The sequence below is a fragment of the Chroicocephalus ridibundus genome, chromosome 1 (assembly GCF_963924245.1).
Source record: "Chroicocephalus ridibundus chromosome 1, bChrRid1.1, whole genome shotgun sequence".
NCBI lineage: Eukaryota > Metazoa > Chordata > Aves > Charadriiformes > Laridae > Chroicocephalus > Chroicocephalus ridibundus.
In genome coordinates, this window is record NC_086284.1 from 110,974,918 (window position 1) to 111,119,096 (window position 144,179).

At 39.9% G+C, this 144,179-nt stretch overlaps 1 protein-coding gene across 4 annotated transcripts; it reads right to left on the bottom strand.

Moving 5' to 3' along the window:
• Window positions 1–1,283: 1,283 nt before the first annotated feature.
• USP25 (ubiquitin specific peptidase 25) lies at window positions 1,284–97,723 on the bottom strand. 4 transcript variants are annotated; one of them, XM_063347383.1, is made up of 26 exons: window positions 97,390–97,723; window positions 73,811–73,888; window positions 72,582–72,726; window positions 63,020–63,143; window positions 56,754–56,916; window positions 42,784–42,870; window positions 37,956–38,093; window positions 36,989–37,065; window positions 36,407–36,480; window positions 34,767–34,915; window positions 30,775–30,902; window positions 29,902–29,997; window positions 29,445–29,606; window positions 27,076–27,284; window positions 26,272–26,342; window positions 22,452–22,680; window positions 20,887–21,084; window positions 19,257–19,396; window positions 16,427–16,540; window positions 14,456–14,551; window positions 10,728–10,906; window positions 9,828–9,906; window positions 7,907–7,986; window positions 3,203–3,326; window positions 2,327–2,522; window positions 1,284–1,879 (listed from the first exon to the last, which is right to left on the bottom strand). In XM_063347383.1, exons 1-26 carry the CDS (start codon window positions 97,432–97,434, stop codon window positions 1,707–1,709), a joined length of 3,354 nt encoding a protein of 1,117 aa, XP_063203453.1. In that variant the 5' UTR covers window positions 97,435–97,723; the 3' UTR covers window positions 1,284–1,706. The 4 variants fall into 4 exon arrangements, with proteins under 4 accessions (XP_063203453.1, XP_063203462.1, XP_063203472.1 ...); XM_063347392.1 differs by lacking the exon at window positions 14,456–14,551; XM_063347402.1 differs by lacking the exons at window positions 14,456–14,551; window positions 16,427–16,540 and having other exon boundaries at window positions 97,390–97,718.
• Window positions 97,724–144,179: the final 46,456 nt, after the last annotated feature.

The window sequence follows — 144,179 nt, forward strand, 5'->3', positions numbered from 1 at the left end:
ATATGCAAATCCTTCTCCTTGAAAGGTGATATTTCACGCACAGTTCAGTAGTTTCAGACCTAAAAAAGGCTTCTGAGTAGTATTGCACTTTTAAGAGTTCAGTATTTTAAAAAAATAATAATAATAATAAAAAAATACATGGATAATTTGACAAAAGGACGAAGCACTCCAATATTGAAAACAGAAGAGGGAAACATCCCTAAAACGATTTTGAATGGAAGTTCACACACTATTCACTGCGTATTGTCATCCCGTACCTCTCAAGAGTGAACAGCTTTCAAGACTGATATGTACCAAGACTGAACTCTGCTTTTTCTTGCATATGAGATGCCTACATTGATGCCCACTACTTTTCTAAGTGGTCTGAACTTAATTACTCCTTCCCTCCCTCTGTGTTCTTTTATTAGTAGATATTCGAATAAACACCACTTGAAAGCCTGTAATGAAAAGTCGAGTGCCGCTCCAATAAAAACATACAAACAAATATTCATATATTTTACTGTTCTAACACAAAACGTTCTCTATAAAGAGTAGGAATCAAAATAGTGTCAGGTAACAGAATTACCTAAGGACGCATTAAATTTCTTTTTCCACAAAATAATTAAGTTTCTTCATTAAAACCAGAGAGTATTTCAGGTCTACAAAACAAGCCCTATAGATCTTTTCTTTTACTTCTAATAGAAATTTAATTAGGACTGATAAAAGATTTGCGAGATATTTTGTGGCAACAATAGCAACCCATTTCAAGTACGAAATTAATGTTAAGGTTTTAATCGTGGTCACTTACATGACTAAAATACCAATTAAAAAAAAAGAATTTATTCTTAAGCTTCACAAATTCCACTTTTTTAAACCTCTATTTCCTCTACTTAAATCAATTTCTAGAAATTTTGTTCAGAGGGTGTATTATATTTCTGCTAATAATACCTTTTTTTCCTCATTTTTTTCCTAAGAATAGAAAGAAGGTGCCATTATTGTTTTGCTTCAGAAGCCAGTCCCTACTATCAGAATAGACTTGGCATGGCCACACACACGGAGGTGTTCAGGTGCACTATCATACAGATCAGTAAAGAATATACAAAAAAACCCATAGTGTATAATACTGTGACAGTTTTTCCGATATATTCACATTCAGTAATCTCTGACTACCTGTAACTAAACTGGCCATAAATCCTGAAGAACCTTGTCTATAAAATTGAGTAACCCATCAATATACCGTATCTCTTCTAAAAATACCCGTATTTTACAGTAATATACAAGGTATCTGCTTGCAAACACAGAAGTAGCCATAAATAAAACTTTATTCTTTCATTTCATTTACAAGCTACCAGGTACCATGTATTTACACAGCACTGGACACTTAAAGTAGTTGCAGTCACAAAATGATCCAGACAGCTGTTGATAAAGTAAAGGATCTTAAGATAAAAGCAAAGTAATACTGTAACAGATAAGTGGCAAAAAAGCAGTTTTGCCATAATGATCAGACTTGCATGTTGCATCAATTCTGGTTGAAACGACTGAGCGCCATGCGATTCTCAGCTTTAATTGTTTGCAGTCTGGCTAAAGTTTGTACAGTCATTTCTCTTTTGCAGTTATTAAAATAAAAAAGTTAAAAACTATAGCAGCAACAAGCAAACCCTGTGACAGGAAGGCAAGGTTTAAGAACTAAAAAAGTTTATACAATGTGCTTAGGAAGGTTGCAGAATTTATCTTCCGTCGGCTGGAGTTCGACTGAGTGACAACATGATTCGGGCGTATCTTTCACACAGTTCGTGTGTGGAGTAGGAGGGTAACTTTGGCGGGTCATTGAAACCTTTAATCTCTGTAGAACAATCTAGCAGTTTTGGCAGGAAATCTGTCAGCTTTTCTTGCAAGTTAGCTGCAAATAAAACAATAAAAAAACAAACCCGTAAGCATTTACATCTGCATGTGGAATTCTCCTTTTTCTGCCCAACATTGACTTTTTCTTTTATTAGAGGGTGGTAAGAGGAGGAGTATCACTTGGAATAATCCACTTCAGGTCTGCCAGCAATAACTAGGACATACCAATTCCTAGTAAAATGTTACTATAAACACCCCTTCAGATGGTCTACACCCACAAATGTTTTTCCATTCAAAAAGAGTGTTTCCTTTAAGGCCTAATGCTCCAGTCCAATATATGGAAAAACTGTTTATTAAATACAGGCAGGATTATTCAAAAGTTATGGTAGCTCAAAATACGTTACCAAGGCACAGAAGATATAGGCTCACTTCAAGACATTGAAAACATCACATTTATTAAAAAAGGTGCACAACGGCCTTTTACCTTAATGAATAAATGACTTACGTTCCATTTCTTGTCCAAGATAGGAACACCAACGGTTTCTCATATCTTCCACAGCAACAATATCTTTTTCTTCCATTTCATCCACCAGTAGTAATGGCAAACACGGGACAATAAGCTCATTCATAATGATCAGGCCATTATTTACTTCCTGATCATCTCCTGATTCAAACAGTGCTGCAGCATGTTCATTTAGTTTCTTCATAAACCACCACAAAAAAGGAAAGCCTTTAAGTATACAGCATTTCACATTCTACCATGCATCAGTTTCTTTTTGTTTTAAAGCAGAGTCTTCCTACAAAGCTACCTGGGAATTTGTAATAATCACATTTGTGTTTCAATGTTTACAGCAAGGATGCATATACTCTATTAAACCACTTGATCTCATGCTATTCCTCAAAGCCACTGACAACTCAACCTTTGCAGCTGTTCTTTTTAACGACTGAGGTCCTATCACCTGCTTTTGTTTTCTCACCATTGCTAAAAGTGACATAATCAAGGAAAAAAACAAACAAACAAACTTGTTTCCTGCTGATGCCTTTTCCGATACTTGTCTCCCCGTCAAACTGTGCCAACAGGGTAAGTCTGCTCACCAACACTGTCAACTGTTGTTCCCACCTAGCCCAGACATGATGACAGTAAGCACACTATTTACAATCATAAAGGATGGTGATTAATAATAATAATAAAAAAAAGGGAATAACGTTTTCCTTCTTACTTTTGCCTTTTTTTCCTTACATAAGTCTAAGCATTAACTTGTTAATGAAAGGTGTTTTTTGTTGGTTTTGTTATAAATGATGGCAACGCTTTTCTACTAAAATTTTGTTAAAGCTATGCAGCAAGTTCAACTTTTTGAAACATACTTCACCCTTCACTTACTAGCAAACATTCTCGTCTGTAGTGAGATATCAGCTCTTCATCATGCCCTCTGTATGGGCCTTTGGACAAGAGTTCTTTGTTATTCTGGTAAGCATAGATAAGGTAGAGCAAGGCTTCCATATAGCTGAAGTAAAGTAAAGAAACAAAAACATTAGATGCAACACCCAGGTACCACCTGTTTCAAGCTAACTACTGTGCTCTTCGCAAGATAGGTAACTTCACTTGCTTGTTTGACTGCAAGTACATCCCTCCCCACCATCCTTCATAACATTTTTTTTATTACCGCACAATTTTGTCTTTTATGCACATTAGAACAATTTATTTTATTATCAGCTTAGATCACTCGCACATGAACTCTGATCCAAAGATCGCTAAAACTAAGGGATATCATTGCACTCACTTCAAAAAATAGCTTTGGATTAGCCTTAAGTATACATGAAAACTTAGTTTTTTCCTATGTGCATTTACGCTACATTAAGTTTTCTCTTCTGTTGCCATATATATCTCGATAGCATTCTACACCTCAGCAAATAAGACTTAAAGCTGTCACCTTATTTCTAAAAAATAAACTCTGATTTTTTAGTCTCGATAACCGTAAGTAATTCCAAACTATTGAAATCTAAAGTGACAGAAGAAGCCACAAAAGCATTTCATGATGTTCATTTATTGATATGCAGAAAATAAATACAAGCCTAATTGGTAAAGGATGAGTAACACAGAACCTAAGAACCTAGCAGTTAATAGTCAATAATGTGTGTGCGATCCCTTCACACATAGATAACAATCCCCCTTTACACTGCTGCATACTATTTCCAGCAAACAACTTAAATTGTTAATTCTGACTTACAGAAACCCAGTTATGACAGATAGACACTGATAGTAACAGATAGTAACTTCAAGCAGTTACCCTAAAAACAAGCAGTTAGAAATCTCATTTTTATTCAAACTAAAAAAAACCAAACAAAACTATGAAGAGGAATTTCCTGACCCAGTGTTAGAGGAACAGTACATTGTGCACTCACTCACTTCTAGTGAGAACAGGAGGTCATGATTAAGGTTTAAACTACCAAAACCAAACCACCAAACTACTAAAAATGGCTGAAAAGTAAGTGTGAGTACACAGAGGGCATACCTGAAAAACACATGTCAGAATTTTCTGAAGTAGACAAACCCAAGAGTTAGAGTAATGCCTCCCAACGAGACAACATAAAAAGAAGGGAAAGGGCTACTTGAAATAGCAATGGTTCCTAAAAGCTTTGCCTTCTAATAACCTTGTTTAGAAGAACAAGATGAAACCCAACACAATAATTTCAGAATCTACTGTGAAGTTGTTTCTTCCACCATGAGATCTGCTTGTAGTTCCTTGCAATTCTAAATGTTTATTGCTTAAGTAGTTAATATATTACATTGCAAGTGCAGTCACTGTTCTCTGCCTTTTTGTACTCAAAATACAAAGCTATCCTTTCATTAAGAGAAGTCCTGTTATCCTCTCCAGTCCATTTCTCCTGCCCATGAAAACCCTTCACACCACTGATCACCAACACAACTGACCAGACGGCAGAAAACTTAATGTATAAGGAAAGGAGAGAAGATGATGGCAAGGAACTGGAATCGCTAGACATAAGACCAGCGGGGCAGAACGTTCTCTCCCTTTCCATTCTTAGTTCAGTTATTTGTGAAACTGCAGGTTGAAATTAGTCTCAAAACCTCAGTTGATCCAAGTTAAAAACTTGCTGCTGGGAGTGAGTGGCCTTATTCCTGTCCCTCTTCCTGCCCCTTCCCCCAGTTGTGTGACCTTTCCCTGAAACAACCATACTGCCATCTAACAGCAAGATAAGCTATTTTAAAATATCACCATTATTATACATCCAAGCTGGGAGTCCTTATGTATCTTGACAGTCTGAGGAATAAGACTACAGTGTAAAAAACCAAACAGATTCTGCCTTTTCACACCTGAAGTGCATACGAGCTCCAGCCTACGAAGCCTAAGCCTGAAATCACTGAAGCTGCTCACAGAATTATGGAGCTCACTGGGCCCAGGCTTTGGAAAAGATGCAGACAGTACAGGCTGGCTAAATTTTAGCACTGCTTTGAAAAAAGTATTTCCATCAAAACTGCAAAACTATTGGCTTTCCAAGAAAACTTAAAAGGCAACCGCTAAGGTCTACAGTTTGTTCACTTTTCAGTTGCAACCACAAGAGTGAGCTGCAGGTAAAACTCCTGCCAAGATTCACCAGCTGGCTGTGTTCATCTCGCCCACAAGAGGTTCCTACTCTATAGTACAGTCAGAGAAGATATGCCTGAAAGACCCTTTAATTCTCCACCTGCAGTGAAAAGGGGGCCTTGTCAGCCACCATAAGGGATCATGAGTGAACACTGAAAGTAGGCATGACAAAGATACACCAAACTACTTCCTTAATGTTGATTTTGCATTCGTTCAACACAGTACAATTGTTTAAGGAAATCAGAGACCACCTGGATAAAGGCTTATTTCTGGTTCCATCTGGAGACTGAGTGCTGCTAGGTATTCAATTAGCATTACTAAAAATAAGAAAAGCTGGTTTACTGAGGGGGATGGGTTTCTGAAAAAAGCCTCAAAACAGCCCTGCTAATAAAGGTCGCATTTCAATTATGAAAGTCTGTGTTTTCATAAATATTTTTAAAGTTACATTTTTATGATTTCAGTGTTAATAAAAGAATTGTAAGAGTTCATCAATTTAGTCTCATTTGCAGAATAAGGATGGTCGTACTGCCATCTGGAGTGTACAAGATGTGAACCTCAGTAAATATCTCCGTCCTTTGGGAATCTGTAGCTGAAACGTGGGTGAATAATTCCAATACATGCTTTTAGAGCAGGTCAATGGATACCCAGATCCTCACCCATCCTCTAAGCACGCTTAACTCTAGTCCTACTGTCTTTGTATTAAATACCTCCTGAAGCATTTATGAAATTGCATTTCTTGCCAATGGGAACAAATGCTATGCTTCTTTGGATGTTAGATGAGTCTGATAATACTGAATTTTTTATTTCTGACCAACATCGGAGTCTAAGACTGGTCATTATAGGCTTGTTTTCTAAATTACGAAGATGTTTGGTAGCAAACATCTTACTCTAATTCTGCAAATTATTGTAAATAATGGAAAACTATACTAAAAATACTGTTCAGCACAGAGAAGAAACATGTGCTTGCCTCCTTCTCCCTGGCATAATCAGAATACACTATGGTAAGAGGAGGATTAGTGAAAGCACTAGTATTTTACAGATGGAGGTACCATCCTGGAGTCCCAGTGCCAAGGGATGTGAAGATCTTCCATTCCTGCCTGCATGAAGTCTGGGGGTAACAAGGAGGGTTCCTATAGACCACACCAATGCCTGTGACATTTTTGCCTCCTTAAGGGATCAAGCAATACCAGAGTGTTTATTTTTCAAATAAGCCGGGCAATCTTCTGACCAACCTTTGTACATAAGCTATTTAAGCCTGACAAAGTAGCATATTGCAATTTAGATTGTTAATGAATGTACTATTTATTACATGCTAACAACCAGAAGACAACCCAAGACTATAGGCTCATTGTGTTAGCCGCTATACAAAGCCATAGCTTGTCACAAAGACAAGGCACAGTGTCTTTTCCAATCTTTTTTCCCATTTTGTTTGGGGCCTGCCTTTTTTGCGGGCATACAAGACAAGAAAGAGAAATACGAAGCAATTTACTACACAGCACAAAGAAAAGAAATGAAGTTTGATTCCCACCATAGTTCCCCTACCTACTGTGTAATACATGAAAAAAAGGAAGTAAATCAGTGATTGACTACAGAATTGTTTTCACAATCAAAAATCTACATCATATGATAGCTCAATTTTGACATCACAGATGTCAGCCACTAGATGATTTGCAGCTAATCATTTTGTTCCTTCGGCTGGGCATGGGAGGAGGACGTACCCTGAACAATCCTGTTTCAAAGACTCTTCTGCAGAATGCTTTGAGGCATATATATTTATACTGCAGTCACCATCCTTGTTGCATGTAGTACATCAGACATTAAGTTTTAGCTATAGTGCATTAAGTACATAAATGTCACCAATTTTATACAGACATTTCCTGACTTGGTTCAAAAAGAGACAGTAATGAATCACCATTGCTTCATGGAGCTAAGAAGAATCAGCTACAGCTATGATAGTTATGCGTGATAGCTCTCCTCAAATATGTTCTTTTTTTTCCTGACCTTTAAAAAGCCCATCACAGGTGGAATTTTGGCTCAGACAAATGGAGAAGGCAAAACTTTGCTTCTGTGGGAAGACCCAATAAAAAGACGGATAAAATGGGGACTTGACTAATTATGATTGCTGATGAAAGCAGATAAATGTATGTGCACATGTGGTGCCCAAGAGGAAAGGTTTTTATGTCTGAGATACTCCAAGGACCTAACAGTAGGCGAGGAGGAGGAAAAAGGGAGCATGTGGAGGGTGCTCTGAAAAGAGTCCATGGCTTGGTAAAAGATTGGAAATGGACATTAGGAATAGGAAGTTGCAGGAAACTTTGAGGTAGATGCAAGACTGAAGACATTAATGGACTGAATAAATGCTTAACTAAAATGAAGAACACATTAAACAAGTCCTAATTCAAAAAAATAACTTTACTTGTCAATATTACATTTCACCTTGAAATTGTTCTACTACATTTGAGTTCTATACTACCACTTACCTCTTTTTTTGGAAAAACTCCAATCCTACCATGAGAAACATGGTTGTTTCCCTGAAATTTCTATAGTCTTGATGCCATCTCTGCATATAAGAAAGGGTATATAGAATTTCATCCACAAACATGAAATACAATTTTTTATTTTTTTTAACCACACACTTGACTTAGTGATGAATACTCACAGTAAGCACTAAGGACCCCTAGTATGCTTGCACACGTGAAAAGTCCGTCTGAATTCCCCCCTCCCTCAATAAAAAAAAAATATTATTAAATATCTAAAATTTTTCTATATGAGATTATTTTTACAGAATGTATTACCGTTTGAAAGTAACACAAAGCATCTTTGGAGAGCCACAGTCAGAACTATATGAGATCCCCTTTTCCTTCTCAAAAAGAGTTGAGAAGCTAATAGCCTTTTTTTCCTTCCTACATTACACTCAGTTATTTACTCAGAAAGTGTTAGAAAGCTTTTTCATACACTAAATATTAAGCTTAACTTTCAATATAAGAATAACATAGAAAAAGCCTGAACGTTTTACATGGGAAGTGACAAAAAAAACAAACGCAGTTCAGACTGTGGAGATGTTTGTATTGGAGCAAAACATTTACCTTACTGCATCACCATTTACACAGTGACTGCTGGCTTTACAGGTACATGCTCTAAGTGAGAAAGGTGCTTTTACTGCAGTTGGTTAGTAGCCAACTTTCAATGGCTCATTCAAGATAAAATAGGGGACAGCATACCATAATACATAGCCACTTGCAGATTCAACACAGAGAGCATGAGAAAGGGTTCATGAAATGCCAACTCACTCTACAGGACAAATACCCATACAATCTTCGGAGAAACCACCAACTATCTGCCTCGAGAGCTAAAAAAGCAGCATGTATCTGCAGGGGAACAGAAGACACCCCACTCCCTCACTCTCAAAGCTGAGTCCAGAATTGTTTATTCTACCTGTGCAATGCCATTCAGAACATGATAAAATATTAAGCCTTGCACAGCCTAAAAAATGCAACAGAAATCCCACTGTAAGAGCCCTTTCCCTTCATAACCCAGGGAGGGCACACTGTAATGCAGTAGCATCTACTGTAGGTCCTGAACCCGATAATGAGAAATGACAAGTAAATATTTTTTATTTGGTTTGTTGAGGGAAAGATTAGTCCTCCTGAACAAGCCGTTTGGATGTAATAGCACCACAATGAGGTTTAAATGGTACACTGGAATCTGCCTAGGACAAATATCCACTGTTAAGAGGCCTTAATGAACAGTATTATGCAGAGTTCAAACTGATGCTGTAAAACCAGCTACAGACTTAGCTTTAGATATGAGATGAGTTATTTTGGCAAATATTAGTCACAATTATTTAACGTCTGAGACTTGCTCTTTTCTTCTTTCCAAGTTTTTCTAAATAGCAGGGAAGGAAAAATTAAATGCATAAACTGGTTATGTATGGTCTCCGCAAACAAGAGAATCTGGATCTCATAAGAAAACGGGAATGGCTGCAGAGACAGCTGGAGGAAAATCACAAGTGTGACTGTGCCTGTGACCCAGTTCTCAAGATGCGTAAGGCTGGGCTTAGACCAGCCCTTCACTGCTAGCTGTTTCTGACTAGAGAAAGCCAGTTGGCTCATATGGCGATAAACTACAAAATACTGTTAGTGACATTGAGACATGTTAAGTAGTAAGGACAGACTCAAAGTTGACATTTATTTATGGCTCAAAACTCATTGGAATTACAGATGCAGGAAAATAACAGCTTTAGATCAACTGATGAGAGCAGCCTTCCTACAAATAAATGGTCTTTCAATAACCAGTTTTAACTCCTCGGTGTAAGACTAGAAGAAATTTGTGAAGATAAAATTCAGCTTACCGATAACTATTTCGCATTACAATTTAATTTAAAGCATAAAAAATACTGACCTCATATTCCTCCATGTTTACTTCATCTGGCTTTATCATTTCAAGTTTAGCTTGAGCAACCTTCATTATGTTACGGCACCTTGCAAAAAGCAACAAGAAATCATGGTATCACTGGAAGTTTGCAAAGGATATTGTCCAAAGACAGCAACCTCAAACAGTATAAGCTACAGCCTTATGCAAAACACTATGAAAACACTGTGGAAAATGTGCTTTTTATTATGTATGGTATAATCAGCAGGAGAGGGCATACTTTAGAAGTACCCATGATGGAGGCCTGTGCTATTTAAGAATTACTTCTTGGTTTATTTTGCTAAATTGCCACATTGCTTAGTCATTATTTTTAATATAAACTTCAGATGGCTTTAAACTCCACGGTATTTACTTTGCAAAAGTAACATTAGAGGATTATTCATTATGTAGAAATCAGACTAATGTTCTCTACCTTTCAACTTATTTATTTCTTTAAATAAGTAAATATGTGGAATTTCGAGTGGAAAAGAGACATTGTCTTGCATTCAAGTTACCCATCTAGCTTGTAAGGCTTTACTGTCTGCTGCTGGCTGAAGAATGCAAACTACGCAGCCTTACACAGGGTTTTGAAAGAAGGTACAGAAATCTATGTGCAAAAACATGAGCAACACTGAGTATTTCTCCTTATTTCATAACGATAGAAACCCAACTGCTTGTTTATTCTTTTTAAAGAGATTTTTATATAGATTATACAGATATATATTTTTTTTTTTTTAACAAAATATGCTTGCAAGGTATTAACTAGAAGATAAAGCCAAAATAACAAACCAGCCTTTCCTCTGTTATGTGCACTATCTGAAACAAAGGGGCTTCTCCACCCATAAGAGAGCATTCATGAGCACAGGACATGAGACATGCAGATCTTATTACCTTTCATCAAAGCTAAGATTGTGATCTCCAAACTGTTCCAGTAATGTTCTCTCAATTATCTTCTTTGGTGCCTGATTTTGGATGAAGTAAACAATTGCGTGACGCAAACGGTAATCACATTCAGGTGGTGGATCTTCCTGGGCTAATTTTAGCAGACGCGTGTATTCCAATTTAATTGCCTAAATAATTTTAAAAATATACATTATTCTTTCTGGCTTTTAACTCTTAAACATCAGAGACACTAACAGGATAATTCATGTCCCATGGCCTTTTGCCTACAAAATAATTTTTTAACGATTCCACACTCCACCCTTCTAACAAGTCTGAACTATGTTTAAAAAAAACCCAAAAACCCAAAAAAAACACACAACAAAACTACCAACCACCAGACAATGGTACCAGACAAATGGTAAAGTTGTTCTTGTCTCTCCCCAACTAAGCCTGCCAAAATCCCAGGTAGACCTTTATTTCAAAAGCAGCCCCAATCCTGTACTGCATCTCCCTAAGAGAAGGTTCATCCAATCCCTAGAGAGGCTTCTTTAACCACTTACAGTCCAAAAGCAGTATAAAACGTCAGACACACTACTTAAAGGAATCCTCTGAGTTCTCATAAGGTAAAAAAAGGTACCTCTAATGTACGGTTAACATGCAAATACGTGAGTAAAACAATTCTACAGAAAGTTTAATGAGCATGTATGATTTTGGAAACACTAAGTGAGAATGGAAAATGCCTTTAAAAAAAATTGTAGGATTAAAAAAAAATAAAAATACTTCAATAAGAATAGTATTAGTCTCCTATAGGGCAGGACAGAGTCCTTACTGAATATTTTAGATCAACGTTAGAGGTCATCAGAAGTGTTTTCTTTTCCAGCTTTGCCAGAACATTAGATTTTAATGAACATCATCTGTTATGTTCATTAGATTTTATTCACTGAAACTATACAGAATGAACAAGAGCAATAACAGGAAAAATAATTAGAAAAATGGTGACGAATGTTAATACTCCCCACAATTTATCTCTCAGAATAGGGAGGTGATCAGATTGTTCGCTAAGACTAAAGGTTGACTTGAAACAAATGACTTAACACAGTAGCTTCACACGTTAGCAAAGTTTCAATACAACATATCCACAAAAAGCTCCAAAGCAGGCAGGAAAATACCCTGTTCAATATTTCAAATTCCTTTACCTTGAAACACCTGGCAGTAGCAGGTAACTTCTTGATGCTTAACTATCAAAAATTTTGGCTCCCATCCTCTACTAATACACATTTTATTTCAGGACTAAACACATGAGTAGGAAACTGTTCATACAGGCTTAAACACCGAGCGTGTGAAGAACTTTAATGCTTAAGAGAACGTTCTGCATCAATATTTTTAAATACTAATCATTTGCATTATCACTAAAAAGGAAGTTTGAGAGAACCGATTATAAATATCAGCAGCCACAGACAGAGTTTGCATTATCTTTCATCAGAAGAAGTTCTACAATTAGAAAACTGAAGTGAATGACTATGCAATTAAACCCTGTTTATTGGGGTAGCCCAGAAACAAAAAGCAATTGCTATTAGACATCTAATTTTTCACGTAACCGCGTAGCAAAAATACAACACAAAATGTGTATTTTTATATGCATATTTTTAAAAAATAAAATGGTATACCTCAGACTCAGAAATGCTATGTACAGTGAAAAAACCCACTATTTCTCTACACAGAATACAAGAAAAAGGGGCGGTATAAGAAATATTACGTGCTTTCATTTTCTCACTAAGAATGTTACATAAAGTTCTTAAGGCAAACATTCTGCAAGGGACTGTCTATTAAATTTAAAGAAGAATGATTGGCAGCGGTCATTGATCAATAAATATCTTAATGGGTTTGTATCAGTCATGTCTCAGGCCTGAGATCTAAGAGAGGAGTGGAACCCTGGCAGTAACAGTGACCCTCGTTAAACGGGTTTTACCTGGGTGATACTAAAAACAAAGACATGATAGAAAAAAACCCCAGCTTTCTGCAAACACTCATTTTATAAAAAACAAACACGTAAGTGTATAACAATATTAAAAAATATCATAGAAGGTTTTACAGTAAGTTCATGGAGTGACATGAGATTTCATCTGATATGTTTCAAAATACAAATTTTGTTACTAAGTAGGACCGCTTCATCTACATTCATATTAATGTATTCCTCAAAAAATGAAGCATGTTCCACGTCTTTTCTAAGTTATTGCAAACATGATTCAGCAGAAAATGAGTTGGGAAGCTTTCTACTCTCCAACAATTTAGTGTCAGAACACTTTCTCACTCAAAGACAAATTCTGTCCCCCGTGAAGTGAAAATGTTTAAGCATTCAAAGTTAAAGACCTAAAAACATTTCAACTGAGCATTGCTTTGATAACACCAAAGCACTAAATATAATTTTATTTTTAACTGCATTTCTGTTTTAAAATTACCAAAACACCCTTCATATTCAAAAAATAAATTTTCTGGTAAAGAGTTTGACTTGATCAAATGAGCATTTTTTTCAACTTAAAAAAAAAAAATAAAAGAGATTGACATCTTTCCATTAAGTAATAAATTTGGGAAAAAAAAAAACCAACACCAAAAACCACCCCCACAAAACCAGAAACAAAACAAAAAAAGAAAATATAACCAGTCCAGCACTGAGTCCTAAACAAAACCTGTTTCACTAGACAGAGGCTACAGCAGGTGTCTGGGCATTCCCCGAGGGCAGGCAGGGCTTAGAGAGACAGCCCTGCCAACAAGTGCTGTGCTCATAACACTTCTCTAGGTATCCATTACAAAAACCCACAAAAACAGACAAACGCACACACCCATAAGATTTCAATTTCCTTACCATGGGGCTACAGAATGTTTTGGAGGTGGCAGTGTTGGTGGGGGGTTGGTTGGTTGGGGGGGTGGGGTGGTGGTGTTTCTTTTGGTTTTGACAATTTCTTCTAGTGCAACTACACCACACTGATTAAAAAGAAAACAGACTGCTACTCAATGACAAGCAAGAAACTTCCTTCCTCCTTCCAGATCACATTTGAGAGGATTTTACATCACGCCAAAGTAACTCCCTTTCTAATACCCTGAAAATTCAAAAGATCATGAGCTAAAAATGCTCACAAGTTTGTGTATTTAAGAATAACAACACATTTTTAAATGTGGTATCGTTGTGAAGACTAATAACCACAAAAAGCTTAATGTCTAATTCCCAGTAGTAAAACACTGCGTAAATAAATAGTATTGACATCCATGCGGTTACACAAAAGAAAGTAATTTAGATTTACTAAAAATCTTTTAAGGAGTACAAAACAAGAACATCTCTTTGAAATAAACAGGAAAAGACTGAACATTCACGTCCCTGGGTGAAAAAACTGATGTCCCAAACAGTCTAGTGAAGACTTGGTTTTTGTTAAGGGGGGGGGGGGGGGGGAATGCATATTCTTATTGATTACACATATAGGTTTCATGTTACTTGCTACTACTATTACAAAGCTAGAATACAGAAAGGTATATAAGCTACGGATATCAAGGCAGTGTACTGATGAATCCACAGGAAAATAGCTGTCTGTTTTTCAAGTGAGAAATATCTAAATGGAGGACTGCTATCACAGAGGACTACGTATGAGCGCTTCAACAGTCTCAATATGCATCAAAGGGTGGAGGGAGAAGGCATATCTAACAAGAAAAGTCAGAGGAGAAAAAGTTGAAAATGTTAGTTGTACCTTAAAGAACCCTGCTTCTGGCCCACACCTGTCATAAACATTCCTGGCTTTACCTATAGCCATGATAATACCTTGCATGTTCGGGGTCAGCATGACCTGCCACAAGGGATTTAAGGTAAAAGTTTTGAATGATTAATATTTTAATGACCAAATTCAATATGCTTTTAGTCTCATGCAAGATAAAAAACAACTTAATGCATGCATACATTGAAACGGCACATTTCAATACAGATCTGGTGTGCATATTCTGCAAATCAGTCATGGCATGTGTGTATATTTTTACTTTAACGACATACGATTAAAGGAAGCTTACAAAAAAAAAGAAAATTGAAGAACTGTGTCAAATACAATTTAAAAATTACATGGTCCAAACTTCCCAGGAAAGGAACATGCATCATTCAGCATTAGTATCCATCAGAAACTGCATACTGAATGAGTGCTACCCCATGGACACCAAAGGATTAAAAAAAAAAAAAAAAAAAAGATGTTTCAAATAGAAAAATCACCCAATCACACTTTATACATACTATACTGAAAACATAGTAAACTACACTGCCTTTTATATGTATTTCAACATCAAAACAAGGGACCCGTTGCTGCAAATGCAATTGGTCCCTGAAGCATTTGCAGACAAATGCTTAAAAATCAAACCCAAAACATTTAACAAACACAAAGCTGAACGTAAGACACACATCTCAGAGCTATTCACAGCAGTTATATACCACCAATTTGATACATGTAGGTTACTCGGAAAGGCCTTTGCCCTTTGTTATCTGTGAGCAAAGAAAAACACTCCCTCTCTCCCTGCCCAAGGTAGAGCTGGCTCAGCAACTGGCACAGCAACAACAGCGGGCCCTTAAGGACAGAAGGTGAAGAACCCTGAAATCTCTGGAGGAGTTTCCCCACACATAAGAACAATATTAAAAAGAAAGCAAATACAGGGAAATAGGGAAGAAAGTTATCATCCTGGAAAAAGACAATGGCATGAGTACAACAGTGAAAAAGTGGGGGGAAAAAAAACAACCCAAAAGCAGGTCATTAGGTGAGGTTAAATCCTCACGTCTCTAAAAGGAAACTACACATGTGTGAGAAGCCAAACTCAGTGTGACAATGGCAACTAAATCACTTTATTCTCTACCCCCTACTCCTAGTTAAAACTGATCACAATTACATATCTCAAATATCTACTTGCCTGGGGAAGCAAAAGCTCCCCATAGCCCACCAAGAACACGTGCTCAGACACCTGAGATTATGGGGCTGCACCAACGCGAACCCAAACCAAACCAAAGATGGAGTAAGCAGGGCAGTTTGATGACCTGGCAGTATTGCTTTCTGCTGCTAAAACAGGGCAGCAGAAAATAATGCCTCTTAGGATAAAATGAGCCTCTCGTCTGTTCCTCAAGTAGTACCAGGAACACACGCCACACTGGGTCTGAAGGGGGAAAAAATTAATTATTTTTTTATTAAGCTTTGGAAGAGTCAGCTCCACCAGCTATATCAGTTTCGGGTTATTTCCATGGACAATTTAATCCCTGAAGTCTGAAGAGCTTAACCTTGCAAAATAAGGGATCGGACTTGAACATCAGCTTTATTGGACTGACAAGAAAGCACAGACATTAAGAAAATCACCCACTGTCCTGTCACTTTTTCATTAATGTAGTAGACCGCAGTCTGTCACCAGCATTTCAAAGGCTTTCTGGCCTAACACAAACACTCAACTTCCACAGCTAAGAAGACAAATATACCTCCAGTGTAAATGGTACATGCAAAGCGTGCCCAATTAGAGTAGCTAGTGCTTTCCTTTCATATTTCATTACAAAGTAAGACATTGTTAAGGTTACAAATGGCTAAGCATTTAGTTTTGCAGAAATCTGTTAGGTGTCACAATGTGCAAACATGCCAAAAATTCTCATCAGGCAGCACGAGAAAGCACCAAGGAGGAGCGGTGCACACAATTGCAATCAAATGTACCTCATCGTCATAACCCCCCTCCTCTGACTCAATCACAAAAGTCCCTACATCAGGAATCGCCACCTCTACAACTCGCTGGTTAGGAGCTGGTTGAGCTGGGGCATTATCAGAGCTCTGCAGAAGAAAACCATTATCAGTACGTATGGGGGGAAGGGAGGGATAAAAAAAATAGAATAAAAAAAGATAAAATTAGAGACACGCAAACTGACAGGCTGATGAAGTAAAACTCTGCGCACTGCTGAAGTTCTGAAAATACTTATAAATATCACATATTCTCTAATTGCATACAGTTCCTTAATTTTAAGTAGCACATTTTAAAATTAAGACATTGTTATTAACAGGATTTCATTTGTCCTTTATTCGCTATTTACATCTTTACATGTTAGTATGCCAGTATTGCAACTCTAACATCCATTACAAATTTAAGGCAGTTGTTTAAGGATGAGTCTCTGAACCACCTCTTTACATACATTCCTGAAAAAAATTACTAAATATAACTATCTGATGAATTCATACTAAGGGACGGCAACAAGCCAAAGGCTGATATTTCCTGATGCTCTGGGAAAAACAAAACAAAAAAGCCTCTAGCAATTAAGATATTTAAAAGAATATTTAAAGGTGCACTACATTCAACGTGTTTCTTCTTTTTAGAGAGGTAATTAAGACAGAAAATCAGGGAAAGATTATGTTAGTCACTGAAATTCTTGATATGCAAGAGTAAGTTTTAAACGGAGACAAACCTCAGCTCCCATGGTCTATCATTGTTTAACAGCCAGTTTACAACATTTGCAGAACTCAAACCTTGACTCTAATCTAAGCAATCACAGAGTGCCATGCCACTTGTTCTGCAACTATTTCGATAGTCTCACTTTTAACCAAGATTCCAGAAACAGACATAGTATCTATTTATACCCAGCCCTGTATAAATACAAAGGAAGACTGTGCAGATGGTAGAAAAAAGTACAAAAAGGGCAAAAAATGGACACAAATGATAATGTGGTGACTAACCTACAGTCCCATTTGTTACATGTCCTGATGTGGCTTTCCTTCTTTTAAAATGCCAAACAAAAAACGGAGGAAAGGAATATATGCCTGCATGTCAGAATGCGTATGGAAGTAGAATAATTAAAAAGCATGCTGATACACTGAGAAAGAGGCACAATTCTGCTTAAGTTAAATTTGGGTATGCAGAGAGTAACTTTTAAACATTAACAGAGTACCTTCAGATAAGCTAGAAATTGGCTTTAGATTCTAACAGCTGAAATACATTTGTTTCTAAGTAGAAGAGTTTGCATGGTTTGAGGTTTTGTGTTTATTTTTAAAGAGCCATCCACCTTGTTGCAGAACAATGCGCAGTGAAAATATTGGAATAAGATGACCTGTATCTCCCTCATTAAGCTATCGTGATGTTCCCCCTGTGGGTCCTCAACCAGTCTTGTAAAGTCCTAATGCTGATCACCGTACAAAGTAAAACACTTAATCCATGGAATCAAGTCTGTAAAACACTTCCACATCCCACCAGGAGGGATGCCCCCAGACCCTAGAAAGAGGACAGCATCACGCAAGACGTTTTATCACGGGTTTGATATCTTCATAGCTACCCCTTCAGCTGGAGGTAACTCATATTAACAGGCTCCCCCTAAGCTGTTCTGTGTTCTGGGAACTCAAAGTCAGATATGCAGTAGCCTAATGCATTAGCGGTAGAACATCTTTTTGTCCAGGGTTAGATTAATTTCCCTGTGTTGGCTTTGATTTCAGTTTAGCAGAGAAAGCATGCTTCTCTGCTCTCCTGACACCACAGGAGAGAGGGATGGAAAACACATCAAGTGTAAGAGTCAAGAAGTCAGGTCATTTTCAAAGGCTCTAAAAGGACTTTCCTGTAGTCCCTGAAGATATCTAGCGCTAGACTGCTTTTGTTTATGGAGTATTCATACCTGAACTTAGGAAGCATGCTTCAAATTTTGCACAGATCTAAATTGTCCATACCTCTAGTGGTTACTAGAGACGCCTAAGGAAGCTATACTGTACATTTGGTATGTTTTATCCTTATGGATACAGTTCCAAGACTGATGCATGTATTGCTTTAAAGGCACTTGATTCTGTGGCAAATACATTGGGTTTTTTATCTATACACTTATAGGGAAACAAAAAAATATTTGCTGAAAGAAAAAAACCTGTTAAATATTAGTTTCATTAATAACTCATGAAGTAGTTAATTTCCAATTCCTCTTAGTATTTGTTGTATGAAGTGAAAATAAAATCATCCAACACTAACTGTTATAACCATTTTAAGTTAATATTTGCATCTGATGAATCACAGACAATAATTTTCATCAAGTTATGAAGTTGCATTAAAGCTACAGAATACTTTTTAAAAAAACCCTTATTTTTGAAAGCTACTTGAACTTCCCTAGGTCTTTTGAGGGAACTTAATTATAATCTTATCTTTCTCAGATAAAAACCTGAATGTTTAAAGCAATATTTCTCAAGTCTTTTACATGGGATGTCAATGTTTACTTCTCAAAAAATAAATGGAACCATCTAACATTCTGATAAGATGGTGGACACAAACACGACTGTCATTTGAACAATATAAGCTGTACTCTTGACAAGTACTTTAATCACATAGAGGGCATTTATCTTAGTATTTGCTACTATACCCATGACTGTTACACACACTTTTTGGATGGACTTTAGTGTTGGACAGTCCCTGAGGAAATAGCAATTTTCAGTTCAGTTTACACACACGCACCCTTTTATCAGCTATTATATCATTTCAACTTGCAAAATAAAAGCAAAAGAAGTATTTCAAGCTTCAAAATATTCTCACCGTATCCATTATAGCTTCTGGGCCTCTATCTTCTTGTTCAGCTAAAGCTTTATTGATTGCTTGTACAGAATCTTCTTTTAAGTGCTTTGAAAGATCAGTTCTTGATGGCTGCTCTAAATATTCTGGTTCTCCTGCTTGAACTTAGTGACAGAAATAAAATAACAATTTTTTGTGTTAACATAAGCATGAATTTTAAATCAATTGGTTCTATTTGGATGACTGTCTCACTCATAGATAAGGTAACCCACACAGGAAGTACAGGGTAGGTCACACCATTCACAAATATAACTTTACACGAGTCTGCGTCTTAGGGTCATTTTGAACACTTTCATATAAATGGACCCATGATTTTATACTAGGAACAACAGATCCGTCCTATCTATAGGCTCATTAAGGCTCTTGAATGACGAGTTTTCATCAATCATATAGTTGATAACTGAGAACAAAGATGTGATTCTACTTGGACTTTCTGTGGGATACAGACCCGATCTACAGAATGACCTACAGCCGATTAAGGACCTGATGTATTTTTACTTTGCAAAATAATCAACACATTATATCTTTTGATTTAAGGGAAATCTGAAAGTCTCCCCACTTGAGGATAATAAAATTGCTAATCAATAGTGTCTTACATTCCTTACACGATGAAAGCAAGTTTTGGCAAACAAAAAATATTCATTTAGTACTTTCCATTACTAACAAGAGAACTAAAACCATTCTCAAAGTGTCTGTGAAATCAAAATGTATAGAAGATGAAGTCACGCTCCATAGAGTTTGCAAAAAGAGAAATGTCGTTAAATCACTGCTCTTTTTACATTCAGTTTCTAGTCGCAGATAGTTATGAGAAATATACGCGCAGTCTTAATGACTCAAAGGCAACATCGAGAACATCTGGACAGCAGTCTCACTACACAAATCCATCTTGTCATCTTTCATATTATGTACACACAGCATGCTGCAATGGAGCAAAAGGTGGATATAACCTAAAACCTGACAGGTTTTCCTGTGTCAAAACAGGCGTATGTTTTATAGTCAGATTGCCAGTGGTCTTTATTAGCTAGGCTCCTAACAGCATTGGCCTCACTGTTGCTGTTCAGAACCTCTTCCACAGTTTCAACACCCTTGTTTTAAATAATAATTTCTTAAGTGGGCCCTACTATTGCTAACTCTATTCAGTGCATCACACCAAATAAATTACTCTTCAGATCTAAATTCTGTCTTAATTCAAAATTAAAAGGTAGGTCTTCTACTCAGTCACTCTGAACAGAAAAATATACATCACTTATGGACTAATAAATTCTCAAAACAGACTAGTAAGACCTGTTAATTACTTATCTTAAAAGGCCAAAGTTTCTACAGAAAAAAACCTAATTAATTTAGTATAAATTAAGCACAACTGGGAGGGAAAAGGCAGAAGAACCAAAAAAATTTTTTTTTTTCTTCAAGTAAAAAATAAAATGCAAAAAAACCTATCAGACAAAACTTTAAGTGTAGTTACCTTGGCCAAGTAACTAGTTTTAATTCGAGATTACAAAAATGGACTTTTTATTCCTTTCTTAAACTGCAAAACAACATATACAAAACCCAGTAAAAGGTCTACTCCTTTCACAAACAGGTAGAAGAAGCTAACCTGGAGCAGGTGAGGGTGCTGGTGCCCTGGGTATCTGAGATAACAACTTCTCCTGCTGTGCTTTCTGAGCGAGTTCTGCATCCCATTCTTCGAGTTCTTTTTCAAAACGTTTATTGTCTTCCTTGACGTAATCCCTTAGATCAGAAGGTAGCGTGTCCATTCCAACAAGGATCTGTCCCGTTTCTTTGTTAAACTCTTCTGCGGTAACATGAAATATAAATTTCAGAAAAAGAAAGAATAGGGAAAAAGTATGTTTAACAGATTTCTTGAAGAAAATTACTGGAAACATACATGTCAGCAGCAAACTCAAAAACTATATTACTTTTAACTGGTTTTATTATCAGTAGCACTCCTCAGTAGCTGAGTACACTCAGTAGCACTCCTCTGATACTGAGACCTATATCTACTGCTCTTGCAATCTTTGGATTATATGTTCTTCAGCACCTTCAGATCATTGCCATTTTGAAAGATGAGCCTTTTGGGCTATGAGGACTATGATTGTAAACATTCAAGGAAAAAAGTCACAAAAAAATCCACCATAGCTTGATTGCATTAACTGCCACATGGAGCTGGACGCAACTCAATTTCCCAGCAGAAAAGGGGAAGGAGAGCAGGCCTACAGCGATTTGGAAAGTTAACTGATAAGAACACAAGCTACATGTAGTAACCTTCCTTTTTGCTTTGAGAATGGTCTCTGCAAGAGCATCCTAAATCCTGGGGAATCAATCAGCTGTAATTGTTCCCAGCAAGCAGGCCTCAGACTTAATTAGAGTGGCACAGCCACCCTACAGGGCCCATAAACCCTATGGCTGCAAGTCCACTACTAATCTGGCAATCTAGAAATGTCAAGGTTAATACCAGTTCTTATTTAAAAACCAAACAAATGCACACTCTAGCTTTCTGCCCTATGAAAAAACAGCAACATTAAAGTTTTTCACCACTTGTTATTGATTGTCCAGCCATTTTCACAGTCAGCTCCCTAGTCACAGTTATAAGGCCCTACAGAACTCATCCTAAGGGATCTTTGCCCTCTCTCCAAGCCTTATCATTAAATACTACTACATGACCTGAAAAAAAAATTCCAAATCCATGTATTACTTTGGGTTAATGTGTGGTTGGTAGAGCTAAGTTATTTACGTTTCAATATACTGCATAAAGCTTCAAGTTTCCATGCTCCTTTAAAGTTCATAAAAAAAAAGCTACACAAAGATTTTAATGTCAAGAGGGTAATTTCTTTATTTCCTATTTCTGTTCTAATCTTCAGTCAGATAACACCTCCAAAATTCTGAATGTGTGATCACCTGACTGAAGTGTTTACAGATTAGCAAACTTAGTTTATTTTGCTCTCTTAATAATACTGAAACAATGGTATTCTTTATTAATCTAAAAGTTGAGCAATTGTTCCACCCACATAAACAATCTGACTAGCGGTTATGAGCATAAATAGAACTTCCAATAATTATTAAAACCATTTAAAAAATCTGGAAATCCATCTGAAAGAAGCTCTTTTTATCAATGTTATCTGTCTATTCTATATCATGCAGAAAATATATCCATAACATTACCTTGTATCAAGTATTGTTCCTTGTCATTGATATACATTAAACAATATGCACTGGCATTCCTGTAACCACCAAAAGAGTCCCGTTCCAACTCTTCCCAAGTTGACTTTGTCACAGAAATATCATTGTATTTCATCCATCTGTTCTGGTTATGGTCATAAATATATGCCCAGTAGTGTCCTGCATTAGCTTGACCTTCATGAACTAGCACAGCATGCAACCTATAAGGAACCTTAAAAAAAAAAAAAAAAAAAGACAAAAAACCCAAAATGTCAAACTCTCCTTGCCAGCATTTAGTTTCTACTACCTGCCAGCAATAACAGCTACATTAAATAAAACTAACACATATAAACACGATCAAAACATAACATAGAGGAAAAACAAAAAGGTAAAACTAGCAACCCACTAAGCAAAAGGACTTTAAACTATTTTACTTACCACTACTAGTTCCAAGAGATCCTAAAAACATTACTAAGTCTATAGCACAAATGTCTACTCTGCTGTCTTTACTGCCAGGCATCCTCTTTTCTTCATTCCTTAATATTCCTACTTTGCTTGTATCTACAAAAAATACCCTCAAATACATCAGCCTTGAACATCTATGATTTGCTCCAGTTCTGACCTGGTAAACTTGTCCTGAAGTCTGGAAAGGTACGTGCAAATTCAAGGTAATAAACTCTGTGCTTTCTATGTGCCAGTAAAAGAGTTTATTTGAAGGAATATCTGGCAGTCGAATACTTCCTTAAAAAAAATATTTTAAAATTCTTAGAGTAGAATAGGAACACAACTGTTTTCCAGTATTTTAAAAGTACCAGTAAAAACATTGCTAAGAGAAGGTTGACATGAAGAGGTCCTCTCCTCCTAAGGCAGAGAAGGAAGATATCAGTTTCTGTGATCAATGCAAGAAGTATCCCAGGCTACATGTGTTCACCAACAAGTAAGAAGAATGGGAAACTTAGTTTCTACGTTCCTTACTTACAAGTCTTTTAAAAGCATCTTAGTGATTGGCTCATTTTAACCTGCTGAAACAGCACATGCAACATAAAAGGGAAAACTGATCTTCCCCGCTATGCACAGTATGCCTGAATGACAGCAGCTTAGCTAGGATGAAAAAACCTGAAACCTTCTTTTATTGGTGTCAGAGTCTGGACTGTAGATAAATGGTCTATTTAACATAAGGGGTACTAAACATTTGTTGCAAATATCATTTGAGCACCACAATAATTAGTAACCATAAATACGTAACTATGACTTGAGAAACTCCTTGAAATTATTTTTAACCTGATCATTCTCTTCCAGGTTATATGCAAGTGGTGGAGATTTTGCAACCCCCCTTGAACTGTAAAGCTGACTGGCTGTACAGCAGCTGGAATCAAACAGACTGTCATTCTGGAGACAAACTGCGCTGTAAGTCTCCCAAACACAAGAAATAGACACAGGAGAAATCCTAGCAAGTCCTTAAATCTGAATGCTCTGGGGTTAACGTCTGTTATCAAACCAGTGTGAAAGCCTTCTTAAAATGATTGCAAGTACATGCAAATGCACATAAATATATGCAGATCCTGATTAAAAAAAAAAAGTCTCTTTGACAATAAAATTTCCTCACCCTAACATAGGGCATTAAGATCTCAGGTGAATTTCAGTCATTTTACTTAAAACCATGCTAACTGGGTCAGCTTGAAGGCCTCTACCCTTTGACTCCAGCTCTGGAGGACCGTCCGTCAGTCATCCACGCTGAGCTTCCAGGAAGGTTCCCCACAGAGATCTGCGACTGAAGGACAGGCGAGTTCACTGTGAAGAGGCATCTCTTGCAATAAGCCACTATATCAACAGCAATTAATAGTACAGGCCAACACAACAAGTAAATAGTTGGCATTAAGCTTCTTAGCTTACACTTACTAATGAAACAGAAATGGAGCTTCACCACCCTCATCACATGTGGCTACAGAACAGATATATCAAAGCTGATATATCAAAGATGAATTCCCACAGCAAGTTCACAGAGGGAGGGAAATACTCAAATAAGCAGCTGATGAAATCCATTCAGGAGGACGAGACAAAATAAGAAATTCAGGAATGTATTTCATATGACAATTTGACAAGGGTTTTATGGACAACTGTAGTTTCCTTGGAATCAAAGGGGACACGAGAAGAAGATTAAGAGCCTCTTAAATAGTCCAAACACTAGGAAGCATCCTGCAAATATAAAACATTTTCCTTAAAAAGTTTTATGTGCTCAGATCTTATAAACTCACAAGAGAAAAGCTTTCAGTCCTACAATTGTATCCTTCAGAGGAAAAGATCAATACTGTGAAACTGCTCCCAGAGAATGGGGCAATACTAAGCTATCCAATCGCCCAGATGCGGAGGTAGGTGGGGGGAAAGTAGACAGCTATATGCACCTGCCTCCTTCCTATTGTGCCAAAATACCCATAGGGACAAAACCAGCTGAGCTGCAGAAGGGCAGCCTTCAATTCCAGCCTGTGATCTGAGATGGGTTCAGTACTTGTTTCCTAACAATCACTTAACACACACCCCGCTATTTTCAGGCATGGCACAGGAACCCCCTCTACAAATCTATATACCATCTTCCCCCTCCTCCATTTCTGAAATTCTGTTTCAAAACAAAACCAAACAAAAAAATCTAGTCTACCTTATGCAAATCTGTACTAGGACAAAGTGCTTTACTGAGTCATCTTTTTCCATTGTAATGATTGCTGACTAATGTCTTTGCCATCCAGAGGTATTTCCTCCTATAACACATAAGCCAACAAAGGTAGGCTATTTGGATGTGAGATCACCAAATTACTTCATTTTACTGTTAGATGATATGTAGCCTATAGCCTTCCGGTAATAACACAAGTGTTAAGGAAAAAAATTGCCTGCCAGTACAAGCTTAAAGAAAGCCATCTAGGCAAGTCTGCCTGAAATCCTCAACATCAGAGTTCAGCTGCCAGGAACTATTACAAGCCATGTACAAAATGAAAACATACATCAAGGAAAACTATAAGCTGAACAGATCTTACTTGGAAGGAAAATAGTTCTTTTTACTAACAGAAAGTAACAGGGGAAGTAATCCTTAACCTTAAAACCTGTCAAAGTAAGCGAACATGAGTATGTGAACATAACAAATACCAGAGAAGCCACAAGTCCATAGCAAAGCATTCTAAAAATGCTGTTCAGATTACAGAGCATGAGAATCGCCCTAAAAGGCAGCTTATACTAACAGCCAAGGTTGTGACTGATACTAAATCTAGACAGAGTTTTAAAAAAATCCAACAAAAAGCAAAGCAACAAAAAAAAAAAACCCACTGGCATTATTAACTACAAATAAGAATCAGGAGCCTTTAATTTTTTAGCATTCATACAGAAGTTGCAATACACAATGGCAATAAGCATTGAAGTATAAAAATAATAGTTTCTTGTGTCTATTGCTTTGCCATCTTAAAGTCATCACACTACCTAGCAATATGGTCAAATCAGGGTGAGAAAAATGTTATTGTGTTATACAAAAACTGAAGTTCTGCATTCAAGTCAAAAAAATGGAGCAGAGAGAGAACATATTTCAGCTTTTCATTACCAAGTTGCTTAAACTTAAGTGTGTCATATGTTATACCTGTCTTATGTCACCTGTAAAATATTCTAACACCTGACTGGGCATAATTAAAAGGTTTGCAAAACCCACTATGACTTTCCAATGAAATTTCTCAAACCATTATATATAACTGTTGTATACTTGCTCTATTTTCAAGCATCTAAGAACTTTAAGAGAAGTGACAAAAAGAATCTATTTTGAATTATCTCATGCAGAAATTGTACTTACTTGGACCATTGTTTTGTCAGAGTACATCAATTCAATTGTCCGATGTATTCTAGATATACTCTCTTGTAAGTCTAAAAGAAAAATAAAAAAAAGAAGCTCTCTTACATGAGGCTGCATAATTGCACATGGCTACATCTTTATTTTTTCCCATTAAAGGCTCAAACAAGGATAAGTTTCACATTTGGTGCATCTGTTTATCTGCCTACATGCCAAACACTAACCCTTCTCGGATGATAAAGCAGAGTGATTTGTGACATGCCACTGCTCATTTCCTAGAGTTCAACCAAGCCCACCCTTGCTGGAACAACTGCTTCCCTTGTTTCCCTCGGAGCAACAGAGCAGACCGTGAGCTCTACCCACTCCAAAAAGCCTTTGCTCAGAAATTTGCTGAATTTTCCCTCCAAGAAGGGGCCACTCCACCCGCACTCCCCCACAGAGCGCCAAGTCACAGCATGGGCCCAGCCACTATCACACTGACAGCTCAAACACATCTGCAGAGACCTTCTTCAGCATGGATCCCACCTCTACTTCACTCTACTCCCCACTCTACTCCCCCCAACATCACGCACACGGAAACCTGGATTGAAACACCCGTGTATGCTACACTCAACGCCCAATTTGCATCTTCAGTTTGTATACCTCCAGTCTAATACAATCTCTAACTGAATTCTCTTCCTATGTGCTAGAGGTAAGTTTGGAAACATGAAACAAGCACCTCAGCAAACACGTGGTCATTACGGCCATTTCCCCCACTTCCAGAAAACCTTTCCAAGGGCAAATGCGTTCTCCAGCTCGTGGCATTACCTCTAGTGTCGTTCTCTACTTCAGTCCTCCAGCGATGTAAACAGCCTTCTAGGACAGACAGCTCTTCCTCAGTGATGTGCCTTGGCGCCGGATGCATTGGCAGATCAGGAGGAATTCGTGATTGTGTGAATGGTTTATGTATTACTGATCTTTGTACAGGAGATGTGCTTGGAACATCTGAAGATGAAGGTCCCTGCTGCTCTATTGTGCTGCATTCATTCAAAACATGAAATACAAAAATTGAACCACCACATATACAAACTAAAAGCTATACCATAAAAATAAGCTTTTAGTCTGAAAACAGAAATTTTAAAGATAACTTCCTACAGTGCAATCCAGGAAAGATACTTACAATATCAATATGGAATTAGTATCTAAATCCTGAAAACTTTGTGGTGTACTACAGGTTCGCACAGTAACAACTCTGGCTGCCATTACCAAAGATAAAGGAATCGGAATTGGATAGGTCAAGCCACAGTTTGCTTTACTCAAAATGCTATTCAACACTTTCAAATAAGATGATACAAGTAATCACTTTGAAACATTTATGCCAAACTGCAGAATGAAAAATCACAGCAGCTTGTCTTATGGACCATTGACCATAAAATCCAATAAATATAAGTTCACTGTTTAATAAGTTCTTCACGTGTCTTATGCCTAGCAGACTTTCTTTTTCTGATTGCCTATCTACAACTTATGTTAACTGAACAGCAACGATAAAGGGATCTCTGGTATTTATGGCACACTCTAAATTTAGCACCAAACCATCTAAACTTGTTCCAAACAAGTCTTGTAACTCAAACAACTAAGCGACCAGCTCAGGAGAATTCTACAAGAGCAGCAGAATAATAAAAATGAGAACCTATTACAGATTTTTCTCTTCCCATCAACAAAACTATCTATATGTATTCATATGCATAACAGGAATCTGAAGACCTTTCTAGCAAGCCACTGACTTTTCACTTTGTGCGCAACATCATGATACAGCCCGGGGAACTGGGATTCTTCAGTAGTTTAGAAAGTTCCAAGAACAGTAAGAGTTGACCATGTCACTCCACACAACATGCTGCTGTGTTTCTACAGACTGACAAAAAAAGTCATAACACTTACATTTTGACAGAACAAACTTCCTATGTAGGAGTTTGAACAAAGTATATTACTTTTGATATTGTATTTCATGCAAGCAATGGTAGCTTTTAGAAGTCTGTCTTCTCTTATCAATCACCACAATTTCTACTAGCATTGTATCAGTAAGACATCTGAAATATTTTAAAGGCTTTTTAGATTCATTTACTTTACTCCTTTGAAGTCCCATCTTGACGGGACCAGAACTTAGAACCCTACTCTCTGAATGCAGTTGTAAACTGTTGGTGTCCACCTAGCCAAATCCTACCCTAAGTTATACTCTGTTAAGCGTTACTAATAGTTACTAGCTTCTAATGAGAAAAAACAACACTATTGAACCTTTAACTCCCTGATACTTTAGCTATTCTGTATTTTAAAACTCAGACTTTTAGGTTCCTGACAAACTCGCTAAGAAGTGTAAGCTGCAAAGCAGAAAAGGAGCTTAATTCCCAGGAAAAAATTAACAGATAAATTGTACACCAGAAACCATGAAGCTCTGCAGCACATACATGCTGCCCAAATTCAGATTCTTGAACACCACACTTGGGAAGCAGTGACCTCACCAGATATTGTGTCTATTTGGAATTGTGCTTTGTTTGAGAATGGTAATTTCCCACCTAAAGACATTTTTGTAAGCACATGAGACAAACCCAGATTATTAACGTTTTGGTTTATTTATTTAAGTCTGTCGTGCTGAAAAATACTTCTAGGAAGAGCGCAGAAACTTTACGCTATACCCCTTAGGAGATGCCCGGTTGTATTCATCTGGTGAACGAAGCAGTTATATTTCCTCCACTCTCTCTCAGGGGCTGGGTTTGCACTGAGGGGAGGGTTATGTTGTTACAGTCCAAGGCCAAAGACATACAGCAAAACAAGCTGCCACTACTGGTTAATACTTTATACTTTTTTTCATATGCAAAGTTATATCATCTTCTTCAAACGAGGTTCTTGACTCTACCACCTTTGGTTCTTTCAAATCCCTCAAGATTACTCCTGTGATGACACTGTCTCTTAAATGTATGGGCAGTACATGGTTATAGTAGTTTTACCTGGTTTGTTCACGTTACTGATGCATCCCTTATTCTCCCTTGGTTTTCCTAATGTTGGTTACACAAACTGGCCGGTTATCCTCAATAAACAGCAAGCTGTCTGGGGCAGGGTAATCTCTTTTCAGGATTGGGCACACAACACAGTAAGGTACCAGACTGGGCTCTCCCCCTGGGAGAGCGGGAGGCAGCCCTTACCTGGGTGAGGTCTGGGCCGGCAGCGTGCCACTGGCAGGGGCACTAGCACCCAGGTCATCGACGGGAGACGTGCACACCGGCTTGCTGGAGGCGAACTCCAAGGCGTACTGCAGGACATCTACCAAGGGGAATCGTTTAGGACCAGAACCATAGCTTAAATATCTGTTAACCACAAAACGTATTAATGCCATGACTCACATATACAAAAAAAGAAAAAAAAAAAAGGATTTTTTTTCTGGTTGACTGCAATTAAATAAAGCAAGCCTTTCCTAGCATGTTTCATGCATCAGAACTACTGTGCTTATACACAGTTTCCACACAAAATGGTAAAAGAGAAGAGATACTGCAGGGAAATTTAGAGCAAATAACTACACACAAAGTGCGTAGCTGAAAGAACTTATTCTATGTAGCCCATAATATTATTTGCATTTGCATTGGGAACAGTTATCTATAGTACCGTTCTAATCTCTGCTGTAAAACCGTGAGGTACTCTTTGAGTCTCTTGATTTCATCCCGTTTAATTCTTGTTATTTCTCTGTTTTTGTGCATATACCTGTAAAACATGAAAGTTAGAGAAGGATGTCAGACCATAGTATTCCAACCCTGAAACCGAGGTCTGTACCCATCAGCCATGCCGTTTAGCATGGCTAAATAAATAAATAACCCTCTTTAGAACCTTGTTTTACCTACAACACGTTAAGCAGTAAATCAGAACTGAGAAGAAAACAGTAACCCTATTAAGTCTCCCCTTTCACAGCTTTCAGAAGATAACTTTATCCCTAGTGTCAAAAGCTCTGTTCTCATATAAAAATGTACAAACACATACTAGAAAGCTTCTAAATTAAAGTGGTTTAAGAAGCAACCGCGTAATAATACTCCTGTTTCGTTGCTTAGGCTTATAAATAACATTCAGCGTTAACTGAAAGCCAAGTATTTCACCTGTACATATGAACAGCATGCACTGTATGGGCATGCTGCTGAGAGTCCTCTTCAATCCATGCAGTCTATCTGGAATACCATGAAATACCTGACTACTCACCCTCTTTCCCAAACGGGCTCATAAACATTGTGATTTTTCAGAGTATTTTGCCTACCTAGTAATAAATTAAAGACTGAAGTGTAAGCAGGTTTTGGAACAAAGTAGCAGCAGGTCTTAAATTGTTATCTATGTGTATTTTCTGAAACGGATGAAACCCATGAAAATTAACTTGTCCAGCTAGAACAGAAACTTACTGTGATTTAAGCGAGTACAAGATGCACCAGCAACTCTACCCAACTCATGAGATTTGATTCATATTCATAGGACTTCATGGATAATATTATACTGTACCTGTCCAGATACAAAATTGGAGGAAATTCTAATTTGTTGTGTATCTTCTCTGGTCTCCCCAAAGCCTGATTAAACTCAAATCTTGATAGCTCAAAAGTTAAGACAGGAGGAAGCTCAGTGAACCAGTGCTGAACAAAAGAAAAACAGAAAACCCCACAATGAATGCCTTCCAATGGCAGAACTGTAGTAATAACGTTACAATACCTGCAGGCTGACAGCTATGGGAGAAACTGGTTTTAGAGAGTGGATCGGCATAAGCTTTCTAAAGTTCACATCTTTCACCTTCACTGTAAACACAGACCACTTGTCACCCATGCCGCATCAGAGCTTTTCAACTCATCTATCGCTACCTGCAATAAAGTGGAACAGGCAGGAAGGCTCCTTCCTTTCATGTGTCTTGCTCGTACTAAAAGGGCCTATGCTTGAACCTATCTGCCTTGCCAACTCTCCTGTTCTCCTGTAACTCTGGAAGACCACTGAAGAGTTTTTACGCTGTATGATGTGCTCTTCCAGCTAGCTCCCTCAGACTCAAGTTTCTGACCTGGTATCAGTCAAAGTTTCTAAGGACATCCTCTGAAGCAGGATCAGCGAGTACTCTGGGCTGGGTCAGACAAGCTCTCTCAGAGCTGTAAAACTGATACTTTTCCTTGAGATCTCCTCCATGCTAACCTCTTTTGAAGTTTCTGCTCATGTCTCTAATCACTGCTAATCGTCCATGGAGCAACCCATGTTATCATCACCTTATCCCAGTTTTCTGTGAGTATTCAGTAGAGGTCTATCCTTAATCCTCATTTCTTTCCTTACATACTTCATTTCTCAACTACAAGACAAATTCAGATCCAATTCCAGCATTAGAGTTCCTTTTTTGTCTCCACTCTGTAACATAAAAAACACGGTCTATCAGCATTTTGTCTATCAACATATGTTTTTGATGTCTAACCATCAGCTCGAGCTTCCCTGATTGTTGCAGACACCGTTGCCACACATTTCTGACGTCAATGCCAACAGCCCAGATGTGGCATTTGAGTCAAGACTCGCTTCAAGTTCTCCTATCCAGCCAAACGTCTTGAATTGTCGTTTCATACACTACCTCCAAGACAGCCTTTTCTTCCTGCGCTCATGGCTAAAATTCGGGTCTACATTCTCATCACTTCACATCTCAGTGCAACGTTTCCTCCCTTCTCCCCTTGCCTGGCCTTACCACACGTAGCCTTGTCACACTACAAGATTTCCAGGATGTTGCTGAATTTTCCTAGTTAACTGCCTTCAGCATCACTCCTTTCATCTGTTTACATGTAAAATGAGCTGCCTTCCGTTTTCTTGCCTGCATCAGCCTCCACTAAGCACCTTTTCAGTTTTAAAGGAGATAAACATGACTTCTCTCTTGCAGCAGCTTCACACAACAGTAAATTGCAGTGCTAAAGTCAGCACAGCCACACCACAACCCTTCCCCCTAAAACCCTTTTATTGCAAGACCCCCAAACCACTTATCAATGACTAAGCTGCTGATGTGCTGAAGTTCATCAAACATGATGCTGACGAACGTTATATCATTTTCCCCACACTTTTAACTCCAAGTATGTGCATTGACCTCCATCTTCTCACAAACTGGGATTTAAGTCCCTTGGGACAGGGAACGTCTCTTTGTTTTGTGTTCATACACTAGCTCGCTTGCTGACACCCTACTCCATGGCTGAGGCTTTTAGGTATTGTGATAATAATAATAATGAACAACAAGCTAAATACCCCATTAGAGGCAATGGTGGGAACAAGGAAAAAAATGAGAATGTTACTTTCAGGATAAAATGGACCTTTCAACACATGTGACTACTACATTTACATTATTACTCTCTTTAAGCTTTGATATCTACCAGCTCAGACAAGTGCCACTTGAAGTCTTTGTTCAGCAGAGACAGACTTCATTAAAGCTACAAGAAATTCAGCTTTCTTCAGTACTTCCAAACCTTCCAATGCACTGTTAACATCTTTGAGGCATTATGTTTAAACATAACTACTAACAGCAGCAACCACTATTAGTAAATTAATTAATTTTAGGGAAATGCAACCAATTTACTTGGCCCTGGTAATAATGCAGATATGCTTTTCTGCACTAGGACCTAACACATTACCTTTCTTGTTTAGCCACTCTTGTCAATCTGTGATATGACTACTTCACTTCTATTTCCACACGTTAAGAAGCCAAGCTGATTAAAACCCTGACAGTTTCACAGAACTCAAAGCTTAACACTTTAGACCTGTACATGACTATCCTTCTGTTCCTCATAGTTTCCTCACAGTACAGGTTTAAAAAAAACCTCAAAAAACAAAACAACAAAAAAATAATCCTAAAGTCTGACACTTCTAGTCAAGCATTTATAACTGAACTGACATTTCATGCATGAAAGCACACAGGTTTTAACTGCAAGACAACCTTCAGTCCATAAGATAAACAATTGTGCTCTTGTAGTAGGTACATACAAGATTTCACCTTGCATAAAGAAATTGAATTTTGGATTGTATCAAGAAATTTATGAAGTTATTTTTTTTTCCAGTTATATTTCAGGAAACATGCTCTTTGTAAGAAGACACTTCTACAAGCGCTGAAATAAAAAATAAAAATTAAGCATTCTACAAAAGAAGCACGCATCCAGTAAGACGCATAAAGATGTTTGAAAATGCTTGTTAACGTCTGATTTGGTTAAACAATACTTGATCAACAATAGCTGACCAGAAAAAGGGACTATAAAAGAGATGCTATAAAACTTTTGTTCATAGTACAAAATTGGAAATACAACTTCAGACTGAAGGATGATTTCAGTGCGCGTCACTAGGCTTAGTAACTAAATCCTGTCTGTATGTTGATATGATTAAAGGAAGCAAAATTTCATTACTACAAAAGATTGACAACAAGGAAGAAACTACACCTGAACTTTTTACTTAAGTAGAAGAAATCTCCCAAGATTTCACATCTTTAAAATAACCATGGTGAAACACGAACAACAGCGTAAAGAGAAAGTAGCTCAGTCTTTACATGCAATGGGGATTCCCGTATTTCCACATCAATAACCTGGGGGTTATTAGAGGTATTATACAATACCCAACATTGTATCTGTGTGATCCTGTGATCTGCCAGAGAGAAATGCTGGGCATATACATGCATGCCAGCAATAAAAGGGGACATTTCAGAGCATACCCTCTTAGTTCTACAACCACCATCGGTCCAACTACCTCTTTTCCTTAACCTGTGACTTCTGCGCAAGAAATCTCATTTATCACCTCATCCCAACACCATAGGCTGCATATCCCACTTCTTAGTGGGGCTCCATCTGAATCCCTCCACCCATGCTTCCAGCACGCTCTGGCACTTGGCAGCCTCCTGCTCTTGCAAGAGCTCTCCTGAGAGGAATAGCAGCCCATAGAGCAAGTATTGCCAGCCCCTGGCCCACCACCGTGAGAGAAGAGGAGGAGAATTGCCCACTGTAGAGTGCAAAGAGGAGGATGCTGGAAAACATCAGTAAAAATGGGAGAGGGGAAGAAAGCTAGGATGCTGAGGAATTACAAGCCAAAAGCACAGAAGAACAGCAACAACAATGCTCTGAAGCAATAGTCAAACACAGAGCTCACAGTTGCTGTTTACAGTATGGCACAGGGCAGCAAGTCAGTCAGAGCTACCACAGGACATTACACCCATGACCTCTCTGGAGATCAAATAGCAGCAACAGGTGGGAACCAGCCTCTGCCAAATCACTGTAAGCACTTAATTTTGCCAGCTTTTAATAAGCATGAACTTCACATTTTATGAAAAATACAAAACTATGATACTCTGGATACTCCAAAAGAGACGCACACCCCCTGAATTAACAATCCAATTACACCAGATGTCAGAACCTGCACAGCAGCCAGTCACATAAAAACCAACCATGAATCCCCATGAAAAATAAAGAGCACTACAACAACATCCTGAAAGAAGCCCACTGGAGCATTTAACTCACCTCCTGACCAGACTTTGCGGAGTTTTCTGAATGGAGAGATTCAATTTCCCCTTCAATCATTGCAGCTTCTAGGCACTCGTGCAGATCTTTAAAGCCATTAACCTGGAGTGGATACTGGCCAAACATTTCTGTGTTTTCAAATTTTTTACCTTCACATAAGAAATTAAATAAGTTAAGGTTTCAGGAACAAACATTTACCTTTTAAAAAAACCTAACAATCCTAGGTCACCTGACGTAGTCTACTGAACAATACCCACATTTTCTTATCGATCAGTTCAGTTGTATTTATGAAAACAAGTTACCCAAAAAAGTCACTTGAACGTAATATTGAAAATTGCTGTATTTTCTTCTTCAGCTCATTTTTTATATTGCTTTTGCATCTACTGCTAATAAGCAAAACTAAAAATGACTTGGCACCACAGATGTATGGGAAGTTTTACACGTATAAATCAAAATCCTCCTCCTACAAATAGCAGCTCAGTAATACAACTCTACATTGTATCAGCAAAGTCAGTGGAATCACTGGTATGAAACAGCCCTTTGTATAAGTACATTTTGTGAAAATAAACCACAAAAGAGAACATTCATGATTGCTGTCCTGAAAACAAGACCATAATTTGGTAACACTGTATAAAGATGTAAGCTCAAACATGAGCAGAAATAAGGGTGAGAAGTGATTTCAATCTACAATTTCGATTTATTTAATCCTAAAGCCAGTAACAAGTCTTCTTACACCTGACGGTTTTGTTTCTTTAGTTTGGTTTTTACACACGTTCTCATGTTAACTGAGGAGATAAGGGATGAAAGTAGCCTAACGCAAAGGAGCTAGTAATAGCAAGGAATCTGCAGAATAGTTTTGAAATCTGGCAACAAGTCATTAGATAAGCTGTTCCAAGCTGAGGAACAACCTGGAAGCCACTTTAAAGATTATAGCTGCTTCATTCACATGCATCTCAGGAGTCATTCACTCTCAGGATGGGGGACAGAATCACCAATATTAAAAATACTTTTACAACTGCTGGCCTCCTGGAAGTAGAGAATGCTGAAATTCTGCAGATCTACTAACTATATGCAGATAAGATAAAGGGAAGCTTGTTGCACAGTCTCGTCCTCTCTAGTACTCTCTCCAGCACTCCCTTTGAGCAGGTTTCCACTGACTTGTTTTCAGCTAACTGTACTTTTAAGAGGGTGAGTTATTCATACCAGTAACTGTGCAAAATAAAATGCAGTAATTGAAATTTTAAATTGTATTAAATGAAGCAGAGAGAGTGAGAGAGACTAGCTCAATAAAATACACTAACTTGCCTTCTGTATAACATTAGTAAGTGGCAAAAGTGCCCTGATAGTAATTTCTTGCAACCATTTTTGCTCAGCAACTCACCCTAACTTCTACTGCGCTTAAGTACATACACTCAGCTCCTGAAAGTTATCAAAACAGTCTTTCTGGACCACTGCAGCTCGCTACGTTTACCTTCGGTCTCATATTCTCAGGACAAACCTTTTGTCACACATTGAACACGTTCTCCAAGTGTAGCTCCGCAGAAGTAGCCAAAATGCTACGGCTGCATAACTCACCTGTGTACTTAGACAAGCACCAAACAGACACAAGCACAGAAGTCTAAGTACATTCTGGTGCATACCTTCAAGTACACCTACTGCTAGAAATCGTCCATAAAATAACTCCACCATTGGGTTCTTTGGTTTCTCTCCATCCCTGAAAACAGAAAGCGTGTCAGTGGAAAAAATCAAACACAAAGCTATGAACTTTTTATAAAACTATGAGTAGAATATTCTGAATTCATTATGGAAATGCAGCCTATTTTACTCAGTTACTGTTCATTAAGTTTTATACTCTCCTCTAATGACAATAGCAATGATTCACATATTTGCAATGATAAGTATATTGTGAAAATTAAGCGTTAGAAGTGCTTCATTTAGGAAAATTTATGTAAATCAGATTCAATTTGTGAGTGCCTAAATTGTACAAAACCCTTGTAAAAACTATTACCTGCAACATTCTAGAAACAATTATCTATTAAAAAAACAGTTTACAGATATTCACTTATACAAACAATAAGTATTTACTTCTGAGAATAGAAGTATATTGAACATTTTGATGAGCAAAAGAAAACCAAGCAACCAAAAATCCACTTCTCACTATATGGTTGAAAAAGATACAGCCAAGTTGGATACAGAGCTAGAAACAAAAAAAATAATCTTACCTCTCTTCTTCAGCTTTAATTTGGAAGGCATCTTCTAGCCAATCTAATAATTTGTGTGTAAATTCACTAACATCTTGCTGTTGACAAACATAAAATAATCAGTATATGTTCACATATGTAACAGAACACACTGAAGCGTCACCTTACAAGATCAGTATAGCAGTATTCCCCCCCAAAAGAGCTCCAAAATCACACTACGTCTATGACTATGCCATGATCGGGGTTTTTTTGGGTGGCTCTTAGAGCACACTAAGGCTCTGATGTTCCTCAGCCATTACACTGTCCTGTGATCCTTTTTACTGGGGCTCAGCTTTCACACCATGCTAGTCCAAAGGCATCTTATGAATCCCATTGTTCAAACCCTTTGGTATCTAACGAGTGGTGACTAATATTACTTTCATCAAGCACTAAATTCAGCATGCTGTTGTAATTAAACACCTTAGGCACATAACCTCATGTGGGAAAAATAAAGCATCTGAAGAAACAAAGTGGTTCTCAGAAAAGCAAAATATACCATGATTTAGGCAAGAATCTTGAAATATGAAAATTAGGACCCTCCAAACCAGTATGTACACAGACTAATAGTATACTATGACTGTACCAGCCCTGGATGCACTGTTAGGTCAGAGGAATAAAGCTCTTTCAAAAACCACAGACTTAGAAGCTAAATTAAACCCTAAAAGCAAGAATGTTGAACTATTAGTTAGTTTCTAAAATAATAGGAAGAAAGTATACTGAATAAAATAGACATGCTGTCTGGGATTATTTTTATTACTTTTATTAATTTTTTTAATAAAAGCGGATAGAGATCACATAATACGAGAGAAAAAAACCTCAAAGACTGTGACAATTAGAAGTTTATTTTCTGTGAACATCTCAAATTTTTGTTGTCCATTTTAAGCACTTCTATTTCCAGATGACCATATGAAAACATGCTTAAGCTTGAATAAAAATACATAGAAATTACCTGTTGGGAATCATTTGATTTAAAAGCATCTTTAAGGATTTCAACCGCTCTTGATGGGTCAACATATTTTCTCTTCGAACCAACTAGAAGTGCAAACAGGTACCTCAATTCACGCATGAAAGGCAAATTCCTATGTTCCTGTATTTGAAGAAGAATAAAAAAAATATTTAACGAAGTGGTAACAAAAAAAAAATCTACTTTACAGAAGTGTTACCTAATGAACTAAGCATACATCCAGCCAATCAACATAATAATTTATAAGCTTACTTGTAGTACTACAAGGTAGTGTTGCATGCCTTTTACTTGTCAGTTTTACAAAATAACGAAGTTGTCTGGGAAGAAAATTACATTTCAGAAACTGAAAGCTCCCTGAAACCACACCTAGATGTGGGTGTTTGACTTGAAATGGAGATGAATGGAAAAGTGGACAAGCTAAATTGCATTTAAGACAGAACTGTTCCAGAGACTTACAAAGCCTTAAGTAATATACTGCAACAATATGCACTGACTTTATTGAAATTAGTATTCCCCTGTAACTCTAGCAGAATTTCTTGTGAGCCTACACACTGCCTAGTACCTTTATAAGCTTATTTTTTACTGAAGAGTAAATTTATAAGGTGTAAACAAATTTTTTTTTTTTTATAGAAGTAAAAGAGCTATCCTGCTCTGCTTTCTACCTATTTTTTTTTTTTAAGTATAGTTCATGGGGAACACTGAGCTCTTTTTCAGGTTTCCAGGAGAGAAGCAGAAGAAATACTTTCTGCCTGTATAATGAAAAGCAAGTTAAGTGAAACACTAATCTGTCACACCATAGATTAAACCACAGGTTACAAATGTTGTGGAGATTGGATATCGCTCATACTCCTGAGTAAATAGTTGACAAATACTTGTGAAATTAGTAATATCCACTTGTATTTAGAACTACGTATCATTCAAAGGTTAGCACAGATGTCAGATGCTGGTCAAACTTGAATTACTTGATGACACACTATTTCACATGCTTATCTAGTCACTCCTAAGTCAATCCAGTATGCATAAGGCTTTTTGTACATAAAGTCTGGTTTATTTCATCTTTAAAAACTGTGTGTGGTGAATTGGAACATGTTCTGCATAATACCTAAAAAAATACTTCTAGTCACATAAATTCCCAAGTTTTACTTGCTCCTATAGTTCGTTTTGCAAAACACCTGCCAATTATAAGCAATGTTCAAATGCCACCCCAATTCAGCATTAAATGATCATAATTTAAGAATATGATCAGTCCCCCATTTACTTATTTAAAGCACCTTATAACAACAAAACAGGGAAACAAATTATGAACGTTTTTTTCTTCTTACTATTTTCCTAAAGTGATCTATTAAAAATGAAAAGAATTTCAAGTTTTAGACAAAGATATATTTTATCAAGATGCTTCGATATCAGTGACAACTCATATGCATAATATAGATAATCAACCACAGAATACTCCAGATCTCACCTTCCTTTTGTTAAATCCGAAATACATAGGCAGTGAGTATCACTTACCCAAATTTACACGACTATTTTGGCTGAGTTTTAAGCATACTCGTAGCTTTAGGTCAAACAACTGGCTACTGATGTCATAGGATTACTCAGAAGAAATATCTTTGTAAAGCCTAGAGAAAGTTCCCTAAAACTAGAAAAATCCTTGTTGCTTTTTTGAGAAAGCTCTATTTAATGCATTAGTCATGATCCTTGACCAGATTATGTTGGCACTACCACAACAAACAGTGATTCTGACTAAACAAAGCCTAAAATCTTCAAAAGGACATGAGCCAGTCCCCGAGACAAGGTATACAGTTCCACAAAGGACTCACACTTTAAAACAGAAGAACTAATAAAGTAATCACAACACAGCATACAGCTCTCAATTTTAAAGCATACTGTAGGTGCAACAACACAAAAAGAGATTAAAATCAATTTTGAAATACAAATTGTATGAAAAGTCCATTATCTAAAACGTTCTCTACTTGACGACCTATCCTGCCTGCATAAGTAGTTTTTTTAATACACTGATTTTGGAACAATTTATGATTAAGAAATTCTTCTAAAGCAATCTACATGTTTAATGCACAGCAAACATTCATTATATTCAATCAGAGTATGCCAGGATACTGGCATAATGGTAGTGTTGAAACAGAGGGGAGGACATGCTAACCTGTAGCACAGCAGCACACTTCCTCTGATAATAAAACATTTCCTGAAGATATCATCAAGGCCAAACGTTTAACTGGCCTCACTGCGTACAGCAAAAAAAGATCTGTTCATATGACAGCAAGAGGTAAGAGAACTGGGAGAGAGAAGAGGCTGCAGTAACCACAGAGAAATGTATTTGTTCTACAGAAGGAAGCTGAGGAACACACCAAGGAAGAACAACAAATTTCAAATGAGAAAGAACAAAACCACATTGGAGATTTTAAGTGTTCGTCCAATTTTAAAATCCAGAAAAACAAAGTTCAATTAGCTGGGGCAAATAGGACGGGTTTGTTGTTTAGTTTTCATTTCAGGTTTTTTTTTTTAAGTTCATACCAACGACTTCTGGATGAAGAATTTTACATTGCAAATTATTAATAGCATTTGGATTCAATAGATAAATAGGAAAGAACAAAAACACCCCACTATGTAATACTGCCCAAAGTACAACCACATGCTTTAATTCTAAATGAAGAGATTGTCGTGAGGCTAGCATTGAACTCTACTTTCCAACAACTGGAAGAACAACAGGATGTAAACCAAAGTCTAGAAAATCTGGGATTATTAAAACTTGGTCTTTATTAGCAAGGAAACTCTATTCTAGGGAATGTCAGTCACATACAGTACTTAATACTAGATTATAAAACCAAAAAACAAAACTAAGTTGAGATAGTTTTAAAACAAGAGTAAGCAGATGGAAGTAAATTCCAGGGCTTTTGTCAACTAGTATCTTATATTACAACTTTAAATTGACTTGCCTCTACTTGCCTTCACCTTACAAAGAAATAAAAGCGCTATATTTGGGGGCATGCATGCTTATTTCTTCTATTTGTCTAAGTTACAACTAGTGAAGCAATCTCTTTTCCTAAATTCTCCCCAAAACATATTTCAACACTAAGACAATCCTTTTTCAGCGATAGATAGGACAGATGATATTTCTTTCTGGAATTTAAGCTAACAAAGGAGAGGATACAAACTACTGCCAGAGACTACTAGCAGTCTCGCAGAAAGCAAGGCTTCTGCACAAATCCATATACTTGCCTGCTATCACACCATTTCACACAGCCCTAATATTGTCTGTCATGGTCAGTATTTCTAAGAAATAGCACTTTGGAACTGATAAAGGCATTTGGCTCTTAGTGTCAATGCTTTGGCAAGACATTTTTCAACGACAATAGCTTGTTATTATCTATTTCATATCACCTCTTAGATGCCAACTGCTTTTTACACCCTGAAAAATTAAGGTAAAGAACTGTGAGTACTGGAGGATATTACTAAAAAAAAAATTATGAGATGAATAATGAAATATCAGGCAGAAAGTCGATCTAAAAATCAAGAAATAAACATTTTAGTACAACTCTGGTAAAACATGACTTTATCCTGTCTTTCTTACTAAAATACACTGTCCTGTCACTCTCTTGCGACATGTTCCCAATATTACCCATGTTGTATTTGCACACCATCTCATGATCTAATGCAAATGTCTTTTCCTAAAAAAAAAAAAAGAAACCAAAAAACCCACAAAAACAAAACAACCCCCAACAAGTGACAATTTGCTCTTTGAACAGGGGTGGGGGGTGTGGAGGGCAGGGGAGAAATTACACAGTTCAGACTGAACGGTTTAGAAAATGGACGCTATCTTCTTTATGTCTGTTTTCTTTTGCTTTTTTAGTTGCAGCTCTTTTGCTAGTGAGCATACCAGTCAAGCCTGAAGTGCCAAACAACTAAGAACAGGCCAAGAACACACACCCTTTCTAAAACCAAAAAGAAAGGGGCATTATGGATACGCAAAAATTCACTGCTCTGTAAGCCATTGCTAAAAATCAGGGTATAAAGCGCCTTCACGCTTCACACAGCCACTTCCTCTTCCCATTTCTTGCTTTCTATTTTTTAACATAGTAACTAAGGTACGCCCATCTATGTCTCCTCAGAAGGCCTCTGTGAAGGAGTAAAAATTGGCCCGTTTTTTCCCTGTCCACGACCATTTCCCCTCACTAGTCTGAGGTCACAAGAAACCAGAGCCAAGGACCCCCTCCCCAATCCTATCTGAATACTAGAATAAGCATGGGAAAATTTATGACAATCAGCTCATAAGCAGACCAGAAGATACAAGTTAATAACCAAAAGCTTAATCTCAGATCACAAGTTACAAGAAGTTAACAACCCTGAAAAAACAATGAAGTAGCCAGGCCAACACCAACAACACTGCTGGTAAAGCTACACAAACCAAAACCATGCAGGTAACGAGAAAGCATGCCCATAACTGCACAGTGCGAGGGGTCTAGAATAAAATATGTTTGTTAACATAAGCTCCATTCACATTAGAAATGCTCAGCCACAAGCAGCAGCGCTGCTACAGCTGTATCAGCAAAGCCCTGCCACTGAACCTGGACTAAGCAGCAGTACGGCGAGCAAACTCTGCCTCTCTCAACGCTCTCCCTGTACTCTACTGTGAAGCTAATATATTTTCTGTAAGATCCGTAAGAGAAAGCTCAGAGAAATGTTAACTGGCACCTATAAAATCCGTGCTAATTTGAGCTAGAGAACAGTGCAAAATTCAATGGCAAGGGAGAAATGCCCTTAGGAGCCACTAGGGGAAGTTAGCTTCTAATTTTACCTTTTGGTTTCGGGGCAAGTCTTGAGCATTTGCAGGAGGATTGAAATTCAAAACTAGTCTTCGAAACTCCAGTAGGTTAAATAATGACTGAAAAGGGAAAAAAAAAATTAAAAAAAACATTTAAGCACATCTGTAAACAATACAAAATTCTTCCAAAAGTACTTTAATGAACGAAATGAAATGTCAAACATACGAAATGCTAAAGTTTCATTTCAGAAGCTGTATTATTTCACTCAACTTTGCTAAACATATTTTAAAGAGAAGACAATAATTTTTGCCGGGAAAACAGCATAATAAAAACTTCTTTACAGTTAATCACATAAATGGAACAATAGTTTTAGATGATAGGTAAACTACTTTTTACAATAAGAATTTTATGAATTGTGTAACTGTCAGCCCCTCCATCATCTACCTCCTCAGTGCAGAGAGAATACATTTTTGTATATGCAACTTAAATCCACTTTCAATTATCCATACTTTTTGCATTCGGGCCACTCCTCCCATTACAGGATCTGAATACTGTACATTCGAGTAAGGAAACTGGGTTATGCATCTTTGCAGGTAAATAACTGGTACCATGCACATTTTATGGACAATAAGACATGGTAACAGGCATCTACAGGCACACTCACTAAGAACCCCACAATGTAACACAGAGCCCAGAGCCAAGAGAGTTATAAAGAACAAGACGACTCCAGATTGCAAAAATAAAAGTCTAAAGCAGTGGCTGAGAAGTGAAGACCTCAGCACTTGCTTAACGGCTGCGTACACGCAGAAAGCACTTTAGTTAAAGTTCGGTTCATTACCACAGACTAGCATTTTGATGAAGAAGGGGTAGCAGAAGAGGTCTGAAGTATTTTAAACATGCTCATCAGAGAAGCACAGGAAAGATTTGCCCTCCTATTAAACCCTTTGGTTTTACAATCTATAATTAACAACTTTTTTTTTTTTCTTGATCACATTGCTATTTATTTTGGAAAGGCAGAGCTTGCCTACCACAGCAATAGACTTTGATCCACAACTTGTCCCTCACAGTAAAGACCTAAGTCACAGACCACAGCGGATTTCAACCCCACAGTGCCAAGAAAGTAACAGAAATTGTGAAGAGGCACTGCATTTATTCTAATAATTTACAACATGTTGGAAGGAAAAAAAAAAAAAAAGATGAGTTCGTGAAAAGTTGCTGCATTCCTGACTCTCCTTGTAAAAGAGCCTGTACTGAGTCTAACCTCTTCCCTCACCCCAGAGTATACAGCCTCTCCAGCAAAATGAAAAGGCTAAAGGTTTCTTTCCTAACATTTTTAGATGAAAAAAAATTAATACAAAAAAATTCAAAAACACCAACCCAAAGAGACCTTCCTGATCTTACTAAATCAACACAGAAAGTTAAGTAGGCAAGCTTCCCCCCCCATTCTGTTTTACTGTTCAAAATACAGCTTCCCCTCTCATCCATCCTTGCAGAGAAGAGAGATTAGAACAGAGAGTCCTTTGTTTACTTACTCAAAGCATAGAAAATGTTAATATTTAATTCAAGTGTCATTCTAGAAGTTGATACTAATTGAAGTTATGTCTCATGATGTAATAGCATTCCACTGGTGGGCTCTTCATCAAGCAAAACATAGCAATGTCTTATGTAAAAAATAAACCAGCTGCTGAAATACAATGTCCAAAGACTGACTTCTCTCCATGACTAATCCAAGTGCCATCAGAGCGCCAAGCAGCTGAGCTGGCCGATTTCATAATACACACACGAATTAAGAACAGAAAACTGTATGAAAGTTTAGAATTTTTGCCTGGCATTCAATCCACAGTGTTTCACAAAAACTGTATTTCTTTAATCCAGAGCTTTAAACTGTGCACATGTAACTCCATGCTTGACTAAGCTGAACGAACCTATTTCTGCAAGCTGGTGTGTATAATTAAAAAGCATTGTCTGACATGTTCTTTTCTTCTTTGGCTTTGTTCTACTTAAAATTCCTTATGTAAGATATTTAGTTATTAAACTTCTCTCTAAAACCGCTTATTACACTGTGCACGGTTGTACGGAGACGCAGCAGAACGCTCGCAGTTAATCAACCACCAACACCACTAATACTAGTAGGATAGCGTCATGTTGTAGCTCTTCTATACTGAGCTAAAGCAACTTCAGGAAACTTCTATCTTCACATAAAAAAAAAAAAAAAGAAGATAATTTCCGAGTGTAAGCGTAAACAAGAATATGGTAAGTGTGCCTAAGATTTTTATGCCTGAAGTACCTCAAGGAGGAGCCTACAGTTCTTCCTGAGGTGAGGAGATACAAACGAGCCCACCCAAGCCCTCACTGCAGCAGAGGCCTCCCATGGCCAACCACCCCAGTGCTTCAGAAAGGGGCTAGGCAAAATAATTCCCAGTTTTCTGAGCTGTTGACCAGGCTTCCTACACCCAGGGTAGGCGATGCCACGGAACAGAAGCTCCTCTTCTGCAGGCACCGAGGGAGGCACAGCAGAGACTGTCCCTGGCCCGAGTGCCACCTGCGGGACCCAGGCCAAAGCGCCGGCTTTCCAAACACATTGCATGGGGCAGCACTTCATCTCTCACCCACTTGGCTTCAGCCACAGACAGGTATCAGAAGTCCCACTGCAATTAAACAGGCTGCATCTAAAAGGTGGATGCTCCGTATCTACTGGCCGTGATCAAATATGTTTAAAATGCACAAATTACGGAAGATTTATGCATCCAAGAAAAAGTCTCTAAAAGGTGGTGGTGGGTTTCCAGTGTATTTAAACCTATTTAAAAGCTGTCATCTGGAAACTTGACCAGGCTAAATTATACCAACTCAAATTATCATGATATTTTCAGAATACCTGCCTCCTGTTCTACCAGTTTGGGGGCTGAACAAGAGATGAAAAGAAAATGAGAATAAACAACAACAACAAAAATCCAGTGTCAATTTAGGGCATTCAGACTAACCGTGCTGAGTGACAACAGACATACTGTGGCTTTCCCGGGCTATAGGGGGTGATGATGTAGGTGTATTTTCTGTCGTGCCAGAGAGATAGGTAGAGTGGTAGCTTCAAGACTACAAGATACGAAAAATATTCACTTTTCTGAGTAATGTCTTCCCACACCATATAGAGCCCAAACGCAATTACAGAATATAAGCTGCCTTGGTTTTACCTAAACCACCCTGCTTATCCCTTTTCCCCCCTGAATGTCTAGGATTATCAAACATAAGGACCTTGGCAGAATTTAGGTTGCCTGAGTAAAGGATTAATTCTTAACGTTCAAGAACTGTGATGCTGCGTTAACGCTGCAAGAATATAAATGAGTCAGCATATTAAATCCATAAAAGCTTGGCATGCAACACAGATCATTAAAAGCCACCAGCGGAGTCCTAAAATAGTAAAGTTACCGACATAACAAAACTTGGAGAGTAGTAAAACAGTACTTCTGCATCTAGGTAAAAGATAACGTTATCAAGCCACTGCACAGAGCTTTAGATAGGCTCTCTCTGATGGATTCTTGCAAGTTCTGTAAGCACAGGACACTAAAAACAGCTGTTTCACTAATGGATGTATGAAAACCTTTTGTTTTCTTTGACTAGCAGTTTTGTATTTGTTTCCACTCCTGAGGAAAAAAGGCAAAAACTTTTGCACAAGGACTGGGGAATTTTTCAGTATTGATCACCTTTATACAAGTTTACATGAAAACCCTAATTTCATCATACTGTGAACACAGCCATCTTCCCATTCAATATTTAAAGATTAAGCTTGGAAAGAAGGAAGGAAGGACAGACTTCCAAATTGATCTGTGAAACTAATATTAAAGCAATTCAGGCTACTAGTTCTAAACCAGTCAGCAAGGTGTCAAAAACGTTCTCATTTGGCAGAAAGTCACCTATGATGCTTAAGCAGAATGAACACATTTGACCAGTCTGTAATGGCTGCAGAAAACCCAAACTTCTCCTAAGGTAAAAAGAAAACAAAAAAATTAAATAAAGAAAATCACGGTTACTAACGAAGCTTAGCGAACAAAACAGGATATACCTATTGGCAGACAGCTGGAACACTATTGGCATATTGTGAAATGCGGTCATCGTTCAGGTTTCTCTTAGAGCAGCCCAAGAAAAGCTGTGCAATTTCCATTCTTGTGGCAGGCCAGTTTGTAGGCTCACTTTTACCAAAGCGAAGGGGATTAATAACAGGCAAGGATGCCACAACTAGCATAGATGTGCATAATGATACCTGTTTGTCAGCAGCAAATACTGGCTAGGAATTTGTCCAAATTAGTGACAAGGCTTGAGATTTAACAGGAGAAAAATACAAAGACTAACTTGAATTTTGGAAAAAAAAAATTAGGAAGGACTTAATTTGACTAGTAACCAAAACCTAAATATACCATATTAGTACAGCTTGAAACGCAACTCTTCGTCAGGAGGAAAGAAAACGATGCATTTCTGTAGAGCTCCTAAATGAATTGCTTCAGGTACCGGCATTTTACTAAAACATGATATTGTTTAAGTTGCAAGCTTGAATACACATTTACACATTGCAACACCCATTAGCCTCATTTAGTCATCTGCGGCCTTTTATTAATTTCCAATTTTACTTTTATTCAGATTTTAAAGCTGCAAACCAGAGACCATATCTACCTTCATTTTGTATAGCAAGCAGAGAGCAATCTTAAAGAATGAATACATTCTTACTGTTCTAAAAATAAAAAGCAGAAATAGACCTCTGCCTATGGCATTAAATATATTATTTGGAATAGTTTGCCTCTGCCAACATGACAAACTAAACTTATGTTCTCGCTTCACTTTATAAACAATTTTGGTGGTTTACTGTATACAGAGCTAGTTTTAGTGGTGTAGATCAGCCATTATTAGAGCTAACTTTTAATTCATGCCAATAATCTGAATCAAAGAAAACACAGAATGCTATGGAATGTATGCTCCCATCTGCACGCACTATCATATGTTCCTTCAATACCATTGAGAACTTTAGATTTACTAGCTATCAGTATTTGAAGTGCTAAGGGTTCAAAATAAAAGTATTACTACATATTGCACTTAGGCTTATTAGTGACTTAACACTCCTGCATGCCTCAGATTCAGTTACTAGCATCCAGCAAAGCTCCATGATGTAAAAACAAGCAACTTCACTGGCCGCTAAGTCCACTTCTCTCCAACTTTCAAATCTTTTGAACTCTATACCACCCATTTAGGAGAATCACTTCTCCCTCCTCTTTGAGGCCTTCCACGCTTGTGCTATTCATTGCTGTATTTTGCTATTTTACCTTTTGGTTCATAAACTCAAACCTACTTTTCTCACAACAAAAGTCCATGAAGTGGCCGTTTGTTGCCACTTCACTGTCCGCTCTGCTTCTGCCCTACGCTCCCTTCCACCCAGCACCTCCTTATAACTCTCACTGGGGCTGCCTCCTACTCCACTTGTGCATGTCTTATATGTGGTAAATTCTTGTTTTCAGAATAGAGACTAATGACAGGCATTAAATGTGGACATCAGGCCTATATTTGAGCCTATGCATACACGACATAGCAGTAAAAGTCAGCAAGCATAATACAACAAGAATTCTTCCTGTAACACTTAAACTGAAAGGAAACTGACTGATAACAGTTATATACATTTGCACGTAAGTTTAAACACACTTTATTTACAACATAGAAAATAATTACCGTAACAAGACTACAGAGAATTTTAAATGTATTTTCTACTAAGCAAACAGTAGCCCTGTATATTGTTTTTTGCCTTTCAGAGAAAAAGCCTTAGGAAAGTGAGGAAGTTGCCCAAAACATATTCCTGATACTGCTTCTTTTCATACACTGAGAATTTGGCACAACCAAGTCTTCCTGAAAACCAGGGAAGAGAGGAAAATAGCTTCAAAGCTAGGACTTGAGTAGGTTCTCCTGTTCAGACTTCGATGTGGAAGTACAGGAAGAGGAGGTTTATTTCCTCTCTCCCTCTCTGAAACAAAACTCCTACAGACAGGTATGACACTATCTCACCACTGAACTTCAGCAGAACAACTCCACAGGCACAGTGGTAGCAGTCAGGAAGCATTTAGCATTTTCAAAGTCACAGAGAGATTCAATCCCATATCTCAAATGCTTTGGAAAGTATCTCAAAAAGGACGTTTTTATTTATAAACAGTCAACCAATCAGCATTCCAAACTGCTGAAAACCAAGGTACAAAATGAACTTTTAAGCTGTCATGTTTTGCTTTTCCAAAAGGCTGAGGTGTAATATGGAAGAAGATGGAAAACAGCTTTCATACTGTTTGACCTAGAAAGTCAAACTAACTTAAGACCTCTACCAGACTTGGGTTAAGTCAACATTTTAAACTAACAGCTCACCATGGTATTACCAGCCTGCATTTAGAGAACATTTACTTGTTTATAGCAACAAACTCAGAACATCACTGCAATTCAGAAGACAGATAAGTATGATATGAGATGTGTCCAGAAGAATTCACTTTATACTTGTGCCTTGGCACATACTAAAAAATGCCATTCAACCAGTCCTCTATTACATGTTCAAGGCAAGAAAAAAAAAATCGTTAGGACATAAAATAACATCTAACATTTCCTTACATGGTTACAGTTTTCAACTTCTTGCCTAAACATATAACAACATGAAGTAAGTTTGTGGTATAGCTTTAAACAACATACTTAAACAATGCAATGGATTTATGCCCTTCTAAACCTAGGAAGCGCACATAGGACCACAACTCAACACTTATTCTGTATCCTTTACTTTAATTAAATGAATAACTATTTATGAGTCAGAGCTAAAGGCATAATCTGTTAAAGCTTTCTAACCCTTCACCACAGAAGTTTTACAATATTACATACCACTAAATAGAAGGTAAGGGTTCGGGGGGAAAAAAAAAAATAAAAAAATCACACAAGCAACCCGAGGGAACTGGAGACCATAGAGAAGAACACAAAGCAGGAAAACTAGTATCCTGTCAGCAAATATCATAGGATGACTCAACTTGGAAGTGACATGTCAATCTTCACTCTACAGGGGAACAGAGGGAGTGACAGAAAGCAAGAAACCAGATTTCCAACATCATTATTCCTCTGTCCGTGAAACTCTACAGAACAGTTTGTACGATATCCTCACAAACAGCCCTGCCCCAGATGGTTCCACAGAGAAAACAGTGGAAAAAAAATATTCCATTAATGACCACTTTAACCCAAACAGGGACTGTGCACTGAGCGTTCTGCCGCATGCAACCTTCCACTGCATGCCCAGGGAAGCAAGGGAGTCACATACAATGTACATGTATGCAACTCTTTTATATAATACCAGGCTTTCTGGTATTAATGCACTGCCACATCATCCATCCACACCATCCTTCCATTCAACATGACAAACAGGAAAAACAAAACAATGCGAAAGTTAGATACTTGTGGTCAGCTGCTTCAAAGATGGTAAGAACAATAGCCAAGCCACCAGCCGGGAAGAAAATATGTGTTTGATTCTCACCCATCAAGCTGGCTTGCTGCTTCCCAGAGCTAAAAGCATCAAATGAGATCTTAACCCAAACATATTTACATCAGGAAAGAAAGAAGGCTACTCCTAAACACAATGCAACAGAGTAAAATGCCAGAAGTTGTGTTAGGGACCCTGAAAATAAAAGTTAAAGAGCGGCCATGGAGGTTTACACTTCTAAGATGGTAGCTTGTCAATTCTTTGCTCTGCAAGCTATAGACTTTTGGGGAAGGAAAAAAAAAAAAAAAGTGCCTCATTTCTGAATGACTAATCAGACTCTGAAAAGAGTGTGGAGATGCCAAACCCCACTTGTCCTGTTGGGATAACTCATTTGGTAAAGGGAGGAGCTACACTCCAGACAGGCCCTCAGGAAGTCACGAGACCCAGGAAAATGCTGCACCTAGTACTTTAAATATGGGAACGGGAGGGGGGGGTGGGGAGGGGGGAAGGTGTGCGAGTAAATAGAGCAACATTCACAGTACAGTTTTCATGTGATTCCCCACACACTTTCTTCCTTCCATCAAGAATTTATCTTAGCACACTGTGTAGACGACATTCACTAAACGATCAACTACACAGTATCTCCCACGACACCTGTTTCAAGGGGCAAGTACTGCCAGGGCATTACTTCTTGCACATGACTGAAACCCTACTTGGAACCCCAAAAGATAAACTTAGTCTTGCACAGTGTCTTAAAGCAAAAGACCTGGGAGACAACTTGTAGAGGCAGCAAGGCTACAGACAACGATTCCAACAGTGCATCCGTGTCCTGCAAGTTACCCACCTTCTATGTCCTATGTCCTGCAAACACTTAACTCATGCTCAGCGTGACACAAAGGAGCCGCTCCACAGGCTCAATAAATGTGTTATTACAAGACATTTGTAGACTGTAAATTTTTAAAACCAAAGAAAATTGTGAAGTTACCTCTTTACAAGGGAGCCACTGAAATCTACTGCAAAAAAAAAAAAGCAGTAACACTACATAGTAGTATATTTGTGTTTTGTTTCTTTAAAGAACTTGATATCTTAAGTTCTATTTCAAGAGCAGACATACACAGTTACAATAGAGAGAATTAAAAATAAAACAAACCACAACACAAAAAAAACCACAAAAAAACAACCTTCTAGAAATATTCTAAAACTTCAAGATTTAGGTATCCTTCTATAAAAGTTAATCTAACTAAATAGTAGCAAAAGCATGTATGGGTGAACTCATGTCAAAAATGTAGGTTAATTACAGGTTCAAAAGGAGATGGGAAAATCATTGAGTTACTTTGATTCGTTTCTTGGCAGGTAAGAAAGAGGGAAATACGCTTTAATGCAGTTTTGTTTCAATATACTTTCTTGGGGACTCAGTTTTAAATTCAAGTTATTATTGAGTCAGAAGTCTTCAAAAGCAGGACAGATTTTTTAAAAGTTACACTGTGGAAAAAATATTACTGTTCATTCTAATGATGCTGAGTGTAACTGTTAACAGCAAAAGTATGGTTTGGAGCTATCCAAAGAGAGACTCCCCTCTTCCACTACAAAAGAGGATGACTTCCACACGTGCGTATTTCTCTAACACACAAGTAAATACAGATTAAAACGCAGTATTTCTAGCCATGGTTGAATCTTGTTAAGATTTGCTGCCATTCGCTGCCAACATATTTTAAGGAATTTCATGCTCTTAATGCAAATATAACAAAACATTGATAGTTGTATTTGACTAAGTCAGCTAACTGGTGGCTATAAAAATCAACATACATTGCATAAGGAAACTGTCAAAGTGTCGAAACCTTTTTTTTTTTCCCCTTAACAAGCACCCCTTAAGTAGAAAGAAAGAGATTTTTCTTTCTTTGCAATTTACTTGTAGATTATATTACACAATATATCACTGTGACTGACAGTAGTTAACATTTAGATATTGTTGACCTATGTGATGTGTCAAGTTTCAAAAGACTCCTAAAGGAAGCTTGAAAATACTTCCACACAGTCAGTGCAACCTAAGGAGTCAATCTGTCCCGTGGACAAATAAATATGGTATTAGCTAATGCTCTAAATTAACATGCATTAAATTTCCTGGGATGGTTGTTTGAAACATAAGTCTTCCTGGCTGGCAGACAATATTAATAACCTAAATTTTCAACCAAGTGAAGTTATAAATCTTTCAATGGTTTACTTGAATTACATTCTATAGACTTAATACAGAAGTTGAACTATCTTTTAGGATCAAACCATCATAATTCCAAATGCCATAGATTTTCACCTAATATGGATGGTGACCATAGGAACTAGCTAGCCCTCTTTATAATCCATTTTCAAGGTATAAAGTTGCACATCGGGTATAAATAACATGAGATCATAGGTCTAGCATAGGTTTTTACATTCCCTAGCCTCTGTTCTTATCCCTGCGGTTAATGAATTAAAACTCAAGTTTCTGGGAAAACATTCATTTAAGTATTTGCAGTTTCCTATGTGTAAATATTTCTTTTACAGAGGTATGCAATACACATAAAATCAGTCATCTTGAGATTTGGGACTACTAGGGAATGTAAAATCTGAAAAACTTTGGGTGGGAAGGAAGGCGGTAGAACAAATCAAGAAGTCTTTCCGTTTCACTAGCTACAGCATTACCTAAGTATTAACTGCAGGTAAGGAAATCCTTCCCATTATTTAAAAAAAAAAAAAAAAAAGCGTTACTACAAAAAAAAAAAAACCCCATCCAATACCAAGATGGGGTGATCATGGATAACAGCAATCCAGTTTATGTAGTCTACTGGGACTTCAGAGTAATTTCTGAAGAAATCACTCAACAAAAGCTTTTAACTAAGCAGCAATGAGCTAAGAAGGGTCCAGGCACAGACAAATAGGCAATCAAAGAGAGAGAGAGGGCAGAAGCAAACCATTTGTTCCAGCCTGAAGGTAGGTTACTGCAAATTCATGAAGTCTGTGATGGAAAGCAATATTCAAAAGTGTTCTAGAAAAAATGGCAAGTGGCAAGATGACCAAGTTTGCTCAGTACAGAGATATGCAATATAGTGAAAACAAGAGCTAGCAAAGATGAACTGATAGAAACGGCTGAGTGACTGCAATAAGAAAGCTAAATTCAAAGATAGGTGTACAATGAGGTGGAAAGGAACCACAAAAGCTATAGAAAATTACGGGCTCCAAGCTAACCAGTATTATTCAAAACAGATATTCATGACAGATAGTTCCATGAAAGTATCAGTTCAACACATGAAGCAGTTAAAAGCAGAATAAAATAACAGAAAGATGGAATGAAGTAGAAAACTTTACTGTAGTATCATAGGGTAATAGAGTTCAGACGGGACTGATGAAAGGCTCTTGTCTAACCTCCTGCTCAAAGCCTTCTTAAAAAGCTTCTCTTAAAAGCCTTCAAGGTTTGACAGAGCCTGCACAGCCTTTCTGGGCAACCTCCTCCACTGCCTGCCTGTCCTCATGGAGAAAAATGCTTCTTCTATCCATGCTGAATCTCTCTTATCTCAACTTACTCCCATTGCCTCTCATCCTCCCAGTGTGCACCAGTGTGCACTGCTGTGAAAAGCCTGGCTCCATCTTCTCAATGGTTAGCTAATGCAGATAATCCCATAACTTCCCAGGTTGACTTTCTGGCCTATCTACAGTTAACCAAAAACCTCCATGACTTTTCAAAGATGACAGAGAGTGGCCTTGCTAAGGCTTTCCCCGTTCTCTCAGCACCACTGGATGCAGCTCAACACGTCCTGTGAGCTTTAATGGGTGAGGCTTCCTCGCATAATCTCCGAATCCTTAACCACTGCTCAGAGTTCCTCTCTCCCAACTAAGCACAGCGGTCTGGGAGAACTCATCAGTGAAGACTGAAGCAAAGCAAGGCACTGAGTACCTCAGCCTTATTTAAGCCTGCTGTCACTAAATCACCTGTTCTATTCAGCAACAGAACCGTGTTCTCCATGCTCAGCCTTTTATGGCTAGGTGTAGCATCAAAACAACTTCTTTCTACCCTAGGCATCCCTTGAGGCATCAACTCTAGGTTGGCTTTTACTTTCATAACACCATCTCTCATACCTGGGCAACATTTCCAAACTTCTCAGTAGCCTCTGCTTCCAGATCCTGCACACTGTCTGCTTACATTGGAGTTTGGCCATGAGCTCCCTGAGCAGCAGAATGGACTATTCTTGCAATCAGAGAATGCTGCCAGCTTTCCTGAGTTACACTGCCCTTCAGAGCTGCCTCCTATAGGATCCCAGATACCAACTTCCTGAAGAAGCCAAAGTCTGCTCTCCTGAACTCTATGTTTTGTACCCTGCTACTCCTTCCTCACTCCCATCAGGATCTTGAACTCCACTATTTCACGGTTACTGCAGTCAAGAGTACCCACATTACTACATTTCAAACCAGTTCTTCCATTTTAGAGAACAGCAGATCCAGCTTTGCATCTCCCCTAGTTGGCCCATCAGTACCTGTATCAATACGTTGCCCCTGATACTCTCCAGAAGTCTGGTTTGCTTATGTCCCACTGTGCTGGACTTCCAGCAGGTGTCAGGATGTTTATTAAAGTTCCCAATGGAAACCACAGACCACGATCCAGAGACTTTGTTGCCTTTAAAGAACGCCTTGCCCACATCCTCATCCTGAGGAGGGTGGTCTGTACCAGACTAACCAGGGTAGTAACTTTACCAGCCTCTCCTCTGATCCTGACCCACAAACTCTCATCTTAAACTGTCATCTTGTCCCATACAAGTACCACATACATGTTAGCTGGTCCCTCACAACAAAGGGAACACCCGTCCTTGTAATCCCTACTTATCTTTCCTGAAGAGCCTGTATCTGTCCATCATATCACATCATAAGTTCAAAGCCCACTCACACCTTGAGAACTTTCCCGGTCCCCCAACTAAAGCGGTACTAGAGCTAGAAAAGACCTGGAGAACAGCAACAAGGAGGATCAGAGGATAGAACAGATTCTATATCCACAACAACTCAGCACTCAGCTTGGAAAAAGAGACCACCAACCTGTTGAAACAGAGTATGAGAGCAGTCCACATAACAGTAAATGGCAACCAACTTTTACCTGTCTTGTCAGCCAGAAGAGATGGAGGCCAGACAAAGCTAGTGGGAGCCAGGTTTAAAAACAAAGAAAAACAAGGTAGTTCTTCATGCAATAGAGAGCACGACTATGGAATTCCTACCCAAAGGACTCTACGGGTGCAAGAAATTTGCAAGGTTCAAGGGAGACAAGTACGTAAAAGAGAGGTCCACTGGGGATTACCAACTAAAATTGCAAAGGATCAAGAAAATCCCCCAAGATGAGAGCAGTTGGAGGCTTGGGAATGTCTTAATGGAGCGGTATCATGCGTACTGTCTGTACTCCTCTGTAAGCATCCATTTGCGGAAATTACTAGGCAGAACATGGATCTAAATGGACTCAGCCCAAAGTACAAAAGCCATCAGTATGAAAGTAACAATATTAGTTTATCTGAAGTGCTTTGGCCTGACAGTAATTTTTTAAAAATAGGTATTAAATATTTTATTTGCTTCCTTTCAAAATGTCAGACTATGAAAAGTTACAATATGCTGAATTTGCTTCTTGTAGACTAAAAATAAATTTCCTCCTATTGTATTCCAGTTTCACACACAGTTTTCTGTGGGTTTGGATGCTTTTGAACATATGTACAGTTTATTTATAGAAACATACACAGATTTTAAAAAACCTTTTGAAACATGTATTCATAATGTTTATGTACAATGAATTATTCATATTAGAACATTAGATTTCGCTAGGTAAGTTGCAGTATCTGTACCCATTTCCCTATTAATCCTATCTTTAAAACAAAGAAAATAAAAAAGGATAGCTTTTAATCAAGCTACATATACACAAAAACAGAGTAAGAGCACACATATTGGCTGTATTAGGCAAAACAACCTAAACCAGATACAACTGCATCCATATCAGACCTTCACTTTCCTCCTTCTCAAGTTTCCTTCAAGTTTCAGTTACTCCTTCTTTTACCCTACTCAGCTATTTCCTTGTAGCTATTCCAGTAAGCACTCCGTGATTGAGGATGTCTCATTTCCTCTACCTACTTCCATTGTCAGTCACTCTCTTTCAGTCATTTGCATGCATTCCTTTTAATATTAAAGTTGTTCCTCATCTGTAATCCAATCTTCACATGTTTTTAGGCAACCATAATTGTCACTGATGTCAGCATGAGCTGACAGGATCTTCAGAGACTCAAGTCCTTGTCTTCAACAACTTTTTAATAAGAAACATTTTGAAGTTTCACTTAGTTATGCTACAGTACTTTCTAGACTTCAGTCAAACTTATGGGTGAGGATCTTAAGAGATGCAATAAATAAGTAATGTTCATCTCATACAGTGGCCTAAACTTCACAGGAAAACAGATATCTTAAGTTATCCATTGAAAATAAGATAACTCACCTCACACTAGATACAACGAAGCGTATACACAGCTAATCAAAGAGGGTGCTTACCTGAATGACAGCACTAAACCAGCACGTGTTGCCAACATTCTTTAATCCTACTGGGCAGTTGTCTTGCCGCTTTCGATCATAAGGGTTTGGAGAGTCACTCCATACCTCTGGGTGCGTCCTCTTTAAACTTGCTTTATTTTCTGCAATGCTGGCTTCTAGAACTCTTCAGGAACAGAAAGGAGAGAAAAATGTGAGAAAAAGCAAAAAAAAAAGATAAAAAAACCATAGTAAAACATCTTCAGTTACTAATACAGACATCTTAATTAGACCATTTGCTAAGCATTTATTGATGCTGAACTTAAATTTATATGCAGGTTGCAGGTTTTAAATTTATATTCAATAATGTGTTTTCAAAATTGAGTCACTATTTTACTTTTAGATATGTTACAGTAATTTCATGTGAGTGAGTGAATCTCCTGTGAGAGCTCTAAATACTTACAGATTATCTAGTAAATTATCTGTAAATCATCAATTGTTTAAGAACCAGACTCAAACAGGATGGACAGCAAGAAATTCTAAGCAGCACTATCAGTACAGTGCTTTCATCTAGAAATGCTTTTATTGGTAGGCAAAGCACAAAGTCACCAACAACTATTTTACTGACAGGTAGCCAAAGCTAGCTAGGTAACTTTCAAAAATGGAAGAAGCTTTTTTAGTTTCCATTTTTGCAACTTATGCAACAGTATTAATTGCTTTACATAGCAAGTGATTACTTTTGAGCCATGGAAAAACCTCTCCCCACAATTTCTCAGATGCCACCCAACAAGTTAATTGTACGCTTCAATGACTACACTCTTTGCAGGAAAATTCCTACATGATTTACGCTGAATGTCTATATTTCACATGACAGTAAGATCTGATGTGTGTTATGCTCCCAAACTCAAGCTTCACTCAGCACAGTGTTTCCATATCAGCACACAACCTTAGCCTGGTGACAAAAGAACATCTTAGAGGTGATTTGTGGTAGCCACATATTCTAAATAGAAAGATGGAGATGGATACATTCAGGTCATATGACAATGGCTCTAATACGCAAAGTGGCCTGGCATGTGCTCTACTGACACAGCCGCTAACCCCAGCTATCTCGTCCACTTATCATACAAAAGGCTGAGCTGCTGTTGAACTACTACATTGGCCAAGCACAGTATTTCAGGAGCTGCATGACAAGCACCTAAGCAGTCTGTGCAGCCTGAAGGGTTGCCCCTTCGATTCCAGACTCACTAAACATCAAAGAAAGGCAGGTTTAGGTTGGTCTGTAGATGGAGTTCCTAAAGAATAAAGTTTGAACACCTTAGAAAAAACAAAGAAGGGGTGTATAGGTGGGTGTTTGTAAAACACACAACGTAATCCCTCAGTTTCCTAACTGTAACTATGCTTTTATCAAAGTAAGAAAAGGTATCTTACAAGATATACAAGAATTATGAAGCATTATATGAATTTGCTGTAGATAACTGCTTTGGGGCACATACTAATTAGTTATTGCTACTTTACTTATTTTGAAAAAAAAAAAAGCAGCATTCAGAATTTGAGAGCCCATTTGGTATAAATACCATTTTTGTATCAATACATATCGGAAAGAGCCTAAAACTTGCAGTTTCCTAAGTATTAATCAATTGCTGACATTTAGTTTTTAACATATAACCTTGTCAACAGCACATCTTTTTTCAAAAGACCCTGAAAGGACAGGTGTATAATCCTCTAGGACTTTCTGCTCTGACATCTCTTCAAACAATGCATAGGGATGGAACCTGATTCTTCAGTGGGAAGACTCTTACACTAGCAATGACAATGACATCTCCTAAGCAAATCCCAAGATATCAAGAAACAGTCAAATTTATTTCCCTTCTCACCGATACAACCCTTCAAAAGTCTTAGATGACCAGTGTATCTCTGCTTTAAGAATAAGACTTATTTGATAAGGACATTAAAAATTAATTCAAAAGGAATGTCATACATATTTCAAATAATTTCTCATCCAGGTGGAATTACCTAAACTATTGTTTAAACTAAATTGAAGGGACCTTTAAAACTGATGGGAAGACTCTGACAGACTGGAATAAATTTAGAATGATGTTGTAACAGGACTGCAATACCTATTCCATATCGGTTTTGTTTTGGGGGAAAAAAGTCAAACTTTTTCCCCCCTCCAAGCTCAAGAATATTTCATGATATTTCAAGATTCAAGTTCAGAAAAATATATATTCTCAAACTGAAACAGTTCCCTGACCCCAAAGGTATTACCATTTATCAACTTAATTACCAACCAGAATTTCTTCCTGTATTTGTTTTTGTATTTCTTTAGCAGGTGAGGGATTTCCTCATCTCTAGCTTCACCTCAAATCTGTTTCCATATCTTAATAAAGTATTTAATTCTCAAAGATTTGTGATATTTTTTCCTTATTTTTACTTGTAACATTATCTGTCCTCAGAGAGCACAGGCAGTAGCTGCACACCCTATGTGCCAAATTCATTTTCAGCCACAATGATAGCAGTGATGCAAACTGAACTACTGTGCATAGTAAACAGGAACCTAATGATCAGCTCAAAAGCTGAATAAATATGTGTATTTACCAGCATAGTGTGTATATGTCTTATAATATAATGTTCACAACATTATATTCATACAGTCCTGATTTGGGAGACTACCTTGACAAAGAATCTCACTCGCGCATTGCTCTCAACAAAGCAAGCATCCTCCCAGAAAGTTAGTACAAGGATTTAGCAATGCTGATTATGCAGCCGGAATACCCTCTTTGAGACTCTTGGAGACCATGGCAGCAGTCACCAGCCGCAGAGCCATAAGCCATGTGCAGGGTATGGCACGTCTCTAACCTCAGGGGACCAAAGGCTGCCCCACCTCCAAGTGTTGGAATCTTGTTTGAAGGGAAGCTCTGGAGCGAGGGTTAGTTACTGCCAGGCTTGGCATGGGACTTGAAAGCGGTGTTTTATTTCTCTCTGTAACAAGCTGGGCACAGCCAAGAGCTTTCAGAGCTGCTTGCATGGGGCTAGCCAGACAATGCAATGAGCCTCCGGCAAAGTGAGTCCAGAGCACAAAAGTTCAGCCAAACCATTTTGAGGAAGCCCACTAAACATGCCGCAGAAAAGCCCACTCTGGCAGACTGCTCAGCAAAAAGAACAAGGAAAGGTCTTTATACTGGGACTGTCCTATAGCTGGACCATCCAGGAATATCCCTAACCCTACATCCCTCCTCAGTTTCCCCTTTGAGCTACACATGCAACGCTTCACCACAGTGCAGAGTCCCCATCAGTTTCAGTGACCATGTTAAAAACAGGAAGAAAAAAAACAAAACCAAACGCACCACACCCAAAAAGAGTCTAGGGGCTGTGCACATCCTTATGCACTTATAGCATGGCCTCTCATCTTAATATGGCTACACAACACAGACCAGCTAACTTCACCTTCCAGTCATATCTCTCACTAGCTTCCCCACTGAAGCCCTGTCTCTCCAGCCTCATTCTCCTTTAATCCATGAAAAGTAACGTAAACAGGAGAAACTTTTTCGTATGAGGAAATACACTGATCATGCGCATTTCCCTGAAAGATTTAGAGAGAATAGTAAAAAATTTTAAACGTGCCATGTACAAGATGTTCAGCTTGGACACTTGGACATTACAGCTGCACTGCTCTCAACACCTACACAGTAATCAGATCTGTCCTCATTAAGTAGCACAAGGCAATTACATTCAGGAAGACAAATTCTACGTGCATTACAACATTAATTACACAAGTCAAGAAATTCCATTAATGCTCCCTTGGAAACCTTAACAAAATCAGTGCAAATCAGGTTCCAAACCACTATGAATACCTTTGAAAAAAATATCCTCCACACCAAAGACTATTTCAACATGCACACATCCTACATTATTAAAAATGAAATATTTCCATAGTTTAATTTGCTTATTATTGGCTTCCTATTTGATTTCAGCTTCTTATTTAACTTAGAAAAACAAAAGTAAGTGGCTGCAGCTTGACTTGTTTACAACCACAGTGTTCTACTTTTTGTTCTGAGAAGTCCTCAGCAGATACTGTGCTTTCTATTGGAATGCCAACATTCTTCTGCGGGGTGTTAACTACAAAGTGATTTTTTTGGTTTTCTTTTAAAAAAAACAAAACAATACAAAAAAAACAAACAAAAACCAACCCAGTCTGAAGTCCTGTCCTTAAGGAAACTGATTAAACAGTTCAGATCAAGAATTCAACAATTCTGAACTTCCTGTATTTGTACAACTCTGACATAATTTGCCATCAATTTCGGGTGCATCTTGACACGTAACTGAGTTGATCTAATACCCCAATGCTACCAAAACCCTCAAGATTCTCACTCTTCTCTGCCTCCATTCACAAGCAAAGTCCCATTTCCCTTTCTTGTGCCATGATACACTCTGGATATTTTAGTGAATGTTTTTGTATGGCTTTGCGAGAGGAATTCATGCAACAAATGCTCCAAAGAATACTACAGCAAGTATAGAAGACATGGTACGGTATGCAGGCCATAACCCCCTTGGTAGCAACAGGCTCTTAATTTGGCACATGCTGTTGTGTGTAATTTTGCCATCAAATATACATCTGTGTTTCAGCAGAAGACCAACATTTTTCTCTGTATATAACTGAACAAATTGTCTACATGCCTTTGAGAGGAAAAAAAATGGCATACTTTGTTATCTGCAACCAGAAAAAAAAAATACACCATAACTTAAGTAGAGTGTATTTATAATACTTAGTTATGGGCTAAGCAGGTAAAACCAAAAAGGGCTTTTTAATCTGAGAAGTGAAAAACAAAGTCTACATGAAAAAAACTAAACCTTTGAGGCTCCCAAGAAGTGGGACTGCAGAAGCAGTCAAAGCTTGGTGAAGGAAAAAAATGGAAAAAGATTTCCATATCCAGAAATAGGTCCATCTTTCTGAGTGTCTGCCTAAATCACAACTCCGCAATTATGAAAATTTTGTCCTTCAAAAAAGAGCATGCAAGAGCTGAACTTCTGAATCAGAACTGGACAGAACTTTCACCATAATCTCGTATACATGCACATACTGAGAGGTCTTAGAAAAAAACAACCCCTTAAAGTCTTCTTCTAATTATTAATAAGACTATAAATCCCTCTCATCCCACCTTTCTCTCCTAATATATGTCATCTTAAACTCATGTAACAAGATGGCTTTTATCACAACGGAGGGGTATGTTTATTCTCACAATTAGCACATTTATTATTTTCAAAAGGAAAAAGCAAATGACTGCAGAGAAAGTAACGCTCTCCATATTCTCAGAGTTGGACTTTTCTGATAAGCCACTTAGCCTGTCAAATACAGTGAACTGAGGGAAAGAATTATTGTGGTGGATCTCCCCCATCTAAATCAATTTTTTATAAAATTAGCCTTTACAAGGAGGCAGTACTTAACCTTCTAACACTGTGATCAAATCATTGCCCTTTTACCCTAGAACAAGACTAGATACAGATGAAAAGAATCCAACATCCCTCCCAAGGCCAGCCACAGATAAAAAAAAAACCCCAACATCCCTCTCTCACAATCCTACACTCAGGCTTAGTTCAAGTCACAAGTATTTCATAATTATATCTGTACTTACATATAAATACACACTGTACAAAAATTTATTGTAAAATCTGATAAAAAGATAATTTACAGACTCTTATCATGCCCAAGTTGAGAAAGTTAAGTTCATAAAACTTTAAACCAAGAAGTTAACTTCACTCAAAGCTTATAAATCCTATTTGTTAAATAGGTTAATAACATATTTTATCAGCCTAAATACAGCAGCTGCTCTTAATATACTTGTCATAGCATTACTACCCCTCCCCCCAATCACAGCCATAGCAGAGAGGAAAATGTTACTGTAAAGTGAACACCGCAAAAAACAGGACAAAAAAAATTTATTAGCTTCTTAATTATATTTTGTTTTCATTGCTTTTTACCTGATACACATGAGAAACTTTTAGTTTTAGACCCCAATTTAAATATGATCATATATTCTCTATCTCCATCCACTTCCTCAATATTTAAACAAATACATCAACATGAAACATACTATTAAATCCTAGCCCACACATAGTAGACTATTTTCCAGCGTAGAAAACACAATAAAGCAACATCCTGAAGCCAGGCATATCAGTAGCACAAGTGAAAGTAGACAAATTATTCTTTGTTAAATTAAAAGTTAAAAAAAGCAATACAGGCCAATCTCCAACTCTTTAATTTAATTTCTGCTTTATATAAGTTGTTTGTTTACCTGCTAATGGCTTGCTCCTCATCTGTTATTCCAGTCTCCCTGAATGCCCTGTTTGATTCCTCCAAACTCAAGGCAATTGCCCTCTGAAGATCATCTTTATCATCTCCAGTGAGATCAATCACATCTGAAAAGCAAAACTATCTTTCTCAAAATTAAAAGTGAAACAGAATGAAAAGGCAAGTCTTACTGTAGAGGAGAGAGAGCCCACGTGGAGTGCTGAGCGACATTCCTGTCCATCCCTCCTGTGCCCTGTGCTCTTCCAACCACTAACCCTGCTAACAGCTCCCTTCCACCTCTAAGCCAGATAAAAGCCTCAACAGCGTGCTCTTCCTAAGATATGATGGGCAATAGTCCTCCTTCCTCCTAATGATCTTAAGTTTCAAAAAGCTATGGGACAAATTTAGGAATCCATGGTTTCTGAAAGCCCTCTTAAAGCAATACACTTAAATGTATTACTTCAGCTACCGTGATCAGTTGCTTCCAGGGAACACACAATGAAGACAACCTTCTCTTAAAAAGGATACCTTAACCAAGCATAGTTGTTTTTCCCTCCTCGTGGAGGAACGTATGCAGAGTTTTCCCAATACAGCCCCAAATTCTACAAGTATTTCTGTGCACTGGTAAGGCAAATACTTTCACACGGTTTCATAACATGTGGGAGTGTCCTTTACGTAACCTAATTCTTTTCTATCCTGTCTGTGCATTCCTTTTCTGAATGTATTTAAACCTAATTTCTGTCTAGTGGAAATGTCCCATCTCAACAGGAGAATTAAGAAAACAAATACTGAAGTCAAAATGAGGACCCACACTTGGACACGTGGGAAATGCTAGATGGGCTACTAACTGAGTGACAAAGATGAAAACAACCTTACTTCTGCCTTCCCCTCCAGCTTCCGTTATCCAAAGTATCAGATACTAATGTCCCCGGTAAACCTCCCTGTTTCGCGAGGGTAGCAACAGCACTCCCTCTCCACAGTAGGGAGGGATTTCAGTACCCACATCACACTGCCACACCAATCACCACCCCGTAGGCCACAGCCATACTTTCAGAATAGTCAGGACCAAAAAGAATGTCCGTCACTGTACAAGACCTTCAGAAAAAAATAAGGTCATTGGTTATCATGATTTCAAAGGCCAAAAGTCTCATTTTTAAGCTAGACAGACAGAAAGAGAGGGGAAGTGCAAAAGAGACTTATACGTGCGATGTTAGACACACACATGGACCATTGGCTGATTTCAGTCTCCTTCCTCCAAGGACAAGGTTTACCCAAGGAGCTATGAACAGGACTCCATCCAGCCTGGAGTTTGGACAGTAGAAGCTAAAAGACTCTGGGAGAAAGAGATACAGGTTCAAAACTGATGATCACTTCAGAGAGAGATGAGCAGCTTCTCTGCTTTTCTCCTTCCACAGGCCAGCTCAATTACTCACACCCAAAGAGCTTGTCCGTCTAACTTCTGACTTATCTCCTGGATGGGCTGACTGGCTGTAGGGACAAGCTACCCCTATTTCCCTGACCTAACTTGTCTGTGACATTCCTCATTGGATCAAAACAAAACGCTGAACTTATGCTACAAAAATCATTGCCGTATCTGTGTATGAACAGAAAATTGGATGCCCTATCCTCACAGAAACCTGAGGCCGAAGAGAAGTTGTAAAAGAAACTTTTCTGTTGGCACCAGCATCTTCAAAAATTGAAGTAAATCTTCAATTTAGCCCTTTCTTCCCACAAATAAAGATGGTTGATTTTCTATTTTATTTAGTGAGCCTTTAAAGGAAGCACTCTTACCTGCAAAGTAAACTGGGCAATCTGTCATTATCTGGAAGTATGGAAAAACGCTATGACCACAAAAGCAACACTTTGTAATTTTATTCTTGTCTTTTATAGTCAGCTCAGATCTCCCACCATATCAAATGGATACTTAACTCAGATGCCTGAAAGTACTCCTTCAGAAGTACTAAACGAATTACAAGAACCCCCAGCAGAAGGCTCACCCAGAGGAGTTTTGACATACGAACTGCCATGTTGAGAACAATGTAATTCAGGCTACAGTAATACCTCAACCTGGATCACAGGCAAGCACGGCTCTGTTCTACAGCCTGAGAGCAGGAGAAAGGCTAGAAAGGTCAACAGCAATAACAGGATCCCATGACCACGCACAGCACCTATTATGCTCCAAGATGTGGTGCTTATGTTGTATTTTCTATCCATTTGCAGGTAGTCACGCACAAGCACCTCATCTCCACTGGAGACAAGCTGTTTTTCTGAAAGTAATAATAGTGGCCACAACTGGAGATGGAGTAAGCCTCAATCCAGCAGCCACACATGCTGGTGGAAAAGTGTGGGATTACTCCAATCATTTACAGAAGGGAATATTCCTTTAGCTAGTCTCTAGTCAGGTAAGAGTGATGAAATTCTCATACAGCAATAGAGAAAAAAGTTAGATGAAGAAGTAAGCTCTTTTATATGGGGAGTATTTTTCAGAAAAGAACTCATAACCTAGATGAAAATTACACAGTTAACAAAAGCTCCCACTTCTACACAAACAAAACACGCACACAAAAATAAATCTATCAAGGTCAACTACAACTCACGCTTTCATCTAATTATTCAACTTCTTTGCACCTCCCTAGCTCGTTGATCTTTATTAATCTCTACCACCACCGTATGTGTTCTGAGGTTTATTACCATTGATATTACCAGTGATTACATTACTTTAATATTAAAACCCCAAATCCTTCACTTCCACTTGCTTTCAGACAGCGGATCAACACAACGGTTTCCTTTGCCATGCAAGGGTCTCGGAGCAGACAATGCAGGATTCACTTTAGAAATTTTGTTTTCACATATACATCATTCCTGATCTGCATGAAAAAAGACAATGCAGCGAAGACCTGCTGCCAGATACTACCACCACATGTCAGTGGTGCAATCGATTTAAGTCACGGAGGGTTTACCTAGCATAACTTATGTCCAAAACCAAAACATTTCTAAATATCAGATGATTCATGCTAACCCGCTCCATGCAAGCTTTTAGCAAATGTAAAACAAAAATGCTTTGGAGATTTAAGCTAATGTATTTTAGCTCATGTTTGCTGTACTTGGAGCAGGTCCAAGGTCTTTTTCAGCATCTCAGCTGACACAGTAACTCATTAAGCTGCATCAGCTCACATATGACTTGAATCCTAAATAATAGGATTATAAAGAGGAGATCTCAATAGATGTCATAACAGAAAAGGAACAGTCCGAGACTAAACTCCTCTTTTAAAAAAAAAATAAAATATATATATCAGTTTGTCTGCACGGTTTGCATTTCTATCACTTGGTCATAGATTATACAAATGTACATATACTACGTGAAATTCATGCAGGGTTTGTTTTGTTTTGTTTTAAAATATCATAATGTTTTTTAAATTCTTACATGGGATTTCTTTTTTTTTGTGAAAAGATGTCCAATTTTCAAGCAGTTATTCTACAAGTATCATCACTTTGCATTCCCTCACAATCAGTAATAAATTCAACATTAACCTAGTTTTAAAAATACTTATTTTGCTTCAATTTTATAATGGTAATGCAAACCTATGACTTTATTTTATAGCAATGAGTAGTAGAATTCATTCATGAAACTGATCTACTAAAGTTTCCTATGTGACCAACTGATTTCTGTGTTCAAGGTCTCGATTTGAAGAAAAAAAAAAAAAGCTGACTTTTACCTAAAGTATTTATCAGACACACATGAGTTTCCTGTGATAGGCTGAAGGATGCATTTCATAAAGGGATTAAGAATAATGCCACAGTTCCAAATTTATAGTTACCTGACTTTAATTTACATATGCTGATTTTGTAATACTCCTTTCATTTAGGCTACAGAACACTTTAGTTCTCATCGGCTCATCTCCTAATGGTACTTCTTATTGCACATCACACAGCCTTAGAAAACGCCAACATTCTTAACTAAGTCATGAATACTACATAAACAAAAAAGGCTGCTTCTGAAAATTCTTTATCAACGAAAAAACTGCACATCAAAACAGTCTGGCTTAATGCATTCATGATGTTTATTCAACTAAAATTAACATGCAGAATTAATCAACTGTTTTATTAAGAAATGTATTTTTGGTTTACAACATCATTATATAATAATGTGTGCTTCTGGTACATAAGATCCAGAGAGCTTGACATAGTTTGTAATTCTACAAAGAAATTTTAAATTGTATATTGACATTTGTGACAAATACACTAGTTTATATATAGTAAATGCACACACTATATTTACCTATCCCCATATATCTTCCTTTTCTAAACCAACTTCTTATCAATCTGTTTACTTGGGAAATTTCTATCATCACTTAAATAAATGGTTCTCGGTAACTGCCTCGGTCATTAAAATAATTACTGTGTTATTGACTTGTTACTTATACCAGGAGGAGGCAGAGAGTAGGAACTTCAAACTTAAGTAGGCTGGGAAACTCAGCGTGAGGGACAGATCTGAAGTAGCAATTGAACCCAGGGACAGGCAATAAACAACTGAAGTGATGCAACCACTGGCACAGGGAGAGAAGAATGAAGGGGCAGGCCTGATGGGTTCAACGGACAGGTGCCAAGTATGGAAATCCGGCAGCAAGATTCCAGTTTCAACACACCAACAATATAAAAGGAAAAAAAAAACTGAAGTTGAGACTACATCAGTTTTGTTCATTACAAGCAGAGCTAAGCAAGATCCTATATTCTACTGTCTATTCTGTGATGTTAAACATCATGATGGTCTTGGGCTCCTGTGTGAAGATGTAAAGGAATTTGATTGGCTGTATATTCCAATTTTGGTTAAAACTAGACGGGGAAAGAATACACAGCATCCCAGCAGCTGCTTAGCCAACCCAAACAGCTCTACTGATGAAAGAGCGAGCAAACATTAGCCACCACGATCTTACAGGAACTTCCTCATCTCAGCTGCCCTTACACTGTCCTAGGATGATAACACCTTAAAACGACAAGGAGAGAGGTAGTCATGGAACAAAGGAACAAGTGAATCTGTAAGATGAAAGGAAGATGTCAAGGTACAAGACTCATGACATTTTGAAGCAGGGACCCTGCCATACCAAGCTGGAGACACTCCCAGGAACCTGAATGGAATGACACACACAATCCCTGAAACAGAAGGAAATGCCATGAAGACACGCAGCAATATCCAAGTTAGGTAAGGTGACAGAAGAAACTAGTGTCAAGTTCTACTCACAGAAACAATAAAACGCACAGCTATAGAATAAGGACTGACTAGGACTTGTGCCAAGAAGGATCTAGGAGCTACAGCTGATTCATGTTCAACCTGCAATTCACATCATCACAGCACTGAAGAAAATATGAAGTGTTACACTGAGGTATATTGTCAGAGTACTACATGGACGTTTATAGAGATTCACCCATTTTTCTTAAGAACTCAGTGAATTTTTGGTTATTGTTTTGCATGCCACAGATTACAAGAAAGGCAGAACCATTAGAGAAGATCTAGAAGAGAGAAAGAGAAATGACAACAGGGATAGGAAATGCATCCAAAGACTTGTAAATAATATGGGTTGTTTAGATCTGCGTAAAGTCTGGGGGGACATTACGATACACTGTCTTCAAGCATACAACACTTCACCTGAGATAAAAGGAATAAAGAGTACTATAATCTCCACAGGGGATAGCACAAAGAATAAAAGGACTTAACCTGAAGCAAGAGGGATTTAGGCAAGACAGTAGGAGTCTAAGAGTAAGGGCAGCGAAGCACCAAAAAAAGTTACTTCATAAACTTTTCAGAGTCTTTAAGAAACATTATATAAACATCACTTAGGTTTTAGGTGCAGTTAAGTCTACCTCATTGGAAAGAGTAGACTGAATTACTTTAGAGACCTATGCAAAGGCTCAAACTCTAGAACAGGAAGACATAAAAAGCCAGGTCCCCAGAAGCAGTGAAATCTGCAACCCTGAAGTTGGAGTGCGTGGCATTTTATAGTCACATTGTACTATGCCCTTATAAAAAGGCTTGAAATCTTTTGTTTCAGCTGTGGAATGTGCAATTGCAAAGACCAATAATTCAGTTTTTGTGAAAAAGAATTTTGAGTTTTCAAAAGAAGGGAGGGAGAGGATTTGTCTTGACAGCTCTTTCATTTTAAGACAACACAGCTTCTAAAATACATGTCTTCTCTTCATTATGATGCTTCCTTTAACCCTAGGTTCTGCAGGTTTCTCAAATAGTAAGAAGGAAATGGATATATGCTTAGCAACACAATGGTTCCGTTGTGAAGCCATAGATGAAAATACACTGAATTACTTCAAATGGGAAGAAAAAAAAGCTTCTAGAGAAATCAGTGAAGTGAAAGTAGTGGAAAGTACTACTAAACAGCTTCTTTTGTTTTGCTTTAAGCACAGTGCTTAGGTTTCATGCTACTAAGCAGAAGATGAAAGTGATCTTAGATTAAAAGTTGTTCAATCGTACATTGCAACCCTAATACTTAAGCACTTTCTGCTCAGTAACAGATTGCATGAAGGGAAGGAAAAAAACACACCCTTTGCAAAGGGATCAGATTAAGCATGCATCACTCTTGCAGGCGCTTGCACATACCATTTTGAACCGGCAAAGAGACAAATGTGATTAACACTGATTGTCAGCCTTTGCTTTTAAAGATGGAGTAACTTTTACACAAACTCATTAATATTTTTGTAGCTGCTGAAATGTTGCATTTGCTAATAAGAGAAACGAAGTTTCCTCATACCTCCTAACATACAGGATGCAACTCTCAAACAGCTGAATGACCACTGTCACTTTTGGAAGAGCCAGTGCACAATCCAAACTAACCACTGATTGTTAAGGTATGACTTCCTGCAAGATACATTTTGATTTTACCCCTTAATTAAGCAACCATTTCAAAGAAATGTATTCTGTCAAGCTTGCAGAATACATTTGATATACCTTTATGCAAGGCACACATTGAAAAGCATTTGCAAGTGGCTGGAGGTTTTCTGCAGCATAAAAGACAGTTCTGATATTTAACTGTAACTCCCTCTCATCCCCAGTTTGGATGACTTAACTTGGTGGGATCGCAAAGCTCAGTGACTCATAACATCGTAAGTTCCAAATGCACAGAGGGAGCTGAGCAGTAAGGAACAGTAAGGGTGAGTTATAATTATCTTCATGTAATTATACCTACGTGGGATAGCAAAAGGGAGTCAAATTTGAAAGGCAAGATACTGTCAGCAACTCAGCATAGTTACTGAGAAGTGCTAATAGCATTCTTTGCAGAAGGGAGCATTGATGGTTGGAGCTATCATTGCTGAATATGTTTTCCATCTGTCCCATCCTTCCATTCTCCCAAGTCATCCACTGTCTTTCACCACACTCCCTTACGTGACAGTACTTACCAATGCAGGGCCCTGAACCTTGTCCATTTTAAGTGCACTGCATTGTTTAAACTCATAACCAAAAAAATTACAGACAAGTAGATCCCAACAAAAAGAACTGCAAGCTTCTGCAAGAAGCTTTCACCGGATCCCTACAGATGAGGGGAAGGGGGGGGGCTCTATCATCAGAGATTGGTTTAGACTGTTGTTCTGCTGTGGGTGCTTAGTTCTTGCCCCATGAATCCTGCAACATGAAGAAAAGTTGGCCAAGATGCCTTTATCTCAGAACGTTTTCAGTCCAACTAAAACAACAAAAACAACAAAGGCTGCAAAAGGCTCTCATCTTTGTTGCCAATGAGGACCTGAGCAGACACTAAAGATGTAAAAAAAAAAAAAAAAAAAAAGAAAAAAGTGTTTGCCTGCTTTCTCACAGCAGTTGATGCTACTTGATTACTGACTTGTAGTGCTATAGAACTGTAAGGAACCTGGGTCTACCTTCAGCCCTCCAGAAAAGAGAAGACAAGCCTGAAATTCAGCTTGGAATGTGCAACTCAAGAGTTACTCTTTTCAGTTTGACCATCAGTGATGGGTAACAGACTCTGCAGGCTCGACTCTTCCTTCTCTGACATCCCCTCTATTTATCTTCAATAAGGTTGCACAGTACACTAAGTAACAGCAAAACTAAACACTTCTATTAGTGGGATTCCTAATAAATCTAATTAAACACAGGCCGCAAAAGAATTCAGCTTACTGACATAGTAGATCTTCAGTACTGGAGACTATGACAACAGTGGTAAGCTTGTTGAAAATAGTCTCCATTTCCTCAATATGAATTTTCTGACACTGAAAATTAAGTACATGTGGGGTTCTGTGTGTGTTTTCTTTGCAAAGGAGGGAAAACAAAAAGAAAAAGAACACAAAAGTTAAAAACCGCAAACCATCCCCAACAACTTGGAGGGGCGGGATAATACAACTAACTTGGGACATCTCACATGGGGTTCCTAATAATACCAAGGATTAAAATACAGTTTTCAGGGCTGAGACATTGAGGATAAACTCATCTCTGATTTAAAAAAAAAAAGTGTTTTTTTTTTTTAAAAATGTTTCTGTCAATGTGCCAGAGACAAAAAGACTGACAATTGTACAACGGACAAGGAGATCTAAACTACTTTACAATGGTGCCACTGTAGCCACCCCACTACTAGCAAAATGAAGGGGAAAAAAACCCATCCTACTATGGGTGAAGCTAAATAATTTTACTCAATCAATGAAAGCTACATAGATATACTACATATATGGCTGAAGGATTAATATGTAATTTAAATATTGTACATCTATCTTTAGAATGTTGGAATGTAAGCACAGTGTCAAGAAACTCAGATTTTGCAGAAATCAATCCTGCTACAAAACTTCCTTTGACTCTTTTTTTCATGTTATTTTCCATATTTACTTGCAGATCATCTTTAACATGCAGGACCACAAGAAACCAAAACTTTTCCTGTCAATAGTTTCCTCATCAACATTTTATAAAACGTACAGTAGTTTTAATGTTTCTTCCCTCTCTCCTCCCCATAAAAATAACTATGCACTTAAGCAAAGGAATAGAATCTGCAAGGCTCAGAGAAATACTGATTGTGGGACCTTCTGTAGCAACTAAATAAAACTGCTTGAAATTAAGTATATTTAATGTTAATTTCACATATAAAATACCTAGTCTTTTACTACAAAATGCACACCTAACCTCGTGCTTCTTCCTTTGGGAAAGTCATCCCCGTCAGGGAGAAGCTACTCTTAGTATGCTAAAGCTTAATATGCTTAAGACAGACATTCACATATACTTCTCCGATTTTATTTTATTTCAGTTTGGCTGAAGAGTACCCAGCTTTTGCCTTTAACTTTTTACTGCATGACCACACAATAAAGCCTATGGGGGGGGGGGGGGGGGGGGGAAGACTGAAAACTGACTTATTCACCTTCTGATTAGCACCATACACGCATGTAAAGTTCATTATTAAGGATAGCTCAAATAAATAAAAAAAATACACTGAAATAAGGAAAGAAAGAATACATCATAATCTAGAAATTGTTAAATCAGAGTTATCAGCAGATTAACGGTCATCTCACAGGCAAGTTTTTACTTCCCTTGCCTTTAAACAAAACTTACAAAAAGAAAAAATACCTACTGGTGTCTGCCTGGCTGCCCACGCTGATATATCTGTCATTTCCAGGAAGAGCTGTTTGATAGTAAGTTGCCTCCTCTAGCTGGGGAACCTTGGCGTTCTTTGCGGTGAGGAAAGCCACAGCCAACTCCAGATTACCATTGCTGTCCTTTAAGCATCAACAAAACAGAAAGTGAGAGTCCCCCCACCCTTTTTTTTATTCTTCTTAACAGCAAAGGACAACATTACAAGCAACTTATAAGATCAATGACACGTTGTATTTTCAGGTGAAATATTGATTAGAAAAGAAAGTTTCCAAACTTGACATATTCTGCATACTTCACTATTTTTAGCCAAAATGAAGATAGAACATCTTACAAGAATTTACTTGGGCAGAATTTCACTTATTACAGAAAAAAAAACGTAATGGTCTCACAGTGTAGGTCAACCCCTCAATAAGCATAACCAGAGCACTCACAGACTTCAACAGCACTCAACTAAATTCTTCTGAAAAATCTAACATTTCATTTTTAAGGCCAAAAATACTGGCTTTTGAGGGGCAGTTGTGTACATGACTTATGATGAATCTGAAGCAACAATTTTATATATATATATTTATGATTTAGATTCACTAAACCCTCATTTACTGTGTATAAACAGCTGAAAAGCTCTGCTTGAGGGATACAAGGGACTGATTTATATATTTTTTTAATATATATATGGGAAATAAATGCAGAGAAACCTGCCATTCTTTACTTGCATCGAAGAACTCTCTTGTGCTGTGAAAGAAATTACAATGGTTGGGAAAAAAAAAAAATGAAACATTAGCAAATTAGCAAAAAGTGGCAAGTTCAAGGAGAGTTCTTCATTCTGCACACTGACCAGGACTTGTCCATGATAGAAAACTACACCTTGTCAAGAAAACAACACTTAACTCATCAGGAGTTGACCAGCTGTACTAGGACCAAGGTACATCAAAACATTTTAGCCAAAGGAGAAAGGGAAGTCATACCATTCCTGTCTTTTCATTTTTGAACACCAAATTAATTTTTATGTCAGTACCAAAACAGATCAAGATTCTTTCTAAAGTGAACAAGCTTTTTTCCCCTGAAAAAAGTCTAAAAAGTATTCAAGCTGGGAATGGAAGGGAAGGAAGGGAAGACGAGAGTAAGAAAGGGTGGGGTGTATGGCTTTCACAGGCAGTTCATGCAAGTTTTATACATCCAGCTACAAGTCAGATACATTCATCTTACCTTAAGTGCCTGTTGTAGTACCTGGATGTCATTGATACCAGTGATCTCCCTCAGCTGATTTAAAAATGTTTGCTGGTGCTAAAAAGAAAAACAGGTAATCAAAATAAGATAATAAGATAAGAGCCAAACAGCAAAACTAATTACTTACAAGAGTATGCTTTTCTACAAACATTAAAAGTATTTCTGTATAAGCTTTATGCACCACAAAGGCGTAGAGCCTTCATTGTTCAAGTTTGTCTTTATTTCTGCAACTTGGGCACGTTTAATTCCCAAATGTAATGCTCTTATTTGGCTGGTTTTGGTGTTTTGCCTTTTTGGGTTTTTTTTAAACCAAAAAAAATTGGTGATGGGTGAGCTTATGCAACATGGCTTTAAGGAGCCTTTATAAAGCCACAACTGGCCCTCCTAAACAAATAAAACTCCATAGCTTGGTCTTCAAAGGCAGTAGGGGAAATACTTGACTGAACTCCCATCAAAACCAATTTCTCCAACTCCCAATTATTCTCAATCCGACCATTTCCTTAATATACACAATTCCCAGCCATTCCAACCTCAAAGTTAAGAAATTAATCTTTACTGATCATTTATGTGTTTCAAGAGAAATACTATGAAAATATCCACACAAAACCAAGTTTCTCGAGACTAAAGCAAAACCTTAGGAATCCATCTTAACTGCCTTCCTAGACCAGTCGAATCCAGCTCTCCCAAATCACAACGTTAGTCAGCATCCATGACCAAGTTTCAAGTAACACTGGAGTTAGAAGAGAATAAGAGGTTACATGTCTGTTAAATATTCAATTCATATGAGCTTTGAGGCTTTTTTTTTTCTTAAATAAAAATCTGGTCCCACTCCTGTTCAGAGCCAAGAGATGAGTCCCTCTGCTCATGCTCAGATACCACATCACAGAAGCAAAAAGCAGGCACTAGACTGGAACAATCCCTGAACTCCAGTTAACCGTTAAAACCACCATAACCATTAAAACCACAAAAATACAGAGGACTGACCATTGTTCCATACTAACAAATTCCATTCTTCCTTTGGCAGATGGGAAAAGGAGAAAAGCTTGGTGGTATTTGCAAGTGGTTTTTCTTTCTTATTGTTTGCCCACCACATCCTGAACGCAAAACAATAATTTCATCTATAAAGAGCAGACTTTGTGAAGAAGATTTTCTTTGCTAGACAAAAAGTGTATTTCCTAGCAGTGACAAATAAACATTCTTATGTTACTTTCCAAATTCAATTAAAAAAAACCCAACTATGATTGTCTTGAGGCTACTTCTAAAATACTTTTATTTAAAGTTAATTATTTGGAATCAAATATTCAAATACCCTTATTCTCTCTTTATCACAGCTTTGTATAGAGGAGGAAATTAAGAGCTGCATGAATGCTGAATTCCCCAGTGTGAAATTAACCTGGCAGGCACTACTTCATGCCCTAATAAGTTGAAATAGAAGGCGTATAGTTCAGGATGTTTATGAATTACATACACAATCTTCCCTTCATTTATGATCCTAAGGGACACTGCTAACAATCCAATTTGCCTTTTTTTTTTTCTTTTCTTTTTAAAAACCCTGCTATTGGCACAAGAAAAGTGAAGTGATGCAGGAAAACAAACTCCCACTCTATCCTCATCCTTCACCCCCTCATTTGTTTACTCTGTGCATTTCATAGCACTGTACAAAGGCAGGATTTGTTTCCCCTATAAAGTTGCTTTCCTGCCCCTGGGTCTGGCAAGAAGCAAAGAAAAGAAATGGAGTATTTGGGAAAAGTAATTACAATGGCATTAAAACTGGCAGGAGCAATTCAAGGGCAGTGCATAGCAGCAAAATGGATTTCTTTTTGTATTTGCTAAGAATGCGGTGGTTAATAAAATGGAAAATAGTTTCACTATATATTATTGTAACAAGTTATACCAGATTTCTGTATCTTCCACAACATATACAACACTTGGAAAGGCTAACTGGAGGATATTCATTGTTCGCAGAGATTGGGAAAAGACAGAAGAGACACAGTTTACCAACAAACAGTCTCTTAGCAGTTCAAAATATTGGCTGTTAATTTATGAGCACAGCTGTGACTTATAAACCTAGACATCTGTAGTTTATATCCAGATTTCAGTATTCCAGTGTAAAGGTGTGGTTTCAGGCCCCCTTCCCAAGGACATACACATTTAACAGATCAGACCAGATCCAGAGATGCTCCTTTCTCATCAAGAGAGGATTTAAGTACCTAAATACACTTTTTTTTAAGGCCAAAAGTTTAAGGCGTTCAGCTCCAAAATTTCTAACTCGTAATTAAGTGAACAACACAGAGAATCCATAAGCATCCTAGTTACAAGTGACAGAAATTAAGAGGAAAATTAACAGTGATTCCGAATACCTCAAACGGACCTAAACTGCTTTGGGGCCACAAACACCGATTTAGAGATTACTCACTTTTCAGGTAAATGTGGACAAGCTGCCATTAATCTCTAACTGAGTTATTTCAAGTCACACAGAAGTCAAAGAATGATTAAATACTTCCCTTCCCAGAAGGAAGAAAACTACAAGAATAAAAAAAAAGTGTAATTTAATTTGTTTACACCTGATCAAAATGTTCTCTTACTCACAGGCTTGAGAGGTGGGCCTGTGCAAACCTCATGAAGTTCAATCAGGCCAAGTGCAAGGTCCTACACCTGGGTCATGGCAATCCCAGCCACAAATACAGGTTGGGCAGAGAATGGCTTGAGAGCAGCCCTGAGGAGAAGGACTTGGGGGTGCTGGTGGACGACAAGCTCAACATGAGCTGGCAATGCACACTTGCAACCCAGAAAGCCAACCGTATCCTGGGCTGCATCAAAAGAAGCGTGGCCAGCAGGTCAAGGGAGGTGATTCTGCCCCTCTACTCTCCTCTGGTGAGACCCCACCTGGAGTACTGTGTCCAGCTGTGGAGTCCTCAACACGAGAAGGACATGGATCTGTTGGAATGGGTCCAGAGGAGGGCCACAAAGATGATCAGAGGGCTGGAGCACCTCTGCTATGAAGACAGGCCGAGAGAGTTGGGGTTGTTCAGCCTGGAGAAGAGAAGGCTCCGAGGAGACCTTATAGCAGCCTTCCAGTACCTAAAGGGGGCCTACAGGAAAGATGGGGAGGGACTCTTTATGAGGGAGTGTAACGATAGAACAAGGGGTAATGGTTTTAAACTGAAAGAGGGTAGATTTAGATTGGATATCAGGAAGAAATTCTTTACTGTGAGGGTGGTGAGGCACTGGAACAGGTTGCCCAGGGAAGTTATGGATGCCCCATCCCTGGAAGTGTTCAAGGCCAGGCTGGATGGGGCTTTGAGCAGCCTGGTCTAGTGGGAGGTGTCCCTGCCCATGGCAGAAGGGTTGGAACTAGATGATCTTTAAGGTCCCTTCCAACTCCAACCATTCTGTGATTCTATGATTCTACCTGCTAACAGACTACCTAACAGGTCTTCAGAAACAATTCTGAGACTGAGTAAGGCAGTTAAGAACTCCTTAATACACCATTCCACTGGTGGCCTTCTCTCACATGCATTCACCATTCTCCCCTCATCCTCTCAAATCCGACATAACCACACCATGTTATTGTGCACAGACCTTTCTTGCAACTGCCTGTTTAACTTTGCCGTTATTCTCCTTTACTGTTATGTTGACAACATGTTATCACCCATGAAACTGTGTTAGTACAGGTAATTGTTTCTTTTCATTACAAATGACAGTGCAGGCAGCTACTACCAAACTTTTCCCTCATTCATTAGTCAGAAAGCAAGATCAAATTTTCTTTTTGTACTTCTTCTCACGTAAGAAGTTTAAGATACACAATTGTACTTACATACAGAGAGCTGAGATTACTTCATTCTAGATGTAACTTTATCAGTCTAGTGCACATGCACTAAATTAAAGTCAAAACGGGTGAAGCTTATTTGTATTGAATTATATTCCTTTAGTACATGCTACTGTGGCATTTAGAATGATCTTACAAAAGGATTTTATTTTACTGCTTCCCATGACTGAAGTTTGGGGATTGAGTTCTAATGCAACCACTAAACAATTAAGTTTCTTCTGTATGGTAACTGATATTTAATAGAATACTTAGGACAGATTTCCACACACAAAGCGAGCCACCCTCCTCACCTCCTATCAATGCTTTGCGCAATTACATCTACCCAGAAGCTTTACTCTTCCTAGAGCCTGGGCTATCTTGAGTTGAAGTGACTAGCATATAGACCTTTAAATGTCCACAAACACTAATGTAGATAGTTATTCTAAAAAACTATGATCATAATTCACTCAAAGGTTTACCAAAACTAGGCAAAAAAAACTCGCACTACACTAAAGCAAAGCTGAAAAATGAAGAAGGCAGCCTACAAGTATTTACTAATGCCTGAAACATCTATACTACTATGTTAATTAAATCAGGTCAGCAAGGGAGATTCAGAACACAATTAGCAGTCCTAACATAAGCAAGTTGTCTCCTTGCCCCCCCCCAACACACCTCTTCCCTAATTCCCTATTTTTTCCAGCCTTGCATTAGTAGAGGTTCAAATTCTCAATTAGAACTCACTGCACTTTAATTCAATTTAATAAACAACCTCTCTCTTCAAATGCAGATCCAAAACAGATTATTCTAACAGAAGCAAGTGCAACTACTGGTGCAAAGAAACCCACTTCAATTCTTTCAGAGCTCATTGCCTGTATCTACTTTTGTTTGCCATCCTTTTCTCAAATTTACATGACAGATTCTCTAGTTTATCTATAGCACAGAACCTCCGGTTTAGTGAGTCAACACACCATGTATATTTGCCATGTACATGCACCACCAAATGTCTTGTGTTATACATGCACACAGATATATATATATAAAAACACACATACGCACATATTGAATTGCATTTGACTCAACTCTAAAAAGGCTCTGGTCTACGACACCAGATTCTGCCAGTGCAAGTGCTGCAGGGCAACCCAAATCCCTGGCCAGGCAAAGGAGATTGTCTGCTGATGCTATAGCTGCCCTGAGATCCAGCTGCTCACACCCCTCAGTCCCACCACATCACGCAGCAATCGGTTCCCCAGGGCTTTCGTGCACAAGCTATTCCCAGCCTTCCCCCTTCCTCTGGCTCCCTGAGGTATGTGGTATGTATCTCTACGCTTTCAGCTCTTGGAAGATTTTAACTAACAGGAAATTCTCCCATTTTCCTGGATGGAGGCCAAATTTGTATATTAGGAATGCATGCTCTTATTTCCAATTCTTTTTCAGCCATCCCTCCCTTCCTCTCAGGAAATGCCCAATTAAGATTATCTGGTTTATAATCTCACACAATAGCATATTCAGTAGCTGTGCCAGTGCTGGTGAAGCAGAAAAGGACCTACACTATTATCTGCTTAGGGAGATACTGTGCCCAAATTAGTTCCACGACAGTACTGTAAACTCTGATAACTTATCAAAATCAGAGCAAAAAGCTAAATTGCACCGATGCTTTTTTGGACAGGGTGCATCTTGTATGTTGACTAATTCTGAACTGTACTTCAGATAAATCTGGGGAAAAAAATTAGCCACCTTTTGATCTGTTTTATTTTCTCATCTCTGTATCTTTTGAAGAAGTACATGTAAGCTTTGGCTTTCTTCATGGCAATATCCAAATATTTGTATTTGCAACATAAGCGCTTTCAAACTTTGAAGATAAAACAACCCTCTTCAGTTTCCAAGCAGAGAAATAGTTGTATGCTTAGTAATAAATGAGATGGCCCAACCATTACCAGGAGAAAACAGGGCCTACTGCATCACTACACGGTTCATTTAAATAGTACATAATGAAAATGAACTATGGGTATCCCTTCCTTCAAGGGATGAATATTTGTACTAGAGACAAAAAGAGGGGGGGGGAAATGCAAATGCCGAGAACAGCATCTTGACTCACTTCCTCCACATAGAACCTGCTTGCTTTATTTTCCAGTGTAACACCGATTTTTAGCAATTTGTTGGACAAAAACCTGAACAATATTACACAAAATATTTAATATTAAAGACAATTCTAACATAACCTGAGATGCTGAGGACCTGCCAAATGGTACTGTTTGCATACAAGTAGCTAATAAACTCATTTCCTGTTATGGTGTTGCTGCAATGAGAAGAATACTGAGGGATTAGAGGAATGTAATCTTCTGTAAAAAGGCTTTCAGTTTCACTACAAACAAACAAAAATTAGGAAATGTACAAAGGACAAGTATACTAAAGACCCTCAATTACTACTGTGAATGTTATTCTCTGCCACATTAATCATATCTCCCAGGAACAGTTAGAAGACCCACATACACTGCTGAGCATTATGGCTTCCAGCAACACAGACACATTAAACATCTTCTAAATAAGCTCTTGGTCAAATTCCAAGTAGGCAAATAAAAACCAACTCCTTCCATGAAGATACCGAGTTGAAACACAAGAAAACAGAGTCAACTCCAGAAGGCTTTGTTATACCACTTCTGTCCTCAAGATTTGTGTGTGTGTGTGTGTGTGTAGATTAAACATATGTATATAAATATGTAAACGAAGAAGTGAGTATATGTATACATATATTTTTAAAAGCAGTATTTTGCTAGTGCAAAGACCAAGTTAAGTCTCTGCACAGGCTTTAAGGTGTTCATTCTTACAGTACCTTCCTAAAGCACAGCGGAATTAGGTTCCCTTGCCTGGTATCTGCTAAACTGGGTTTCCTTTTGTTCAGTCGTGAAAAGAGAAACCTCTCGCATGACATTGTATCCACCAAGAAAGTAGGTAAAGATATATTTTTATACACACACAAATGCAAAATGCTTCTCAGCTTTGGCTTGGACAAAAATCACCTGTGGGGAGCAAAGGACAGGAACAGAGACTGCAGAATTTCAGTGCGGGACTGCTGTGCGCAGACTGCCAAAACCTGCCAATTACAGCAGCAGCTTGTGCAAAGTGGATAATTACCCACCTGCAACCAGACTGAGAGCAAACTTACTTCAAGGACACACTGTACGGCAGTAACTTTCAGCCTGCCACAGCCTGGACCAAATACAAGTTTCATGGGGAAATGGCTTAAGTGCATTACTTACATGCATACAGTCCTCCATGAAAAATTCAAGGAAAAATCCTACTTCATCATAGTGTCACGTAAATCTATATTCACCAAGACAATACTCAGAATACTCTCGCCACATTTCTATGGTTTCCATGAACAATAACAAAGGTCTACTACTTCAATTGAAAATGCTTTAACAAGTGACTTCTCAATGAATTTCAAGACTTGATATTAAGGATTCTACACAACACAAGCACACGCACTCATGCAAACACTCAATATTCTGAGCCTCATATCTGTGGCCCAAAAAAAAAAAAAAAAAAAAAGAGAGTCTCATTTACTCTCAACATATAACACTTACACTTATTTTAATTCAAGGTAATATTTAAACTTTTCGAAATCAGATTTTAAAGAGAGGCTTGAGGAGTTTGGTTAGTATTTACTGACACTAAATATAAGGCAAACCCACCTCAGATAGTTATACACATTTACCAAAAAAACTAAACATAAGCCAAATCATCACCTACGTGGGGAATACTGTTGCAACGAGCAGAAAACTCTGTCAGTTCACAGAGGGAAAGTCTATGACTTTCCAAGCTACTCCACCCCTAGGCAGGAGAAGTATCTTCACACCCTTTCTTCCACACTCACACGGACAGCATAGGGAAGGAAAGAGACCCTAAAGCCAGGGTTCTTACACAGCTGAGGGGGAAAAAGTGAAAAGAAAGGGGGAAGCATCACCTTATTACTATATGGGTCTTCCTTGGCAAATTCTGGGGTGTTACAATATTGGAGTAATAATGCAGCTGGACAAGGCACCACTGAGTACATGCATAGGATAACATGGAGAGTATTCAGAAAGCAACAGAAACTTACTTCCTTGAACATGTTTAGTGGATTTTGTCTCATTTTCTCTCAGGCCACAGAAGTACTGAAACTCAGCCCTGGACTCCAACTCGATAGCCCTGCTGATCTATTGTCTAGATTACAACTAATCATGCTCAGTTTGCATTTTCAAGAGATTTGGTTTTCCTCAGTGAAAAAGAAAAAAAAAAAAAAGAACAACAACAACAACGAAGAAGAAGAAAACGGTGGCCAAAGGCAATATGAGTAGTCATTATAAAGTCAAAGCAAGAGTAAACACTGGGAAGGAACAAAAGCCATTTAAACTAACTTACAAGAACATGATAATAAATGGTGTGATCTACCACAACAGAAGTGTGAACCAACTCAAAAACCTTGTCATTTCCATCAAAGCAACATGGTTTAAAACCAATCCTCCACACCAAAAGAGGAACAAACAACAGAAATGTAACGGAAGTTCTGGCTTAAAATTAGTCTATGAACTGATTTATGAACATGGTTGCTTGAGTGAAGAAGCATGTGAAGAATTGCTTAGTTCCACATCTCCAGCTCTTACTGTTAACTACTCCTGAACAAACTTCAGTGAAAGGCTTATAATCAAGAAAGGATAACAGCCTTAGTATTTACTGTAAGACATAAAAGGTGTCAGAAATGTAAAATGATTGAGAGTTTTGAGGTCTGTGTTTTAAACCACCATCATGATTTCTCACACCCTGCTCTGCACAACAGAGAGCTTCCCAATAGCAAGGAGAACAGCTCTAAAAACTAATTAACTACCATAAAACCAATGAGATCTTTAGTTTCATTTACAGAATCACAGAATGGTAGGGGTTGGAAGGGACCTCTGGAGATCATCTAGTCCAACCCCCCTGCCAGAGCAGGGTCACCCAGAGCAGGCTGCACAGGAACGCGTCCAGGCGGGTTTTGAATGTCTCCAGAGACAGAGACTCCACCACCTCTCTGGGCAGCCTGTGCCAGTGCTCTGCCACCCTCAAAGGAAAGAAGTTCCTCCTCATGTTTAGATGGAAATTCCTGTGTTCAAGTTTGTGCCCATTACCTCTTGTCCTGTTACCAGGCACAACTGAAAAGAGCCTGGCCCCATCCTCTTGACACCCACCCTTTAAGTATAAGCGTTGATAAGATCCCACCTCACTCGTCTTTTTTCCAGACTGAAGAGACCCAAATCCTTCGGCCTTTAACTAGGTGCAGGTTAAGCTTCAAGGTTGTATTCACTGGAATGGCCACAGCAAAGTTTGCTTTACAAAAAAATCACTTTTGATTCTTACAACACACCAATAACTGTGACAGTGATTAGCAAAAATATCTCTGCTCTGATCCAAATCTGACGGGTGATTAGTTATCAGTGATAGCCAGGGGGCCTTTCGAAGCACCAGAACACGTTATCTGTAAACTACATATGAAATTCAGAAGGATTCCTCCGAGAGCCCATGAGTGCCACGTCCCAGCAGCACACTCCAGCCTCAGTTCACGTCACAGTCCCAGCTCAACCATGCTCGGACCCAGTATCAAGAGAGATGCCAACAGCATGCACAAGCCACAGCAAATTAAAACCAGTGGGGCTCAGTGATAAGCAACATTATACAGATAGAAAGGAGACAAGGCTAGAGGATGACAGATACACAGCTAAGTCTGCGTGTATATAAATATACACACACGTATTTTCCAGTCACCATCGGCTGCTTTCTGTTGTAAAAGTTTCCGTCTTAATTTTTTTTTCCTCTGTTCATAGACATTTACCATCATGCCTGAATATTAAATTTTACAGTGTCTGCCCAGGTAGTATCACCAAGACACAGACTTTCTCCTCACAGGAAAGACTATTGCCTGGGGTATCATAATTTTACTATAGCAGCTGTTAAAGAATGTCCTTTTGAATGTCTTTTAAACAATTCATGAAATATTGTCTTTCTGAGTTCTAAAACAATGCTGCAAAGATCCACATTTTAACTTCCAGCTTTGAGATATTTTCCTTTACATCCCAAATCCGGTTTAAACCATCACACCAAACACAAGCTATTCTGGCTCACGTTTGAGGCTCTTCACAAGTCCTTTCATCACCCATTTATTATCTGTCACTGAAAGGCTAAGACCTACCTCTCAACTCGAGAGGGCAGTCCTGCTAGTCCATTCAAGTGTTTAGCTTTTTTACATTGTTTTTTTTTTTTTCTCCAACCAGCCATCACAATAATCTCACCCTGCTCCACACAATACAGAAGAGCTCCCAAGAAAACAACAAACTAGTTCGTTCATTCTTCTTGCTCTGCTATTACAAGAACAGGGACAACAACTCTAGGAACAAACAAACCAACCCTGGAAGCTGCAAGCGTCCTCAAATCAGTGGGATCCCAGTCTCTGCAATACTTGCAAACACTAAAGTTTAAAGGGGCTGTCAGACCGCAAGCTGTTTCTGACGAGTCAGCTGTCCTTCAGGCTGTAGCTCCTGCCAGTGCCGGCCAGCCTGGGCTGGTGTTGCCAGATGCCACCCACTCTGGCCACAAGCCATTCCGCCCTTTGAGCCAACACTGCCACTTGCCTGAAGCTCCTGCAAGCCAGCTCGGGCTCTCAATATACCATCAGAGAGCCGCTCTTTGCTTTTAATTAATTTCCTGCTGACTTAGTGAGAGTCAGAGTTGGGGCAAGGGGAGGACAAGACCAAGGCTGTGCCTATTTTCACTGGATTAAACTGTTGTGGAGCAGCAGCCTTATGAGACTGAATTGTTTCTCTGCCTTTAATCCTATTTTTATCAAGTGAGAAAAACTGAGGGGGGAAAAAAGCCTCCTGCAGTTCTCATTCTACTCGGGCACTATCACAAAAAACTTAGTCCAACTAGAGCTGAATATAAAATTCATCCAGCAACACCACACTTGCAGGCATCTGATGCTCCCGGTGTGCCTGGGTGGTCAAAGCTGCACAACACGCAAGTGAAGGCACACACCCAGGCACGCTCCTGCACGGGCTGAAGCCGCATCCTCTCCTCTCCGCTCCCTCATTTAGGTGTTCGCATCTAGAAAGATCTCATTTACTGCAACTGTTAATGGCACAAGTATCAAAAATACCACCTCATCTCAGAACAGCTCTGCTATCTGCTCTAAGTAAGTGATGCCAGAGAAGATTTCACAAACTAAACAATTTTTCCACACAAAATTCAGAGTATTACAGCTTAGAAATCCTAAATAAAAAGTTAAATTGCATTTTTTAAGACAGGTCTTTTACAAAGAGTCCACGGTATTCAATAGCAGGGACACATGTGGGCAAAGAACTCAGCTGTCTGGTCTGAATAGTGAAAGAAAAAAAAAAAACCAGAAAGCCTTTCAATAAAGGCTTTTCCATTTAGTCTGATTAAAAAAACATTACTAACCTGATTTCCTACAGAAACAGGCCTTGAGATCACAGAGTGTGCACGTACCCAGGCACACCTGCCCTCCTATCTGCCAAGAGCAGCAGTCTCAGCAGCCCAAGGCCACCTCGGCCAGACCCCTGGACTCCCCCTGCACCCTTTATAGCACCCCCAGGGGGCCGGGGGCTGCCCCCAGCTGCTCAGCCAGCCAGTACGCTCCCAACGGCGCTGCCTGCTGCTGCCCACCTCCCAGGCCACGAGAAGTAAGGTGAGAGGACACAGTGGGCTGGGGAAGAAGAGCGGAGGGGAGCACCTCTGCCCTGCTGCAGGAATGTCTTCCGGAGGTGAGCTCATCCTGCGCCAATGGATCTCCCCACCCCAACTTTTAATCCAAGGTGCATTACAAGAGGAAATTCCATCAGAAAAGCCAGGCACCATAGAATGGTTTTGGTCAGAAGGGACCTTAAAGACCACCTAGTTCCAACCCCCCTGCCATGGGCAGGGACACCTCCCACTAGACCAGGCTGCTCAAAGCCCCATCCAGCCTGGCCTTGAACACCCCCAGGGATGGGGCATCCACAATTTCCCTGGGCAACCTGTTCCAGTGCCTCACCACCCCCACAGTAAAGAATTTCTTCCTCATATCCAATCGAAATCTACTCTCTTCCAGTTTGAAGCCATTACCCCTCATCCTATCACTACATGCCTTTGTAAAAAGTCCCTCTCCAGCTTTCTTGTAGGCCCCTTTCAGATACCAGAAGGCCTCTATAAGGTCTCCCCAGAGCCTTCTTTTCTCCATTATTTCCCGCATTCAGTAAAATTATTTAATAGCTTATCCTGCCCTCTACTAATCATTTAAAATGAAATCCTGTGAAAAGACACACATAGTTAGCTTGAACAGAAAATAAATAAGTAAATTCTGCAGAAGAAAGAGACTACAGATAACACTAAGTCACCTAAAATCCGGGGCAGCATTTAACAGGTTGCCTGCAAGGTGACAGGTTTCTGACAGCAGTTCCAGCTTCTCCGGTGAGACAGCCTTTCCTGGGTCAAGCGCCAGGGCGACGCTGGCACGTGCTGCATCCCTGCAGAAAGGCCACCGCCAACACCATGGACTGCTGGCCTGTGAAGGTCAGCGAGCAGCTTTCATTTCCCTTAGGTAACAACCTCTGCAGATGCAGATGACATTAGAATTAAAGTGAACCTCAAACACAACAGAGGCACTACAGTATTTTAAAAGGTGCTGAGATTTGTACTGAGGATCAGCATGTAAGTTTACTACCTCACAATTAAAGAAATAGTAAATTCAACAGTGCATTCCACAGAGGGCAACAGAAATTTTCTAGGACATTTTCTTTCAAGGAGGAAAAAAAAAAAAAGTCTTGAGGATCTTTGGTGGTGGCTTTTTTAACAGGCTTTGAATAACCTTATATTGAAATGCACGTTTGCCTCAGCTCCCAGAGGAAGCTGAACATGTTATATTCTAATATGTTAGGACATGGACTCAAGAACCTTACAACTCTGGTTTATAACCGCCAGTTGTTATCATTTAGCCCTGTCAGTCTTCCCTGTCTCAGTGGTGTGGTGGCAGTATCACCAATAGTGACTTTCTGACATCTTTCATCACCTCATACCTATCCGAAACTTCATACGTTGACTGAGTAAAAGGGATATGAAAGACTCCTCTGAAGAGTTCACATTTTTGAGAAATAATCTGAAACATAAAAAAAGTTACAATTCTGTGCTGCCTTCCTAGCAGCAGCATTATGCCAACACATTCACCATCAAACAACAGAAATAATAAATTCCAGTAGCAAGATTTTCAACCCTTTTCTACTCAGTAAGGTCACAAAGCAACAGAGTCCTTGGCACCTTTGCTGGAGATGGCAAGCAGCTGCAAATTCCTCCCCTTGTCTACAACAACACACCAGAGTCCGTACACTGCACACACACACATTTACCAGCCTTCTTTAAATCAGCCCCAGAAAAAGCTTCAAGGAAACGTGTCAAGTTAGCAAGAGATGGAACTGGTGGCTATGGGGAAACCTGTCCATCTTTAGCATCAATAAATCCAGAGGTTACCCAGCAGACCAGCAGGCTGTACCCAAAAAAGCAGCCCAGACAGCTTCAGGTGAGGGGACAATTATGGTCCATCCAGGGTGATCACAAGAGATGTTCTGGGGCTTTCAGCATCAAGTCCCATAAAACAGATGCAAGACTGGAGGGAACTTTCAAACGTTGCCAGTAATACATTGGTTATTTTTTAATTTCCAAACAAGTACAGGAATACAGCAAGAAACAGAAGACTTCACTCTACTACCCCACTAAATAAAAAATAAAAAAATTATAAACTTAGGTCCCTGGATCAAAAAAATCTTCCCGATTACTACCACAAAATAATCAAAAGTTTCTAACGTAAGGAAAGAAAATGATAGTGGGAAAGTCTCTAAATGAAAAGAGCATGGTCCTCAAACAGGTGAGGTTACATGCAAGACACGAGCAGAATTTGAAAAAGAGAAGCTGACAAATAGGAACGTAGGTAATACCAAGAAGCAGAATGCAATTCTGCAAGCTGTTCAAAAGCTATTTAGCTTAAAAAAAAAAAATTACAAGATTAAAACCTTTCTCTCACATATTTTCCCATGATTCTGTACCAAAACAAAGCAGAAGTTAAAGTCTGCAAAATACAGAAATGCTTTCTCAGTCATAAGATTTCTGGTGTACAATGAAATACATAGTATTCAGTCTTCTAACCAGGCCATTTATACCTGAGCACTTTGGGACTTGTTTTAAAAAAAAAAAAAAAAAAAAAAAAAAAAGTACATTTCCAACAGCTGTGGTCCCAGGAGAAATTTCTTTTTCAAAGTAGCTAACTTTCAGAGGAATAAAATGAAACTGAACACAAAAGGAAAGCGGAGTAGGAGTCTGTTCTTGCTATCTCCTCCTCTTCTGAAAAGAATGAAGAATGCCTCGTGCCTGTGCTTACCCAGCGTTTTCCAGATGCTTACTTTAAAGCACCCTCAAAGCATATACCTGAATGTGAATGAATACTATTTTCAACATCCACCCAGCACTTTTTTTTTTTTTTTTGCCTGTCTTAATCCCAGTAAAAACACAGCTAAATTCAACTACTCAAGATGATTTTTTTTTTTTTTTAATTGAAATTTTATTGAAATTCAGAAAGAGTCGTTTTTGGTTTGAGAATAAGAATAGAAATTTTCAGCACAGGTATCTGACTTTTCTTGAAGTCATAGAATCATTTAGGTTGGAAAAGACCTTTAAGATCATCAAGTCCAACCATTAACCTAACTCATACAGCTGTGAGAACAGCTATCACAGAAGCCATTCACAAACTCAAGCCTAACATTCACTATTCACCAAAAACAATAGATGGCATTAAATATAGCTACGCAATTCACAATCAAAAAAAACTCTTAACATCACAGACTCAGACCCTAATGTCAAATGAACATCCTGTCTTAATTAAAAGGAGCCCTCTGGATTATAAAGTACAACACAATTGAAATAATGACACGTCAATTGGTAGGAAGGAGCCACAGAAGCATATAACGCCATTTTATCACATGCATTAATTTCCATGAATTCTGTCTAGACCAAAGTAAGATACAAGGGTCAATTAAATTTAAATAGCTACAGATCATGCCTTGAAAACACTAATGACTCTCTGAAAAGCTTTTATTAAATACATTATTCTGTCTACATGTACTTACTCTAAACCTTAAAAATATGCTTTCACCCGATGGCTAAAAAAAGCTTTAGTCAAGTATATTATAAACACAATCTGCGTTTGCTTGACACCTAAACTTTGATAAGCTTGACTGTTGCCAATTAGTTGATAACATTTTAAAAGAAATATTGTGCGGGGTATTATTTTTTTTCAGCAAGAATGCACCTGTTAAAATAATTCAGAAACCTACAATAAACAAAAGCTTCAAGTCAAAGCTGTGCATGTCAGAATAACACTTATTATAATTTGCATAACGATATTTGTGCTGCCTTACCAAAAAAAAAAAAAAAAAAGTGTTTTACATACACAAATCTGTGTCAGGCGATGTTTCCAAAGTTAAGCTAGTTGCACTCCGGCCTTCAAGCTGTTCCACACCGCAGGTTCTTTGGATTCCACCTCTCCAACATCCTTACTTCAGAGAGCTACATTGAAACTTTGAATACTCAGTGTTGTCACTTTTCACAACAGTGCTGTTTCTGTTAAAGTCCCATCATCAGGTAACATCAGGTTTCAGGGAAACTCTCACGATGATGGCTTTCAACATGCTCCTGAATTTCATCCATTATGGCAAAGAAAAGCAAAAGTATGTAGCTAATGACATTTTCAAAAGAATGAAAATGAAACCTAACTGAAAAAAAACAAATCAGCGCCTTCTTAAATTGCAAAAGTCTACGTGTAAATAGATTAAATATTTTCATTGTTTTTGAATGCTTGGAAGTAATGATGTTACTAAATACATGGAAAACCAGTCCATAACTAAATAGACAAGAACTCGCAAAGCCTGCCACAGATGTCTGAAGTTATCAGTGTCCTACTCGCAACATTTTGTGTTAATCTGTCCTTTACACCATCTTAGGACCCAGTTCTTCCTTCATAGCACTTCATCGGAATCACAATAATATTGACTCAAAATGTTGCTTAACATCTCATTCCTGTTAAAGCCTAAAACCACAAATTCTGCACCACGTTCAGGAAAGCTACTACATAGTTCAGTGTGTTAAAACCACCCCTCAATCAGAAGATCCAGCCCTGCAGGTTTCATCAGCAGAAGGCAGCACACCTCTGCCACTCCAGGTCACAGACCGGCGTACTTGTCCCGAATGTCCAGGCAGGGAGGTGGAACCCACTGCAGCAGAGAGACAGACTTACATTGCCTTTATTTGCTTCTGAAAACTGGGATGGTAACACAGAGCAGAAAGGTGCTATGGACAGGATTACTCAAAAGGAAGCGTCATGAAAGTTTTCAGTTACTGGTCCGTAGAACCCTTAGTGTATTGCAAGTTTTGAAGTGCTGAAAAAATCTAGTGATAGATCTAAAGCCTGCAATACAGCATTAAAATTTGCACTCTCTCATTGTAAGAAAGCAACATTTTAGATGGTGATTGTACTCAGCCACAGCACACACTCTGGCTGCTCTCCATTCTACCTGTGAGTTTGGCTGGGGCGCGTTGGCACAACACAGCTTATGACAACATGTATATTCAGCACAGCACTAATGTAAGGTAACACAAAAAAAAAACCCTGACATGCACTGTTCAGAAGACTGTGTTGCCAAATTAAGAGTTACAAGTGTTCACAAAAAATAGCAAGAGACGCCCTTTGCCAACCTGATGCAGGAAACAGGAAAAAGTGTTTCCTTCAACTTGGCGCAAAGCCCGAGTCTGTACCATCATGCAAGGTATGCCCCCGCTATCCTGTTCAGCAGGAAAGCAGCTCACCACCGCATCTTTACCTCAGCCTCACAGCTTTAGATTACTTTGTCACTGTATTTTCTCTCTGTTTTTCAATAATAAAAAACAGTAAGAACTCATAAAACAAGTTTCAATTTTGCATAGTTTTACATGCAACTAACTATTGTGATTCACAGTACTAGCTTTTCCTTATTAATTTCCTTATTAATTATACTTGACCACTCATTAACCAGAGCTTTGCACATATCACAGTCCCGAAGTGAATGGGAGGAGTTACCGCCCCATTTATTGCACACTTAGCTCTCTGGCAGAAGTCACATGCGAGTTATATTAGTTTCACTGAACTAGTGAAACTGAACTAATATTCGCTCCAGTCAAATATTTTCTACTCTTGGCAGTGGCTGACTTCTTTAACAGCACCCCAACTGATGAAGTGTAATCATCAGCTCATACAAGCAGTCTTTACTTCCTAATGGGGAAAAAAAAAAAAAAAATAAAAAAAGACTGAAGTCTACCCTGCATTCATAAAATCATTTAGAAATATGCTGTCACAACAGCCTCTCCTGCATTAGTCACCTAATACTCTGGCTTGTTATTTGCATCGTGATGCTACGCTGCTACCCCAGGCAGGAGCCAACAGCCCCCTCCTGAGAAGCTGAATGCTCTCAGACTACAGGTGTCTATCTGCTGACTAAAGACCATCGCATCAGTAACTGAGTCACTGGGCTTTGGTGGGGAAGTTTTAACACATCCATCTAAATAAAATTAAACAAAACAAAAACACGAAACCAAACACAAAGAACCCCAACACACACACACAAACCTTTATTGGGACTCAGTGCAACCTTCCCGCCCTTTCACAATCACACTGGTTATCACAAGAGAACTAGAAAGTGAAAGCGCTCAGGATACTTTCGTTTCCCAGAACAGCTGCTCCCACATGTGTAGCTTTCCTACTCAGTGAAAGCAGAAAAACTTTCCTGCCTCGGTCCAGGTCCTGGCAACACACACGCATGCCCTCCTCAGATTTTTAAGAGCTCTGTTTTATAAGAAAGACAAGAAGTCAATAATTTAAAAAAAAAAAAAAACAAACCACAACAAACAAAACCAAAAAGTCGGTCTTTTAAAGGAATTTATTCCTACATGAAAACATGTTAAGTGAAGACAATGCTTTTACGCTTTTGTTTACTTTTTATGCTAAGGAATACCAGGAATGTCACGTTTCACTCTTAGCTTTTGCCAGATGACCAGCTGGGAATTGCAAGTCAGCATCTTCACTACAGAAATCTAAGAGCAATAAAACATAAAGGAACCCTAGAAGCACCCCTGGGTGCCTGAATAATTCCCCCCCACCCACATCACTGTCACCGCCAGCAACGGCCGTACAGGGCTGACTGATGCAGCAATTCCTGGCATGGGTGATGCATAAGGGTTAGACACCTCCCAGATAGTTCTGCAAGGACCTCGGCCCAGCCTGAGACAACAACCTTCAGGTCGGCTGGGGCATCAAGTCAATTTAACAACTCGGCTGCTGGATCAGCGCCCAGCACCCAGGGTGACCCTCAACCCAACCATGCACATCACCAAAGTTATGGAGGCAGCTTCTCGCTAACTGAATAATGGGACTGTCAACACTTGGGTGTGCTCTTCAGCCAGGAAGAAAAGAAGATTTATCCAAAAACAGGACAGAAAACGTATAAATGTATCTTTCATTCTATTTTTCATTCCAGTTAGAGAAGTCTGTGAACAACAACTGAATTCACAGGATTAGCGAGATGCTACTTCCTGCTGTAACGTATCTTTTCAGGCATAAGAGTGCAAGAAAAGCAACTGTTCAATTATCCTCACACTTATCTTTACAAAGCACTTTCAAAAATGTGAAATATTTTTCTATTTTGAGACATGGGTAATTTGCTTTATGACCTTTTCCTAGAAGCTGATGGGTTTTGTCATCTTTTGTAGGTGCCACTCCTAGTAGCTGTAGATATAGCATTAGTCTAAAAATATGTTGGGTTTTGTTGGGGTTTTTTTGTTGTTGTTTAGGAAGTACTAAAGATATTTTAAAATAATAATATTACAAAAGGCTAACAGGAAAATGTATAAACCTCATATTTTCATATTCTGAAGCACTATTTTTCTTTCAAGGTGTGGACCAAAAGATATTTAAAGACTTATTTCAGATAGATGCCAATGGTAGTACTATAGTTGTAAACTCCTGCTACCACCATCAAAATCATTACGTAACTTTTGTGAAAGGTTTTCTAGAATGCAACAGGTTTTAAACTGCTATTAAAGGTTTGAGAAATGTGTACGTTCATACCATACTATACCAATAAAAAAAATTCCAAGATTCAGCAGGACTGCATAGCTACTAAAAAAAAAAAAACAACACACCCCTAACCACACATACACACACGCCCTCTCCCACCAAAATTCATCAGAACATTCACAAAACCAGAAGGCATTCAGCATACCAGCCTGACAAGGGCTTTCAAAATTACTCTGAACCACTGACCTTTTGCACCTTGCTCTAGCTTTTAGAAAATACAAACAGAAATCTCTGTAGAAGGTGTAACTACAAGCAATACAAGCACTTTTTTTTTTATTAACTTCTTTTTTTAATTCATAACAAGATGCTTATATCTAAAAGCACAACTTCACAGCATTTCAAATAATTTTTGCAAATTACTTAGTAGTTGGTGCAAACACTTTCAGTAAACCAGTCTGGTTATTCTGCTCATTCTGGCCAAAAGAGGTATATAAACACTTTTCATAAGAGCAGCAGCAGGTATAACCCCCCCATATTCAAGCCCACCACGCAAGGAGACTGCCTGCCACACAGTCTGAACACAGGCTGCCCGTTCGCAGGGAGATGTGTCACCCACCCTCATTACACGACCCAGGGTGCATTTCACAGGAGCACACCTGCGTGTTGGTCACAGGCAAGAGCAGCTCTGGCTGCATGATGACAGCAGGAGCCTGCAGCCTCTTGGATCCACCAGGGCAAACAGTTGGTCAGGAAACCCTGAACTCAACTGATCAAAACACAAAGATTTTAAAGGCTGTATCCTTGGAAGGTTGTCACCTACCAAGATGATAAAAAAAAAAAAAAATGAGCACAACTCCCAAAATACCTGCCTTGCATACCAACTCCTCAGTAGATATTCTTTGTGATCACCTCCTGCCATTCAGGACTGCACCAACGTCCCTATTTCGTTTGTTGGAGACATATGACTGTATCATCTTCTGTATGAACAGCTACAGCGTTATTAAGAAGTTAGTGGCTATTGCTTTCAGGAAAGAAAAGCAGTCAGTACCATATTATTAACTAACTCTTTCAATAAGTACATCAAATACACGAGACAAGCAGAGCAGAAGCACACAGGCGAGCTAGCACAATTTTCTCCTTACTACTCCAAAAGCAAAGGAGAGGAAGTAAGTAGTATTAGACCTTGCTTTTAGCCATGCATTATTTCAAGTGGTAAATATCCTTAAAGGTGTGGAGGTTTTGTTGTGGTTTTTTTTTTTTTTCAAAAGAAGCACAAAAGAGCTGAGCTGACACGCCTAACTTTATTCTACTATTCCTGTGATTACACTGCCAATATGCTGCTGAATCACAGGTCTGAAATAACAGTGGGTGTGGGAAACCGAAGGACAGATAAAACAGACTTTAAATCCATGTATCAACCAACACTCCGTCTCTCTCCAGAAGCAGTAGAACTTGATAATACACATTGCTGAAAGGGCAGCTAAGTGTCACCCTTTAAAACCCAGCTTCTTCAATCTGCTGTTCTGAGATGACCGTCACAAGAATTATTTGTTAGAGCTGAGACACTGCTGAAACACGTATGACCTCTCCACATCTTTTCTTCCAATTACTAGAGAAATCACCATTCGCCCCAGCCCCTGTTGGTGACCCCGCTGTTTAAGGGACACTGGATGAGGGAAGGGTCTGCGCAGCATGAGAGGAAGCCCGGGATGGTGTTCCTCCAGGAGAAAAATCAACGTAAATGTGCACCAGTGCAAGTTGTCCCCACAGCAGCAGTGCAGGACTGCCTGGAGTACTGGGCATCCTGCAACAAAAATGCCTCAGCTCTTCAGCAGCAAAACGCCTGACAAAAAGTATTTTACTGGATGGAAATATAGATAGGGCAATACCAGAAGCTACTTTTTTTTTTTTTTAACTTCCCAGGACATTTACCTTTATTCATATCCTTTAGTCTTAATATGAATGTTACAGATAACCTATAGACACCTAATGACGACAGAGAAGCACACAAGAGCTGCAAGCAATGACAGTAACATGACTAATTATTTGCTTCAGGAGATAAATTACAAGTTTTAACTAGGAGTCAAGATGACCAGTAAACATGAAAAAGAGTTTCATTTGACCCTATCCAGATGCCTTAAGTACACAATAAACTAAAGATAGCTTCAGTGGGAAATGGGCTGTTTGTAGTTAGAGCATTTATTAATACAAACCGACATCTCCAAGTACTGCTGAAGTTTGACACATACTTCCTGTATGACAGTAAGAAAACATCTGATGAACAATGTTGGGAACCACAATTCTGAATAAGGTATGCTGATGACTCAGGCATCTCTTGGAAATCCAATATATTTCTGCTTGTATGTGGTTTCTTCACACTAACAGAAAACCATCATGACAAACTTTGAGGTCTCCAGAACAAACTCTTGTTATTCATGGAGCATGGGATTTTCTTCTTTTGAGGGAAGACGATGACTTCCTGGTATAGTAACCTCTCCACTTTTTAACTGTGGATCAGGCCACTGTACCTTCACAATTTTTCTTCTTACATGCAAATAAGCTGAACAACGTTAAAGTTTGTGATCCATTTAACTATCCTTTAATCTCACTAACCAATGAGATACTTGCTTTGGAGTCAAGTAATATTTTGTTGCTAAACATTCTCAAGACTGGACTTCCTCCCCCCTCCCCTCAGCATGCAATTAGGGATAAAGTAGGTAACAAGGAGTTTCAGATAATATAATAATCAGATGATTCAACAGAAATAAAAAAAGAAAATCCCTGCCATGAAAAACATCTGTTATTTTATACAGTTTGTCTAGATACTTAGGCAAGTAATCACCATCTGTAAGTGCCGACTACAACTTTAGAATTATTGCTCATTATTTTTTTTTCATTTTACTGCAGTATGGATCTACCACAATCAATCTCCAGCCACCCTTTAAACCTATGCTCAATTTGAAACTAAAGTAATCCTGAACTACCAAGCTGCAAGCAGTAGTTTAGCTGAAAGCTAACATTTCTTCTTCAGAATTACTGTCAGAAAGCGCAAACAGGCAGCTCTGACCAGCACCTACCAAGTATTGCATAACAGAGTATCCGATATAATAATTAAGGAATATTTAAGTAAACCATCAACAACAGGTTTTGTACAAGATAACCTCGCTCACAAAAGCTGTCAGGTGTGCAGCAGCAAGAAATGAAGTTGTTAAACACAGGAGACACACACATCACATGGGACCTGGCAGCAAAACTCTTGCTAGCACACCTCAGTTCAAAGCACTACTGACTGAGGAACCAACAGACCAAATTAGTCGGGTCAGCCCTTGCCTTCCTGCTGAAGCGGCCAAAATCAGCGCTAAGTACTTCCAACTATGATAGCAGTCTCTGACGAGACATGCCTCTCCCTCCAAATGAGCTTCTTCAATCTAAGTTGTACCACTTCAACCAATTATACTTTAATCACCACCTTCCCACTGTCCACTCTTACGACTGGAGCCATTTAATTTCCACACTGACTATACCAAAGCAAATATACCTTTATTCTTTTATAAAAGCATCACAAGCCTTAAAAAAAAAAAAAAAAAAAAAAAAGGAAGAGGAGGCAGTCACAACCAGAACAGTTGCATTAACAAACAACAGTTACCTTTAAAAAATTAAAAAAAAAAAGGTTTCTTTTTCTCCTGCCAGTGCACTTCAAGCAAAGAAGAGCTTTAGAAGGTTTCCTTTTTTTTTTTTGACAGAGAAACATTTTCCAGCAACTCCTGCTGCACAGCAAAAGATTCAGAAGCGCTGCCGTTCGCTTCACCCCATTTCAAGCTGCACGTTATAATACGGCTCCCTAAATCCAGCACTTTTTTTTTTTTTTTTTTGCACTCCAGGGAGAGAGCCGTGTGTCACAGGCTGGAAACGCCGCTGCCCCCCGGCAGGCAGGAGGGATGCCGGGGCAGGAGGAGGGATGCCGGGGCATGCAGGAGGAGGCTCACGCCGTGCATTTGCAGCATCCCCTCCCCTTCCCGGGGACCGCACCGGGGGCTCGGGCGGGACCTCACCGACGCGCCGCTCCCCCCTCCCCGCAAAGTGCAACAGGCCCGCCCGGGGCCCCGGCGCCGGCCCAGCCCGGGGAGCGGCGGGTCACCCCCGAGCCGCTGGCGGGGGGACCCGGCCCGACCCGGGGGAAGCTGGGCCGGGGTTACGGCGGCCCCCCCACTCCCCATCGCACTTCCCCCCCAGCGGCTCGGCGGTGGCTCCGGCCCCAGCCCGGTGCTGAAGCGGCGGGGGGCCCGGGAGAGGCCGCCGCGCCGCGGGGAAGGCCGGGTCCCCCCTCGCCTCTTCCTCGCCCGGGGGAAGCTTCCCACGGGCCCGGGAGGCGGCGGGAGGGGGGCTGCGCCCCCGTTGCAGGGTGGAAAAGTTGCCGGCGGGGCGGGGGCCGCCCGCGGGGGCCGCGCAGGGAAGGAGCAGCCGCGGGGGTGGGGGGGCCCAGGCCCGGGCGAGGCCGGCGGGCAGGGAGGCGGCGAGGGGCGCGCAGCCGGCTGCCAGGCCGGGCCCTGGCGCAGCAGGCGGGCCAGGACGAGCTATGCCGTGCCGGTGTCTCACCTTGGCGGCGCCGCCGGGCTGCAGCACGTTCTGCTCCACCGTCATGGCCCCCGCACGGCTCCCGGCTGCGCCCCGGGCTCGGCGGGCGACGGCGGCGGCGCCGTGCGGCAGCGGCTGGGCCGGGCCCGGGCTGGGCGAGCGGAGCAGGAGGCGGAGGCGGCGGCAGCGGCGGAGGAGGGGCGGGAGGGGGAGCCCGACTCACCGCCAGGCGGGCGGGCCGCCGAGGCGGGCGGCCGCCATGGGGCAGCGCGGATCCGCTCAGGCCCCGCTGTCACTGCCAGCGCGGCCGCCCCCGCCCAGCCTGCCAGGAGCGCCCAGCACGCCGCCGGCCCCGCCCTCGGATCTACTCGGCCCGGCCTGGCCCGGCCCGGCAGCGGCGCCGCCCCACGCACCTGCCCCGGGCGGAGCCCCCCGCCGCGGTGGCGGCTGCCCCCGGTCGCCCTCGCCGGACGCCGCTACCCTTCCCAGCGGTTTTTACACCCGCCGCCTCCATCTTGGCGGCGGCGCCCGCCCCCGCGGCACAGCAGCGGGCTGGCCTTGGCCCCAGGGGGAGCGGCCCGGCCCCGCCGAGCCCCGCCACCTCCGGGCCCTTCTGCCAGGGGGACCCCGAGACCTCCCCTCCGGCCCTGGCAGGGGCAGCCCCGCCGCGCTACCGCCCCAGGGAAAGCGGCGGCGTAGCCCCGGTCTGGCGGAGGCACCGAGGGCCCCTGTGTCCCGCCGGGGCGTGGGCCGGCCGCGGGGCTTCTCCCGGGGCGGGGGGGCCACGGGCGACAGTCACCAGCCGCCCGGGAGTCACCAGCGTCTTTCGGGTTCGAGAGCCCGGCGCTTTCCAGGGGTTTTGCGGGAGATTTCTGACCCATTCCCAGCGCTCCTGGCGACAACAGACCTTAGCACCAAACGGCACCTAAAGTTGCAGATCTACCCCCCCCACACACGCTTAGGTTTAGCTGGGTGAGGTGGAGGTATTCAGCGTTCTAATTAAAGGGGAACGTCCTTCACTATTTCACTGCTGATTAAAGAGGCGTGGGGAGGGTGTCGGGTCTCGGAATTTTGGCACCGCAGCTCAACGGTGTGGGGAAAGGTTGTCCCTCTGTCGCTCCGCTCTGGGGAGCGAAGGGAAAGGGAGGGGAAGGACTCGGCTTTGGGCATCGGCACAAGGAGGAGAAAGCCAGGCTTGGAAAGTCCCGGGGGTGCTGGCTCGTCCGAACGCCTTTCATCAGCAGCCGGCGAAGGGCAGCAGAGGAGCCCACCCCGCGTTTGGGATGGCAGCACCGTTAAGCGGTGGCTGCGTCCCGGTGAGGTGTGTCACGCTGGCGAAGCTCGGCCGGTGGGAGAAGCTGAGGAGCGGCAGCAGGGCTCTGCTAGCCCCTAGAGTCTAAAAATCACGAGCTGGGAGCCTCAGGCACCGACATGAACTGTGGCTACTGCTCACCAGTCACACAGAGCCTCAGCATTTACGACTCTGTAACTCAGTTCCCCCCTCTCCTCACAGCAGAGCATGAATCTTTTTAAAACTGGGATTATCAGCTAATAACGTCACTGCAAGATCCTGGACTTTAAGTAAAAGACCAATTTTTGCACAGCTCGTGAGAACCCGCAAGCACTGCCTCATTTCACTGTAGCTTCTGTGCAGGAGGTGTTGCAATTTGATCAATATTTGCTCTTCTAAGGTTTGTTGCTCAGAGATGATATCGGTTTTAATGTTTTTTGCCTTTTGTGCTGCAATATACAAGGCGATTTTTAAAATTAATGTTCCCAAAGAATTTATTGTGCAAAAGACAATTTATTGTGCAAAAGACAAGAAACTACACTGATAATATAATGAGATCAGAAATGGCTTGCAAATTACTTTTCTGGGGATAAGAGCAGAAATTATCTCTGCTCAGACTGACGTCTACATGTAAGAAAGATAGCAAGAGGAGTTTGGGCGTTTTTTTTTATGAAAAGTTTTCTGTTACAATGCTGTGCCAGAGTGCTAGATCAATTCTTCTGTCCTTCTCTTCCAATATTTAGTCATGCTTTTTCTCATGCAATTTTACAGCTTCTACACTGTTTTTGATATATGCTGCACTATTTGCGTTCAGATAATTTTCATCAAAGCTATTAATTGTTTATATTATTTGAAAATATTTGCTTTTTTTTTTAAAATACATTTGTCTTGCAGTAATTTTTTTAAGTCTTTTCTCTGTTTCATTTAACTCAAACGAGTAGCTTCCCTGACAGATAGAATGTGTCCAAAAAGAAAGTGCTGCAAGGAAATTTTACTTTTTGTCCAATTCACCTCAAATCAGGAGAGGGTGACAAAGTATAATCTTCCATTAAATTCCTCTCCTGCTCCTCCCCTCACCCCCAGCAACAAAATTATCACTTTTAAGGGATCTTCCCCTTCCTCACTTTCTTTAAAATAAAAGTAAAAAACCATGAGCAATCCACTCCTGAGACAGGGATTTATCATCGAAATACTGACATAATCTGAACCACAGCCATACAAATGAGGATTCTGTCGTACATATGGTGTTGCTGGAAACCAGGCAGAATGGAGTTTCATGTTCCGTTTGCAGCACAAGCTCTATGGGAAGTATATTGAGCACAAGAGTGGAATTCGTACCTCATCAGAAAACACTAACGATTTTGTCAGGGCCACAATTTAGAAAGGGGTCTTGAGTTGATGATATTAGTATTCCTCAGTGTCTACAACATATTAAGGAACAATCATTTCAGTAGAAATTAAAAAAAGCAGATTTCTTGGTTTCACCCTTCCTTCCTTTTCTGTCTTCAAATCCCTTCAACTGGAGCCCAGATGAATTTTGGGCAGGGAATTCAGCACGTTAACTCAAGATTCAAAAGCTGCCGCACCTGCACTGGTACAGCACAAAAAGAACCATGTAGGAGACTTGCTTTTTTACTTACGTAACATCATCTAATCTCCTACAGAGCAGTACCTGTAAAGTATTGTTTCTGAGACACGCTACCTGAACAAAGAGCCCACAGTCTTAAATTTCTGAGCTCCTGTTGCTAGTCTGCAGTGATCATTTAGCTGTCACACTTCCAGAGCCACAAGCATGTTCTTGCTAGTCTTATTGATGGTACCAGTGCACAGAAAGAGAAGTCATCAGAGGCTGCATCGTGACATTTGCTTATGAGTCGCAAGAGATGAAATTTCTTTCTCTTTTTTTATCCCTTCCTCTTGCTTATGTTGTTGGTTGCAAGCTGGGCGATGTACCTTAATGCACCTTTAATATCTTAAATAGTCTAAGGCGTAGCTATATGTATTTTTCCCGGAAGTTTATCATATTTCCGCTTAATTGCTTGTCACCTTTTAACAATATTACAGGGTTTGTTTATTGAACATTTGGCAAGGCGTTGCACAACCTTTTCCTTCGGCTGCTTGGTCCCCTCGGCAAGGCTCCCCCTGTGTGCAGGGTCTCCTCACCAGCAGTTCTGGAGAAGACATCCACCTGAAACATGGCCACGGCCTCCCCTCCCCCTTAAACCAGTTGTTTTTCTTCCGCTAGATCAGTTCCCCAAAATGGTTCACTGACTGGCTGCAGGAACAGCTGTGCCGGCCCAAACGAGAGGGTGACACAGGCTCGGCGATGATACCCCTTGAGCTTTTCCTTTCACCTATTTCTTAAATCAGTAAGTGATGGCGCCTTTCTGCTCTGCAGCCTGCCTGCTTGGATGCAAACCCCGCTCCCGCTCACTCGGCTCCTAATCTTCCCATTTTTGGGAAGAGCAAACGAAACGCCAGCCAACCGCAAAACACTTTAGCACATGTTTTATTGTATACAAAGATCGTGTACAACAAGAAATAGCTCATTATTTCCCTCCGTTTTCAATAGGCTTGTTTTTGTCTTTAATTAAGCGCATCATTTATTTAGGGCTTTAATTATACTGTGGCTGCATTGGTTACAGCTGGGGAAGTACAAGTCAGGACTTCTTGGTTTTCGTTTCCCAAATGTGTAAACTGCTATATTGGCCAGGAGAAAGCACTGCTTCAAAAAGTGCTGTAAACGCTACAAACCCAGAGCTTCTGTAATTAGCCCTAGAGAAGAGTTTCTCTGGATTCACATTTATAAAAGCCATTTTGGAGCACTCTCCGTTCGGCCTTTTGCTTTGCTTTTTAAGCACGACACCTTTTAAATGATAGTTTGACAAATACTCTCTGTGTTGCTGGTAACCATTCAAACCATGCTTCTGCACTTGCAAAATCTTATGTTGGTTATTCCCCAAGGGAACAAAACCAAAAACTAACTAAAGCTCTAACTCAGGAAAGAGAGCAATCATTTTCTGAGAGCCTTTTGAAAATCTAAAACTAAAATGATAGGAATGTAGTTTTTGTTGCAGTACAAAACACAATTTCACATTCCATCATTTATGTATCTTAAATTGAAGGTCCCTCACCTTCCAGTTGCTTCCTGACAGTAGATGCCTATTCATGTACCTTCTAAAGCCAGATGCTACATTCAGAATAAAAATTCAGACATTTAGAGTACTGAGTCCATGTAACTACAGCTGAATTCCACGAGAATTATGGATTTTCCGAGAACCTGGTTCAAGTGCCTTACATTTAACCTTAGCCATCCTCACATTTTATTTACTTTCTTGACCACACTTGCGCATTGATCATATATTTCACACAGCTTTCCTGAGAGGCAATAAGGTTTTTTCCTATGTGGCTGAAGGTAATTTAGAGCTCAGCAATGAATACTAGTCCTTCCAGTAGGCATTACCCACCATTTATCAAGCAGCAGAAAGTTTCAGAAATTTTCCCCAAGTACTTCTGTCTTTGGAAGGGTAACTCATTTAAAGGACCATGTTTCACAACAAATCACTATCTATCTCCACTGAATTTTCTTTTAGGTAAAATAATAATTAACACTCCCCCTGTTTTACGCTTCACCTAATGATTATTTCCAATGTTTATTGTGAAACTATTTCAGCTCAAACATTTATAGTTTTTAGCATCACAAGTGTGTAACACTCAGATATTCATGGTCTGAAAATGCAATTTTTTTTTCCACATTTTTGCTTTGAATATATTTTTCTAAATGGCAGAACATTCTGCAAAGTAAAAAGTCCCATTCTTGTCTTCCACTCATCTTCTCAGTCATCTCTTGCTTTCTGTTCCAGCAAATGCTCCTTGTCCATGATGACAGCCTATCAAACCTCCCGGACAAGTTTCCCATATGTGAAGTCATGTACATGCATGCAGTCTTCCTTAATTAAATAATGATAGGCAATAGCTTTGTTAGCCAATGACCTTTCATCTGATGGTCTATGTGGATAAACAAGGTTGTTCTCCGTCAGGATCCCGTAACCCACAGATAAAACTACAAGGCAAAGCTGATGTACAAAATTCACATTTGTTTGGCTTCGTTTTGCAAGCTGGGATCCACAACATCCAGCAACCTACAACTCGCTAAATTGCTGAAAGAGGCACACACCTAATATCCTACCCCTACTATGGACTGGGAAGCTACTTTGGAACAGGTGGGAAGCTGCTTTAGATAAGGCTTCACGTTTCACAACTGAAGCTTAAGGATTCTTGCTCACGTCCAACCATGCCACTTCCTTATCGCAGCATGGTCAACAGCCTCCGTTTCTGATCTCTCCTCTGGAATGAGGGGAATGACGACACCAAAGCCCTGACAGTGTAGGAGGACGCAGCACCCAAATCTTCCATCTCCTGGGAGAGTACTCTAAACACGATGAGATTAAATAAGTAACAGACATCATTACCGCCTCCCTCGCTGGCTGTATTTTTAAATGTAAGCACCCAAGGCTGCTGTGCGTCATGTTGATTCATTCCCGTCAGCGTGCTCAAAGCACAGCTATCAAGTGGTCTCAGGGAAGATGAACTGGGGAATACCACCGCTTCCCTTTTAGGGAACATTTCTAGGCACTCAGCCCTGGCAGGGTGGAAGCACACACACAGAAAGAGAGCTTCCCCGCTGCTTAGGAAACTTTACCCATGACAATTCGTTTGTCTAAGAATTTAGGTGGGACTTTGCATTTGTCTTTTGCTTTTAGATCTTGATTTTCAGTCAACCCAGCTGTGGACAGGTAGATGTATAGAACATGCTGGGCATTAGCACAAGGTTCGCTGTATTCAGCCGTTAGAAACATTAAGGAAAGGTGGGACAGTCCCTCACAAATGACCGTGGCCTCCATGGCAGGACTCAATTACAGCTATTTTTCCAAGAAAAAAAAAAAAAGAGGACAAAACAGACCTTTAGGATTTTAATAGGATCTTGTAGGACTTTTATAGCATAAAGTTTTCATGTCCTCAGCCCAGAGGTTTTCAAAATTAGTACTTCTCAGTCTGGATCACACAAAACTACTGAGTAGTAGGTGTAGTAATTTCTTCAAAATGAACTGCGTACTTGCTTATTTCACATTGTCTGAAGGGTTTTCTTATATCCAGTTACGGGACCGCGCGTCCTTAATTTTCTTGAATACGTGTCAGTTTGTTTTGTATCTTATTACTGACCATAAGAAATTATATGTAAAAATTCAAGTCGATGTGGAGCATTACTGACATATGTGCATGGTCAGGCTAATGCCATCCTGTATTTTTTACCTGTATGAAGAAAATAATTCATGTTTTCATAGAAAAAAATCATAACTCATAGAAAAAAATATCTAAAATATTTTTTGTCAGAAAATAATATATTCTCCATGTTATTTCAGTGACCTATGGCATTTGACCACATCTACTGACTGCAACAATAGCAGTTTTCTAAGTCAGAAGGCATCTGAGAAAACAAAAAATATGTTTTCTTTTCTTGTCATTGTTTTAATCAACAAGCCTGCTTCACTTAAATTTTAGAGAAGAACACAGACAGGTGCAGACCATTTCACATGCCTTGTTTGACTTGTTTCATCTGAGCATACTGTTCATTTGGGTGACTAAAAAGGTAACATTTTAATAATATTGGGGAGGTTACCTACCAGAAAGAAAGAAAAAGAAAGTTTTCAATCAGTATAAAATGGCACTTTAAGACCTCCTTATTGCTATTAACCCACTCAGAGAAGCACTGAGGTTAGTGTGTGGCTGTCATCAGTGGGCACTGTAGGCACAACTGCAGGACAACCTCCAAATAAAGATGCGGCTATCCTCTCTGTGTATTCACATGAAGGACAATATTGGGCTCCAAGAGTACAGCTGGCACTGCAAAATCTGTCACTTTGTATATTCTAACGAGATTTCCAGTCCCACTTGTGCTGAGAAGACCAACTGAAAGCAAAGTCATTTAATACGTGCAACATTTAAAGCTGATCTTGTCGACAGACTTCACTATGACTCTTCCTCATCACGTTTGGTATATAAAAATGTAACCCACCTAATAGTAAAGTCAGCTTACTGACCTTCAGTACTACAGCACAGCAGACGCAAAGTCTTTAAATGTTAAAACATGGACAGCTGGGGTGAAACATAAGACTGTGTGGTGGGTGACATAAGGGTGACACATTAGATAAACGGGAGCCTGATGTGATGAGATGGGGTCATAAATTGTGTTAGTCACATTGTTTGACAAATGATCTCCAGTGTCACTTGCTTCTTGGTGGGGACTTTCATTGATGATCTTCAGTATTGCACCAGTAAAATTTTACTCAACTTCTCACACTATTAGACATTTGATCCAGGTTACCAAGGAAAGCCATTCCCGGGGCAAGCCTTGGTGGCAGAAAGTCAACATTTGTGCAGAAAGGGGGGAGCGCTACACTAGCTAGGACTCACTGCTGCACAGTTAAAGCAAGAGTTAACCTGGGGGAGGGGAGGGAAGAGTCCAGGACTTAAAATGGAGACAGGACTGAGGTGATGACATTAGTGCCTTTGGGGAACTTGGGTGCAGTGGTTTCATCAGAAACATCACGTACCAATTGACGAGAGCCGCTCTGAACAGCAGTTCACGTATGTTTTATTGAGGCATGCTACACATGCATGAACTTTGCAATTTAAAACAAGCTCAACGTTCTAGAGAATCAACGAAGCAAGAAAAACTCCAGAGGTAAAAACCTAAGAGAAGTATTTGTGATAAAAATAGACAAAATGAAGACAATAAAATAATTCATCCCATGAACGGGCTGGGGACTGATTATCTAAACACAAAGGCAGAGACAGATTAAGAAGGATTTTTAACAGTAGCTGGTCAGCATTACAGGTAGGTGGAGTCTCATACGTTTAGTTTAGTGCTCCATCTAGAAAACGGGGACAGAGCTATTAATTCTGAGGGCTTGCTCTATTTTTGTTAACCAAGGCTGGGAGATGGTATGGCTAAGGGACGGCAAAATGTTAACTGTAGAAGGACATACTCAGTAGCAAGGAGGGACTGTGGGGAGAAAAAACCCCCGGAGTATGAGGGCAACCAGCACTCTGCACCCATTAGGTGACTGGCATGGAAGTTCTGTAGCATGCGTGTGGGAGGTGGCCACGCCACGATGTCTCCACCACTCTCTGAGCCTTTGCAAACACACTTTCATGGCCTGTCAAAGAGAAGTCATGACGTTTTACTGGAAATATGAATTCCGTGCACACGGTGACAGAGCAAGACAAACAGAGCAAGAGACACAGAATTGCCTATCCTACCAAATGTACATTTGTAATAAGGGGAGAAGTTCAGGTAAACACGTCTTATATGGTGTGATGGGGTTTTTGTTGTTGTTTGTTCATTTTTCTTTCATATATATGATAAAAGGGAATTCAAATTGTCTTCTGTTTAAGGGACTCTCTTCTCCATGGAGAAGACCCATGGATCAATATAATACACAAACATCTTTGCGTAAGGTTCTGTGATTCAAAGGGTGTACCTATTAACTAATGCAATGACAAGAGTTTGGATCTTCACTGGAGAAATTCGATGGGAGAAAAACTTTGTATCTAGGGATCATACTTAAAGACCAGGCTATACAGACTCTAGAGTCAATTTTGGCACAAGTGGTCATGAATTTGAGGACTCATCTTGGAAAGGTCTTGTGTGAAGGCATCTATTTTCTTAGAATCAAGGTTGCTTATTCTGACCATCAGAATTTTCTTCTTAAAGCCTGATGTACTTTTTAGAATCACCTAAACTTAGATTCATGAATGATATGGCTCTATTGACAGGCACATACCCAAGACTTTCACAGATGACCAGGAGAATTACTAAAGGCCAACCGAGACTCTTACCTTCCAAACTCACTACTCCCTCTCCTCTGTAGTGGAGCTCGGACCCACAGCTCATCACTCCGCCTGCTCCAGCGCACAATGGAGCCTGCAGGGTAAGAGTCTGCCTCTGACAATAGTTAGTACTAATTTCCTTCCCAGATGCTTACAATTGCAAATCTTTCAAAACTTAAGTGTCTTCCCTTTTCTAGCCCTGCCAGACAGACACCCTTATGACAAAGCAGGAAAAGACAAACTAAGGAAGTAAATGATATCAACCCATCTATTATTACTGCTTAGGAAGTTGCAACACCTGCTGGTTTTTCCACAGCTATTACTGCAGCAGCGTCAACACATCAGATACCCCTTTCAGGGACTTCCTGGAAGCTTTCAAAATGCAGGCAGTTAGAAGCCGGCTCATTGCACCAGCTAGGTAAGGGAGCTTCGAGTTTGCAACCTAGAAACTCATGTCCTCCTTCCCTTTTAAAAGGCAGTTGCACTTTCAACCACCGTGCTCTAACTTCAGTTGAGCTCCCTGGAGAAGCTGCGTAAAGAACATGCATCGTGGCACAGGAGCAGACAGCAGATACCAGCTGCTGTGGCTGGAACAGCCCTGTTTCCTCTGGGTATGCAGTGAAGCGCTGCAGCCTGATGCCATAAAACCAGTTCCATAAATCAGGAAACATAGAAAAGACAGTAGTTGGGAGAAAACCAATTCTTAGATTGGATATTAGGAAAAAATTCATCACAGAAAGGGATCAAGCATTGGAACAGGCTGTCCAGGGAAGCGGTGGAATTGCCCTCCCTGGAGGTATTTAAAAGACTGGCAGACGTGGTGTTAGGGACATGGTTTAGTGGTGGTTTTGGCAGTGTTAGGTTGATGGTTGGACTCAATGATCTTAAAGGTCCCTTCCAACCTAGGCAATTCTATTATTCTATGATGAGTATCAGAATTGTTGCCAGTACAAAACCTACCACTTGAGTCTGAGTTTAAAGTGAGAAATTAACAAACTCTAGCTATACATCACTTTTGGTAACATCTGAGCAATCCAACTGTGGATTTCCTACCTTGCCATGAGGAAAGCTGCATCAGAATTGATGTCGTGTTGCCATATAAGGTGTTCATATTGGCAGTAATTCTACCTTTTCCTATACTGCCACTTTACTGTTTCAACACTGAAGAGTAGAAAGAATACAGTTACTAGGAAAAAATGAGAGAACCACTCCCAACATTAAAGAATTCATTTTACTAGGAGAGATTAACTTGTAATTGTAATATTCCAGGAGGGTGGCAATAGTTTGTTTGAAAGGACTCTTTTCTGAATGTATGCATAAGTTATGTTGCCATTTAGGTGGCGCCACTCCTTGCATAAAATTTACTTTGCATAATTACAGGCAGTTTTGCAAACTATTTGTTTGTAATCTTCGGTGCTTGCATACCACATATTTTTTCTTTCGGTTGAGAATGTTTGTAACAGCCTTCTGTTGTAGTTATTTAAAGGGGGCTAAGGATTGATTTCTGCAATACCATGGAAAAAAGTCTTTGGACACTCGTGACAGAAATGACTGGTGGTTTAAGACGCTATTTCTTTCTTCTGCTTCTAGGCCCTCCACAATTCATTACCGCTTGTTTGCCAGGGGAAGAAAGCCCCGCAGAAAAGCAGCCAGCTGGGGCTGTGCGTACATGCCTCAGATGCAAAGTCCAGCAATTTTCTTTAAAGTGCTGATGAAAGCTGGTTTGTGCTAAGACAGCAGACTTTGGGCTGAGACACGTGCAGGTGCTCCACCCTGCCAGGCCAGCTGCAGCAGGGACGGGACAGACGGGACAACTCGGAGGGGTTGTGCTTCAGCGCAATTTGCCAGGCTGTCTCTGTCCTCGCCCCCAGGCTGAAGAAGTGGGTAAACCACTTTGTTCAAGGAATAAACGCAAGCGTTATGCAGAACAGGGCACCTGTGTGACAGGTGAAGTAAACCGGCGACTTCACAGAATCACAGAATGGCAGGGGTTGGAAGGGACCTTCAGAGATCACCTAGTCCAACCCCCCTGCCAAAGCAGGGTCACCCAGAGCAGGCTGGACAGGAACACGTCCAGGCGGGTTTGGGATACCTCCAGAGAAGGAGACTCCACAACCTCTCTGGGCAGCCTGTTCCAGTGGGACTTCTATTTCCAAGCAGAAGACTTCAGTGGGAAAATTCTGTCTCCTTGAGGTCAGAGCATTTAGTTCACAACACCTTCAGGTTTGGTGGCCTTCTGCTGAATCCAAAGTAGAGGTAAAAACCCTTCCGCAGTTACTGCAGACAACTGAGAGCAAAAGGCAGCCTCCGAGTTTTGTGGTTCTGCGTCAGAGACACCAGCTGAGATCGTTCAAGGCGGTGGGCATGTTTACACAGGGCAGAGAGGCCTGAGAACTGGAGGCACCATGATGGCCTCAGGACAGCACAGTGCCCATAGGCTGTACCACACTGCCATAGCTGGGCTGATGGTAACCCTCTGCGAACTGCTCATGGCACAAAACGTGGACACCCCCCGCCTCGTGGGCTTAAGGGAAGCCATGATAAGTTTGCTAGCACATACGGGGTATTAGGAAGGAAGATGAGCAGAAAGAGAACACATCAAATGTGGTATATGCAGGGGCATTAATAGGGCGAGAAACATAACAGAAAATTACAGTCTAACACACTGCACATCATTTTTAGGATTCAGCAGGACTTTTGTGTTCAGATTCATATTTTGTTGGCATTTCTCTCTTGCTTTTCATCAGATGCCAAAAATCTTTATAATTTTCTGCATATTTTGTTCCACATTTCCTTTTTCCCTGTGCATTGTTTCTTCCCATTTTCTGAGTATTTCTAAAACTCAACTTCACAAAAGCTCATTTTTCACGTGTACCAGGCTGTAAAATATAGTGCCAATTGTTGGTCGCTCTCACAGATGTAAAGATAGATCTAATATTGAAGTAAAAATGTTGAATGGCTGAGGTTTTCTCATGTACAGACAAATCTCATTATAAAACTATAAAGAATTGTCCTGCTGTCCTTCCTAGATACATAGTTTAATTAATACTGGACATATTTAGTTTTCAGAGTGTCTCTCCCACACACAAAAGCCAAGGTAAAATAAGAACATGCAGTTGCTACATAATGGGAGGATATTTATTAAAACAAAGCTACATTCAGCAAAGCATTGTTCATTTAGATGGATGAGTTGAGAGATGTAATTAAGTCTAACTTCAATGCGAACTTGTACATGTATGATTAAGAACCCATACAAATAGCCGAATAGGATTTTTAACTTGACTGTGCAGAGTTTGCAACCTGATTGTTTTGGTATACACCACAGGCCTGGTTTTACTCGTCTGTTAGCTGTACAACTCCTCGGCTCACAACAGCTTTGTATGGTGCAGAAGGGAGGTGATATCTGCATTCTTTTCTATGACTAAGTTACTCTGTCATGAGCCTAGTGTATACAAATTAAGATGAAGGACAAGATTCTTCATTCCACCCACGAGAAGGAGTAACTCATTTGAACAGAGAAATATTTCAGGCATAGCTTGAAGGGCATTTTGAACTAGCACAGACACGTTCATTTGGTGACAAACACTCCTCTAAGGTCTACACACTCCTACGTGGTCTCCTACGTAGGAGAATTCTAGCTAATTAATTTGGCAGACTGGATTTCTTCTTCAGCTTACAAAGTGATGGGAAATGCATGGAGGTGATACAGATCTAGAGGAAATAGATCAAAATCCCTGGTGAAAAAAAGAAATCTGGCCACTAGATGGTTTTAATATTTGGTGGTTGTTACATTGAAAGCGCGGTGCAATGCTCATTGCTCAGGAATGAGTTGCACAGTGCAACTAGTCCTTTTTATTTCATGTTTCAATTTCCCACGTAGAAAGAAGAGCTAACAAATGGGCTCTGCTTCCTTGACACTTTGTCACCACCAATACTTCTTCCACTTATAAAGATGTTCTTTAAAATGATGCAGTTTCCCAGCTTTCTTCCGCTGTCACTGTCCAGCTCCCAGCGACACCTATGGCATGGCGCCCCAGGGTGACATGAGAGATGTGGTAACAGCTCATCTGATACGTTCTTTTTCCTTCAATGGTAAAACCCAATTCAAAATACACAGAGGTCAACCTGAACTCACAAGTTGTCAGCAGCCGGCAAACGAACAGCAGCCTACACTTCAGGTAATTGAGAGTCAGGCTTTGCAAAAGCATAATTAGACTGAAACCATTAATATCTACAGCATGGGAAAAATCTTCAGTCAGATTTCACAGAAGGGCACAAACGGCCTCTGTACTGAGGCACCTTTCTGAGGAACATGTGGAATGGGGGTTTCCACAGTAGGTTCCAGCCATCCCCGCTACAGTAAGCAGGGAGATTTTAATCCGCTTGCACTTGTGAGTTGACATTCAAGAACCTTCTCTCTCTTTAAAAACGTCAATCAAAAGTATTTAGAGATTTAGGAAATTGTCACTAAACAGACCTGACCAGGATCTGGATTTTCTGTTTCACAGCAAACTTCATGCTGACGATTTTTTTCCCCTTTCAACCTAATAAATTCTATTTTTCTGTAGTTGCAACACATTTCGTACAGAGTTCAAATGTATTTGAATTGTTTTAAATAAAAAAAATTACACTTTAAAGTTTTCCAGAAATGGTCAAAATGTTCTTTCCTGGACTTTTTTTTTTTTTTAGTGCTTTATCAGTTTTTCTTTTCCTCTGATTTATATCAACTTAACATATTTTTCTAAGTATTTTATTTTTGACAGAAATAATGCTGCATTAACAAAAAGAATCTCTGAACAAGCTACACTAAGGATCCCATTTACTATATTTAGCATACACATTTCTATTCCTTTTCCTAAGTTTACGGTTCCTAGACAGCCTCATGTGCACCCAGAAGAGGAGCATAAAAATGATGGCAGTCATTCTGGACATTTTTTATGGCTTCCATGGTCATTTCTTTAAGAATATTCTTGGTAATATTGCTCTAGCACCTATTTATATCTCAATGAAAAATGCCAGAAAAAAAAAAATAATGCCCAGCTGTGCTCGAGTAAATGTTAAAATCCATAGCAGTTTAGAGAGACACTGCAGGGCACTGAACCACTGAAAGGAATCACTAAGTGAAGAAGTCTCTTCCCCTCCCTTCAAGTCTTTTCCCAAGAAGAGGACGATTTTAAAGCTCTCATTACAAAATAGAAATATTGAAGGCCTTTTGTATGTGCTGAGCCAAGTGTACTGCACGACCTACTCCTGGGTATCAGGCACACCTCTTGATCAGCACTGCAAACTTCAAACCCTTTTCCTGTCCACCTGTACTTTAGCGCGTTATGTTCCATCTCTGTGAGGAGGGTGTCAGAGAAGTCCTCGGGGCAGCAAATTTCTTAATTGATAAACTAAATTAATGAGATCGGTCGAAGCAAGGAGCTCTAAAATGATCACCAATGTACACGTATTCACTCCTCAAAAGGACTAGGTGTTTGTCTTGTGACTTGCATTTTACCTTGAAGAGTGGCGGATCATTTTTTGACTTGGTCCAGGGACTAAACTTTCAGAATACACTGGAAATATCTCAGTTTACCAGGCTCAGTTAAATAAGGTGCATGTACAGCATTTATGTAGTGTCTTTTGACAGACTTTATTTTCTGCTTAAGTGATTCAGTTTCCCCTGGATACATATGGCCCCCTCTGTTATGCAGAACTGTAATTGCACAGAAAGAGGATGAGGTCATCAACTAAGTTGTGATACATTCATTAAACAAGTCATTTCAAACAGCCTTAAATAAATGAAGTGTTCTGCAAGTAAAATCGGATTCTCACCTACTTTAAACATTAGGCTGCCGGGCTAAATGAGAAAAACCCCCACAGTATCTGTTAATGAAAAGAAACGCTGATTACCGCAAACAAAATATCATTATACTCAGAAAAGCCGGTAGCCTTCAGACTTTTGTACCCACCAAAGTTTCACATTCAGGGAAGTTTTTTATGTCTTAATCGCTGTAGGAGAGCTGAGCAATCTTATCAGATGAGAAGGATGAGTACTAAAGAATCTGGCAACAAATTTCAAGATCCAGATGCATAAAGCAGTCTGTGTAAGTAAACGTTTACTACTAACTAAATAAGAGAATCTAGCCGTGGAGTGCAGAAGAGGACAGCAAGTTACAGGACTTCTTAACAGAGACTGTCCAGCACAAAGATGCAGGAAGTCAGTGCCTACCAAGAGGATTGTCTAAAGTAAATCAGTCAGCGCATACTTTATCTTTGAAGTCTGCTGGTGACCTCTCTGGCGTCCAGTTTTGGGTAGATCCAAAACTGTGAAGTTGGAAAGACAATCTTAGATATGGGTGATGGTGCACACGCAACTTCAAGCCCCTGCGTGACTCCAGTCTCATAGATACAACTAACGGGCTCCTCGTGGTCAGCCTGTGAGACAGCTGTGGGGACAGCATGTGGCAGGCCAGCGGGCCTGCGGTACTTGCATATGTTCCTGAGACCACACTTCAAGTGCAAAGGCACTGTCCGTGCTTTCTGAATACAGACCTTATCACCCACAGCTGACAACCACAAGTGGAACAATGCATTAGTCAGAACTTAATGTCATATAATTTGCCTGGTGTAAGCATGAGCAGTAAGAACTTGCCCCCAGATGTCAGATACATCATCTACAATATTCTTGAAAAACAAACACAGGTAAGACAGAGAACCTGTAAGGGAAGAGAAAGGGCAGACTGATATTCCTAATAGGTGGTTGAACTGACTGCCTGCAGGTCAGGTACTGGGCACACAAGATGGTCCTAACTCACCACCTTTTCTGCAGCAGTTCTGGAGGAGACAGGGCATGACAGCGGGTGAAAACTGGTACCTCCCTCTGCATTTGTGCACAGCACCCTGTCAGGAGAGACCCGGACCTGGCAGGCAGCCTTCAGCACTGGAAAATTGGGACCACTAATGCAAGTCCACCCCTCACATACTGCCAAGTGTATCCAAGACAGTTTTCTAATGTCTCTCACAAGCCTCCTCTGAAGGGTAGCACAGACTAGCTGACCAGACTTCTGGTCAGGAATGCCCTGGAAGATCCTTTTTCTCTCTGTTGACTACAGAGAGAGTCCTTGGAAATTAAAGTCGTAATTCTGATGAACAAAATTAGTCACCTAAAGTTAGGGAATATGAACTCCTTATCCTTTCCTCAAGGCATTTCCCTTGGGCAAAGTAGACAATTTTTTAAAGTTTTAAAAAATGTTTTCTGATAAATCAGCATTTGAGATTCAGCCAAATACCTTTACATAATTTTAAAAACGTTGAGCGACAAAAACTTCTGTTAATAGGAATGAAAGATACTAGCAACCCAGAATCCCTGGGCTGAGTAAACTACAATCTCTGGTCACTTCTGGAATCTTTGTGGTGACACTGTCTCTCTTGCAGTGAACATTTTTCTCTAATGATGTTAATAGAACACTTAATGAAAATTATTTATGCTACTCTATTTTTGGGATTGTGGATGCCCCATTCTATGCAGATGCAAGAAGAGGGTGTCATGTCTGTTTAGGAGAGGTTATAAGTCGAATAAAGTTTACTAAAAAACCCAAAACTATCACGGTAAGCCAGTTTTTTAATACTGTCATGGCTCTACTGTATTACGCTCCACAGAGGCTATAGTGAGACAGTTGTTGAAAGCAGCTTTGTTTATTGTTAACCAATGAACTTAGCTGGGGGAGGGATTCCTGTCACAAGACAGGATATAAGGAAGGAAAAATAACAGTGTATTTCTGTTGTTGTCTTTATTCTGTATTATTCTTTATAATCCAAGTAGCTGATGATGCTATTTTCTTGGCAGCAGAACAAGGAGCTATTGTAATTAGATGCAGCTAGACAATTTTCATATAAAACATACAGTATATGTTACAGCTTTCTGGAACGCTACGGTGAGATTCAAGGTTATAGCACAACACCGTGGATAAAGCCCATACAGATGAAATAAGGAAGAAAAGAACTGTGCAGGCTGATAATTTTTTCAGCTTTCTCATGGTCAAAGTCAGCCAATGACACTAGTCCTACACACTGTCCTCTGAAGTTGGTGGTGATGTTATGACTTGGAGCCATGGCAGGACAAGGTTTGAGATTAGCCATGTCTAATCCTGCCATCTGTATAAACTCCTCTGTGAGCGAAGGGCAATGGCAAAGCTGGGCCTTCGCTGCCTATATAACAACAACTATTTAAATTAACACCTTACACAGCAAAAAAATAATCACTTAAAAAGTATGACTTTCTTGCTGAAATATGGCTTATAGAGAAATCAATGGCATATATTTATTTCCCAGCAGTCAGACATTGCTGATATATCATATTTCTTTTGTCATTTTTTCTTCTGTCCCCTCCCTCTCCCAAGATGAATGCATTTGCAAAATTAGAAAGGGAGAGAGGGCAGAGAACATCAGTTGACAAGCTCCTCTGTAACCATGGTGTTAAAATTGAGAAAGACAGTATTTACCTTTGTAAACTTTTTGTTTAAAGATACAACTTAGTGTAGACTAATACATCAAATTCTGAACACCCAAGAGTTCTGAAAATTTTTATAAATGCATTCCCCTTGTTTTTTTAATTGTGGAGTTATGTCAAGGTTTCTTAAGAAGGGTGCACATCACTTGTGCTCCAGAAATGCTATCTACCCAGCTAGATATTGCTACTGAGTGACAAGAGAGAGACTTCTGCAGGAGCACAAGTGTTTTTTTATTCCAGAGCACCAAGCTCTTTACTAGTGTCCTGGTTTTGGCAGGGATAGCGTTAAATTTCTTACTAGCAGCTGTGTTTTCTTACTAGTGATAAGTTTGGGCTTTAGGATGAGAATACTGTTGATAGCACACTGATGTTTTCAGTTGTTCCTAAGCAGTCAAGGACTTTTTCAGCTTTCCATAGAAGCTGAGAAGGAGCACAGACAGAACAACTGAACCAAGCTGGCCAAAGGCATATTCTATACCATAGATGTCACACTCGGTATATAAATGGGGGCTGGCCAGGGAGCAGGGATCCGGGATCGCTGCTTGGGACAGGCTCGGCGTCGGTCAGCGGATGGATGGTGGGCAATTGCATTGTTCATAGAACCATAGAATTGCCTAGGTTGGAAGGGACCTTTCCGATCATCTAGTCCAACCATCAACCTAACTCTGACAAAACCATCACTAAACCATATTGCTAAGCACATCACTCATTTTTCATATTCTTTAGTTATTGCTGTTATTATTTTCTCTTCCTTTGCTGTCCTATTAAACTGTCTTTATGTCAACCCAAGAGTTTTACCTGGTTTTTTTCTTTTTTTTTTTTCCCCATTCTCCTCCCCATTTACACCAGGGGTAGGTGGGGAGGAGGGAGTGAGAGGCTGCATGATGTTTGGTTGTTGGCTGGGGTTAAACCATAACAACTAGGAACTGTGAGAGATTAGTCTAGTTTGCAACACTGAAATCAGGTGCCTGGAATTGTCTGGAGTTAGTACCCGCCTTCAGGAGAAAAAGAGAAGAAGCAGGTTCTGGATTCACACAATTCAGTCTGGGCCATCCATCCCCAGATAGTTCAAGTTCATCTTTAAAGCAGTGAATACATTAGTAATTTATGGCCCAAATGCTCTGAGTTTTTTTCGGCAAGATAACATCATAGCTGTTCAGTATTTATGGAAAAAAAAAAACATCAAAAAAAAGAAACCTAGCATTCTAACTTCTAAGTATCTTCTTGTATAATTAGCATTATCACTAACAACCTAGAAATCCAAATTCCCACCTCTGAGTGCAAAAGACCCACAACCAAGTAAGATACTCTGCGGGTTGTTAAACAACATCAAGTAGCCTCTCTGCGAGAATGTCTTTTCCCTGCGCTGGGCTACCTACCACCCTCGGTTAGACAGCCCTGATCCCATAATGTCCTGTACTTGCAGGTGACACCAAGCCGCCCAGCTCTAGGAAGACACTTAGCGGTACATTTCTAAGGGCTTGTGCTGATGGATGCCACTCGCCGGGATGACGACTGCAGAGTTATAGGTAGCACAGGCAGCACCTGCCAGGTCTAAGACTGGGGAGCAGGTCAGGGACCTAAACCAACATCTTCAACAAACAGAATACCAACCTATGTACTTCAATAAACATGTTGAAGGAATAAAATATGAACTTCCCAGTTAGTTTTATTTTTTAAAAGTAATTTCTCCGCTACTGTAATGCACCTATAGAAAAAATACGTCAGAGAGTACAGCAGACATTTCAAATTGCCACAAGAATTTCTTAAACAGCAATTCAATTTTGTTACTTATTTTCAGAAATATAGTTAACAGGTATAATTAAGGCTTCCGCAACTCCTTATTTCCACTTTGCTGAAACTAAAAGTAATCATTGTATCTAAAAGTTATTTAAGATCTAGCCTTCCCTTCCCAAACCCATACAAAATTATTTTAGGTCTTTGTAAGTAACTGCAATTCTGTTTCTGCAAACTGTTTTTTGAATTCAGAGAAAGCTACAAATACATTATGGCATTCTTCCTAGAGGAAGGATTGTTACAGGAAACAGAACTTTCAAGAATTGGATACCTTCCTATGGAAGCCTCTTCTGCAAGAGAGGATGACTACAAATCCCATCACATTGAAAAGACAGTAGAAATCTCTCACTCCTCTCGCTCCTATAGAAAGGAAAAGGAAAATGATGTACGAAGAATTTCAAAACAGCAGGGGCAAGCACTGAGAAAAGATGATAGGTATCATACTACCTGAATAATACGCTTAAGATTGGTCCATTCACTTCTCAGACAAATCTGTGGCCTGCCCTTTCATACCTACCATTGCTCAAAATCTTAACTTCCCTTAAGCCTAATGTTTAATTACGTATTATCTGTCAAATCTATAGATTTCAGCTATTGCAGGAAGCATTTTTGAATGAATCTGTTATTACTTCCCCCCTCCTTACCATCAGTTTTCACAATGCTGTCAATGTAAACCAGAAACTACAGAATTATTCAGCACAAACGGCACAGCAATAAAAATGTGGACGTTCTTCATGTGAATGTCTGTCTTTGGACCTATTTTCTAAGCATATGGAATAGGAACCACTACATACTGCAGTATGGTAACACTCTCAACAGTGATAATTGCAGAATGAATATTACTTGGGTATAATGTTAAGGGTCATTTGACTTAAAAGAAATGTCTTAAAACAGATTATCAACCTTGGCACCATACTTAACTCGTTCTGTTTCATCTAGTACAGTTAGAAATCTATATGCTGTTTTCAGATATCTTCAACATTGAGGCTCAAGGTGGTGATCTCAAGGATGAAACATCTGAATCTCTCTTCCAGTCAGCTAAAAGGAAAGTGGGAGGTAACTTATGAGAATTGAACTTCTATACAAGATCGACTTGGACTACAGAAATTAAATTCTACACCCCTAAAAGACAAATACATTTTAGTGTATGAATGGGTACATATTACTGTTATTTTGGAATGAGGGAGAAAGAAAAAAAAAAAAAGGATTCAGAAACCACTTTAGGCCAGCAAGTCACAGCAGTTACCACACAAAGACAACGTAGCTAGTGCAGCACTGTAAAGAGATAGCCAAGTTAATTTTAAGCTGACTAGTCAAGTATTAGAAATTTATATTAGAAGTCTATCCATGGCAGCAAGGAACTGAATGTTAACCAGCTCACCTGTGGAGAGTCAATTACTCCATATCAAACTCTTGTATCGCCACTTCTGACACCTCAATTGCTAAATTAAAGCTAGTTCAAGGATTGATAACTCCAGGTTATTATTTCTAAATAATTTTTTAACAACAGGTTTTGAAATGGTAATGCATCTTCACAGTGACAACTCCTGCACGTTCTCTCTCTTTTTAAAATGAAAAAGAGGACTAGTCCAGACTTGAAAACGTCCCTCAAATTAGAAGGTATCAACTGCTGCAAATCAAGAAGCACTTGAAATACGCTTCTAAGAAAATCAAATTATTTAGTCTTTCAAGATGTGAATTACATTTTTAAGGGATTTTTATGAAATTTCTTGTATGTTATTTGCATATACACATTCTCCTTATATTTTTTAAATTATCTCTGATTGATTCATCATGTTAGAATAACTTAGTTTATTGTGTAGTTATCAGATGATACTTTTTTTTCAAAATCTAAGGGAACATTTGCAAGTCATGGGGTATCTAAATTTTCTTTCCAGACATCCAGCCCAACTAAATCTGAATGTCCTCCGAAAGAAATATTGTCACATTGTTGTGTTTCTATAGCATTAAGCACAACAGTACTCTAAGAATCTCTAGCAAGAACTAAAGCAGTGCTATTGCAGACAAATTATATTATAAAAATGATGACCTCCCAAATCGGACATTATCAATAATTCTAAAAGAAAATTTTAAGAAACATAAAACTTTTTAAGAATCATCTTCTGAGATTCCTTCTGTCCATCAGTATGACTGCAGTTTTTCTTGTGCAGTTAAAATTGAGCACACAACTACTGCTTACTATTCTTCTATTCTAATACAGGTCATTTAACAGACCTCACATAAAATCAATGCAGTTTTTGGATATGATTTTTGCAAGTGCTGAGTACCTGCCTCTGAAACATAAACTTCTAGTATGTGAGATTTCTTAAGAGCCAGTCTGTGACATCTGATACAAATCATGCTAAAGGCTGTAGATGCAGTAGCCGTATAAACAAGGTAGCACTTGTTCCTAAAACACTAAACCCTAAAATAAAGCAAGAGCAGGAGTAGAGGCATCCTGGTGAATCAGGATGCCTGGAAATGCCCTCGGAGTACTGCAGATCAGACGTGAATACCTGCAGCATCCAACAGCTCTCATATGCTCCCTGAAATAAAACCTGGCCAGTTCCACAGCGCTTCCAAAAAGTCAGCTTCCACTATGAGGTGCTTGCTGTCAAATTAGTTGCCCCTTGACGAATCAAATTATATGCCTCAAATTCTAAATTTAAACCCTCGCTGCTACATAATCAGGCTATTAACACCATCCACTCACACATTCTTTGAGATTTGGGACAATTCCACCATTACTACACTCTGGCTGGTGTTAAATTTCGGAGTCATTTACTCTGTATTAATTACATCATGTGAGATTATGGTATGACTAACCTCTTACTAACGTTACCCACAGTACATAATACATGCATAGGGCCTCAGTGACACATTATTTTTTTTTATGCCGTACTCTGGCTGACAACTAATAGTGCTACAGTTTATTGATTTCTAAGGTAGTGAAGGAAATAGCAGCTGTTTTACAGTTACTGTTAACTTCAGCTTTAAGAAGTACTCAAGATAAAGAACATTATATAAAATCTCATTATTACTCTGCTTCCCCCTACATTTGAGTTTCATTCCTTTTATTATTTATTCCACTCTGCCTGTGCTATATGTGTCTCCTGCTCTTCTGCAGCTGACAATACAAACATAAAAAGGGACTAGGAATGACATGCAATATACAGTATATAAAAAGGTGAGCTTGAAAGTACCAGGTCTAAAATTGCTCTTTACTGGTGTCTTACACATCCTCGCTTCTTGCCATATTTTAAGCAGCAAAGCAAGCATTTAATAATGTTTCTCAGCTCCCAACCAGTGAATTTGACAAGAATGCTGCAGTCCCTTAATTTGATTTGCTGAGATGGTATGAAATGGAAACACTAAAAAAAAAAAGAAAAAACTATAATGACTTTTTCATCTCTGTACCACTTCTTTATCAACATGTCCTTACCTGCAAAAGGTTTTAATATTCATATCATATTTTAATAATCAAAGGAACTCTTTACACCATCAATGATTTCTTATTAAGATGCAAATCAAGAATAATCTCTGATCTAGCAGAGCCTGAAAGCATTTTCTTAATTAGTCAAGCTCCATCTAACATCTGACGAGACTTCCCTCATCATAGGAAAACCGACTCTAAGATTACTTTCTGAATTCACATTTGTGGTCAGCAGTAAGAGGCTAGAATCATATACAAGCCATCAAAATCACGTGATAATTTTTAATTGTCACTAAAAATCAGCATACATTCTCCTTAACAACAGAAAGTGTGAATGCTTTGGTTTAGTTGTTTAATTGTTATTTCATAAACTGTTTCTGACACCTGAATTCCTTTACGTGATAAAATGAAATGTCCTGTGCTGGACAAGCGGAACAGTATTTCACTGGCTCAAGAGCCACTTCTAATTGCTTATCAGGTGAGTGTTTCTTCATGCTTTCTCTCACCACTTTATAGGTTTTGCCATACTTCCCTTCATCTTTTGAATATATACCTCAGAAAATACAAGTCTATAAAGCATCTACAGTAATTATGTGATTACCACATCTCACCTGTTGCTGTCATCATACGGTCCATAATTAACCATCAAAGTGCTTTGTTGCTATCTCAGCTTGAGCAATAAAATCCTTGAGACAAGCACCATGGCTTGCCGTCATTTTTAGACAGCCTGCTTTCCTCGCAATCAATAACAGATTAATAATAAATTCTTAATATTTCTGTCCCTTTCAGACTTTCAGTTATATTGAGCAGAACTTTGCTAAGGCCAACAGATGTCTAAATTCAAGCTGAAGGAGAACTGTGTCACACGGTAGCAGCTTCATGATTTTCTTCATGCATTTTGGCAGGCTGACCAGTCACGCTGGAGTAACGGGCACACTGGGAAACCCCGAAGGAGGTAAAATAGGTAGAGGTGGTTTCCACCTACATTCAAAAGAGCAAATGCTCCAAAGAGGTTGAACGTATGTGCTGGTTCTGATTCAACAGAGTTAACTTCCATACCAAATCTTCAATTTCCTCAACTTCAGCAGGAGTGCTCAGTATCTTAATTTAGAACTTGAGCCTGAGGAGATTTGTTTAAAGGGCCTAATCCAGCTAAATACACTAACATGAAGAATTTACACAAGCTAGCTCTCTACAATTGCATCTCCCCGAGGCAGTATTCTCATAGCACCATAGCGTAAAAGCATATGGCATTACTAGAGCATTGCCTCACAAATCTGACATCTTCAATCTTTTGAATAATTAAAAAAAAACAAACACATAATTATAGGTCAATAACCTCTGACTAAAGCTTAACTCAGAACAACAAACTTAATTTCTGTGATTTTTATTTCCACAGTTTAGATATCCAAAATATAAGAGATTATAACCTGGCCAGAATAGTGGTCTGTCATCTCTGTTGACCACCCAGGTGCCAGAAGGCCCATTTTCCTTGTTATTTCATAGGGTCAAGTTCTCATTCAAATTCCTTCACCAGCAGGTCAAAAGCCTGCATCTCTTCCCACAGAGAATAGAAGTGTCCCTGGCCTCAACCTTTCCCCAGCGATACGAATCCCCTAACCCTGGCAACTCTGCTTCTCCCAGGCGGCAGTGTCCATCCGGTGGGACGCCTTTCCCCAGCCATGTTTATCGGACGAGAAGCAACGCAGGGATGAAACAGTGCAGCTCCTCCAGAAAAGGCAGTGAGTGGATTTTCTGCCTCCCTCACACCCTTGTTCTGGTCCGAGCCTTTGATTTTCTTTGCTGAGATGCTGCCCTGGGGCCATGTGCCCACCTCCCACCATGTTCTGCCCAGGTCCACCTCCATTCTTGTTTGGGTCAAACCTTGGCCTTTGGAGGAACTGCAAACCAGCTGAATTTTGGGGGTTTGGATGGGGGGGGAGGTGGGGTCTGTGTGTGTGTGTGGCAGATTTATTTTGTTGGTTTTGGGTTTGGATTTTGTTTTATCCTGTTCAAGGTTGTTCATTTGTTTCTGTTGCTGGGACGATTTCCAAAAAGACTCCTTGACACTTCTCTGCCAGCTCTCGCCGAGCTCTCCATAGCTTTCAAAAACCTGCAAGGCCTCCTACACGGTCACGTTGCAGGCTCTAAAGTAGCTGCTCTTAAGTATACCTAACTTTATTAATTTTTTAATTGTACCAAATCTGGAACGCGCGCCCCACTGCTGTGCTCGGGCTGCCGGGCAGACCAGGCACCGCCGGGGCGGCAGACCGGGGCTCCGGTATCCCTCCTCACGGCACACACCACGACCCGGCCGGTTTCAAGGCCCACGGCCCCGCGGTTCTGAACCCAGCACGGCCACGGCCACGGCCTGGCCCCCCGAGAGGGAGCCGCCGCCGACCTCCTGCCCCTCACAACCCCCCCCGCGGCAGCGGGAGGGGAACGGCGGCCGCGCCAGCCCCGTCGGGCGGGAAGCAGACCGCTTTTCCGCCGGGCGGCGGCCTCACCGCCCCCTCTCAGGCAAACCCCGCCCGCAGCCCACGCCGCGGTGCGGCGGCGCCACCTGCTGGGCCCGCCGCCGGCACCGCCCCTCCGCCGGCGGGGCCGGGCCGGGCCGGGCCGAGCTGAGGCGGGTCCCTCGGCAGCCGGTGAGGCCTTCCCTGCCACCGCCCCCGGCCTCAGAGGCGGGCTGCTGCCCGGTGGCGGGCGGTTACCGCCGCGCTTGTAGCTGCTGTGCGGTAACAGAGCTGGCAGGCGGCACCGCGGGGCTCCCCGGCAGGCTCGGCTGAGGGAATGGCGTCCCCATTGCCCTCCTGCCTCCCCGAGAAACCTCGCTCCGCGCCGGGACGAGGCGCCCTGCCTGACCGCCGCCTTCCCCCGGGCCGGCCCTGGTGGCTGAGGGCAGGGCCCAGCCCCGCGTGTTGACGGGTGGAGCCACGGCGAGCGGCCATTTTTAGGCAAGCGCACGGAGGGAATGCAGTCAGCCGGGACAGCCGAGTTACTGGTGTGAAGTGGCACCATTTTTTCGTGCAGTGGGGAGGCAACTTGGGAAAATGGCTGGTGTGTTGGTAACCCTTACGCTTCCAGTCAGGTCAGCGCAGTTAAAGGCGTGCACATGCAGAGGAGGATCACTGCCCACTTCAACCAACCACGTGGTTGGGGATTTTTTGGGAAGAATTCACCCACCTGTCACCCACCGTAATGTTTTCCAGGAAGTTATTGAGACCCTTGAGGCTCAAATATGTGTATATTTAATTCCACTAAGCCAATGCACCTGTTCCAGAGTCGAAGGAAATACTTCCTGCCGCAGATGTAAGGCTTTCATAAACCAAATAAGATTTACAGATTTACAACCAGCCTTACAGATCATCAGGGCAAACATGACCATTAATTAGCTCATTTCAGGTGAAAATATCCCGAACCGGAGGGGAAGAAGGGAACAACTGAGTTCAGTCAGTGCCCTACCGCCCTGACGGGGCTGCCATTACTAACCCCCCTCCTGCCGTGCTGCAGCTTCTTGCCAGCTCGGCACCTGGGGACAAGCACCGCTGGTAACGGGGCAGGGAAGGGTCAGGAAGAGGGTGATAAAGACAGAGCTGAAACCTTTTCTTGTGGTCGCCCATGCGCTGGTGTCCAGGTGTGGCCCTGGCACCACGTGTTAGGGACAGGAGTCCTGCCTTCAGTGTTGCTGCAGCACCGAGGCAAGCCCTGGGTGTCCTGCCGTCCCTGGTCAGTGACCTGCGTCAGCTACTCCGAGCCACCCGTTCACGCTGCAGTCCAGCCCCGGCCTTTGATCCTCTGGGTCTCGCCCCACTTATTTCTTCACAAAAAATCACACTTTCTATTTGAGGTAACAGCAGGTACTGAAAAAGACTGAATTTTTGCTTGGTATGGGAAATCCTGAGTAAGCTGCTTTTCTTCCTGTGAAGACAAGCAAAACAAACCTTTGGTTTCGTTCATCTGTATGCAACTTCAGCAAAGTTTTCTCTGTGCAAGCTCAGCATATACTCACTGATACAGTTTTTCTTTCCTTCTTGGACCTTTCCAGATCCACAGTGATTCTCAGGGCTCTTCTCTGAGGCCTTTCCAATTTTTTTAGCATCTTTTCTGAAGTACTGATGCCAGAATTGGACATGGCATTCAACCGTGATCTCACCATTGGTGCAGAGAAAACAAAACAAACCAACCAAACAAAAACCCCACATCACCTCCTGTCGCATCCCTTTCTTAGGACTGTGGAGTGAGGCTGCGTGCCTCACTGCTGTCTCACAATTATACTGTCTGTCAATTTTCAGCTTTCTGACAAGAAAAAAAGATTGCTTTTCATAACGCTATACCTATTTAGTTCCAGAAGAGGGCGTTTTTTCAAAAGCCTTACCCATAGTCTTGGCAGAAAGTCCAGATCCTCGTTCTCACATTGGCCGACATACACTGTCATCCACCTTTATTCAGTTTTTCTTCCGCCTAATTTACGGTATTACAGACAGCTTGCAGGTGTGCCCAGTCTTCTTCAATAGCTTCTTAATCCTCTTCTCCCCTGAGATGGTAGCGACTGCTATACTAGAGGCTACGCTCATTCTGACAGTGCTATTTTTTTTGAAAGTTAAACCAAAGTTTAGGTATGAGATGAACAGCTTGCAGAAGATGACCACTACGTGAGCATTTCTTTTTCCAAATAAACTGTTGATCTTCTCAAAAAGTTACATAGCGTTTAGCTGACCAGATTAAATTTTCCCAGCTAATCTAAGACTACAGGTGCCTATGTAGCAGGCCAATGGTAAGAAAGTGTCCTCCTTTGGAAACTTAAAAGAATCACGCCCATTTTTATGAAGCCCAAAGTCATGTTTTACAACTCATTTACAAAAGTGAGTTTTCTGTTTTGACAGGAAAATAAACAAGGCAATCACCTTTCAGTTTAGTGGCAAAAATTTAACAAGAAGTCCTTCCAGCACTTTATATTTCTACAAAGGCCAAAATACAAAATGTGCTGGAGAATCCAAGTGTTGCCTTGCTTATAAGCAGGAATGATCTAGCCTGAGTACTCTTTAAAAAGAACCAAAAAACACACAAAAAAGAAGGCAGACAAAAGAAGGTAATAATAATGAAAAATCTGTTCTAGGGGGCTTGCATCTTCAGGAATTGGAATTTTTTTATTTCTCCTCTGAGTAAGAAACTATACTATGCTATTTTATCTTTGCCGTTCTCTTAAGCTTTTTGATAGATGTCTAAGGAAAATCATCAACAGTTTCAATTATTTATGACTGCTACAGAAAAAACGATCAAACAAGACATAGAAGGCAGGCAGTAGGATGAAGAGCATAGAACTCTAATAATTAGATATGGGTTAGATCTTCAGATATTTTTTTAAATGAGGAGGATTTTTCTTGACAAGTATAAAAGCATGTCACTACACAGTGGAGAGGCTAAACCGGGAGCTATCAAATTCCTGATAATAAACACCATCTAAAGCAACTTCATAAAAATCTTAATTTAATAACAATCTGATTCAACTTCCTGGTCAGGAAAAAAGTCCACACTGATTGTAGAGCTCACATTTTTTTACGGTGCCCTAAAACTGATTAAATCATCCCTTTCAGTCATTTGAGAATAAGACACCTAAGAAAGGTGCCACAAATGTAATCTCCTTCTCATTTCTGTATTTTAGCTTGTGCTTTTTACCATATGGAACAATGGCACAAGCTGTGCTGCAGGCAGCCGATTCTGGGCAATGTGTTATCTCCTTGTCCTCTTCCTCCACCCACACCACAAGCCCAGTAGAGATTTCATCTCTCAGTACTATTCATTTAATTGTTCTCCTGGTTGATCTCTAACCTATAGATTGAGCCAGCTTGAGACAACCCTTTTCTTATAAAGGGTTTTTTTCAGTTGGGCCTTTTCTCAAACTGATTTAGAGCCTACATAACTCAACTTATTCAAAATGAAACAAACAAACGAAACCCAAACCCGATGGCAGGGATCTCTGGCAGAGGCAGCAGATAAACGTGAGAACAAGCAGCTCTGTGTGTGTGTGTAGGATGGTGTCAATAAACTATCGACTCAGCTCGGCTGTAACCAGAATAGTTCCTCTTGACCATTCCCGTAGTCCTTATCTCCTACTCCATCATATTGCCTGTACATGACTTCTTTAATTGAAGTAATATATCTTTTGGGTCACTTTCCTTGTGTTAATACATGATGAAAGACTTAACAGTGAAGTGAGGGAGGAGAAAGATAGAGGCAGCTGTTACACTTTGCATTCACCTTCCTAATATATGACTGGAAGAATCTGGAGGCACGTCTCAGGCAAACATCAAAACAGCTATTATACAAATATGCTAGAACATCAAAGCGAAAGCTCTCATGTACCCTAGTTGATTTCCATTGCAAATACAAAGCTAACTCATTTATTTTCCAGTTTGCGCTCATGATTATTTTAATTTAACATGTTTGTCCAGAGGCAGCCGTCACGTTGATGCCATGGTGCTGTGTCACACAAGCTGCGGCCTGAGACACCCCAGCTGGGCATCTCAATATCAAGAGAATTTATTCATGCCTCATACAAAATGTATTGTACAGGAAAGCTTGCAGTGGTATTTTGCAAAATAGCAATATCTGTTACTCTGGAATGTTACAGATATTTTAAGAATCCCATATGGGCTTCTCTAGTCTACTTTTTCTGAAGATGGTCAGAATATACCTTAGTGGCAGATAGAAGAGTCTCAAGATGCACTTACTGGCATCAAAAGCAGATTGTCTGCAGATCCAGTTGTCCCTCTGCATGAGAAAAGCTAAGGGGAAGCTGATGGGTTAGTGGAACCATCACTGGTGCCAAGGTTGACATCGAACTGCAATTCTATTATAAGATCAGTTACAGGTCTGTCACAGAGCAGCAACCCTACTGAGTTTTGAAGAGGAGGTGTCAGCTGTAATTGTGAAGAACCGTGCAAATATACCCTGGAGCCACGCAGGAAAAAATAATAAATAATATCTTAGCGTTATAACCAGTGACTTTAACTTCAATTCTTAGCTGTTGCAGGCATCTCACAGGTTTGTGGAAATTAGGACTGGAAAGGACCTTAAGAACAGGTTACAGCTGCAGAGTTTTCTTGGCGATTATCCTAAATTTATCTTGCTGCAATTTCAATAAACTTTTGCCCTTTTTGTCAGGGAACGGTGACGGTGGGGCTGCTCCTTGAGAGAGAATGAGCCAGGAGCCCAGGGTGACCCCAGCAGAAGTGATGCCCTCACCAATCAGAGTGCAGCCTTGCATGCAGCACGTAAGTGGGGCCCGCAGAGACAGGAATCCGTAACAGCATCTGTCAGCAGCCCCAGACACAAAAGTGAGGATGAACAAGGGCCAGGACCATCCAGAGGCTGCAGAAGATGAGACAGGAGACAAGGCTGAAGATGCGATTGGAGACAAGGCAACGACATGAGCCTGAGGTCCGTCTGGAAGCCCTGCTAGAGAACCAGGGCAGGAGAAGTTGTGATGGGAGTCCCAGGTGAGGCTGGTCAGGACAATTAAGACCTATTAGTGCTGACAGCATCCTGACAGTATTCATAGTGGAGATGGTGATCAGTTATACTCTTCTGTGGAAGATGCATCGGCTGACTTTGTCCTTTCCTTTGAAATGCACTCTTGTGCTTATGAAAAGGAAAAAGAACAGTGAAAATGTACTTTAAAGAGGTGTATGAAATCATTCACTCAGTTCTGGGAGACCTTATAGCGGTCTTCCAGTACCTGAAGGGGACCTACAAGAAAGCTGGGGAGGGACTGTTTGCAAGGACATGTAGCGATAGGACAAGGGGCAATCGTTTTAAACTAGAGCAGGGTAGGGTTAGATTAAACATTAGGAAGAAGTTCTTTACAATGAGGGTGGTGAGACACTGGAACAGGTTGCCCAGAGAGGTGGTGGAGGCCCCATCCCTGAAGACATTCAAAGCCAGGCTGGATGAGGCTCTGAGCAACCTGATCTAGTTGAAGATGTCCCTGCTTACTGCAGGGGGGTTGGACTAGATGGCCTTTAAAGGTCCCTTCCAACACAACACATTCTATGATTCTTCTGTTTGGTGTTGTTCTGTCTCAAGATAAGCCCGTGGAAGGATCTTGTTTCTTTGTTGTTGTTGTTGTTCTGTTTGTGGGTTGGTTTTTTGTGTCTTGGCAGGAATGAGAAGTAAACAGTCTTTTTTTTTTCCGCTTGAACAACTTTACTCTAAATTCAGATATATGAACATGTTCAAAAAGTGGTCCATGAGAACTGTGCATAGCTTGCAGTGCTATTTCTTTTATCAAAAAAATTGCATAAAGATTACTTTTTATCCCAGAAGGCATCGTCAAACAGTTTGAGTCTTCAGTATGGGAAAATCAGGAGAAGTGCAACAACATGCAACAGCAATTGGCTGCAGTTTCAGGTGAAATGGTTTAGACCAGACCTTTGTCATCTCCTTCAGTTTATGCATCCAACTATTGTAGCATGAGAATTGTTAGTACTGTCTCTGAGCAGGAGGTCATCCTCCATGTTTTTCATATATTCCAGGTCCAACTTTCTTTTTTTTTTTTTTTTTAGTTGCTCAGCACTGTGAAGTGCTCATACAAAAACCATAAGCTGAAATGTGTTAATGGCCTCCCATCGTCTTCCCAAGCTACCATTTGTTTGGTAGGTTTTCTTCCAAAAGTTATCTATGAAAGATTTAAGAGAGGGTAGAAGAGCTCTTGAAAGGCTGAAAATGTGAGTACAGTTATAACATGTTGAACTGAATAGCAAAATGAATAATATATGGGTTATATAATATTTTTTAGGTATATTTCAATTATATGAAAGAGCACAGAGTTTCTAGTTTGTATTATGTTTCCTTGCAACTTCTGTTCCTTTTTCAAAGGGTACACAGAGCTATACCTATACACACTGTGGGATATTTCACACACATTGTGTGAGCAGTGCAAACACTGAGTTATTTAAGAAAAAAGTATTTTGACAAGGAATAGCTGTGCGCAGAGAAAATGCACATACTTGGGAAATAGACCCATTTACAATGCTAAAGCTTCACATACTTGACTATTTCCCACATTTTCTGCCATATGTTTTATTAAACCAGGAACTTTTGAACCTTTGTCCCTGTAGGGAATTTAATTTAATCAAGGCTCATTCACAGGAGCGACAGATACTATATCTTGTCTCAAAGTGCAGTCTAATTCTGACTTGATGCTGCTGCATAATGGATGCCTACTTTACACTTACATTCCAGAGTGTATTTTTCAGCTAATGTACTGTTCCAGGACTGTAGAAAAATCATCTGAAAATTGAAATGTGTGTCAGTCAAATGGTAGAGATTAATAAAAATTGCTGCCTGCATGAAAAACCTAAACTAGGTTTCTAGTAAGAAGATATTTTATTAGCAGAAATAAGAAGTTCTTTTCTGAATCCATTCTCATATGATAAATTAACTTCTCTTACAGTACAGCCTTTAAATCATTCAAAGTTACCTTAACACAGTTCTCAACATCTGTGCCCTTGCTGTGATTCCTTCAGTGCCCAGCAGCAGGAGCACTCAGCTAGCTGGAAATGAAATCAGTTGTTTATATAAAAATACTGAGCCACCTTTGAACTGATTAAAAGTCCCCCTGTGCACTGACTGCATAAGGGATCGTCTGAGACTATTTGCTTTGTAAACTACTCACCTTCTGTTGTTTGTATCTCGTAACCTTTAAGACCGATGACATTTTGCAGTGACACTTTTCAAGCCCAGATTCCTTACCTATGTATTTCTTTAATCACGGAATCACGGAATCTTCAGAGTTGGAAGGGACCTCTAGAGATCATCTAGTCCAACTCCCCTGCTAGAGCAGGATTGCCTAGAGCACGTTACTCGGGACTGCATCCAGGAGGGTCTTGAAAGCCTCCAGAGAAGGGGACTCCACAACCTCCCTGGGCAGCCTGTTCCAGTGCTCTGTCACCCTCACTGTAAAGAAGTTTTTCCGTGTATTTGAACGGAACTTCCTATGTTCTAGCTTGTGCCCATTGCCCCTTGTCCTGTCACTGGGAACCATTGAAAAGAGCCTGGCTCCGTCCTCCTTAAACCCACCCTTTAGATACTTGTAAACATTAATCAGGTCCCCCCTAAACCTTCTCTTCTCCAGGCTAAAGAGTCCCAGCTCTCTCAGCCTTTCCTCATAAGGGAGGTGCTCCAGTCCCATAATCATCTTGGTTGCCCTACGCTGGACTCGCTCCAGTAGTTCCCTGTCCCTCTTGAACTGGGGAGCCCAAAACTGGACACAGTATTCCAGTTGTGGCCTCACCAGTGCAGAGTAGAGGGGGAGAATGACCTCCCTTGACCTACTGGCCACAGTCTTCTCTATGCAGCCCAGGATGCCATTGGCCTTCTTGGCGACAAGGGCACACTGCTGGCTCATGGATAATTTGCTGTCTACCAGGACCCCCAGGTCCTTCTCCTCAGAAGGTTGTTTTGTTTTTCAAGACGAAGCATTTATATTTTGCCCAAAGCATTCATACCATTGAAGTTTTCCACATCCCTATAACTAAGGGAAAAAAGACGACAGAAAAGTAGGTGATTAAATTAATCTGCAGAAGTTCCATTTTCATCAACTGGGGGGGACAGGGAAGGGGACGGATGGATGGGACAGGACACGTTTCCTCATTTGTTGCCAGAGACTGAACTTTGGTTTTGCTGCGTTTGTCAGCAAATGATCTTAGAACATTATGATTCTGGTTTCTTTGCAAAATAATTGAGTAAGCAAATTCTTGATGATGCATCTTCAGAAAACCATTCATAAGGCACTCATTTTCTTTATGTACTTCAAGTGGTTGATGTACGTTATGATCTGATAATCTGTCGGAATTGTCTGATTCATGAAATTTTTTCTCATTGTATATACTTCATCTTGGCCAAGCTGCATTATTTGTTAATAATACTACCGTACTAGGTCAGGAGCCTGTTGTATATGAAGACTGGAATGCAGTTTAATGAGAAAATGACATCAACAAAAAAGCATTTCCTTCCCCAGTCTCAATATAAAAAATACCTTATAAATCTATCTGAACAGTCAGACTAACAAGAGCAAAGAATGAACCCAAAGCTGGTCAGCATGATTACCAGTGATCTGATGCTTCAGGCCAAACAGATTTGACTGTCTATTTTGCAAAAACCTCATGCTTCTTCCTCTTAAAAGCTAGAGGAAAATTTCCTGTAACTGTAACTTTTATAGGTCCTCCCAGAAGGGGCTGCAAGTCAAGAGCGTAAGACCTGGCATGGGAGGATCTTCCATATTATTTCCAGTTCTACCTACCATAGTTCAGAACAATACAGCTCTGCTTTAGAAGCACATAAATTACTGGATGGGGCACCCCAGAAAGCAAGTCCTCCCAGCACAAACTATGGAAGCACGAGTTCAAGCCATTCAATATTTTTTTACTCTGAGCAACTAAACTAGAGCTGCCTTATGAAGAAAGATTAAAACCAACAAAAACATACATGACTGACCAAAAATTACTTGTGTACAGATGTAATTGTAGGCTACACATATCAAGAAAAGACGCTATTTAGCGTGGTTAAAGGGACAATCTGAATAAAGAGGTGATGCATGTTACTTAGGAATTCTGTGTTACTAATAAAATAACCTTTATCACTGTATAATTTTTACAAATGCTGTGATATAAAGCATGATGTAGTTTTAAGAATTACATTAACGTGTGAAGTTTTATGGGCTTTAATTTTTCTGAGTTTATGGGTCTATTGGGATAAATAAGGTTTTATTAACTCTTGGATACTAGATCAAATACATAAAGGATCTGCAGAAGTTAAGGTAAAGAGGTAATGGCAACACTGGCCTGGCCTGTTTTTGAGGAGGAAGTGGACTGTGATAGGAGTGATGAGAGGCACACGGGTGTTATCATTAGCAAATCTAACGCCGCAGCTCAGTCCTACAACCAGTTCTCCTTCAGAATGAAAATTGATTTTTCCCTTTCTAGGCCTCGGTCTAGGAGTGTTCGTAGAATAGCTGTCATTCCAGGAGACGATGGTGAGAGCAATCCAATGGGTGAAAACAGAGTGCAAGGGAATGGTTTCTGGATTGGTTACCTCAGTGCTTCTAGGGCATCAGCACTCAAAGCTGGGATAGTGGTCGTCTTTCGCCTGGGGAGAACCTTACTAAGAAATTGAAAAAGAGACCAGAAATCAGCTTTGCTGTCTCTGGATGATTCTGTCCGCTGGATTCACGGCTTGCTTACTCTTGTCGAAACCTCTGGCACCGTGTAACAATCAGTCTCTAAGCACCAAACGCAGGCTACACTTTATGCTGTAATCTAATTTACCTTCCTTTTAGTGGTCAAGTCTTCAGACAATCCGTGGGAAAAGCTCTCAAAGTCTCTTAGAAGCACAGCACAATTCTTCTTCATTAGGCTTCAAAAAATTCAAGATACATTTTCTACAATTTATTCTAAGCATTTGAGATTTTTTTTCCCTTTCTTCCCACATAAGTTAGGTGTACCATCCATTCTTAATGAAGTATTAAGCCAGGCATAAGCTTAGTATACTGAGCTAATGATGGGGCAATGAAGAATTGCTGTTATTCCTACTCTGAATGGGGAGATGAGGCCTCTTAGAGTAAAGACAGTATTTTTGGAAGTGCTTGAGGGACAGAAAACTCATGAGTTGAAAACCCAGTGCGAAGCCAAAGGGATTGTAGTGTACTTTGTTGCCAACTAAAAATTTGAGAAGACTCAAGTAATTTCAGGCAGGTTTCCATTTTCTCATTGGATGAATTTAACCCTAATGAGAATTTTCATGACAACAAATGAGACTGAACACAGGTTGCTGCCAGAGTCCCGTGTCTCTGTGCATCCACCCAGAGATGCCATCTGCTAGAATATAAGAAAAAAAAAAAAAGAATGCAAAATGTTAGGAATACAGTTGAAGGAAAACCATTGTATTTATAACTTTGTGGTTTTATCTTCGAGGTTATTTAATCATCTTCATCTTTAGTAGAAAAATTCTGTTTTACACTTATTTTGTCTTTGCATTTTCAGGTTTTCAGCTCTTTCTGCTCAGATGAGCAGTTACAAATACCTAGCCTGGAAGGAAATGAAAAGAGGGATGGCACAGCTATAATACTAGAAAGCCAACATGCAGGAATACTATCGAAGATTACGTCTCCTAGTACTTCAGCATTTGAGGCGAGAAGGAAAAGAGAGTGCTGTGAAGATCACGTCTTCCTACTCTATTTTTCTAACCAAACTGTGCCCTCCAACCACTAAAACATCCTCCACGCTGCAACTCAGTCTTAGTTTACTCACAAAGCATTTGAAAGTAATGAATAAGGAGCGACATTTTAGTAAGCGTGATTGACGCACACAGACAGATCTTGCTCTCTGCCAAATTCACTTTGCGCCCTGTAACTCAGAAGTGGCCAGAGCTGTGTGGTGGGGAATAAGTCTCCACATGAGGAATTTTCACAGAACTGCCAGCTCCCGACATTCAGAAATCACGACTCAGGCCTCAGAAGAGTGCCATGGGGCTTTTAAAAGTATGAAACGTACTTAGAGTAACACATTCTGTATTTTTTTGCATCTATGCTCCGGATTTGGAGACTTCGCTTTGTTTTTTCTTTCATGTTTTTGTTTCTTTCTTATTTTTCCTTAACTAAAAGCTAAAAAATTTCATTCTTTAGAAATTTTATGCTCTATCAGCTGGTCTCTATGAATACTTCCAGAAATTGCAAGGCTTGGGATAAAGTTGCAAGAGTTGGCAGTATGTCTGGCACAACAAAGGCTGTGTCCTGCACAGGAAATTCCCTATCAGGTGTAAGATAAATAGAATGCTGGCAACAGGAATATCAGACCGAGATGAAATATGTCAGAGAAAAATAAGGGAGTCGATGAACTGAACTGCTTTGGCTCCTTTTATTGACATGAGTGTGAGTTCTGTCTCCTGGACCCTGTAACTCACAGAGGGCTTTTGCAGGGGGAGAGCCTTCCTCCACCAGATCAGCCTTTTGCCATCTGTCTTGATCTCTCTTTTCTCCATCTCTGCACAGCCCAAACAGGAAGGGAGAATGTAAAAGCCACTGACACGTTATTAAATGAAAAATGTTCAGGAGAGGTCAGGAACGAAATCTCAGGGCTGTTTAAAGTTGCTTGATTGCCGCTTGTGTAGCAAATACGGCAACCGTACAAAGGTCACCGTGTCTCATCCTATTACATCAGTGCCCTTTCAAAGTACATTGTGTCCCTTCAAGTTGTGTCACATCAAGAGCTGGTCGAGTGCTTCATTGTGATTGATATTCATTGCTAATTTAACTTTCTGCTACTGGTACATTCGCTGTGAACCGATTCTTGTTCCTGGAAGCATGTTTGCTCTTTGCGAGAGTGTTTGAGCAATTTGCAGATGCTCCATTTGATCGTTGACGTTGTTAGGAGAGTCACATAAAACAAGTAATCTCTTCTTGATCAGATGACACTTTTTTTTTTAATCGCAGAAGAATAAGATTACTGAAGCATATTTGTTTGTTCCTAAATAGCTTTAATCTTCTTAAAAAAAGAGAAGAAAAGAAAAAAAAAGAAAAACAGTGAGTAAAAAGAGCCAAAAACTTTGTCAAAGAAGCTGACAACGAGCATGAACTTGGAGGATATAAAACGCTGACTATACCTACAGTACGCACTTGTAAACTGGGGTATTTTTGCATTACAAAACCAGTTGAAAGTCAAATCCCTTCAAATGTTACATTAAGAGTCAGGCTCGGAATTCTCCGCTAGAGGACTCTCTCTTCTTTTGAATGACATGCTCAGCTCTCAAATAAGGAATACAGGACTATGTCCTTTGGTCCTACCTATCGGAGCAGTTAGTTTATAAAAATGAATGAGGTCAATGCTGAGGGACTTGTGTGAAATCTCAAATCTTCAGCCTTTAGTTTAAAATGGAAAAAGGTTTTTAAAGCAGCATCCAAATCAATTAACCAAGCTGTGAGACTGAACCCAAGTGCATGGAAAATCTCACTCTGTTTTGACACATGCGTAATATTTTATACATACTGTTGCACTCTCAAAAATATCTTCACCTTTTTCTATCATTCACACTCCAAAATTTATCAAACATGATTCTCACCCATGATCAGGAGACATTGTTTTATTTTGTCTTTAGTGAGTGTGGGAATATGTTAGTGCTTAATATAAACTATTGAAACACCAGGGAAATAAAGTGTTGCTTTTTCTTAGCGTCTATTTTCATGGTAAACCCACCCCATTTAATGGGGAAATGCTAATGAAAGGGCTGATGTCCCCCATCGATCTCCTTGTACCTGGCTATGTGTTCCCTCTGCCTTTCCTTTAGCAGACCTAGTGATTGTGCAGCTGCAAGGTGAGCCGGATTAATCACCTGGCTCAACAGAAAACTAAACCCACCAAAACTGCCAGATAGGCAAAAGGAAGCAGAGCACTAGGTCCTCTGCCAGGGCTCTGGAGGTGCTGCACGCTGGTTGAGGGATGGCTGGGAGGCAAAGGCAGGAGCAGGACCTGCTCTCAGCAGCAGTTTGCAGTTGCACCAGATTAGGTGCAACGCGATACCGCAGGTTTTCAGGCCACGAAAAATGTCATGCAAACACCGCTTTGGTTTTTTTTATTTGTTTTGTTTCTGAAACTGAAGTTAGGTCACATCCGGGCTTCTGATCTGTAATGTTAGATTCACGCGCTTTCCTGGAGTTCACTGGGTTCACAGCTGCTTAGTTTTATGCAGCTACAGAACAGGTGGCCTGAGAGAATTAGACCAATAGAAGATGCATAAGTAAGCTTGGGTTTGCTTTCTTTTTTTTTTATTCCTCCTCATGAACATTACAGTCACATGGCCGTTCTCTATGACATTACAAACTATCGTACTCAAGGGATGCAGTCATTGAAAATTATGAAGACAATCTATTGTGAATCCATTGGTTTGTGAAAACAGTCTCTGTAGTGCTTATTGAACAGGATAGAGACTTACTTGGACAATGTCTACTATATGTATTTGAGTTATAACACAATCTTAAATACTTATATGGTACATTTATGTTAAAAGCCAGATCCTCTCTCACCAAGAATATGTGTTGAAGACACAAACCTGGTGCGATGATTTGATGTTTTCTCTGTGTCTAACAGACTTGTTACCGTGCCCTAACTGGAATGCATAAGAGAGGAATGATAATTATTAAAATAAAACATATGAAACAAACAAAAAAAATCCCGATGGTTTAATATTCTATGTATTTTTAATCTTTCAAGGGTGACATTTTATATTAGTATAGAACAACTTTACAGATGTTTATGCCTTCAGTAGCATAATAAAATGTGTAAAATATTTACTACTAAACATGATTTTCTGCCTTTGCTTTTGAAACATACTGGTGGAAAGCAGACTTTCAGTTTAGGCAGACCTAAATCCAGAGAAGGCACACTAGTACCTGGACCTTACTCTGATAGTTAAGTGTCTTGCCTTTCCTCTTGATGGACTTAAGAAGAAGATATCTTTCATCAGACTGTTTACCTTAGTGTTAATTACTTGATACTGGATGACATGTGTGGTTTATACAATAGGCACAGCTTAGAAAGGGATGCTCGTATGGATAAATTCTATGAAGTCACAGGATAAAAGAGTGCACACTTCCACATAACAATGCAATCCCATTGCAAGACCCTCTGAGGGTCTAAAATCTAAGACCTGTAGGTAAGAAACCACAATTCTGTTATCTGCCTACTTTCATATGAGCAGGTAATTGTGTTATCTAAATTTAACATTCTCCATTTCTTTTCAAGACAGACATATTAAAGGACCTAGACTATGACATGGGCTGTGTTCCCATGCAAGGCAGTGAAAACCCTTTTATTTGTACTTGAGATGGCTCTCATCACCTTTAATCTGGACCGTTTGCGTGCTGCATGAAATGCTGAATGAGAAAGAAGAGGAGAGGGACAAATCTGTGCTGTAAACTTCCATTTGCTGGCTGCGGGAGAGAAGGCGTCACATTGTACTGCTAATACAGGCCCACCGCAGGGGTATGTCTGAATTGATTCTTGCTATGTAACTCAAGGCAAACTTTAATTAATAATTCTTTACCTAATGCCCTTTATCTAGCTTTGAAGCTTCATACCTTGCCGTGGTAACTATAGCTAATGTCTATTCAATCTGTGATGAAAAGTTCTGAAAAAAAAAACCCAACCAAAACAATTCTAGTGGTAATTGTAGCTGAACTACCAGTGCAAATAACCAAAGTTCCTGAGTGTTAAATTGAGGCAGCAATAATCAGAGTGAATTAATATAAAGCAGGCTATCAAGACATAACAAGCCATTCAGTATTGTCAAAATACATTTGAAAACTAGCTAGGTAGCATATACTCATCATTGCAGAGTCTTCTCAGGCAATGTCTGCCAGGTGTGGATCATAATTTTATTATGAAATAAAACCCAAATGGTTCAGCAAATCTAAAGGAATGACTGAAATCAGAGAATCAGGAAGAGCCATCAGTGGTTTAACAGGAACCTCAAAAACTAGATATAGACACAAGAAGCCAAAGTGGAGAGTAATGGCAGTATTTTGGAAGAAAGTATGTATGTTCTTAGACAAACTGATAAAGTTGAATAAAATGGAGATGCTTTTGGACTTGGCACCCCTGAATGACAAATCCAAAAGCATAATGTTTTTCCCAGTATATTAGCTGACTTAGTAAGTGGTATGTCCTCTCCCTTTCCTCACTTGTATCCTTAGATCATCGTGATTGTAAACAACACTAGTCCTATTTTGGCAAAACATTACAAAGCAGAACAAAGATATCTTCTGCAGTGATAGGTATCAGAATGAAAATGAGAATACACATTCCTGCAGAAAGCAGTTAGTTCATGAAGGTTTTAATTAATCATCTGTGTCTCCTTTCCTCTTCTTGCAATTAAGGCATCTTTCTATCTGCCCAGCACATGGAAGTTCTTTCCTGATTATGGTAAGTGGAAATGTCCCCGTGTCTACGTGAAAGTTTCAAATCTTCATTTTCCTTTGGAAGCAAAGGTCAGTGTCTAGTCTCATCTGTCTTAAGGTCTACAAAAGTTAAACCAAAACCAATGGAAAAGCACAATTGTGTCATCCAACAGTAGTTACCCACACAGGGTCAACTTGGTGCTCTCAGTGCTGATCTCTGGTAGAATTTTGGGTGTCACATTCAAAATCTTGGTCTTTCTCATTGATAGTCATCCCAGGCCTTGGTTTGTGATATGCAAACAATAATCCAGTATACCAGGACTGGGGTTGGCAGCTTCAAGTCTCTGGCACAACAGTGATCAGAGCAAAGCTTTCCAGAAAAGCACACCAACACCGTGGAGCGTATTTCCCCATAGTCTCTGAACCATCATACCCCTTCATCACCTTCTGCTTCCATTCCTTGACCATTCCCCCCTCCCCATCCCATATAAATTTACAACAACATGTACACTAATAAGCACTTTAAAAGCAATCCTCCTTCCCTGTCTTCCTTTCATTAAAAAAATCCCTCTACCAAAGCGTTTTCTCTACAGAGGCTCCTCTCCCTGGGGGCAGGATGAGAGGAGAAAGAAGTGACAGATGTTAGCTGTTTTGGTTAACGCGCTATTAGAAAGCACTCAGGCTCTATGGAGATGAGGGCATTATACAAGTCTTCGTGGAAGAAAGCGGAAAAGGCGCATCACGTGTAACCTCAGAAGCACAATTGACGTAGCAACTGTGTACAGCTTGTTTGCTGCACCTTGCTAAAGCATCTTGTCCGCTTGCCAACCCGCACCATTTGTCCAGGCCGCTGTTGACAACCGGATGGAGAAACACACAGGGTGAGCACTCTTTCAGAGAATGTATACTCTGTCTTGCATGTCCTAAAGCACTCCAGGGATTAAACAATAGGAATCACAGGCAGAATTAGCATTTTAATGGGGAACAATGAGTTTGAAAATTCCCATAATTTGGCCTTTGAGCACCATCTAAAAAAACTGCAGGCGCATGGGGATGGAGACAGAGAGACGGAGAATGTACTCTGTCCAGACTTATGAGAAATTCAGCCTGTGTTTTAATGAGGGATGGGTTAAAGTAAGTCAATGCAGCTGACCTTGCTGGAGACACATTTTCCTCACGCCAAATCCTGACATTTCAGACCTGCTTTCACACGTTCCATGAATAGATGTCATTACTCATTATCACATTTATCATTACAAGTCTAAAACAATGAGGCGTCAACGAGGGGAAGGATTAAAATAGGCTTTAAAAATTCCCCCTCACCTCCCCAGAAAGTACCTGGCATAGGTTATTATGTGGCAACATGTTCTAAGAGGGGAAAAAGAAGCCAGGCTTCTGACACCAAAAAGTGTTCCTCAGAGATGTTATCCTACTGAGACCAAAACTTTCCATTATCCCATTCCCTTCCAGACTAGTGTAAGACAGTGAGCTGAACTTGGAGATAAGTGCCGGTTCTTCCCTGGACTGGGGGTTTTATTCTCTACTTCACTGCAGGTAGCATCGGGCGCACAGTGTAGACCTTTCCTCCTGTTTTGGAGGAAAGTCAATGCAGTTTTCATGTATGGCAATGAAGTACGTTACAAAGAATAACTTGACAGTCAATTTCTGAATCTATTTGTGGCAAACAATTATGGGATAGCTAGGGTGAATGGAAAATGACATGGTTACTGAGGTGTGGAGAAGGGTGAATACCTGGCATGCAAAACTAGAGAGGCTGAAATCATCTCCTTACAGGTGTCACTCACTAAGCCTAAAGAGAGCCCGGCCACCCTGTTTCCAGGAGGAGGTGATGCTCGGAGCAGATCACAGGATTCCTGCCCTATGCAGCGCCTTGCTCTGCTGTGCCAGACTGCTCCATCCATTGCCCCGCCAGCAACCAGATCCTGGAAAATTAATTTTGAAAAGAACTCAGGGAGTTTTTCACAGAGAGGAGGCAGAACACAATGGCAGAAGGCAGAAATGACCAGGAACTATGAGAAAAGAAGGTGGTTAAGAAAGCACAGGGAGGTATTGCTGTCGTATAGCTTGCGTAGTGACTTTTAAGCCTATTCCACAATCCTAAATCTGGTGATAAATGCCATGTGCTGGGAATCATGCCTTTAGATCTGCTTTAATAATTTTCTTTTTTTAATAGAAAGAAAACTGGCATATCACAAATAGTAAATCCTGCTATTTGCAAATGAACTTTTTTTAAAAAAAAGCATCAGTTAATAGAAGTCTCTGTCATTCAGCCAAATGCAAACTCAAGTGAATAAGATTGCCAATTATCAGCATAATTTTGAAAGAAAGGTATGCAGAACTAATTGTATGCTTCACTTGGATAGTCAGCCTCTATCACTTTGTGTTTGCAGTGCCATCTTCTATCCAATTGACAGTATTATGGCTTTTTTTTTTAATGGTATTTTCTCATTTGAAAAAATAAAAGCCTTAGTAAAAGAAGATGTAGCATCCCTAAGTTAAATCTTTCAGTTACTTCCTGATGCCACTCCATTGCGACCAGCAGAACAGTCAGGAGGACTGGAAAACTTAACAGAACCGTGTTAGAGGATGGTAGGAAAATGGCGAGCTCTGTACACATGTATAGTCCTGGTGAGGAAATTGCTTATTACTTATTTTGGTGATTTAAAGAGCCCGATCATGCTTACATCAGAGTGAGTGCTATGTGAGAGCTGAGTAACCTTGCCTTTACTCATGTATTCCTCACCTGCAAGCCTAGAATCCACAGAGCACTGATGGATCTATTTTGCTCGCTCTAGCACTCGCATTACTCAAGTGATGAAGCGCTGCATGCCACACTGACAGTGGAAGGGTATCGAAAATGGCTTATGTGGTCCAGCCTGCGATGCAAAACACCTTTTTGTGGGAATAGATAATGCCCACACATGTGCAGAATATCATATTAACCTCTGTATGTTTTACAGCATAAAATGTCAAATGCACATACCATTACGTAGACCAAATGAAAGGAGACATTGCCTGATTTTGGAAACAATTTGATTTCCACTTACTGATCACAGATTCATGGATTTAAAAGGCCAGAGGGACTATCATGATCGTTCTGTCTGACCTCCCGTATCACACAGGCCAGAGGATCTCACCCATTAATTTCTGCCCCAAGACCGTAACTCCTGCTTGCGTGAAGACAATTCTTTAGAGACAATCTGTTTCAGTGCTTAGTCCCATGACTACGAGTAAACAAGAATTGGGCAATTTTGTGCAAGTGCTGTAGCTGCCTAATGGGGGATATTTTTTTTTTTATTTGAAACTTCTAAATGGTTTTGCCATCATCTCTGACAAATGAAGTCCTGCACTTAGTCTGTCAGCAGTTAAAAGCACGGCACCGCTTGTTTCTCCAACGCCCACCTAGCCCTTGGCCTCTGCCAATGAAGGTGCCAGCTTTGGTGGCAGTTTCTGTAATATGGAGAGTTTTCAGCTCCAAACTGGACAGACAAGTTAATTCCCTTCACATGGTCCACTGAACAGCCATCAGGTGGTGATAAATTTCAGCCGCTGTTCACCTGCGCTGGGTTCACTTTTGTAATCGTGAGTAACTGAAATATTGTAATGTTTTACTCTGAGCTTTATTATTGGTATTTTATAACAAGTCATTTCCCCCTTTTAAATTGTAAGCATAATTTACCACGCTAGATATTTGTTAAAATGGAATGAAGATATAATTTAGCATATGACACAGTGTGCTTATGTTCTTTCACATAAGCATCAAGAATGGTTATCCCCTGTCTTTAAAAGTTTAAAATCTAAACTGCATAGAATATGCCACGGTAAAGACCTTGTAGTATATTACACGGTATAACTCTTAAGATAACTCCTGTCACTGCGCTTTGATACTTGCCTTGCATTTCCTGTAAATTAATCTTTGGTTTCCAACTGTTAATCTATGGAACTGCAATGTAGAATATAAATGGGACCTTTTAAAAATAGCACAGTAATATAATGAATTAAAATGACAGTAAAGAAAAAAAAAATCTTACCGTTGTGCCAGAAATCAGTTCAATATGCTGGCTTAGTCTTTTTTAAATGAAATTGAATTGATGAAGTTAAATGCAGTTCTTGCGCAGAAAAATATGTATGATAAATATTTATGTGGTCAGCACTTTAGAAGTAACATATATTCACCATATACCTCCATATGATCAGAACTTGGGGATATCTTTATTATTTTTATGCGGGATGCAAACAAGCATAAGATTGTAGTGAACGAAAAATAGAAGAATTTTGTCCCAAAGAAAGCCACATTTATTAGAAGGTAACAGTATGCTGTCACCCCTTTTGTCTGAAAGTTTAGTTAATTTTCAAGGCTGTGATTTTATTTAATTAGAACTACAAACAGTCAGTAGAGTCATTATCTTCACTGATAATTTGTCATTTGTGTATTTTACAGAAAGAATGCGCCATATCCATACGTTTGCACGCAGGAGGATTCAAACAGGTGATATTTCTTTATGTTCTCAGCCCTCTGCTACTTAGCTCTCAGCCCAGAAATCTCTCTGAAGACTTTTCTGAAGGCCATAGAGCACATTCCCAGTGCTTCTTTAAGCAGTCTCTGTATTTTCTGCTGCTTCTGTTTCAATTTCTTTTCCTCTCTTTTGCTAAACCATTACTCAGCATAATCTTCCTGACCATTGCTGCTTTTGTTTTAAGGAGTAGCTGTAGTATTTTGCTTAACTGTCTTCTTATACTTCAGCACTTGGTTTCCGTGTTGATTTTTTTTCAGCCCCTGTAAGCAACGGCAGTGTTACATCCTAATATTTTCAATGAAGCATGAGAGGCTCTGTGTTAATGTTTAAGCTGTGTTCGTCACTTTTAACATTGTGCTCATGAAAGACACTGGAGAAAAGAGAAATGAGAAACAGCTCTACAAAATATGGCAAAACCCAAATGCCACACAGAACCTAACACAGCAATTTCTTTCTGTACCTATTAATGGTTTCACTTTATTCACCGCTTTTCCTGATTGTTAGCCAGACAACTTTAGCAAAAACAAATTTACTCAGTATCGTCTAATATCAATGCTCACAAGCACAGAGAGTAGCCCTCACAAACCCTCATGACTTCTTGCACAGTTAAAAGGCCATAGGATGGAGCCTCGTACTCTGGGTGCTGTTTATATGCTCAGCTGGGTTTCTTTATTGATAGAATCCTCCGAGGGGTTTTGTTTCATTCGTGTCACAGCTGTCCAGCCCAGGTGCAGATGTTGCATTTGGGCTCTGATGCTGCAGTGAGTTCAAGTCCACAGGTTTTGGCAGAAGCAGGGAACAATTCCCAGAAAAAAAATATGTGTGGGTGGACCCTTCTTTGCTCCTGTGATGGGTTCAGGGATCTGCCTGTGGTGGGCAGGGGGATTAGTTTGTAAGAATTAGGAAGATAAGGCAAATTACACCCCAAAGATGGTGTTAATTGCCTCAGTAGAATAAAACTGTGAGTCTGTAATTTTCAGTGCTTACAAAGGTCTCATCTTGGATCAGTGGCACAGTAGTAGCTAAATAACTGCTTCTCCTAAAAGTCAATGTGGGATGGAATTAATCTAAATTTAACTGTCTAAGAATCAACCATCTATTCTATGCCTGGACTCAACAGAGAGGAGGGTTCCCTCAGCAATGACACATCTCACTGCTCATAGCGCCTGTAACGCTCCCTTATATCCTAATATACTCGCTAAGACTAGATGCTTACCTTTGAGAAGATAAGGTGAGTTGCCTCCCAGCATTGGTGCCTATTTACGTGGCAGTCACAGAAACCAGCTTGCTCGGGTAACACGAGCGGTCTGCCAGCAGTCTACATGTGATGCGCGTTTCCCATATTCTGAATTTCAACACTTAAGAGGGTTAACATTCTACTTACCTCGCATGTGAGGCTTTGCACAGGAGCATTG

Coding starts and splice junctions, on each gene's coding strand:
- USP25 (XM_063347383.1), bottom strand. CDS start 97,434: ATGACGGTGGAGCAGAACGTGCTGCAGCCCGGCGGCGCCGCCAAG. Junction 37,066..37,955: donor AATCAAATGATTCCCAACAG/GTAATTTCTATG, acceptor GTTTGTCAACAG/CAAGATGTTAGTGAATTTAC. Junction 22,681..26,271: donor CTGACAAAACAATGGTCCAA/GTAAGTACAATT, acceptor TTTTTTTTTAAG/GTTCCTTATAGGTTGCATGC.